The sequence below is a fragment of the Lynx canadensis genome, chromosome B3 (genome assembly GCF_007474595.2).
Source record: "Lynx canadensis isolate LIC74 chromosome B3, mLynCan4.pri.v2, whole genome shotgun sequence".
Taxonomy (NCBI): Eukaryota; Metazoa; Chordata; class Mammalia; order Carnivora; family Felidae; genus Lynx; species Lynx canadensis.
The window spans coordinates 87,804,025-87,948,203 of NC_044308.2; the positions used below are offsets into that span (position 1 = coordinate 87,804,025).

Consider the following 144,179-nt stretch of genomic DNA (forward strand, 5'->3'; position numbering starts at 1 on the left):
ATGATTAACTTAAAAAGCTCCTCTCTAATTACTGAATGTACTCATTCAATGGACAAATATTTGGGTGCCTGCCAGGTGTCAGGTAACACAGAAAATCAGGACCAAACTAAAGAAGGGATGGGCAGAGGAAGGTTTGTGCAGTTTTCCTCATGCCAACCAAGTGCATCTTTGGCTGTTCAGTAGCCTCTAGCCACTGGGCAACACTGATCCATCTGGGGTCTTGGGTGGTCTTACCTCTGTTAATCCTTGCCCATTAAGGAGAGATTCTTTGTCAAGAAAAATAGATTCCAATGTATAAAGATCTATTTCAGTGGGAGCTTGTAATTCACCCCAAATTATTGATAATCCTTGAAAATGAATCCATCAAGCTAATTTTCAAGAAAAACAATGTGAGAGTCACATGTTATGTTAGTAACTAGGTAAGTGACTACCAGTGTGGTAGTACAAGATTTTCATATGGGAAATGCACTTTTGTAATATAATGTTGTATGTCAATTATATCCCAATTTAAAAAAAAAAAAGAAAATGCTTTTTTACATACATGCTTCAGTGGAGTTCATAGTGTAAATGACAGGTAAGCAAAGTGTAAAAGACATGTGAGAACAGTGGTATCAACAATATGGTTTTTAAGATGAATTCTATTTTATAGCGTCTGGAAGGGTTTTTTCAGAAACTGTAATGCTCTCTAACTAAAAATGCCTGAATAGATAAATTGTCATCACTAAGATACATGTAATTTTTGGCCTGATCATACTTTAGCAACAAAACATAAACCCATTTCTTATGTATCATAATTCCTTGAGGTCTTTATGAAACAAATGCATCTTGAAACAAAACGAAAACTATAAGCTGAGAGCCATACTTGGTTAGATTGAAAAAGAATACACTTGCTTGTAGTTTAGCAGTATAATTATATTTCTAATATACAGTATGTCCCTGAGGGTTTTACTGCAGATACAATCCCCTGTGAGTCCATCTCAAGACATTAATACATACATGTATACATAATGTATGACTAATACAAAAATGTAATGTCTTAAGCTTTAAGCAAAGTATATTAGTTTATTCCTTTTTAAAAATGAGTATTTATATTATTCCAAAAAATGCATTATGAGTATAATATTTAATATTAAAACTGAAATACAAAAATTAAATGCAAGGCTACCTCAAACACATCCCCTTAAGGGTAAATAAAAAAGAAAACTATAATAACCAACTGAAAATAATATCAAGTAAGATTGTAAGCATCCTGGTGAAAAAAATAAAGAAAGCTACCTTATTTCAGATAGAGACAAAAATTTGGGCAGAGTTAAGCTCTTGTTACTACAGTTTTCTAAAAACAACTGAAAAGGAGAAGGGAGGTAGGGAACTTCCAGAAGACCAACTCTAGTCAGGCACTGTGGTGGGCTCTTGGGATTCACTAAGGAACAAAACAAATTCATCCACTGCCCTTATGAAATTTACATGAGAGAAACAAATGAGAATTGAGAAAATACAGTATTGCAAATAATGAAGAAACAACCAAGTGCTATGAAAAAGAACAATGAAAAGCTCTACTTGGAATTAGTTCCCAAAGATTACTACAGGACTTTTTGCTGCTGTTTTAATGTTTTTTTCTAGTTGCTATGGTGAGTGGAAAAAAATAAATGACAGCATCAAAATTTTTAAAAAAACTTTATCTAGGTCTATAATCACTGTCTTTGGACTGTAAGTTTGTGACTCATGTTTTCTTGTGTTGTGATAAAGCCATAGTGTTTGTTTTATACTGAAAAAAAAATCTTTATGAAGAATAATAACCCATTTCAAGAATGACTTATATATACGTTTAACCCCAGCGATAGTACCACACAGAATGTATGGCCCCTGGCCCAGCCAACTTGAAAAATACAAATGGACATACGTAACATGGTTGCAGTATTCAATCTGGTCTTTAACCACCAGTTCCAGGCTCCATAAAATTGACTTAGTCAAAACAGACATTGATCATGAAGACACCTAAAGCAAAGAGGTGAACTCTATCCATTTCTCCTCATTTTCCCAACAGCTTCTCAAGGTCAAGGAACATGTTTACCTCATTCTGTAAATCTTCATTAGGTCTAGGACAGGGCCATCTACAAAAAGAGCCCTTCCAGATACCCTTAAAGGAAGAGAAGATATTAAAGGAATTCAGTGAGTTATTTTCACGGAAAGTAAGGACAGCATCTTGAAACAAGTAAATAGATAAATCTGACTGAGAAAAACATGCATGTGAGAAAACAGAAGAAATGAGATTGGAATTGTGGGTAGAGGGACAGCCTGAGGAAGACCTGGAAAACCAGGTCAGAGAGCTGGAACTCTGTGGAAAAGGAAAAGTCATTAAAGAGAATTCCAGATCTATTTCTCTTCTAGAAAACTACAGGGAGCTTGGGAGGGAAGAGAGGCAGAATTCAGAGAAACTACCAAGATGTGATTAAAGAAAGTGGAAAAGGATAAGAGCCAGGAGTCTGGTGGCAATGGAATCATAATAATTAATGGTATGGGGGCACCTGGGTGGCTCAGTCGGTTGAGCGTCCAACTTCGGCTCAGGTCATGATATCACAGTTCGTGGATTCGAGCTCCGAATCAGGCTCTGTGCTGACCGCTTGATCATAGCCTGGAGCCTGCTTCAGATTCTGTGTCTCCTTCTCTCTCTGCCCCTCCCTCGCTCATGCTTTGTCTCACTCTGTTTCTCAAAAATAAATAAATGTAAAAAAAAATTTTTTTTTTAAATAATTAATGGTATGAAGGTATATGGGGAAAGAGAGGGAACCAAAGGATACTAAAAGGCTCTCACTCATTTGGCTGAAAAAATAATAGTAACTAAAGGATCTCAAAAAAATCAGGAAGGAAGTCAATTTGGAAAGAGGTTGAAGAGTTTAGTTTTAAGCATGCTGAGTTTGAGGTGATACTGAAAGATGTAAATGAAAATATTCAATCAATAGGTTGTTTTATTTATTTGGATCTGCCAAATAATCTGCCACCTGTTTTAAAAAAGATTGAATTAACATTTTTAAATTCACAATAGCACATGATACAATTGCTTTTTTTAATGACAGCGATACAAAAACCCACTAAAATAATTAGGGAAATAGCTATTACCAGATATCAATGACTTGTAGAGAACAACTGGAAATTCAGAACTGTAGCTGAAATGTGAGGTAAGTCTAGAACTATATATATACATGTAGAGGTCATCTGCATACAAATATTTTTAATGTCTGCTCTAAGAGGGCAGGTGGCCAGTTCAGAACAAGCCAAGGGAACAGGGCACAAAATTAGATAGAAGTAATAAGGACTTTACAGATGACACTGAAGCTCAGAGTGGTACCCATGCATACCCAGCTAGAAACAGAGCCAGTTTCAGAATGCAGGTGAGTTTGACTCAAAGCCTATATCCCTATCTAGTTCAGCAGACTTCCCAAACCTCATCCTAAGGGTCACCTAGGGTGTGTGTTAACATATAGATTCCTTGATCTATGCCAAAACCTCAAAATCTCATAGGATGAGAATCAGTTAGAGCCCCACATAAAAGACACAGTACATACAAATTGGATAACTGGAAGAGAACTTAATAAAGGACGTGTTTTATTTGCCTGGGGCTGCTATAACAAAGTATCACAAACTGGGTGGCTTAAACAACAGAGATGTATTGTCTCACAATTCTGGAGGCTGGAAGGAGACTTCCTTCTAAGGGCTGTGAGGGAGAATCTGTTCCATGCCTCTCTCCAGCAACGGTGGCTTATTGGCCATCTTTGATATTCCTTGGCTTATGTCGAATTTCTGCCTTTACCTTCACACAGCATTCTCCCTGTGTGTATGTGTGTGTTTCTGAGTCCAAATTTCCCTTTTTTTTATAAGGATACCAGTCACATTGAAATAAGGACCACCCTAACGACCTCATCTAACTTGATCATCTGCAAAGACCCTATTTCCAAAGACCTTCCAAATTTCCAAAGGTCTTACATTCACAGGTTAGGACTTCAATAACTTTAAGGAGATACAATTCAACCCATAACTTTTTTTTTTTTTTTTTTACAAAGATGTGGCAGGGAAAGCACAATGGATAGTTCAATACTTGAGACTAGCCTCAGCTATTACCTCCCACCACTCAGAGTCGCCTGCAGGAAGAAAGCTAAGCAGGGAAGTACCCCAATTGCCCTCCCTCCAACCTCTTACTGACTGAACCCAACCAGAAGCCAGGAGGAAGAGGAGCTCTTTCAAGTGTTAATAGAGGTCACCCTCCTGGGACATGGAGCTGGATGGAGAAAAGCCAAAGGAAGTGGGTCCAGAGGAGCAAACACAAGCTATCTAATCAGAATGCCCTGAACACCTTTAAAATCAGACCCCAGAGAATTCTCATGCTCCAGTGTAGTTTAGGAAATGTTATGCCACATTAAAATGGTTAGAAAGACAGGGTCTTGAGTATCAATCACTCCGGCTTGTGTAACCTAATACTTCTTTCATTTTTTTAAAAGGAAATATGGAAGACTTTGAACTACTTAACAAGAAAGACATCTATTAATTGCACTGGAGGTAAGAAAGGGTTTTTTTTATTTTTTACTTTAACAACCTGCAGCTTGAAATAACATCCCAAATCTCGAAACTTAAGGCCAGATGATTTGGGAGATGAAGACCAGAGTTATCACAATGGGACGAAAAGTGCCCTGATTGCTGCTCATCATCAGTGACTGTCTTGTTCCTCTGCGATCCTGGGCTCACAGATACTGTGAACTAATTGAGAAATCCTGGAGAATTGGGCCCAGAAGCTCTGATGCAAACACACACACACACACACACACACACACACAGAACACCACGCTGAAAGAGCAGTCACCTTGGGAAGCTAAATATCTAGTTCACATGGCTGTGTGTTGATACCAGTGAACTCTCATTAAAATACTATATCCCCCCAAAATCCTGTATTAAATACTATATCAGAAACACTAGGGGTGCCTGGGTGGCTCAGTCAGTTAAGCTCAGGTCATTATCTTGCAGTTCATGAGTTTGAGCCCTGCACTGGGCTCTGTGCTGACAGCATGGAGCCTGCTTGGGATTCTGTCTCCTCTTTCTGCCCTTCCCCCACTTGTGCTAGCTCTCTCTCCCTCTCAAAAATAAATAAACAACAAAAAAAATACTATATGGGAAGCGTTGCAGAGGCAGGGCTATATGCCACCTTAATGCCCACGGAGAGTTTACAGAGGCAGAAACCTCTCTTTTCTCCCACCAGCTGTTAAAGCCTCTTCTTACACACTTTGTCAGTTGCCCACCCTGATTTAGCCCCATTATCTTACCAGGACAGAATTAAATACCTTATTGATGGAAACTCCCCCACCCCCCAACCCCTGCCAAAAAAAAAAAAAAAAAAAAAAAGGACACAGAGACACAGGAGGGGATGGAGGGGAGGGTAGAAGAGAGGAGAGGAGAGATCAAAGAGGTATAATATCTTTTGGCAAAGTATCTGAAAATTTCTCAATAAGGCATTAAGCTTGTAAAAATGTTAGAATGTGAGTCATTTATGATAACAAATACTTGAAATTGGTGAACTCTTCAACCACAGGGGATTGGTTAAATATTCATTATGGACTATCCATACAATGAAATAGTCTGCTATGACTTAAAGTTATGGGATAGACCTGTTTTCACTGACATGGAAACTTGTTAAGAAAAACAGGTTACAAAACTAGAAGTATAATGTGATCTCATTTTTAAAATATGTTTGTTTGCATGTATCTTTGAATATGTGTGTATGTATACACAGAAAAAAAGGGAAAGGGAAGAAAGATTTGATTAAGCACCAAGATATAAATGGATATTTTTGAAAGACAAAACTTATGATTTCTTTCTCTTTGCTTATTTCTATTTTCTAATTTTTCTATAAGAACTATGACTTACATGGGTAAAAAGTAAAAAAAAAAAAAAAAAAAAACCTGCCAAAAATAAAACTGAGTAGCTATGGCTGAAATTGATCATTTAAGTAGTTATCCAGCATTTACTTATTTCTTTTTATTGTATCACTTTTTAAAAGCAAGCAATATTATGCCCTAAATACAGTGATAAGATTTGTACACAAATTTCCAGAGTCCACATCTAGTGCACTTTAAAAATCATCAGTTTTTACATATCCAACATGTATTAAGTGAAAAAGCAAAATGAAGAGGCAGAAAATATAGAGTATGCAACCAACTGTTCATAAAAGAAGGGGAAATAAAGAAGATACATTTGATTGGTTTATATGTGCATATGTGCATAAAAGTTATCCGAAGGGTAAGTAAGAAACTTCAGTGTTCACCTGTGAGAAAACCAACTGAGCTGATGGGGGACAGGGATAAACCTATTATTTTTTGATGTTTGAAACTTGTAACTGTATTACCTAGTCCCAAACAAAATTTTTAGTTAGTCTTGTACTTCTCAGTGACTTATCTTATCATGTATTCCCAGAATTGTGCCTAACTGATGGGTTTAGTGGTTTAGTCTTGATATATATATATCAGTTATATTCAAATATCCATCTGCATGATTTTTTATATATATATATATCTACCTCATTTCTTTTCAAATGTTAAAAGGAAGATGACCTGGGTAGAAGGATACAGCCATACATTTCATATATTTTCACCTCATCTTTCTTAATGGTAGGTTTACCAAGGTCAAATACAAAATAAACCACAGTTGAGTTTGCTGCTAACAGGCATGTAGGAGGCACATGTTCTCATTCATCGTTCTATTTTGGATCCAATATTAACTTCTCTTGGATGACAATGCTGCCTCCATTATTTCCCCATTAACACAGTGCACCCAAGGGGAACATCTGCCCAACACTAATGAGCTATTCACAGGAGAAACAAGAACAGGGTACCCGGAGCCAAGGTAAAACAATTAGAGGGAAAGGAAGACTGTTGGCTCCTGACCTAAATTGAATTGCTTTTAAGAGACAGAAACAGATTTTTAATTATGTAATCCCTTTGTTTCTCATTTCCTTTCAAACTTAAAGGTCAAATTCCCCTTTCAAATGCTAAAGGCCAGATCTGATATTATTGGATCTGTGAGGACTGACTGCACTGAAACCAGAAATGGTACCCTGTTTAACCCAGATGGAAGCAAAGCATTTTTTTTCTTTTTGTGGTTAACCAAACTACTCTTGGGAAGATTTCGTTAATAACTGCTTTCTCTTTTTGCATTTTATTTTTCTTTCCAAATAGTATTCTAAGAGAAACTGAGTACGTCTTTATTAAGAAAAAGAACCACGGGGCGCCTAGGTGACTCAGTCAGTTAAGCATCCAACTCTTGATTTCGGCTCAAGTCATGATTTCACGTTTTGTGGGTTTGAGCCGAGACCAGGCTCTGCATTGACAGCACAGAGCTTGCTTGGGATTCTCTCTCTCCTCCTTCTCTCTCTGCCCCTCCCCTGCTTTCTCTCTCTCCCTCTCTCAAAATAAATAAATAAACTTAGAGAAAAAAAAGAACTATTTGAAGATATAAATAAATATCTGGGATGAGAGGAAGTCTAGTTCACTTCCGTTTCTGCAAGACTTGACTCTACTAGGAGATTGCTCTAACCTATCCCTCTCTTTCTCACATTTGATCGTTTGTCTTTCAAAAATGGAAGACACTTCTCTTCTCACACCCTTTCCCTCAGCCCTTCTTTCTCTCCATTCACCAGGCCTATCCATCTCCTTCCTCCGGAGTCCAGCTAAGTCCACCACATCTACATCTTCCCAGTCGCATCGGCTGCCTCTGATCTTGCTCTTCTCTGACCTCCTGCATCTTTCTGTCTTTCCACTCACCCTGGCCTATATGGTCTTCTCTTTCACTGACAAGAACGAATTCTAATAAATGGCCCACATTGGTTCCTATAAGAGGAAGGAGAAGGAATTAAGGGCCAGCTCTGTCCACACATTCTATCAGTGTCATCAGGATCTCTGCCTCCTTCTCCATCCCTTCAGCTGTGCTTTTCCCTCTGCGGTTTCTTTCCCAGGCAAGCTCTCCCCACAAGGTACTTTGTATAATCCTAGCAGTTGGAGACCCAGGAAAAGAGATCCTCTTCCCCAAAGTTCTGGAAGAAGTCCTGAGGCTATTGGTAAGAGGCCCAGCCCTGAGTCACAGGGTCACCACCTCTGGCACAGGGGTCAAAATCAGCTCCACCCAAAATCCACACACTAAGAAGGGGGAAAAGAAGACAGATTTTGTGTGTAAAGTCAGGCCCTTTAGGAGTTCAAAATATCTTTGATATGCCTGAAATTTTTTTTTTTTTAATTTATTTTTGGGACAGAGAGAGACAGAGCATGAACGGGGGAGGGGCAGAGAGAGAGGGAGACACAGAATCGGAAACAGGCTCCAGGCTCTGAGCTGTCAGCCCAGAGCCCGACGCGGGGCTCGAACTCACGGACCGCGAGATCATGACCTGGCTGAAGTCGGACGCTTAACCGACTGCTCCACCCAGGCGCCCCATGCCTGAAATTTTTAAATACACATAAAGACAATTATACAATAGTGAGACTATTGGTCTTTTTGCAAGAACAGAATTTCAAACTTAAAATCCTATCTTGTGAGGCAAACAGGAGTTTAAGAATGGAAGATAACCTTAGCTGTTGTGCCTTTGGAAGACTCCTACAATGTAAATGCAGGCACCATCCCTGCAGAAGATACAAATGCATGTCCCCCTGAAGGTAGCCCGGCCTGAAAATAACATGTAGTTTCATCCCTGCCCTGCTTTGTCAAGCTTTATCCTCTTTGCTCTTGCTACACATATGTCTATGTCTTCTTCCCTCCTGAGCTAAGCTCCACCTAACAAACCAGAAGGCATCTGAGGAATGGGGGTGGCCTAGAAAGATTCTAAAACCAAGCACCTGTTCAGAAAGGACATCAAACATCCCAGGTGTGGAGTATGAACTATCACAGAGCTTAACGACTGTTGAAGTACACAGCCTTCCTCTTAGGGAAACTCTTACCCATCTCTCAAGAATCCACCTCACTCACCGTGCATCCATGACTGCCTCAAGCACTCTATCTCCATACAGAATTCTTCTCTCAGCACAGATCTGACAATTGTATAAGGACTTGATAGCCTTAATTCAGTATTATTTATAAGTACTTCTATATTAACCTCATTTCCAACTAGAATGTAACCTTTTGACATCAATTTTGCTTCCTCATATCGTGGACCCTTTGTCAATATCTACCACAGCAACAGTCATTGTGACAATCTATTACATCAGTAACTCCCAGTGAACCACAACACCCAATATTCACACATTTGTGTACTTTCCCTGTCCACTTAATTGGGGCATATACCATGTGATTGCTTCTAATCAGAGACTTGGAAGTGACACTGTCAATTCCTGGTCTAAGCCTTGAGAAGATCTGGAACTTCTACTTTTGAGCCCATGGGGGTTCTGAGCTACTATATAAGAAGTTGGGCTGCTCTGCTGAAGGGAAGGAGGCCCTTGTCATCCCAGTGTTCCAAATTAGTCCAACCCTCAGCTGCTCCCCAAGTTGAGTGAGCCACAGGAGTGACCATCAATAAGATCAATCAAACTCTGCAACCGAGCCCATACTGCAGAACTATAAGAAAACTGAGCTTTTTTATTGTTTTAAGCCACCAAATTTGGGGATTTATTATACAATAATGGATAACTGAAACAGGTACTTGAAAAATATTTGTTGAATGAATGAATGAAATTATTTTTTTTATTACTTTTGCTACAAAACTACCATAGCAACAAATGAGACATTAAAAACTCAAAAAGAAACAAAACAAATGAACAAACAAAACAAAACTCACAGATCAGAGAACAGATTAGCTGTTGTCAGAGAGAAAGGGGGTTGAGGGTAAAATGAATAGGTCATGGGGATCAAGAGGTACAAATTTCCAGTTGTAAAATAAATAAGTCATGGGGATTTCATGTACAACATAGTGACTATAGTTAATAATACTGTATTTCACATTTGAAAGTTGCTAAGAGAGTAAATCTTAAAAGTTCTCATCACAATAAAAACATTTAAATTTAAATTTAATAACTTTTATGGAGATAGATGGTAACTAGAGTTATTGTGGTGATAATTTCAGTGTATACAAACACTGAATCACTATGTTGTGCACCTGTTACGTTACATATCAATTATACCTCAATTTAAAAAAAAAAAATTTTTAGGGAAGGGTACCTGGATACTCAGTCATTTGAGCATTCAACTCTTGATTTCAGCTCAGCTCATGATCCCAGGGTCATGAGATCGAGCCCTGCATCAGGCTCTGTACTGGGTATGGATCCTGATTAAGATTCTCTCCCTCAGCCCCTCTCCCCTGTTCGTGCTCTCTCTTTGTCTCTAAAAATAAAATTAAAATTAAAAAAATTTTAAATCCCATTCACTCCATCTGAAAAAATTCTTAAAAACTCATAAAGAGTGGATTGAAAAGAAGGAGAATGCATAGATAAGGAGAAAAAACATATTTCTTGAGAGGCTTCTATGTCCCAGGCCCTATGCCAAGGCATGTTCACATTCACATTTTATTTTCTCAACAACAACCCAATGAGGTAGATATTATTTTCCTTCATTTTTTAATGAAAAGAACTGAAGCTCTGACAAGTAGATTAACTTGGTCAAAGTCAAACAGTTATAAAGTGTAAAAACTTGGATTCAAATATTAAACTTTGTGCTTACAATGCCCTTGTTGTTTCTATTCCATCAGCCTGCCCTCATGGACACTTGTAGCCAGTGAGGTGTAATCGACAGCCCCAGTTTTAACAGTGGTTTTCCATGGGATTTTAGACTTCTTCCATGACCCCATACACTCAAGTTTCAGCTCCCTATGCATGATACTACTGGACTCACATTGCCTCCTCTTCCCTAAAATCCATCCCAACTCTGAAATTGTTACAAAATGTCAACAAGTCCCTCTTTTTGTTTTTTTTTTGTTTGTTTGTTTTTTTAAGGAGAGAGATCGAGCAAGCAGGGAGTGGGGGAGAGAGAATCTTAAGCAGGCTCCACACTCAGCATGGAGCCTGAGGAGGGGCTCAATCCAACGACCCTGGGATCATGACCTGAGCCAAAATCCAGAGTCAGACACTCAACCAATTGAGCCACCCAGGAGCCCCTCAACAACACCTTCTTGAAAGACAGTTAATTTCCCTTCAGGACAGTCTATGCAAGGAGCCCTTAGGACCAGAAGACCAGACCCAATGATCCCTCTGGGCCAGATGCAGCTATAAGGATAGTATTTCAGAGTCTTAGAAAAACAAAAAGAGAAAAACGTATACCCAAGTCCAATGCATTAAAATGCATACCACATCCAGGCACACCCATGGGTATACTATCTCAGTAAGTCTGGGTGTGACAGCAATTAAGTATAGATTTTTTACAAGCTCCCTAAACTGATTTTGATACACAATCAGGTTTGAAAAACACTGTCCTGGTCCATTTAAAAATATAACTAATTCAGGAAAAACTAGTAGTTTTTACTCCTCAGGGTACATATGATACTAATGGTATGTGAAAGAGGATACATTTTTAATTATGTGGATTGTCTATCTTGACATCGTCAATTCACTAGATGTCATCAATCTGCTTTTATGCTGAGACATAAAATTAGTTTAAATAGCTCAAAAGGTAAGTTTTAAAAATCTCAGTAGTCGGGGCGCCTGGGTGGCGCAGTCGGTTAAGCGTCCAACTTCAGCCAGGTCACGATCTCGCGGTCCGTGAGTTCGAGCCCCGCGTCGGGCTCTGGGCTGATGGCTCAGAGCCTGGAGCCTGTTTCCGATTCTGTGTCTCCCTCTCTCTCTGCCCCTCACCCGTTCATGCTCTGTCTCTCTCTGTCCCAAAAATAAATAAACGTTGAAAAAAAAAATTAAAAAAAAAAAAATCTCAGTAGTCATCCTAAAACTGGTACCATTATCCCATAAAATGACAAGATAGATTTAGATTTGATTCTTCACAGATATTAATGCTTCTTTACTATAATGTTTCCAGCTGATACGGTTCAGATTTAAGACTATATACATTGCCTTCATGTGTCTCTACTTTGCTAATTATGTGTAATGTGTTATGCCTTCCAGACCAAAGTGAAATATGGTTAACATCCTCCCATAAAGGTGCTCCTATGTTTGCACTGAAATAGCCATGAAAATATAAAACAAAACCCACCACACATATAACTAAGTGATCAATAACCTTGTGCCTGAATCTTAGTGGAATCAAACAAAGTCCAAGACTTCTGGAAATGCACAAATAGAAAAATCTATTTGTTCATCATGCTACATACTCTGGTTTGCATCATGAAAAAGAAGCCACTTAGGGGAAAAAAAATACAGATTTTTTATTGACACAAGCAACAAGATTTTTTTATTAAAGTGTAATATAGATACGGGAAAGCTCATGTATCCTAAATGATATATTGAATTTTCACAAACTAAACTCACCTGTGTAACTAGCACCCAGATCAATAGAAAGATTACTGGCTACCCAGAGGGTGCCTCCAGGCCCCTTCCCAACCATTAACCCACCTCCCCCACATTACCACAAGGGCTTGAGCTTCACCTCAAACTCAAAAAAGATATTTTTATCCACCCCCACTTTCCATTCACTGACTCAGAGTCCAAAAGAATGTAACCCAGAGAAAAAGGTCACTGCCCAATATGCTCCCTTAGGTGATTCTCCATGTGCCAAATACAGTATCACCCCAATACTCCCTTTCCCCACCCTACTCCCCCAAATCTCTACCCAAGCAGAGACTGCAAACGCCAGGAAGTCGTGGGTGATAAGTATGCGTACAGAGCTGCAAGAAGATGCATCGCGGGTTCGGTGGCAGCTGGTGGCTTCTGCCATGGTAACCTGACTGCTGGGGATAGTAGTTTTTATGTATTACGATGCTTCATATATCACAGAATCAAGCATTAGAGATAGATGGTGTGTCAGTTAAACAAATGCCTACTTACAAATGTGAAGTTAGGTGGGGCGCCTGAGCGGCTGCCTCAGTCAGTTGAGCATGTGACTCTTGGTTTTGGCTCAGGTCACGATCTCACAGTTCATGAGTTCTCCACATCAGGCTCTGCATGGACAGTGGGGAGCCTGCTTGGGATTTCTCTCTCCCTCTCTCTCTCTCTGCCCCTCCCCGGCTTGCTGTCTGCGTATGTCTGTCTGTCTGCCTGTCTGTCTGTCTCTCTCTCTCTCTCTCTCTCTCTCTCTCAAAAAATAAATAAACATTTAAAAATTTTTAAAAAGAAATGGGAAGTAAAGTTGAAGGCTCAAGTGCATTAATCTGCCCTTCTCTGAAAAAGAAACCATTAAAAACATTTATCTCTTCTGGAAAAGAGACCATATCAAAACATCTTTGGACCATATCAAGACATCTATACGTTTTTGTGGGAGATATGAGTGAAGTGCAAATAACAAAGGACCTACTCACCCTGTCTGATGATAAATACAGTCTGGATTCATCTCACCTTATTCAAGGAAAATAAAGAAGAAAAACCAACATGAGTCTATGGGAAGAAATCACAGGATAAAGAAAAAGAGAACAATATGTAAGAGACGAAGAAAAAAAGAACTAACCTCCGAAAATAAACTCTTTTTATACTCCAGAAGAAATTTTCCAAACTCTGATTAGCTTTTTAAGGAAAATATAAAAAAGACACAGGATTTAATGAAGAGAAGTGGGACAAGGAAGGAGCAGGCTGAAATGAGACGGCAAAATGATAAATGATTTTAAGGAAATCACTATGTGCACTATGGCACACAGCACTGTTTGGTGAATGGTTTGATGATATCTACTAGGCTAATCATATGCATACCCTATTAACCAATAAACCCTCTCTTAGATCTAATATTTATCCAAAGAAATGTCACAGGGGCACCAGGATACACACTTCAAATTAATACTATATTGAATACCAGACATTTGCTAAGAGAGTAGATTTTAGATGCTGTAATCACATACAAAAAATGTAAGTATAGGAGAAGAAGATATGTTAAATTAGCTTGACTGCAGTAATCATTTCACTATGTAAATGTATATCAAATCACCACATTGTATAGCTTAAATATATACAGTTTTATTTTTTTAAGTTTTTTAGAATGTTTACAGCAGCATTGCTTGTATTAGCAAAAAAAGACAACCCACTGTCCAACTGTAAATGGGATAGTATGTTAGTACACACAAACAATAGAATACTCTTCAAAAATGAAAATGAGCAACCTAAAACTACTCACCACAGCACTCATCACATACTCTGTGGAAGAAGCCAGACAGAAACATTTTTTTAATACTTATTTTTGAGAGAGCACGGACGCGCGTGCGCGTGTACACACACACACACACACACACACACACACACACACACACACACAGACACACATGCAAGTGGGGAGGTGCAGAGAGCAAGAGGGACACAGAGAATCCAAAGCTGGCTCTGCATTGTCCGCATAAAGCCTGATGTGGGACTTGAACCCACCAACCACGAGAACATGACCCAAGCCAAAGTTGGACTCTCAACCAACTGAGCCACCCAGGTGCCCCTAGAAGTTGAAATGCTATGATATTTAGGGATGCATATGTAGGCAGTCAAATTATTAAAAAACAAAAGTAAGGCAGTGGTTAAGATCAGAAGTGTGGCACATCTAGGGCACCTGGGTGGCTCAGTTTATGATCTGACTGCTGCTCAGGTTATGATCTCATGGTTTGTGAGTTCGAGCCCTGCATCGGGCTCTGTGCTGACAGCTCAGAGCCTGGAGCCTGTTTCAGATTCTGTGTCTCCCTCTCTCTCTGCCCCTCCCCCCCACACTCTTCCCCCCCCCCCAAATATGAATAAACATTTAAAAAAAATTAAAAAAGAAGTATGGGACATTTGACAGGAGCAAAGGGTCTGTGCCTGAGATGAGGCCTGTGTGGAGACCCTGGAATGCTACAATATTCTTTCTCAACCTGACTTGGTACCCACTTTGTTCTCTTATAATTTCTCAAGCTGTACGTTTATGATGTAGACACTTTTCTGTATGTTCATATTTCACAACTTTAAAAAGGTTTAGACACATATTAGCAGAATTCAATCTAGGTTGAGAGAAAAGGCAGGTATGATAAAAGAAAAAAAAATGAAGGCAAACTTACATACTCATAAAATACAGAGGTAGAGATCAAAGATGAAAGCAATGAGAGAGGGGATGATGACCATGGAGGAAAAAGAAAGAAGACATTGAAATTTAGACAACAGATATCCCCAGAAAAAGAAGTCCAAAATGAAACAGAATGGGAAATCAAATAAATGATAACAGATGCTAGGCTGTTATATAAATTAACTCACTGAATCCTCACAATAACTCTGTGAGGTTAATCTCAACATCAGTTTCCTTCTTTACACTAGTGGGAAAACCAAGACCTAACTTTTCCAATATCCTATGGCTGGTAAGTAGTAGGCAGATAAGTGGTAAATAGAAGCCTTGAACCCCTGTTTGCGAGGTACTCGTGTCAGTCCTCTGAACCATTACACCACACTACCACCTATTTTTCCCAACTCTGGATTAAAACACGATGTACTGTAAGATTCAAGGCCAACGGTCATTGGAAAAAAGCTTTTAAACCTTTTAAGGAGAAACTCATTTTGATCCAAGAATTTTATGTGCAACCAAGTTGTCTCACACTTGGGAAAGCAATAAAACAAATAAATATTTCAGAAAATATACCCACTCATGTATAATTCTTTTAAAAAATACATAGAGGAAAAAAATACATATTGGAAGACAAATTTCAAATGCCCAAGAGAAGAGGCCTAAAAGGAAGTTAAAAATGAGGGAGTCATAACACAAAAGGATTTTAATGTTTAATTTAAATACTGCAGAAATAGGTTAAAAAAAAAAAAACTAAACTAAAGCAATATCAAAACATAACTTTAAAAATTTTTACAATAATCTAGATGTAAAAATCCAGATCCCATTAACAAAAACTGGGTGGGTGAGGGACAATGAGGAATGAGAAGGTGGAAGGTAGATGAAACTACTCTGCCGTGGTAATCAAAGATATAGTTCTACTCGTTTATGGTAGAGAAATGTAAGTTGCAGAATGCTTTTGAAAAACTTTGAAACTAAGTACCACGAGCAGAATTCAAATATGTTTGTGAGTATCTCCAAAGGAAGATAAAAATCAAAGAAAATGAGATCCATACTTCAAAATAATGAAAATGCAAAAAAACAAAAAAAGGAAAATAAAACTTGAAACAAGATGAAAAGTAAAACCAAATGTCTTATAGTCAAATGGGTTGCAGATTGTCTTTAAGAGCCCTATCTAATACAAAGTGACATAAAGAGATAAAAGTTAAAGGGAAGGAAAATGTATGAAAGACAAAGACAAATATAAAAGAAGCAACGATGAAAATACTAATATCAAATTAAGAGAGGAATTTAAGGCCAAAAGCCTTACATGGGATAAATAGGATCATGTTATATTAATAAGTGACATGATCCTTAATACCATCATAACAGTCAAATCTTTTATGCTGACTAGGATTGTATTGAAACACATAAAGGAAACAGGTGTTCAGAAATACAAGAATACACTTTCAGCATCTCAGTAGTAGCAGGAGACTTTGACACAGTCTCTATCCTGAGAAATCAAGTAGGCAAAAAATAAACAAGGATGATATTTCAAGAAATACATAGTAAGCCCAAGTTAATGGATATGTACACCAGAGATACGGTATAATGTATGCCATGGATATGATATACATATAATAGATATATATACTTCCTATAAACCTATCAAGTAAAAGAAAAAAATGAAAGCTATGATTAGGATCAATTGAGAGATACCAAAATGAGAACACTACATATAAAAGGATATGATATCACCAATGAGACACTCAGACAAAAATATTAATAAACACTTTAAATATTAAGCAAGAAAACATTAAAATAAATGAACTGAGCATTTATAAGAAAACAATAAACAAGTCAAGGGTAAGCACAAAAAAGGAATTAATAAAAGAATAAAGTAATGAATAAGAAAACAGAATTGATAAATAACCCCAAAGATAGCTCTTTGAAAAAACCCATAAAATGGACAAAATTCTGTTGATTTTAATCAGCAAGCAAAGACAGAAGTACTCAGAGGATCAGGAATTGAGATATGACAACTTTTTTTTAAATACAAGACTAAAAGTTTTGAAAATCTGCATCAAACAATAAAATACAGTTTCAAACCAGTTAGTTTAGCAAAAATCATAAAAAAACTGACAATAACAAATTAGACTAGACTATTGAAGCCTGCTTTAATTTTGAGGTTTTGCAAGATGGAAGACTTCAAGTAGCTTAAGCTGCTTTTATTTTGGTCCACTCCCAACACAGCAAATAGTGCAAAGAGTATCTGTCTAAAATGCAGGTGGCTAGATGCAGCTCCCCATTACTTCCCTGCTTTCCATGGTGGCACACTGGAATTTTAGCTCACCAGGTCAGAGAAGCATAGAATGGAGGGCTCCCTGATTTGTTAATGCCTCAGACACATTAAAATCCAGAAACACCATTTGCTACTCAAGAAGCCAATGCCAATCCCTAATGTTCAGATTGCACGCCTCAACATTCTTGTTGCACCAGCTCTAAGATAATACCCTTGTCTGCATTGCAGGATCCAGGTGTTTTCCATTTGTGCCTCTCAGGGAATTTGTGTGTCAAGGGCTGGCCATAACCCTTCACAAAATAATACCTACTACCCTGATAAGTCTACTCATTAGTTCATTCATTCATTTATTCATTCAACAAATATTTGATAGCCTTTTATGAGCCAAGCAATCTAATAAGCCCTGGGAATACAAAAACTGGGCAAAAATAACTGCCCTGAATAGGGACAGCAGCACATTCTAGTGGGAAAGACAGACACAGTAAAAAATAAATAAATAAAAATAATAAAATAAAATAAAATAAAATAAAATAAAATAAAATAAAATAAAATAAAATAAAATAAAATAAAATAAATATATATAGGCAACTGTGTACAGGTAGCTATGGAGCAAGCCATGGAAAGTCAGAAAAGGCTTTACTGGGAAAGTATCTTTAAAAATAAGTATGCAGTGGGGCACCTGGGTGGCTCAGTAAGTTAAGTGTCCAACTTTGGCTCAGGTCATGATCTTGCAGTTCATGGGTTTGAGCCCTGCTCAGGCTCCATGCTGACAGCACGGAAACTGCTTGGGATTCTCTCTCTCTCCCTCTCTCTCTGCCCCTCCCCCACTTGCACGTACACTTTTTCTGTCTCTCTCCAAATAAATAAACTTAAAAAAAAAATAAGTGTGCAGTATTGTGCAATATTTGGCTTTCTGTGTCTGCTTATTTCACTTAGCATAATGTCTTCCAGTTTCATCCATACTGTTGAAAATGGCAGGATACCCTTCTTTTTTTTAAGGCTGAATAATCATTCAATATTATATATATTACACACACAATGAACAATTATCAGCCTTAAAAGAGAAGGAAAAAATGGGGCACCCGGGTGTTTCAGTCAGGTAAGTCTCCGACTTCAACTCAGGCCATGATCCCAGAGCTTGTGAGTTCGAGCCCCGCATCTGGCTCTACTCTGACAGCCCAGAGCTTAGAGCCTGCTTCAGATTCTGTCTCCCTCTTTCTGCTCCTCCTCTGCTCACACTCTCTCTCTCAAAATATTAACAGAACATTAAAAAAAAATGTTAAGAAGGAAACTGCAACAAAACTGCATTGTAGGGGCGCCTGGGTGGCGCAGTCGGTTAAGCGTCCGACTTCAGCCAGGTCACGATCTCGCGGTCCGGGAGTTCGAGCCCCGCGTCAGGCTCTGGGCTGATGGCTCGGAGCCTGGAGCCTGTTTCCGATTCTGTGTCTCCCTCTCTCTCTGCCCCTCCCCCGTTCATGCTCTGTCTCTCTCTGTCCCAAAAATAAATAAAAAACGTTGAAAAAAAAAATTAAAAAAAAAAACTGCATTGTATACTTCAAATTTGCTAAGGATCTCAGTGTAAGTCTTTTCACCACTCACACTAACACAAAATGGTTACTAGGTAGAGATGATGAATAAGTTATATAGCTGGACTGTGGTGATCATTTCACAATATATACATACATCGAAACACCAAGTTGCACACCTTAAACACATACAATTTTTACATGTCAAACATACCTCAGTAAAGTTGGTAAAAAATAAAGAAGTGCAAATTTTCTAGCTGAAGTGAGATAACTCTGAGCACAGGCTGCCTGTCTCCTCTCCCTCCCACAACCAATCTCCAGGTAGTCCTACCACTTCTACTATCTTCCTCCAAGAATCCCCCATCTTGCACAGATGAACACAAGTACTTCCCATCTGCCCTCCTTCTTGATGACATCCAGCCTACCACCCTGCAGACTTTTCTGCTCAGATCAGGCATTGCCCTGCATATGCTTCGGGAAACACACTGCCTTCAAGATAAGATCTAAGCTTCTTAACCTGGCCTTCAGGGCCCTTCAAGATCTGACCCTTGTCTATCTTACCAGTTTTATCTACTATATTTTCCCAGTGTATTAATTGGGAGTAGAAATTACCCAACTGAAATGACCCTGTATACCCCTGCCAGATAATTACTTGTTAGATTTTCTTGCAAGTACCAACATTCTCTTTGCGACACATGTCTGACATAGTACCAGGGTCTGGGATTGTGTTATATACTCTCAGTGGTGGTGACAATGCCAGTGGCAATAATACTGGGGGAACAGACGATATCTCCATTAAAAATAAAGAAATCAGGAGCCTCGGAAGAGAGGGAGAGGAAAGTAGGAGAAGAGTAGTAGTAAAAGAAGGAGAGTTAGGACATGAGTGTGAGGCCTTGTGTCTCTAGCCAGCATCAAAGTGCTTGGTGGAAGGGATAAGTAGTAGAGATCCAAGTGTAAATCCTCAGTCAAAAGAGGCTTGAGTCTTTGTTCCTGTCTAGAGTTCTGCTCTAAAGGTGACTATATAGATAGTGGTATGGAGAAGGCCAGAGATAACAGCGAGTACCTGGGTATGAGCAAGGAGCTGGAAAGAGCCACAAGAGGTTTCAAACCCCTTCATGAAGAGTGCAGAAGGTACCTGAAGACCAGCACACTGAGCAAGAGGTCATCTCAGTTTACAGCGGAGATGGCCCACAGCCAGTGGCCACTGTGGACCCGCTTGAGTTTGGGAAGGGCTGGAGGACCAGTGTGAGCAGGTAGGAGTCTGGTCAGCAGGGCTTCATAACCAGGGTCTCTCCAAGCATCGCCAAGAGAAACAGCCCACCCGTTATAGAGACAACAGTTAGGAAAAGGTTGATGGCCAAGACCAAATGGGATATCCTTCCAGCCAGAAGCCTGTGATGATCGAATGACCCTTTGTGGGTTTGCAAACTTGCCACCATACACAGAGGACAAGGAGAGACTGAAAAAAGAGGCAGGCCATTCCAGACTGGGACGCAAGGGAACTTACTTAGGAGGCTCATCTTGGGCGGCCTTAAGACAAGTAGATCTCTGCACCTGCTGGCCAGAATCTTAAAAGTTTCTGCAGCTGCCTTGACTGGATTCAGTCAACCTCTATCAAGGCTGTGTTACAAAGAGGGAAGGGTGCTGGTGGCAGGGGGAATTTACATTACAAGGACAAGGAGGGGGTGAAGAGCCTCCAGTTGCCTGGGGCCAGCCCACAGTTCAACCCTCTCAATGACCTCCACTAACACACTTCCCTGACCTCCAGCACGTACAAGTTCCACAGGAATTTTAGCCACCCTCAGGGAATAGGGCAGAAAAAGAGCAAGTATTCTGGAGCAAACCACCTGGGCTCTCTAGTCCACCACTAAGTAGCTATGTGATCTTGAGTAAGTTATTTAACCACTCAGTGCCTTAGTTTCCTCATTGGCAAAATGGGAATAATAATAGTGCCTGTCTCAGAGGTTATCCTTAGCACATAGAACACTGGCTGGCATTTATTAAAGGCCCTGTAAGTGTTGGCTGTCATCACTGTCTTGGGAGGCCTGACTGCATATTACAAGCACTGTCACTTAATCCTCACACAACCCTTGAGGTAGGTACTATGATTGTCCCCATCCCAGAGCTGAGGAAACAGGCCCAGAGAGGCTGCACAATGTGCCCAAAGTGATTCACCCAGGGAGTGGCAAAACTGGGACTTGAACCCATGTAGTGTCCATGCCCCTAAACATCTCACTCTGCCATACTCTGCTGTCTACATTTGTGCTTAAAGTCAACATCAGTTGATTTTTTTTCCTTACAAGATATGAACTAGAGGCAGCTGGGTGGCTCAGTCGGTTGAGCTTCCAATTCTTGATTTCAGCCCAGGTCATGATCCCAGAGTCCTGGGATGGAACCCGGAGTTAGGACCCACAGTAAGCGTGGAGCCTGTAATATTTTCTTTCTCTCTCTCTCTCTCTCTCTCTCTCTCTCTCTCTCCCCCTCTGCCCATCTCCACTCGTGCTCATTCTCAAAAATAAGTAAAATAAAATAAAATAAAATAAGATATGAACTATATCTGTTTTCTTTTCCTTGCTAGATGAAAACATATCTGATTATTATTTCTAAAAAAAATAACAGAAGAAAAAAATCTCTGAAACTAAACTATCTTGGATTACCCCAACTGGAAATAAGAGCAAATACTCAAAAGTTAATGCTTTAAAATGCTTTAAAACAGGGGCGCCTGGGTGGCTCAGTCGGTGAAGCCTCTGACTTCGGCTCAGGTCATGATCTCAGGGTTCATAAGTTTGAGCCCCGCATCCGGCTCTGTGCTGACAGCTCAGAGCCTGGAGCCTGTCTCAGATTCTGTGTCTCCCTCTGTCTCTCTCTCTTCCTGTCTCTCTCTCTCTCTGAAAAATAAATAAACACTACAATTAAAAAAAAGAAAATAGCTGAAACATGCACTATTACTATCATTTACCAAAGCTGTTTATCCCCATAGAAGATCTCCACTCATACCATAAGTAATTCACTCAAGCACAGAAACTGAACACAAGTGAAAGAGTTTTTAACATTGTAGGATCTTCCACTGTAAAATATAACTTTCTGACACAAATTCCTCTGATTATGGCTGTTGTGCTTTTCCAAAAAAAAAAAAAAAAAAAGACGGTCATGGGACGCCTGGGTTGCTCAGTCGGTTAAGCGACTGACTTCAGTTCAGGTCATGACCTTGTGGTAGAGCCCCTCCCTACAGAATGTGGTGAAAACCTCAAGACAAAGGAAGGCAACCTGGCCATGTGCGCGTGCGCAACATTCCTCACCACTCTGTAACATAGACCGCCATTCAGACTGTATGTTACCATATATGGGAGACAAAGGAGCAAAAATTGTACAAAAGGCAACCCCTGCCTCTGCCCCCGCTGTGCTCGGGGCTCAACCTTTTGGGGTCTTGGCATGCTGAGCCCATGTTGGCACGGAAAGCAAAGCCTCAGTGTACCGACTCTGTGTGTGACTGGCGACTACATTTCATGGGGGTTCACCCCGGAAGCGGAGACGGTGTTTCACCTCCCTTGTGGCGGGGGTATGAAACTTGGGGCACCGGGAGAGGCAACATCACCTGGCGCCAGCAGACCGCTTGATCCATAGTAGACTAGCCCCTCCCAGCGCACTGGGGCAAGGACCCAGGTGCACAAAGGGACCCAGTGAAGCCCAGGAACCACCTCAAGGAGCACCGCCCATCACACTGGTAAGCACCCAGGATCGTTTGGGCAGACCTGCCCCTAAGAGGCAGAAGAGGAGCCTGACCACCTGCCAGGGTTGCTGGAGTAGGGAACCGGAACCACAACGCTAAGGCGCTGGGCACTGGGCAGCGGGATGGAGTCACTGTGTGGCTGTGTGTGAATGCAACCGACAGCAGAAAAGTTCTGACCTGACCAATGAGCCGAAGCGAGTGTTGAGTCCTGGTCCACGTTTCCCTGGCAACCTCATATGGCTTAGGGCGGTGTCAGAATTCCCGCGCAGTCTATCCGAGGCAGGGCTTGATACTGCACCCGTCAATACTAAGAGGCTCCTGAAATACCTCTGAGAGGAGATCAGCCGGAAACGGTTCGTGGCGCGAAGCGCGTGTGCGTCCGCTCCAAATTAGTCCCTCCCTTCCGCCTTTTCCTCTCTTGTGCATGTAAGTTGTCCGTTATGGGGAAGAAAGAAGAGTAAACTGACTCCCCTACAGTGTATGTTGAGGAATTTCAAAAAGGGATGTTCAGGAGATTATAGTGTGAAAAAAACTCCCAGAAAGCTCCGGACATTCTGGGAAATTAATTGGCCATTGTTCTTGGTAAGCTGGCCCTCCAAAGGCCCACTTGAAAATGAACTCATTGGGGGCACCTGGGTGGCTCAGTCGTTTAAGCGTCCGACTTCAGCTCAGGTCACGATCTCTCCGTCCGTGAGTTCGAGTCCCGCATCGGGCTCTGGGCTGATGGCTCAGAGCCTGGAGCCTGCTTCCGATTCTGTGTATCCCTCTCTCTCTGCCCCTCCCCTGTTCATGCTCTGTCTCTCTCTGTCTTAAAAAAAAATTTTTTGGGGGCGCCTGGGTGGCGCAGTCGGTTAAGCGTCCGACTTCAGCCAGGTCACGATCTCGCGGTCCGTGAGTTCGAGCCCCGCGTCGGGCTCTGGGCTGATGGCTCAGAGCCTGGAGCCTGTTTCCGATTCTGTGTCTCCCTCTCTCTGCCCCTCCCCCGTTCATGCTCTGTCTCTCTGTCCCAAAAATAAATAAACGTTGAAAAAAAAAAATTTAAAAAATAAAAAATAAAAAATAAAAATTTTTTTTTTAAAGTTAAAAAAATAAAAAAGAAAAAAAAGAAAATGAACTCGTTGGCCGAGTGTTCAGAGTCGTTGTGGGGGATCCAGGCCACCCTGACCAATGTCCTTATATTGACTGTTGGCAAGACCTGGTCCTATCCTGGTAGCCTTGGCTAAAAGTCTGTATTGAAGAGAACTGTAAAGTTATAATGGCTCATGTCACGGCTTCCTCCAAATGCCGGCCAAAACCTGAAAAACCCATACTGTGGGGACAGCCTGAGGGGACCCCACCACCATATTGCCCACTGTACCCCTCACTGCCACCTGCACCTCCAGCCGCCCCGGCTTCTGAAACCCCACCGGAGCCTGCCCCTAGTCCTGAGGCCTTGCCTCCTCTAGCACCACCAGCCTCTCTGGACGTGACTGGCTCACTGGGTCCTAACTGCATACACCCCTGCTGGAAGGCAACTAGAAGATCAGGCCAGGTAAGACAGTCGCTCCCTGCAGCAACACCAGGGAACCCTACAGATGCCACTGAGGGAAGCTAGGGGACCCATCTATTATGATCAGGAAGACCAGATCTGAGGAGTCCAGTGTTTTTGTGTACCAACCCTTTACCACTATGGACCTCCTAAATTAGAAGCACCATACTCCCTCCTATAGGAGAAGCCCCAGGCTATGATTGAATTAATGCAGTCCATAATTCAAACCCATAAACCTACTCGAATGGACTCCCACCAACTCCTCCTGACCCTCTTTAACACGGAGGAGTATCCCCAAATTACCCAAGTGGCTCTAAAATGGTTAGAGGAGAATGCCCCAGCTGGGACACTAGACACTCATGCTTATGCTCAGGCTCACTTCCCTAGGGAGGGCCCCAAATGGGACCCAAATGACTCAAGTGCATATGAAGGGCTCACAAGGACTGAACAGTATCAAGAAACCCTTCTAAATGGCATGAAGAAAGGTGGGGGGGGGGGGAGGCCATAAATATGAATAAAACATCAGAAGTGCTCCAGGGACCCGAGAAGAGCCCGAGCCAGTTCTATGAGAGACTATGTGAGGCATTTCATCTCTACACTCCTCTTGATCCAGAGGCACTCATTAACCAGCCGATCGTCATTGTGGCTTTCATAGGTCAGGCTGAAGGGGACATCCAGTGCAAGCTGCAAAAGCTAGAGGGTTTCACAGGCATGAATGCCAGTCAGTCACTGGAAGTAGCAACTCAGGTGTTTGTCATCCGTGATCAGGCAGTGCAGAGGCAAGATTCACAAGAAGATTCAGAAAAAGGCAAACTTGTTAGCTGTTGCCTTGGTAAAGCAGTCAGAATGCTCCTGGAAAGGTGCCCCACAGGGACAGGGCCGGGGCCAAAAAGGGGAACGTTGGGGAGGATCATCTCACCCAGGACCAAAGTTAGAACAGAACCAGTGTGCTCATTGTCATCAGGAGAGCCACTGGAAAACTGAGTGCCCCCTGTGGCTGGGTAATTCTCGGCAGGGCCCCAAGAAGAAAGAAAGAGGCCATGTGGTCCAGGGCCAGTACCAACCAGCATCACAGCCTCATGGGGCCCCTGAAGATGATTTTGTGGGGCTAGCCACCATGGAGGACTATGAGGAGGGATAGCACAGACCAGGCTCTATTTTGTTAAGGCCCCCAAGAGCCTATGGTCTGAATTAATGTGGGGAGGCCACCCATCGACTTCATGGTAGCTACTGGGGCAGTCACTCGGTGATGACCCAACCCATGGGCCCCCTCTCACAGAAACAAGCCACCATTGTGGGGGCCATGGGCAATCAGACACACCATCCTTTCCTGCTGCCTCAGTGATGCAATTTAGGCGGCCATGAAGTCATCCATGAACTCCTGTACCTCCCCAACTGCCCCGTGGCTTTAATGGGCCAGGACCTGCTGGGAAAGCTGCAGGCCCAGATAACTTTCAACTCCCATAGACAAGCTGCTCTGACTCTAAGAAAACTGGAAGAAAAGATTATGGCTCTCACAATTCCCCAAGGGGAAAAATGGCACCTCTACAGTCTCATGGAGGAGCCACAACAGGGACTTGAGCTTCCCTCTGAAGAGTACCAGGGGTGTGGGCTGAGGACAACCCACCAGCACTGGCCCGGAACATACCTCCAGCAATTGTACAACTAAAGCCAGGGTCAGGGCCAATCCACCAAAAACAATATTTCATCCCTTGTAAAGCACAGGTGGAGATACAGAAGCACCTGGAAAGACTTCTAAAATACGGAATCCTCTGACCCTCTCAATCATCTTGGAACACGCCTCTCCTCCCAATCCAGAAACCAGGTACTGATGACTATCGGCCAGTCCAAGACCTGCGCCCAATAAACCAGGCCGCCGTCACCCTGCACCCGGTTGTCCCAAACCCATACACTCTCTTGGGTCTTATCCCTGCCGTAGCTGCCTTCACATGCCTAGACCTCAAGGATGCCTTCTTCTGCATCCACCTGCCCCCCGCCGCCACCCCCAGAATCAACTGATCTTCACCTTCCAAGGGGAGAATCCTGAAAATTGTGACAAGAGCCAGTTGACTTGGACCAGATTGCCTCAGAGGTTTAAAAACTACCTCACCATTTTTGGCACTGCATTAGCCTCAGACCTAAGAGCCTTCCCAGTGGATCAACATGGCTGTGTCCTGCTTCAGCACATAGATGACTTACTGCAGCTGGAAGGTCTCGGGAGGACTGCGTGGAAGGAAATAGGCAGCTCCTTACCCTCCTATGGGAAACTGGCTATAAGGTATCAAGGAAAAAGGCCCAACTCTGTCAAAAGAAAGTAAAGTACCTTGGCTTTCACCTCTCCCAGGGGCAGCGCCTACTCGGCCTGGAGAGAAAACAGGCCATTTGTTCGATCCTGGTCCCATCAACCCGATGTCAGGTTCAGGAATTTCTCTGGGCCACAGGTTTCTGTAGAATCTAGATACCTAACTTCTCGGTCTTGGCAAAACACCTTTATTAGCCCACAAAGGGAAGAGAGTGGGAACCTCTGTTATGGCAGCAAGTATAGCAAAGGGCCTTTGAAGAGATCAAATGGGCCCTTGCCAACGCGCCTGGTCTGGGGCTCCCAGACATGTCCACATCTTTCTTCTTGTACGTTCATGAATGTACTGGCATCACAGTGGGAGTCATAACCCAGATGTTGGGGTCATGGCATCACCCGGTGGCATATCTCTCCAAGCAGCTTGACTGTGTTGCCCAAGGCTGGCTGTTCTGCCTATGGGAACTTGCAGCCATGGCCTTCTTAGTGTCTGAGGATGACAAGTTATCTATGGGACAAGAATTGGCAGTCCAAATGCCACATTCAATATTGACAATGGAATACAAGGGACAATACTGACTAACCAATGCCTGGATGATCAGATATCAGGGAATGCTATGTGAGAACCCACACATTCACCTAGAAGTAGTGAACCCTAAACCCTGCAACCCTACAGCCTGTCAGGCCAGATCAACCAGACCATGACTGCATCGAAGTCATGGATAAGGTGTTCTCCAGCCGACGAGACTTGAAGGACCAGCCCCTCAAGGACCCTGACGCTGAGTATTTCACTGACATAGCAGTTTTGTGAAAGAGGGAGAATGCCTTGCAGGGTGGTGGTGACCCTGAATTCTATCATTGGGGCCAAACCCCTGCCAAAGGGGACTTTGGCATAGAAGGCAGAGTTCATCGCACTAACCTGAGCCCTCCAACTGGCGGCAGGCATACATGTTAATATATACACAGACTCTAAGTATACCTTCACCACCCTCCACATACATGTGGCTTTATATAAAGAGAAGGGTCTAATAAACTCAGGAGAAAAAGACATAAAGTGTGATAAGGAAATCCTTGAACTCTTAGACACTGTGTGGGCCCCTAAAAGAGTGGCAGTCATGCATTGTCAGGGAGATCAAAGGAGAGACACCACGGCTGCACGGGGAAACCATAAGGCAGACCAAGAGGCAAAGCTTGCAGCCTCCAAAGAAACAGAATCAGCAGCTTTGGCCGCTGCACTGTTCCCTAGTCCACTGGCAGAATGGGACCCTAATTACAACATGACAGTACCTGTTTTATGACTGAAAATGGAAGCTACCTCCCAGGTGGATGGTGGAAATTTGAAGACAGCCAAGTAGCAATTCCTAAGGCCCTGCCTGGCTCCAGCTTTTGTCAAGCAGTTCCATCAGGAAACCCATATTGGCTGGACAGCTCTCAAGACTACACTGAGCTGACATTTCTACATCCCTCAACTCTCCAGCATTGTCTGAGCCATGTGTGAGCAATGTGAAATGTGTGCCCAGAATAACCCAGTGCAGGGACCCAAGGGTGCCCCTGGGGTGCAGAGTGTCCGGGGAGCCCCATTTGAAAATATGATGGTGTACTTCACTGAGCTTCCCCGAGGAAAGTTCGAGGTCCGAAGCTGTAAATATCTGTTGGTCTTTGTGTGCCCTTTCTCAGGGTGGGTGGAAGCCTTCCCTACTTGCACAGAAGAGGCACATGAAATGGCCCGACTTCTTCTAAAAGAAATCATTCCTCAGGGCCTCTGGGTGGCTCAGTTGGTTAAGCCTCTGACTTCAGCTCAAGTCATGATCTTGAGGTTTGTGGGTTCAGGACCCATGTCGGGCTCTGTGCTGACAGCTCAGAGCCTGGAGCCTGCTTCCAATTCTGTGTCTCCTTTCTCTCTGCCCCTCCAACACTCGTGCTTTGTCTCTTTGTCTCTCTCTCTCTCTCAAAAATAAAACAAACACTAAAAAGAAAAAGAAATCATTCCTCGGTTTGGGATCCCTATCACTATGGGATCAGATAACGGGCCAGCATTCGAGGCTGAGGTGGTGTGGCTGGTTTCAAAGGGGTTAAAGATCACCTGGAAGTTACACATGGCATACTGACCCCAGAGCTCCCGGAAGGTGGAATGAGCGAACCAAACGCTGAAGCTGCAATTAAGTAAACTATGTCAGGAAACCCACCTACACTGGGACCAGATGTTGCCAATCACCTTGTTAAGAATCAGGTGTAGCCCCACTAAGTAGATGGGGGTTCTCCCCTTATGAAACCTTTTATGGATGCCCCCCCCATTATCAAGGGCATAAGGGGTGATCTAAATGAGATAGGCAATCTAACCCTAAGGCAACAGATGCAGGCCCTTGGCTCTCCCTAACCACCTTACACCACTGGGTTAGGGAGTGATTACCTGTGAGTCTGACCACAGCTGCTCACGCCTTTAACCAGTAGATGCTGTATAGGTGAAGGAGTGGAATGTCCAACCCCTAAAACCCCTCTGGAGAGGCCCGTTCACTATTATTTTGTCCACACCTACTGCAGTAAATGTAGCCAAAGTAGGTCCCTGGATTCACCACAGCAGAGTGAAGCTGGAATGTCAAAACTGGGAGTGCATTCCTCATCCATTAACACCATGCAAGTTGACCACACAGAAGAAGCAATCTGCAACTCCAGAGGCTCTGGGAGATTGCAGCCCTGCTTTAGTGACTGCAGAAGGTAACTAATCTACACACAGAAGCTTGAAGAATCGACGGTCCAGTGAAACAAACAGACTGTCCTTATTTTCTATATCTGTTTCCTTACTGTGATGCACCACCACCCCTGTGTCTCACTGTTATTGTGATTCTTGCTCTACTTTCCGCCATAGGATTGGCAGAGGCCGCCCCACCTAGCTGGGAGTGTTCTAAGAGGTTTCTGTTAGCACTTACCTTCCTTTTATAGATAGGATGCTTCATTTGGTATTGGTTGCTTCTAATCTGGACCCCTTCTGTAGACCTAGATTCCTCTTCTTGTGATGCATGTATTCACATAACCAGGTCAGGCCAGGGAGTCACCTGGACCTTACTATATCATATGCACTTGTCATGCCAAGGAAAAGTCCTGGAGACCTGCAGACACAATAAGACCACCTATTCTACCTGCCAACGGGAGAGTCAGTACACTTGCTTTGACCCACAATACTCCCCTAGTGAAGATTGGTTGGAAGTCCGATCCTCCTAAGGTGCGGGGAGGGTGGGCTTTGGTCAGTCAGACACAAATTATTAACCCCAAATGACTGGTATCAATACTGTTTGATGTATGTGCGGTTATAGGTATTGGCCCAGAGGCATCTGTCATATGAAAAAAGTGGGCACTTTTCATAGAGGGCCCAAGGACTCTTGATATACCATGCAGAGGCTTAGATTGGGAGCGGGAATACCCACTCAATGACAAATACGTGTATGAGGAAAACGGTTTATGTGCCCATACACCTGAGTTTTTATGCCCCAGCTGAAGCTGTGTTTCATGGGCTACTTGGGAAAAAGAAGGCACAACAGTGCTCCTTAAGAAAGGGACCACTACATCAGGTTGTCAATCAAAAGCCTGTAATCCTGTTAATTTTACCATCATTAACCCAGGAGACTAAAAATGGCAAAGGGGCACCCGAATTGGCATCTGGATTCATGGGCAAGGGAGAAACCCAGGGACTGTGCTATATTTCAAGAGAGTCATTACCACCCATCCAACCATGTCCCATCAAGGTTTCTACTCCTTCTATAAAGAAATAAGAAGTAGCCCCCTCCCATTTCAGTCACAGCAAGGAACTTGTTTCTAGCCCTAGCAGAGACTATAGCCCAGATTCTGAAGATCTCTTCTTGCTATGTATGCGGGGGAACCAACATGGGAGGTCAATGGCCATGGAAGGCTAGAGAATTATATCCTTGCAAACCATATAAGGGAACAGAATACCCCAGTCCTACTACCAGGGCTTAGCTCCTCAAAACCTCAATTATTGGGAAAAACTGCCTTGCCCAATGGGGAAGAAAGTTCACCATTTATGTTGGAAGCTTAACATGCCTAGGCCAAAGATTTTATAACTCAACTGCCTGGGAAACCCAATGGTGGGGCTCCCCAGATCTCCTTGAGCCAGATCCCCACCCCTTGTCTAACTTCTCTGATCTCTAAACGCTTGGGACAATTCCAATGCAGCCATCAAGTGGTGGGCCCCAGGTGGACTATACTGGATATGTGGAAGGACAGCCCATACAGTACGTCCCTCAGGTCAGGGTCATGTGTGCTGAGAACTATTCGTCCATCTTTCTTCCTGTTCCCACTTGCCAGAGGGGAACAATTGGGAGTCCAAGTGTATGGGGACAGGGAGACTCAATGGAAATGACGTGCCCTACAAACTGGCGATTGGAAAGATGATGAATGGCCTCCCGAGCATATAATCCAATATTATGTCCCTGCCACCTGGGCAGAGGATTGCTCCTGGGGCTACTCCACTCCCATTTACACGCTAAACCACATAATCAGACTGCAAGCAGTTGCAGAAATTATAACCGACGAAACTGCCAGAGCTCTTAACTTACTAGCCAAGCATCAGACCAAAATGCACAATGCTATCTATCAAAATTGCTGGGCCTTAGATTGCTTGCTTGCTTCTGAGGGAGGAGTTTGTGGAAAATTTAATCTGAGCAACTGCTGCCTACAGATAGATGATGAAGGAAAAGTCTTAGAGGAGATCACAGATGGAATGAGAACGGTTGCTCATGTCCTAGTCCAGACCTGGAAAGGTTGGAACCCCGGGGAGGTATTTGGAGGATGGTTTTCAACACTCAGGGGATTCAAAACCATCACAGGTATTATCCTCTTGATTTGGGGGCCTTGCTTAATCCTACCTTGCCTGGCTCCCCTGGTTATATGGTCTGTCTCCAGCCTTACTGAGGTAATTGTCAAAAAGAAAACTGCCACGCATGTGATGATGTTATGGAAATATAAACCTCTAAACTAAGATGATGCTCTTTGACCCAAGATAGGGGATCTGAGCATCAAAGGGGGGAATGTGATAGAGCCCCTCCCTAAGGAATGTGGTGAAAACCTCAAGACAAGGGAAGGTAACCTGGCTATGTGTGCATGCATGGCACTCCTCATGACTCTGTAACATAGACTGCCCATTCAGACTGATTGGGAGACAAAGGAGTAAAAATTGTATCAAAGACAACACCCCACTGCACTTGGGGCTCAGCCTTTTGGGGTCTTAGCCTGATGAGCCTGTGCTGGCACAAATAAAGCTGCTTCCTGGAAAGAAAAGTCTCAGTGTCCCGACTCTCCGTGTGTGACTGGCCTCTACAATCTTAGGGTTTGTGAGTTTGAACCCCATGTCAGGCTCTGTGCTGACAGCTCAGAGTCTGGAGCCTGCTTCGGATTCTGTGTCTCCCTCTCTCTGCCCCTCCCCTACTCGTGCTCTGTCTGTCTCTCAAAAATAAATAAACATTAAAAAAAAAAAAGAAAAAGACTATCATCATACTTTAAATCTATATTTAGGTTATGACAAGAATGGAAATATGGTCAAAATATTAAATATTCTACAAGAAATTATAGGCCAAAAATATGGTCACATCTGGAGATACTAGGATAATGTGTGACCTCAATATCAATGCAGCCTCTCTTATTGTGTTATAGAGTCCATAATCACTGCTTTTAAAAGAATTGATTTACAAAGCAAATAAAAAATGTCATGTATTTATAATTTTCTTCTGGGAACTCCGATTATGAAAGCTTGTCATGCATGATGTGGAACTAAAGTCATCTCCAATTTTGTACACTTTCAACAAACTATTTTTCACTTTTGAGGTCCAATTATTTCAGACAGGAGTAGATATTAGCTTTCAGAAAACAAACACTAAAGCATGGGTGTTGATAGGAAAAAAAATCACATAAAGAACTAGAAAAGTTCAGAATTTAAAGTGCAGGAGGAAGATATTAAAGCGTGATTTGTTTTCAGTTATGTAGTAGCTACTGCCCCCCTGAGGTTAAAAAGTGTTAGTGACTCCAAGCAATATTCCCCTCGATTGAAATTTATTATTAGCACTTACTTTTTTTCTTTAATTTTTTAAAGTTTTTACTTATTTTTGAGAGACAGAGACAGAGCATAAGCAGAGGACGGACAGAGACAGAGGGAGACACAGAATCTGAAGTTGGCTCCAGGGTTTGAGCTGTCAGCACAGAGCCAAACACAGGGCTTGAACCCACAAACCATGAGATCCTGACCTGAGCCAAAGTCGGACACGTAACCAACTAAGCCACACAGGCTCCCCTATCCTTAGCATTTTCTAACATGTTTCTCTGAAATGCTTCCCTTTGCTGTTTTTATTATGTTATTATTTATTTTCTTCCCTTAGTGATTCTCTCCTTTGTTCACTGAAGGCTTAATAATATAAAAAATCAGAGTCAATTAAAGTGTTCCCTGAATTAAAGAACTAGTTCAGCAATTCCACAAATAATAGAAAGTGAAAATAATACAGAGAAATGTAATGACACATTCCTCAACAGAAAAAAAGAACACAGAATCATTTTTGTCTCTTGACAAGTTTTGTCTCACATCCTTCTAAAAATTTAATAGTAAAGAATTTGCTAGAAATAAAACTTTATTAATTTTATGAAATCACAGGATTCAGAAATAAATGACAATTATACTCTATTGTATGAGTCCTCTAACACATAAAAAATCTTTCATTGATAGGCAAATATTAAATATGCCTTCCTCCCTACAGATATCTGACTGGTAGGTTAGTTCTATAACTTTCTAGAATCATCAGCAACTGATATTTTTAGCACAAAGCACTGCTGTATAAATCATTTTTATCTCTAATCTCTGAGGGCTTATGTAACCTACATACTATTACATATAATATAGTGATTGAATGGTAATATCTATGAGTTACTTTTTAGCTACAACTTCCAAGAAACATTTATGCTACATATGGTGTCATTGAGTTGTGAAAAGAAGTGTCCATTTTTAACCCAGACTCCAAGCAGGGAGGGACTTCCTGTGGTTATAGCCCACAAGGAATCCCCACCCAGTAGAGTAGACCCAGCAGGCAGAAAAGACCATAACCACACAACATTGTGCAGAGAGCTGCTGCCTCGTGTCACCTTCCTCATTAACAAGAAAAGCAGGGGCGCCTGGGTGGCGCAGTCGGTTAAGCGTTCGACTTCAGCGAGGTCACGATCTCGCGGTCCGTGAGTTCGAGCCCCGCGTCAGGCTCTGGGCTGATGGCTCGGAGCCTGTTTCTGATTCTGTGTCTCCCTCTCTCTCTCTGCCCCTCCCCCGTTCATGCTCTGTCTCTCTCTGTCCCAAAAATAAATAAACGTTGAAAAAAAAAATTTTTTTAAATAAAAAAATAAAAAGAAAAGCAGGCAGATGGCTTTGTCCAGCATTTTAAAGGCAAGCATAACCTTTCATTAGAATTGGCTGATGAATGGGAACCTGGGTGGCTCAGTCAGTTAAGCATCCGACTTCAGCTCATGTCATGAGTTCTGCATCGGGCTCTCTGCTGACGGCTCAGAGCCTGGAGCCTGCTTCAAATTCTGTGTTTCCCTCTCTCTCTGCCCCTCCCACACTTACACGCTGTTCCTCTCTCTCAAAAATAAATAAACATTTTAAAAAATGTAAAAAAGAATTGGTTGATGAAGGTTCAGCTGTTAAGGTTTACTTTGAGCAGTTTATAAGCAAATCCTGTAACTAGGAATAACAGTAAGAACTGTATATCACGAAATAGAGTGTGGAGGAAGAGTCGAGAGGGTGGGACTCAGGAGAAAAATCTGGGCAAAGAATGTATCAGAAAACAGACCCATTCCCAAGACATGCTGATTAAGAAGTATCTGTGAGAGGGGCATCTGGGTGGCTTAGTTGGTTAAGTGTCCGACTTCTGCTCAGGTCATGATCTCACAGTTCATGGGTTTGAGCCCCACAGCAGGCTCTGTGCTGACAGCTTGGAGCCTGGAGCCTGCTCCAGATTCTGTGTCTCCCCTTCTTTCTGCCCCTCCCCCGCTCATGTTCGTGCGTTTTCTCTCCCTCAAAAATAAATAAACATTTAAAAAATAATAATAAAAAAAAAGAAGTATCTGTGAGAGAAGAACCAGATACTGACAGTGGGATTCTCTTTATGCATACCATTCATACTCTTCTTGTGGGTGCGTAACAAAGGGCTTGGACGAAGATGTCCAGATAACATAGATAGCAGATCCCAGAGTGAGCTGTAAGATAGGCCATCAAGCAGAAATATAAATGGGGTGTTGCATGCTTCCCACCTAGCACAGGACCTAGCCATTGTTAAATGGGACTATGTCTATGACTTAGAGTGATCTTTAAGTCTATTTGGTGGGAGTAACCTAAAAGTGATCAGCTAGCTACAGTCTCCATTAGGTGGCTGAGGGGTGGGAAACTACACACGCTGAACAAGTTTAAAGGGACAGGCAGACACAAATTACAGTAGCTTTCATAATTATGGCTCATGATCCTACTCATTCAATATACTAGTTACAAAGATGTGGAGTGAATCATATATAATTCCTGTTACTCATTGACATGAAGGCTTTTGTTGTCTTCAGAAAGCTGTAAGTTAGTAATCCTGCTGGATAGTGTTAGAAAGACCCCTAAACCAGATGGGCAGATAAAACACTACGACTCCTGGGACTGTATCCAAATGTGCCACACTCTCAGTTCCTCTGATTAGTTTCATGAATACCAAATCCCTATTCTTTGCAATATCAGGTCAGAAGGTAAATTTATCATGGTCACTGTATCTTCGTTTCACCAATAAGTTTAATTCTTCTCACATAATGGGGATTTGTTGTAAGGGCACATTTGGGAATCAGGATAAAAGGATTCCAGAAATAGCAATTCTGTAAGATTCAAGGCAATCTAGGAACCATTCCCCAGCTGGACTTCATGGATCTTAACCTTAATGTTCCACACATTTTGTTTCTTTTCTATCATTTTTCCTCTCATTACAGAATGGCTACTGTTCTCTGGATTTTTCTATTCAACTTTTAGGAGTGCCTTTAGAAAATTTGATCCCATCCCTTTGTTTAGGAAAGAGACTGAGGTTGGCTGCTTAACTCAGCAGAGGGCTGTAAGAGGGAGGACATCTCAGGTGTAGCAGGCATGGTGACTGACATGTCTCATACACTATGTAAAACATTTGGTTTTCTTCATCTGTAGTGGTAACCTTAGGTTTTAAGTTATAAGTGGGTTTTAAGTATGACAGAAACTGAGCCATATATAACATATATCATAGCTACATCATTATTAAACACATTTTGTGATTATATTCTTAATAAATAAAAGTATTCTCTGGACAAATTTAAATGTATCTCTGACAATCACAGCTTCATAATCTATTTAATCAAAAGAAATCCCCACATCATTCCACAGAAATATGATTTTATGGAAGGTCTTGCAGAAAGGTGGAGAGTTTTTTCAATCCAGTTAGTCTCCTTCATTGATACAGTCAGATTCTTAAGTTTTACAGACAACAAATGCTATTAACTTAAAACTGTAGGGGCGCCTGGGTGGCTCAGTCAGTTGAACGTCTGACTTCGGCTCAGGTCATGATCTCACAGTTTGTGAGTTCGAGCCCCGCGTTGGGCTCTGTGCTGACAGCCCAGAGCCTAGAACCTGCTTCAGATTCTGTGTCTCCCTCTCTCTCTGCCCCTCCCCTGCTCACGCTCTGTCTCTCTCTGTCTCAAAAATGAATAAAAAACATTAAAAAATTTTTTTAAATAAATAAATAAATAAAACTGTAAGGTGCAGGTGGAGAAGCAGATGTAGCTGTCACCAGTATAGGCTGAGTTCGCACAGTGCTGCGGTTGAGTGGGTGCTGAGTGTTCCTGCCAGAGAACCTGCAATAACAAAACATTAGTTCCCTGAAACCATGCTGGACTTTAGACTCCAAATGGAAACTAATCATTAGAGTCATTTACAACAAGCCATGTCAAATGTGTGTGTGTGACGTTCAATAAGCAAACATAATCGAAAAGGTTCACTGTAAATAGATGAGAAGATGAGAAGACAAGAACATACACAAAACTGTAGTCTGTTGGTCTAAAGTCTGCTCAGACTATTAAATTTATTTTTCTAACTTTGGCAAGATCCATGTCTACCCTCATGCATAATAAACATACCTAATTAAGAACACTTCATAACATGTCTTAGCAATCTATCTCATGGTCCTAAAAAATGGAACATATCATCCTTAAAATGATTAAAGGCAATTGTTAATTAAGCCATTTCACAGAGTATTACTTAGGATCTTATTTTCTCAAAACCCCTGTTAAAATACAGAACCTAATTCTGGGTATTATCAAAACCCGGGATTCAATGAAAACATTCTCTTTGGTCACATGATATTGTACTACCATTAATATTTCAGTAACTTGATAGCTTTTCTAATAGAAATACTTCCTTGCTGAAAAAGATATATTTGATAAATCAGTTGGCTTAATGTTCTCATTAAAAATAGAATTTTAGAATTAAACGTTGCAAGAGACCATACATGATGGCATAATCCATGCTCAACAGAGGAAGACTGCCTGACTGTGCTCCCTACATACCTTGTTAGCACTTAGTAAATAATTAATAAAAGAACTTCATCTAATTTCATAGCTTCAGCTATCAAACTCTATGCTTATGGTTCCAAAACCTGAGTCTCCTGATTCCAGAATGCACATTTCCAACTGACTGTTGGACTTCTTTGTATGGAAGTCCCAAAACATGCTGAAAATGTTGCTTTTAGCAGAACTTGCTATTTAAATTGTGGTCCAGAAAGCAACACTGGTATCACCTGGGAACTTGTTAAAAGTGCCAAGCCTCAGACTCGTTTCAGACCTACTTCAAAATCTGCATTTTGATTATCTGTAGGTGATTCCTATGCATGTTCAAGTTTGGGAAGTACTGCTGTAGGATACATCTCTGTTGAATTTTACTTCTTCACAGATGTTTTCAAACATGCTAAGTATTTGACCTATCAGCATCTCACAAGGATTTTATGAAGATTAATGTTTAAGCCTTTGCAGATTAAGTTATTTTTAAATTGCCTTGAAGACAGGAACTATCTGCTCTAATGCACTAAATAAAGTGAAATGTAATCCTTCATTTCTAGAGGTTCTTTTATCAGTATACTTATCACAGTTCAAAATGACATCCTTACTGTAACTCAAAAGCAATCTCCAAATTTGTTATTCTTAAAAAAATCTCTAACCTCTACAAAAATTGTTGATTCTATGGATCTCCCTACTTTGTCAAAACAAACAGTGCAGTTCCCAGAATAGGTTGAACATATACAGAAGGATCATTCTGGGACTGCTCTGCCCTGTTAAGACAGCTGAGCATTATCTGGACCCAGGGCAGAAAACAGCATTTTCCCCAGGAGAGCAAGCCACATTTCCTATGGAAAACAGATTCACACCACTTGGCTCTGCAATGCACGTTTCTTTACTTAAATACTCTGGTTATTGCAGCTGGAAAACACACAGTGCTCTGTTAGAAAGTGGGTGCACGATGTCCTGCTTGGAAGCGGTTTTTCTAAATTGGCAAACACCTCCTGCATTATAGGCCGCCCTGCTCTCTTTTAATGACAATATCAGAGAATGCCGGATGGCTTTGTAGGTCAATGATCACAGTTCCTCAGAATGTGTTGTATAAAACAGATTTAAATATTCTCCATCAAATTCTGGTCAAGGTTTATTTTGGTATGTGACATGTTATTCGTTCACAATTCACTAACATTATCTTTAAACGTGTTAAGTCATTTGCAGGATTCAGCAATTTACAGCTATCATGTTTTACTTGTCACTGAAAGTACTTTACAGAGGTCAGATGACCAACAATCTGGGGCTTTGACAGGGAATTCTTGAATTGGATAAAGAGGTAGGACTTGACTTCAGTGGAGCTTTGAACTCCAAAATTCCACAATTTCTCAAGTTTGAAACTACTTCTACATTCCTGGGTAGTAAATGTATGATTATAACATCCAATCTTCCCTGAAATTCATGAGAGGAAAAATTTTAGATGGCTTAGTCATTAAACAACTAAACAATTACGCTTCTTGGGGTGCCTGGGTGGCTCAGTCACTTAAGCATGTGACTCTTGATTTCTGCTCAGGTCATGATCTCACGGTTCATGGGTTCAAGACCTACATCGGGCTCTGTGCTGACAACATGGAGCCTGCTTGCAATTCTGTCTCCCTCTTTGCCCTTCACCCCACTCTCTCTCAAAATAAATAAATAAACATGAAAAAAATGTTTTAATAAATCATTACATCAGTGGAACAATTTAGAAATTTTTCTTGGTGTAAAGTTTTAGATGACATTAATCAAAACTCAAAATAGTTGCAGTCTAAACCAGGCTTAAACAATTTACAGTAAAATGCTAAGTTTTAGGGGTGCCTGGGTGGCTCAGTTGGATTAAGTGCCTGACTTCTACTCAGGTCATGATCTCATGGTTCGTGAGTTTGAGCCCCACATCGGGCTCTCTGTTGTCAGCACAGAGCCTGCTTTGAATCCTCTGTCCCCTCTCTCTCTCTCTGCCCCTCCCCTGCTTGTTCTCTCTCTCTCCCTCGAAAATAAATAAAAATTAAAAAAACAAACAAACACTAAGCTTTAGATCAGCACACAGAAACTGTAGAGAAGACAAATATGCAGTAACAAAATATAAGAAAATAAACATTTATACGGAAGAATCAAATTTCAAAGATCACCATGAAAGTAACAGATGTTTGTCCTACATGGGCAAAAGAAGTAAGCAATATTCAAATGCCTTGATCTATAACTAACTGGACATTTCTTCGAAACCAAAGGGTCAAATGTCAATATGCACCATCACTCAGCCACTTGCTCTCATTTTTGTGAAAGAAGAAAAACTTCAGAGGGTTTTACCAAATGTAATAGGAATTTATCTTCAATTTTCTAGTTTATATACTATAGTGGAAATTGTTCTACCAAGAAGCTTTTTGAAAGTCGCTAGCATCAATCCTGAAGAAAGTTTTAAGAATTTAGGAATTTATGAAATTTGTGAAAATATCAAATTTACTTAGAAAGTTTTGCTATTTATATCTGTTGCTTCAAATGAAAAAAAAAACCTTGAAATTAATAAAGTGTTCTTCAAATAGTACATGATTTTGCTCATTACAGTGAAAAACCATTAAATGTTTTTCAATTTTAATAAAATACACTAAAAAGTATTAATCCAGCATTTTTTCCTTTGTCTTTTACCATGCTTTCCCTTTGCTACCTTCATTTTTCTTGCCTTTTTTTTCTTTTTTACCACATTGCTTTAATTTTTTTAAATGTTTATTTATTCTTGACAGAGAGAGAGCACAAGCAGGGGAGGGGCAGAGAGAGGGAGACAGAGAATCTGAAGCAGGCTCCAGGCCCTGAGCTGTCCGCACAGAGCCTGACATGGAGCTCAAACCCACAAACTGTTAGATCATGACCTGAGCCGAAACCAAGAGTTGGACACTTAACCAACTGACTGAGCCACCCAGGTACCCCATGATCAGATTGCTTTTATTGCTTTTTTTCTTCCACTGGTTTGGAAGCTACATGATCTGGTTTGAAAGTCTCATTGGTTTGATCTGTGTTATCCTTAACTTTTAAAAATACATAGCTAATTTTATGTTGATTAAGCCTAAAATTGACATCTCCATCCATCTTCCAAATGCTTGAGACATTTTAATATTTTTGGGTTTGTTTTTTTTTAATGTTTCCTTAGGAGGGAAAAAACCCCCAACTTCCCAGTATCATATCCTCAACCCAAATTATTGGACTTTATGTCGGTATAATCCATAGACGGGAAAGAAAAAAAATCTGAATTTCTTTAGTAATGTAACTTCATTATTCCATATCTAGTATTGTATACTGATTATTATATTCATCAGATAATAATACATTAAATCTAGGGGCGCCTGGGTGGCGCAGTCGGTTAAGCATCCGACTTCAGCCAGGTCACGATCTTGCGGTCCGTGAGTTCGAGCCCCGCGTCAGGCTCTGGGCTGATGGCTCGGAGCCTGGAGCCTGTTTCCGATTCTGTGTCTCCCTCTCTCTCTGCCCCTCCCCCGTTCATGCTCTGTCTCTCTCTGTCCCAAAAATAAATTTAAAAAGTTGAAAAAAAATAATACATTAAATCTAGATCAGCTTTTGTTTTTCTATTAAAGAAAGGAAGGATGAAGTGTTTTAATTTCACTACATAAACTATTAAAAAGCAAGCAAGAGAAACCATCTGAATTACTTGATACAATGCTCAAGATGAATACAAATCAAGCATGTGGGAGTATAAACAGTATGCATGCATGTATATCGGAAACATGGAAAATGAAAATAAAATGGAAAGATAAGCATTAGAAAGCAAATAATCCTAATTTGTTGGTGTTTGAAAAATAACTGAAAAATTATTTTCATTTAAAATAAAACCAAGTGCAATAAGCCACAGCACTTAATTTGTAACAGTTAATGAAACATGCATTCGCTTTTGTCACTATATAATTCCCAAACACTACACCTAAGACTAATGCTTAGGTAGAACTAGAGACCTCTCTCCAATACTGCACATCTTTTCATCTGCGCCCTTGTGCTATTTTTCTAAAGGAGATCTAGGAACAAATTGATATGTAGTATGCAATGTTACTGGATCAAAGTATTTGGATTTTATTATTAGGGCAAAGGGAATGACATCATCAGATTTGTACTTCAGTGAATTGAAGAGAGGGGTGGAGGAGACTGGGGAAAGTAGACTGGTTAGGGGGCTGCTGCCCCAACCACGTAAGATACGATGAAGGTAGAACAGCAGTAAAACAGAGCGTAGTAAATAGATTAGAGGGATTATTAGAGAGGCTGAACTGGTGAATATAGTTACTAACGATGTGGAGAGTAAGAATGGAAAATGATTCATTGGTTTCTGGCCTGGACAAGCACATTCTCAGATGCAGTCTGTGGAGGTAGGGAATATAAGACGCAAGTTTATCAATCCAGTGGGGAACTGGCTAGAGAAAATGTCAGCTCACTTTTGGAATCAGCCAACAAAAGAATAAATTTATGTTGTTACAACAAAATAAAACTACACAGATGAGGTCTAAAGTTGTTTTTTAATTTTTTAATGTTTATTTAGTATTAATAATAATATATAATATATTAATATTATATATTAATTAATTATATATTAAATATTATGTATTAATTATATATATTAATGTAATATATAATATTAATATAATAATATAATAACAGAGCGTGATCAGGGGAGGGGTAGAGAGAGGGGGAGACACAGAATCTGAAGCAGGCTCCAGGCTCTGAGCTGTCAGCACAGAGCCCGGCGCGGGGCTCGAACTCACAAACTGCGAGATCATGACCTGAGCCAAAGTCAGTCACCTAACCAACTGAGCCACCCAGGTGCCCCTAAAGTTGTTTTTAGAGGTAAGGCCACTAGCGGGCAGTAGGCTCAACAGTGAATACAAAATAGTTCTGGACCTACTGGAGCTTCTCAGTGCTGCTGCTGAATTCACAAATGCTCTTTATTCACTCTAAATTTCATTAAAAGGGTTAAACATTTCGTTCTTCAACAATCAAATTAAATAGCTAATAATTTAGTAATATCTAAATTAGACACAGATCCCAGGTTATTTCTTTTAAATGTCAAGTTAAAAGGGCATGATACATTTGCTCCTCCTTACCCCTTCAATACAAAGGTGCTTCAGCTTGTGTAACTGAGTTAGAAGTAAAGGGTAAGTACTGACTTCTATCATTCGAGAGTAACAATGCATTCTTAAAGAGCTTAAGTTAAGGGGCCACACAAATAAACATGTATCATCATCACAGGGGCTTTCAAAAGTGTGTTTAACTCCAAAACACAATTTCCTTAGAGCCAAAACAACTACTTTGGGGGGGGATGAAAATACTCGAAAACTGATGGTGGTTGGGATACCTGAGTGGTTCTGTTGGTTAAGCATCTGTCTTAGGCTCAGGTCATGATCTCACAGCTTGTGAGTTTGACTCCCACATCAGGCTCTCTGCTGTCACTGCAGAGTTTGCTTCACACCCCCGTCTCCCTCTTTCTCTGCCCCTCCCCTGTTTGTGCTCTTCCTCTCTTCCTCAAAAATACATAAAAACATTTAAAATAACTGTGGTCGATGATTACACAACTCTGAATATTCTAAGAACCTCTGAGCTGTACACTTTAAATGGGTGAATTGTGTGGGTGTGTGAATTATACCCCAATAAAGCTATTCTTAAAAAATGAATACTTTTTAATCTACTCATAGCAGATTTTATAATTGGTCTAATTTTACATCAGGCTTCTCAGGCTTTATTAGACTTTGAAATAAGCAGGAAAACACAGAAAAAGTATATTTTATTGGTATTTAGGCCTAGCACAGTTCAATTCAAATAAAATGGAACAGAGCAATTTATTTAATTGAATACAACATATAAACATTTTTTTTTAAGTTTCTGTTTTATCATACGATTGTGTTCATGCAAGTACAATCATCAAACTGTCCTTCCAAGCATTTATCATAGCACCACCTTTTATTTGCAGTACTTGATATAAATTTCATTGTCAAACATATCTGGCTTTAGCAATGTAAACATTTGCTACAAGTAAACTTTAAAAGGTAAAAGTGAATTATACTAATGAATAAATCAAAATAAAACTGAGCATCACCACATGATATAATTCAACAAAATATTATATAATACTGTTTGAGTAAGAACTTAATACATTTCACAATATGGAAGCAGAAATAATAATATGTAAACTCCCAAAATAGTGTTAAAATACTGAAGGATATAATGTAAAATTTACCTCAGAAAAACAAGGGGAAACAACATAACCATGCAGTAAAAACCAAATTTGCTTTAGTAGTGATGACAGTTATTTTACTGCAAAGCCTTCCTAAAACGCATTCTGACAAAATGGTTTATTTTCTATCTCCCTTTTTAAAAAACTTATCACGTCTCATTACATAGGTTGGGTACTTTATGGGAATTTCACATTTGTCAGTTGTGGGATTGTTACCCCAAAAAACTTTCCATCTCTAAACTATTTTTCCAAATGACCAAAAACATTAAATTATCTTCATGAAAATTACCATATATAAAGTCAAATAATTCCTAAACAAATCATCATAAAAATAAATCTGCCTTAACAGAATAAGTACAGAAAAAGGTGTATACATAAGTGCTTGAAAATCACAGATATATTTCAATGAATAGGCAAAAATGTTCACATTTATCATTACTGTCAATGATTTTGCTTACTTGGTTAAAATCAAGGAACAAGTTTTCAAAAAGTCAGCAAGGACATTCAGTGCCACTTTGTATTTTTCTGCAATATACAAATGAGTTATGTCTCTGTAGTGCAAGGCCAACTCTATTTCAACTCTTTAACATAATTAAGTTATAAAGACCTCAGATTTCTAAAACCAGCCATAATACTGTGGCAAGCAAAATAAATTTGTTCTTATTGCTCTTATATTCCAGCTTATTCTACAAATGTGAACATTTTTCCACATGTCTCAAACCATACTAATACAAAGAGTCTAGAGAGATACCTGTATTGGTTTCCACAGATAAACTGAAAAAGGAAATTGAAGTATTATTTCATCTTAAGTGTCCTTAATATGCTTAGCACTTCAAGCAGCACTTGACACAGCAAGTTTCTTCAAGTGATCCATAAACACTTGTAAACTAACATCATCTGTGAGAATAGGTGCTCCAGACTCCTGGAAGAAAAGAAAGATATTTGCTATGATTAAAACATAGCAGTTTTAACATAGAGTGTGCTGACAGCACAGAGCCTGCTTTGGATCCCGTCTCCCTCTCTCTCTCTCTGCCCCTCCCCGGCTTGTGCACATGTGTGCTCATACTCTCTCTAGTCTCTCTCTTTCTCTCTCTCTCTCTCAAAAATAAAGGAATAAACATTTTTTAAAATGTAAATAAGTAAATAAATAAATAAATCACAAGAAAATCACTGTAAGCAGAATAATGCCTATGCTCCAGTTGTATAATACAGAATCTGACTGGCCTTACTTAGTCCCAGGTTCCCGAGAGAGAAATTCCTTGGAATTTCCTAACATAGTGTCTTTGAAAACATACTGTCTTTGTTATTCATAAGCCCTCAGATCACACTTGAGTTTATGCTTTGAGATGAGATAACTCAGGATGAGGGCCAATCACCAGAAAGATCAATATGATTACAGGGTGGGGTGGGGGGATTTAAGACAGCCTGACCTCTAGGGAAGGGAAGTGAGGTGAAGGGAGGGAAAAGAGGAAGGGAGCTGGAGATTCAATCAATCCTGGCTGGTAGTAAAGAAACAAACAAGTAACTCTGGACACCAAAGCTCAGTGGAGCTTCCTGTTTAACAAATTTATCAATGCTAGGAGGGTGACACAACCTGATTCTACAGAGAAAGAACACAAAAGCTCTATCTAGAACCCTTCCAGACCTCACTCTGTGGGTCTCTTCGCTAATCCTTATTTGTAATCTTTAAAATAAAACTGTGATCATAGGTAACAGTGCTCTCCTGAGTTCTGTGAGTTGTTCTAGGGAATTATCAAACCTGAGGGGGGGCTTGTGGGGAAGCCACCCCCTACAACCACACACACATACACACGCACACGCATGCGTGCGCGCGCGCACACACACACACACACACACACACACAGATCTGTAGCTAGTTGGTCAGAAGTACAGGGAACCTGGGATCCCACCTGCAGCTGGCATCTGAAGTTGGGGGCAGTCTTGTTCTGAACCATGTCCTTTCACTTGCAGAATCTGCATTACCAGTAAGTGGTCAGCATCAGATTTGCACCGCAGAATCAGAATAGCTCCAGACCCAACTTAATCTTTATAGTACTAAAGTAAGTGTTCATTTGTCTTGACTGTATTGCCGCTTTTATCACTACTAAGGAATAAATCTCTCTTGGTGAGATTATTGCTGCCTACTAAAATACACTTGAGAGGCACCTGGGTGGCTTAGTCGGTTGAGCTTCTGACTCTTGATTTTGGGCTTCTGATTCTTGATTTTGGCCAAGGTCATGGGATAGAGCCCTGCACTGGACTCCACACTCAGCATGGAGCCTTTTTAAGATTCTCTCTCCCTCTCTCTCTCTCTCCCCCCCTCCCTCTCTCTCTCCCCTCCCTCTCTTCTCTCTTTCCCCCTCTCTCCCTCTCTCCTGCTTGTGCTCCCTCGCTTTCTCTCTAAAATAAAAATAAAAAAATAAAATTGCACATATTTCGGGGCACCAGGGTGGCTCAGCTGGTTGAGTATCCACTCTTGCTTTCACCTCAGGTCATAATCCCAGGGTCATGGGATAGAGCCCCATGTCAGGCTCTGTGCTGAACATGGAGCCTACTTGAGGTTCTCTTGTTCTCCCTCTCCCTCTGCCCCTCGCCCCTGCTCACAAGCTCTCTCTCAAATAAAAAAAAAGAAAACTAAGGAAAATAATATTGCACATATTTGGGGGCACCTGGGTGGCTCAGTCAGTTGAGCATCTGACTCTTGATTTTGGCTCAGGTCATGATCCCAGAATCCCAGGATCAAGCCCCACGTTGGGCTCTGCACTGAGCATGGAGTCTGCTTGAAATTCTCTCTCCCTTTCTCTCTGGCCCTCTCCCCCCCACTTTAAAAAAAAAAAAACAAACACATATTTTAACAGAAATGCCAGTTGGAAGGAAGAATATTTACAGTATTTTTATTTATTTTTAAATTTTTTTTTTTAATTTTTTTTTTTTCAACGTTTATTTATTTTTGGGACAGAGAGAGACAGAGCATGAACGGGGGAGGGGCAGAGAGAGAGGGAGACACAGAATCGGAAACAGGCTCCAGGCTCCGAGCCATCAGCCCAGAGCCCGACGCGGGGCTCGAACTCACGGAGCGCGAGATCGTGACCTGGCTGAAGTCGGACGCTTAACCGACTGCGCCACCCAGGCGCCCCTTAAATTTTTGTTTTTTTGAGAGAGAGGGAAAGAGAGAACAAGTGCGGGAGGGGCAGACAGAGAAGGGGACAGAGAATCTGAAGCAGGCTCTGTGCTGACAGCAGAGAGCCCAATGCAAGGCTCAAACTCATGAACTGTGAGATCATGACCAGATCCAAAGTCAGATACTTAACTGACTGAGCCACCCAGGCATCCACACAGCATTTTTAAAATAAACTATTCTTATAACTTTTCATTCAAGTCACTTTAATTGATCTCTGTGGGTTCTAAGTAACAAGAGTTAGGGAAAATTCCTATCCTTTATTTTAATAAAAACTGTTGACAGAATGACCCTGGTAATCCAATCCACTAATAATGAAAAAGGTTTTCTAGGGGTGCTTGGGTGGCTCAGTCAGTTGAGAATCTATCTGACTCTTGATTTCGGCCCAAGTCATGATCTCACAGTTCCTGGGATTGAACCCCAGGATTCTTGCTTGGGATTCTCGCTTTCTGCCCCTCCCCCACTTACTCTTTCTTTCTCTGTCTCTCTCAAAATAAATAAATAAAAAAATTTTTAAAAAAGGTTTTCTAGATTTTATATCTGGATTTTTAAATTTTTCACCTAATACTCAAGTTCTCATTTATAAGTAAATATAAAAAATCTAAAACAAAGTAGTTAGGTAATTTTCAGAGATCAGCAAGTGAGGATCAACTGTAAGATGGAAATTTATAGCTCTTGTAAATTCTAGTCTGGCATAGCCACAGACCTGCCATAACTTCTGCTGAATAAAGAAAAGTCCATTTTATTATGTATTTTCATGAGCTAATTATAAGAATTTTAAAAACTTGTTAAGGAAGAGAGACAATAGCACTGGGATTAACAGCTTGGAGTTTGGAGCCAGACTGCATGGGCTCAATTCCTTGCTCAGCCACTTACTGCCTGTATGACTTTGAGGAAGTTACTTAACCCCTCTGTGTCTTAGTTTCCTCATCTTTAAAATAAGGATAATAATAGGACCTATTTCACATGGTTGTTATAATGATTAAATAAGTTCAACTGTATAAATAAACAGAATACCTGACACACACAACAGGAATACATGTTTCAACTATTATCATTATTACCTTTTCTGAAAAACCTATTATTTTATAACACTGAAATATCTTTCCTTATTCAACATTCACAGTTAACACAGAGAAGCAAAGGTCTCAAAAATATGACTTAGACTAGTAATAACCTGGTAGCTCTTGGATTTTTTTCTTTCTGCAACTATTCCTGATTTTTCTTCAATTTACACATTTTCCACCTCAATTCACCCAATCTCAGATCTATTTCTCCTGGTCAAGGCAAAATATATATCAATTTTCTAATTTATATACTGTAGAGATCTTATTTGAAATTATAAATAGTAACAGTCACCTCAAACTTATCAAAAACTTGCAGCTGATTGATCTTAATTTTTCAACTGTGCCTTTTTCCTCCTTAAAATATATCCAGGTTCAGGCAGAAAGATCTAAACTTTATATCATTTAGTATATGTAGCACTACAAGCAATGGGGAAACAGTGTTGCTGTGGTGCCCTCTTCAGGCCATCCATAGATAAAACTCACTGGGGACTCGATTTCTGACAAAAAGAAAACTAAAGTGTAAGATTGTATAATTTTTAGTAAAATGCCTGGCTACCAAGTTAACTTCCTAAATAGCAATCATCAATTTAATTTAATGATTAAAAATTCAGATTCTCCAGTCATAAAGGCCTAGAGTCAAATCCAGACCTGCCATAATTTGCCTATGTGATCCTGGATAAGTTACTTAAGCTATATAAGCCTCAATTTCCTCTTCTGAAAAATACAGTTAATAGTACTCCCTCATAAGAGTGTTTTGATGGTTAAATAGGACTGCATAAAAATCTCAGCACAGTAACTAAAACAGCATAGATTCAATTTATTAGTTATGATATCTATAAAAATAATAGCATAATTTACAAAAATCGTAGGTCAAGAAAGACCTTAGGGCTCTCATTTATGCCTCTAATGCCTTTGCTTCCAGGCTATAATAAACTTCAAAGTTTAAAACAGATTTTCTTTCCTATTTAAAATATCTTTAGGGAGAGACTTAATTTTTTTCCCCATTGATAACAAGAAAAACTAATATTTACCAAGTCTTACCGTGCATATCAAGCACATATTAAACTCTGTAATACACAAGGAGGAAAAGGCAAAGAGAAGACTTTGAAAACTTATAGAGGTTTCAACTACCAGCCCAGAATGATGCTTCTCCATGTTTAACGGCTCAACAAGTTCTTTATAAGTCTACCAACTACATCTCCATGTTGTAATTTTTTTTTAAGTAGGCTCCATGCCCAATGTGGGGCTTGAACTCATGACCCCGAGGTCGAGAGTCGCATGCTCTACCGAGTCAACCAGGTGCCCCCATGTTGTAATTTAAACCCAGAAAAGCAAGAAGCCAGTTATTATTTACATGATCTAAACTACATTAAAAAAAATTTTTTTTTTAATGTTTGTTTATTTTTGAGAGAGGGAGACAGAGCGTGAGCAGGGGAGGGGCAGAGAGAGAGGGAGACACAGAATCCGAAGCAGGCTCCAGACTCTGAGCTGTGCACAGAGCCAGACGCAGGGCTCAAACCATGATCTGTGAGATCATGACCTGAGCCGAAGTTGGACGCTTAACTGACTGAGCCACCCAGGTGCCCCTAAACTATATTTTTTAATGTAGAAATTAAGCTACAAAGATATATTTTATTTGGTCTGCATTAATGTGGGCTCACAACATTTTGTTAACTAAATTATGTGAATGGCAACAATCAGCTGGAGGGGAGGAACAGTTACCCCCTTTGGAAAAGGATTTCTGTATCCTTCCCATAAGCCCTCTGACCCCAGGTATTGCCTCTTCACAATGAGAGTATCAGATTTCTTATATTCATCCAGCTTCACTCATCTGTTAGTCACCTGGCCCCTCAGAGCATTTGATAGGGGACCCGACAAATACTATTTTAAAGTATCCTTCAACCTCCCCTTCTCCATATTGACGATTAATCACCATTTCCATGAACTTTATTAACTGGTGCTACTTTCCTGTTTTCTTGCAACTTTTTTCCCTAAACAAGTTTCTCTTTAGTTGTGAGATCCAGAACTAAAACCAGTACTCAGATAACTAAAGTATAATGGAAAGGCTGACTTATGGTACATTCTGTATTCCAAAATTCCACGTCATAGTTGGCTTTTTGTTCTACAGCAAGTGGAATGGGGTAGAGGGTGATATTGATGATGTATATGTATATCCATTACATTTTTTACTCTCATGTGCTATATACTCTTTCTACATCTTCCCAGAGTGAGCTCCTGTCCTCACTATAAAAACCTTAACTTTCAGAACTTTTAGACCATGGATTCAACTTATTTATCTATATCATAAATGCTCCTTAACTCCTGAACACCTCCACAAAGCTCCCATACTCTCTAATCCCTGTTCTCCTGCCCAGATCTGTAATACTCAATACATGCTACGTTTAAGTACTGTGGAAAGTCAAAAATTAAAAGGACATAGCTATTACTCCCAAGTAACTTATAATCTAACAGGAGGATAAGACCCATCAGAAATGGATGAGGGGCACCTGGGTGGCTCAGTCGGTTGAGCGTCTGACTTCGGCTCAGGTCATGATCTCGCAGTCCATGAGTCCGAGCCCCGCATCGGGCCCTGTGCTGACAGCTTGGAGCCTGGAGCCTGCTTCTGATTCTGTGTCTCCCTCTCTCTCTGCCCCTCCCCCGCTCATGCTCTGTCTCTCTCACTCTCAAAAATGAATAAATGTTAAAAAAAATTTTTTTTTTAATGGATGAAAATAAGGAATGAAGGGGCAGAGATAGTATACAAATCAAGTCATGCGATGACAGAAAAAATTTCAAGGAGTAAGTGAACTTTGAACTCAGCCTTGATGGACGGCTACCATGTGTATAAGTGGTGATAGGGACAAGTCACACAGAGGGTAACATGCTTAGTATATTCAAAGTGGAATAAGACTAAACAGTAGCTAAAAGTGGGAAAACTTATTTGGATTATGCCATAAATGACCCTCAAAAGAAGGTCTTATAAAGAGTTTATATGTAATTCCATAAGGGGTTATTTAAGATTAAAGATTTCTAGGAAGTACTCTGACCAAGAACTGCATTACAGAGACTACTCTGGCCAGTGCCAAAATGGAAAGAAAAGGGCTGAAGCACTGACAGTCTATGTGAATAGTAACAGGGCTTGACCTCAGTTAGTGACCGGGAAAGGAGGGAACAGATAAGGGAAATAGATCCAACCATTTGTGAACAGTTAGAGACAGAAGGGAGAAAATAAAATGCAAATGACTACAGTTCCAAGCCTTGGGAAATGAGATATGGTGGGGCCCTCTGTAAAAATGAGAAAGTCAGGCAGAACAAGATGGTATGAAAGAGAAGTTCAAGTTGGCACACACAGCTTATGAAATGTCTACAGGAAACTCAAGTGATATGTAACAGTCTATAGCTCAATGTGAGGCCAAACCAAAGGGAGAGGTTTGTAAGTTAGCCTCAGATGAAAGCTGAAGACACAGGATGTATGCAATTGCCCAGAAGAACAGTGTATGCAGAGCAATGAGGGCAAAATATTGAGGCACCTCTATATTCAAACGGAAGGCATCTTCATCCTAATCACTGCTTCATTTATTTTCTACCCAGCCTGAACTTCATAGTCATTTAACATTGCTCTAAATTATTGCACTCCCTTTAATGTGTCCATCTTTCTTATCCGAAGTGCTAAATCACCCCCCAAAGTCTATCATCTTTGATGCAATGCCTGAACTATAAAGCATGGCTAAAGAACATAATGGAAGCAAGCTACAGAAATTAATAGTAAATAAAGTGGCCCCTCACTGCTGTAAAAGCTTCTTATTTACCTGCTGTTGCTTTCTTATATTCCGTATAGCTGTTTGTTTTTTTTTTTTTAACGTTTATTTATTTTTTTTGAGACAGAGAGAAACAGAGCATGAACGGGGGAGGGTCAGAGAGAGAGGGAGACACAGAATCTGAAACTGGCTCCAGGCTCTGAGTTGTCAGCACAGAGCCCGACACGGGGCTCGAACTCACGGACCGCGAGATTATGACCTGAGCCGAAGTCTGATGCTTAAACGACTGAGACACCCAGGTGCCCCTCCTTATAGCTGTTTTAACATCTTTTCTATTTTCTAGTCCTTTACCCCTAGCATTTCTCACTCTTAGCAAATAATTCACCATTACTGAAAAGAAATAGGCAATTACCCAATGTGAGCTTTCTCTCCTCAATGTCCTTCTCTGTCATCACCCTTCATACCATTTGCTTTTGCAGAAATAAATGTCCTGCCTCCTTACCAATGCTGAAACTCCATATCGTGCTTGTGATCACATGATCTGCTTTTGAGGATCTTAAATATCTATAAGCTGTTATAAGCTGTTATTTTGTCAGCATCTTATACTTGGTCTACAAATAAACTCCGTGCCTTTACCCTAATAACAATCAACCTTCTATCCTATTACTTGAAATCAGGCTAAATTTGCAAAAGAACCATTTACAATTACAACCTCCACTTCTTTAGCACCCACTAATTCCTTACAATCTATCTTCTACTCAACCACTATTTAAAACTGCCTACCAGAGGGGCGCCTGGGTGGCTTGGTCGGTTAAGCGTCCGACTTCGGCTCAGGTCACAATCTCGCGGTCGGTGGGTTCGAGCCCCGCGTCGGGCTCTGTGCTGACAGCTCAGAGCCTGGAGCCTGTTTCCGATTCTGTGTCTCCCTCTCTCTGTGACCCTCCCCCGTTCATGCTCTGTCTCTCTCTGTCTCAAAAATAAACATTAAAAAAAAATTTTTTTTTAAATAAAATAAAACTGCCTACCAGAGGGGTGCCTGGGTGGCTCAGTCAGTTAAATGTCCGACTTGGGCTGAGGTCATGATCTCACAGTTCATGATTTTGAGCCCCACGTTTGGTTCTGTGCTGACAGCTCAGAGCCTAGAGCCTGCTTCAGATTCTATGCCTCCCTCTGTCTCTGCCCCTCCCCTGCTCACACTCTGTCTCTCTCTCAAAAATAAATAAACATTAAAAAAATAAAATAAAATAAAATAAAATAAAATAAAATAAATAAAATAAAATAAAATAACTGCTTACCAGGGCCACAAATGACCCTTGAAATCCATCTACCCTCACCCTCCTTCAAACATCTGCAGCATCTCAGAATCTGTTAACTCTCTTGCTTCTTTTTTCTATAAAGTCCTCCCTCACCTGTTATGCCATGGTATAGTATTCTTTTCATTTTCCTCCCACCTCTGTGATTATTTATAAAATACTCCTACCACTTGTACTTCCTCAAGGTTTTATCTCATCCTTCCTCTGCCTCTCTGCACTTTCCTTGGACAAGTAACACTGATGACTTTAAATATAACTTATCCATGATCAACTTTCACATCCTTGCCTCATCACCAAACCCAAATTTCTAACAGCCTGCTCCATTTGGCCATCTAGATGTTACCTCAAACTCAACGTGCCTAAAATCAAACGTTTTCTCTCTACCTTCCCACTTACTGGCACATGTTCTCCTAGTTACCCAGGCTCAAAACCCTACATTTACCTTGTACTCCCTCAATTATTTTTTACATTTATTTATTTTTGATAGAGAGAGACAGAGCACAAGTGGGGGAAGGGAAGGAGAGAAGGAAGAGAGAGAAGGAGAGAGAAGGAGAGAAGGAGAGAAGGAGAATCTGAAGCAGGCTCCAGGCTCTGAGCTGTCAGCACAGAGCCCGACGCAGGACTCGAACTCACAAACTGCGAAATCATGACCTGAGCCGAAGTTGGACACCTAACTGACTGTGCCATCCAGGCGCCCCTCCCTCAACTATTTTTTAAAAATTCAAACCTACAGAACAGTTGAGAGAAAAGTACAATGAACACCCACATACTCTACCTACATTCACTGATTAACATTTTATTTTGCCACATTTGCTTTGTTTCTATATATTCTTCCTCTCCTTTTTTTTTGTTGTTGAATCATTTCTGTAAGTTGAACACTTCATGGTATTTTACCCCCAAACAGTTTTTTTTAATGTTTATTTATTTTTTAAAGATACACAGAGTATGAGCAGGGGAGAAGCAGAGAGAGAGGGAAACACAGAATCTGAAGCAGGCTCCAGGCTCCAAGCTGTCAGCACAGACCCCAACACGGAACTCAAATGCATGAACTGCAAGATCATGACCTGAGCCAAAGTCGGATGCTTAACCGACTGAGCCAATCAGGTGCCCCACCCCCAAACACTTCAGGATATATCTCCCAAGGTCAAGGACACCCTCCTATATAACCACAACAGCAGAATCACACTCCAGAAATTTAATATTATACCTGTATCTGATATATGGTCCATATTCAAATGGGATACAAATCATCCCATTTATGTTCTTTATAGCTGTTTTCTCTAATCTAGAATCCAATCAGAATTCAGATTTTGCATTTAGCGATCTTGCCTTAGAGTAACTTTTACTTTCCTACAACTTCTAGCAAATCTCACTAGTTCCACTTTTAAAATATCACCAAAATCTATTCCTTTTCACTATCTTGCCTTCAATCCCCCTCATTTGGATTACTTCAAAATATAGTTTCAACCTACAGACTGTTCTCAATTAATCTTAAGATTCAACTATATTTTCTAAGACTCAAATTTGCTCCTCTGCCCAAAAGCCTTTAGTAATGTTTTATTACTTACCAATAGATTCAGCTCCTCAGCACTCAATCTGGCATTCAAAATCCTCTACAATTTAACTGCACAATACATTTCCAGTTTATTGTTCTATTCATCCCTATATGTCCCTGTACCTTACTGTCCTCTACCTGGAATTCCCTTCCTCATACAATTTCTACTTCTTCAAATAGTAACCATTCTATAAGGAAATGTCCCCTCTCCTGAGCTCTTTTCTTATCACACACTGTCTCCTGCTGCCACCATGTGCTCTCTTCCTCTCTTCCTTCTCTAAACCCTCTATATTTTATATCTTTCTAAAAGAACATATCTTATAATGACTCATGTATTTTAATTACTCAGATATGTATCTTTTCCTAATACTAGACTACAAACTCTTTAAAAGCAGGGATAATCAAGGGGCACCTGGGTGGCTCAGTTGGTTAAGTGTCTGACTTGGGCTCAGGTCATGATCTCATGGCTCGTGAGTTCAAGCCCCATGTCAGGCTCTGTGCTGACAGCTCGGAGCCTGGAGCCTGCTTCAGATTCTGTGTCTCCCTCTCTCTCTGCCCCTCCCTGGCTCACGCTCAGTCTCTGTCTCTCTCAAAATATAAATAAACATTTAAAAAAATTAAAAAAAAAAAAGCAGGGATGATAAAAACGATGAATCACTAAATTCTACTCCTGAAACAAATATTACACTGTATGTTAACTAACTAGAATTTAAATAAGAACCTGAAACATTAAAAAAAAAAAAAAAAAAAAGGATGATCACTATGTACTCTGAAGTACCAATACAGAATCCTGTACATTGGACACTCAATAAATGTTGATATACTGTATCAAGAGGTAGGACATTTAAAAAAATTAAAATATATTAACAATGATTTCCAGGCTTCCTGCCACTCTTATTCAACTACAATCCCTGACCTCTCCAACTTACTATGTGTGGCCCTTTTGTAGTTCATGTCCTAGTATTAGCTTAAATCATCACTTCCTATCTTATACACTATATTGCTTTTTGTCTCAAGGGTGTAGTATTAAACTTGGGATATGAAGGAATTCTATTTGACATAATTACTTTTTATTTTCTATGGTGCCACCAAATGCTTAATTCGATTTTCTACTCATTTTTTCATTACTTTTGCAACAGAAATCATTAGCAAATATGTAGGAAAATGTGTAGTTCTCATTAAAATGACAAACTATAAATACATAAAGAAATAATTTCCCACATCCACTATTTACACTTACCTGTCCCCAGGCATACATATTATTATGAGTCTGGGAAGGGTTGACTTTTGAAAGCAGGAAACGGGCCTTAAAAGCAAAGAAGAAATAACATCCATCAAAAATAGATTTAGTTAATATGAGCCAAACAAATACATTATGTGATCTAAAATTTAATTAAAAGGCAACTTTTTAAAAATGAACTAATTTTGGAAATATGTAGGCCACTACATGTTACAAATAAATATACCCTCTTCTCTCTAAATCATACATTCATAACAACAAATAATAAATTAGTAAAAAATTCAGTATATAAAAATTATGTGTGCAACAAGTAGGACAAGATTAGTGTGAATTTTACTAAACACTTGGTCTGAAACATCATCAGAGGTTTGAAGTTCCAAAAAGTGACCTACACATTCTTTAAACAATGACTCTCAAACTTTTTTAAACTGCAGGCTATTCCATAAGACAAGTTACCTAACATTTTAACCATCTATCCATTAAGTCATATCATTGTAAAAATAATAACCAAAATAAAAGCAGAAAATAGCACTATACATGGTAAGATGGTAAGACATTGAGGAGAGAACCAGGCATGAATATAATTTCATATTGGAAGAACACAAGCAGTCCTATCTTTTGAAATTTAATACCACACAAAATCATTTTCTACTCTATGAGTAAGCAGCTTAACACAAGAAAATTGGCTCTAGAGTCAGAACACCTAGATTCAAATCCCAGTTTCTCCATTTACTGTGTTTCCTTGGTGACAAGTAACCTAAGTCTTGGTTTTATTATCTGTAAAATGGAGGTAACAACAGAATTGTTAGAGGGGTCCAATGGGATAAGGTGTGTAAAGTACTATCAGCTTTGCAAATTCTCAATACGTGGTAGCTCCTATTATAAATATAATAAAATCCTAAAAATAACTGCTATCATTTCTGAATAATAGTTACTGATATTTACCACCTACTTTATAATACTGCACTAGGCACTACGGATACAACAATAAATGAAGCAAGATCCCTGCCTTTAAGGAGAAGAGAAACAAACTTATAATAATCTATAATTACTTTATTATAATTCTAATAAAATTACAAGGGAGAAGTAAAAAGTGTTTTCAGAGTGTACAGAGGCACCTGAGGCACCTGGGTGACATAGTCGGTTAAGTGTCCAACTCTTGATTTCTACTCAGGTCGTGATCTCATGGTTTATGAGACTGAGCCCCACATCGGACTCTATGCTGACAGCACAGAGCCTGCTTGGGATTCTGTTTCTCTCTCTCTCTGTCCCTCCCCTGCTTGCTCTCTCTCTCAAACTAAATAAAAACAAAGTTAAAAAACAAAAAAACAAGTGTATGGGGGTGTCTGGGTGGCTCAGTAGGTTGAGCATCCAACTCTTGATTTTGGCTCAGGTCATGATCCTAGGCTCATGGGATTGAGCTCCACATCAGGCTCCATGCTGAGCATGAAGCCTGCTTGAGATTCTCGGTCTTTCCCTCTGCCCCTTTCCCCCACTTACTCTCAACCTCAAATTAAATTAAAAAAGGCGGAGGGGAGGAGGCTCTTGAGTGGCTCAGTCAGTTGGGTGTCCAGCTTTGGCTCATGTCATGATCTCGCAGTTCATGAGTTTGAGCCCCACATTGGGCTCTGTGCTGACAGTTCAGAGCCTGTTGCCTGCTTTGGATTCTGTATCTTCCTCTCTCTCTGTCCCTTCCCTGCTTGCACTTTCTCTTTCTCAGAAATAAATAAACATTTAAAAAAAAAAGAGTGTATGTTAAGGGGTCTTCAACTTAGCCTTCTGAAAGGCTATATGCACACATATATGTACATGTGTATATGTACATGTATCTTATTTAATCCTAATAATTCTAAAAACCACAAAACCTTTTGTAATATCATAATGTTTTCCTATTACATGACATTTTCTAGAAAACTGAAATGACAGAATGAAGAAAACAAAAAAATTGTTACCATAAACTTCATATTCATAGACTTTTTCATTAAATACACAGATTAAAGAAAATTACACTGAAAAAGGTACACTAAATTATTTTCCAACTTGCTCTTCTTGCTCAGCTAAAGCAGACAAACCACGATAACACCATCCTGGCTCTGTTATTAAATCTGGGCTGGTAGCAGAAGATGGGAGAAACTGCTAGCTTTAGGTAACGAGTCAATAACCACTGCTTTGCACTCAAAGCTAAGGCAAAAAGCAAGCATATTTTCCCTTGTAAACCTCCTCCTATCCATCTCCTCCCTCTTTTACTTGCTTTGGGAAGCAGTCTATTCAAATTAAAGTCAGAAGGCAAATAGCAACAACTCATTACAAAACTAGCAACAAGCAAATTAACTGTACTTACCTGGCTACCTCCATGTTCAGTATCAATGTATCTTGGCATTGGAAATCTGGAGTGAAGAATCTCCTGGGCATCATCCACTGGGGCTTGTAGAAGATGGCGGAAATTTTCATATTCTGGCATGTCTTGGTATCCTGACTTGCGCCACTGTGCAATAGTCTAATTTTAAAACAATTAAAGGAATTATTACTTTTAATTTCTTACCTATTCAAAATCTTTAAGAGATTTTTAGAAAGGAATTAATCTTCAGAAAATAAGAAAACTATAGATCATTATTTCATTTATCTCAGGTTTTAAATTAATACTACGTATTTTTGAGTAAATACATGAAAAATGAGGTTACTTCTCCTTTAAAAGTAAAAAGAAGTAATAAACCAGAAAATTTGCTAACAGAAGACTTCCCAGATACTTCAAAATTAATCACCGACTATTATAAAATCTTTATCAATGGAGTTACATTCTAGCAAGACATGAAAACATAAAAACTTTAATAATAATAGCAATAACACTATAAATATGCCTGGAAAGAGCATCTGAGTCAATTCTTTTATTAAGGTAATGGCTCCAAAAAGCATGGGATTAAATCAACCAAAAATTTAAATTTGGTTTGGTTTCTAACTTAACTGCATCAGTCAATACATACTCTGCATCACTTTATATCTTTGTAGTTAACAGAGGAACAGTCATGTGCATTTCAGACTTCTCCTTTAATTACATTAACAAGCTACTTAAAATTACACACACACACACACACACACACAAAAGCAAAATATTTCACTGTCATGTAATAGGCATTATTCTTAAAAATTAAAGGACATTAGTACTGATATCAATTAAAAACAATAATCAGTAAATCTTTTAAAAGGTCTAGATAATATTACTCAAAAGGATATTTTGAGTAACACCTCTACTCTTACAGTGCAAATCTAAACTCACAACTAAAACAATTGGAAAAGTAAATCTGCACAAGTTACTATAATTCTAGACTAGAAGTTTGAGTGTGGGTCTATGAAAAACGAATCTCTATCTTTCAAGGCATCCAGAAAACAGTACTTTCTTATACAGAGAAAGCATTTAATTATTGCTGAGTGAGTAAGTGCAGGAATGAACAGACCTCTGCTAAAGAACTGAATTAAAGTTTACTGACTACTCAAATATTCTTCTCTTTTCAATAATTTACCATTCCAATTAAGAGAAGGTATAAATTTTAATTCACTTATGCTTTAAATGAGTTTTTAGATCATGTGGAATATTTTTAAGAATAAAGTGCTTTATACACATCATACAGAATACTTTTAAATGATTACGTGAAATAATGAAAGGGAAAGCCTGCCTACTGACAAAGGCAGACTTTTCTCCTCTTGAGGTCTTCAGGTAAAATCAAAAGTATTATACTCCTATGTTTACATCAATGTCCTTACTTTCACAATACTATGCTTTGTGTAAAATCCACTTGTTGAATCGTATGTAGACAAATGGACAAAATAACCACAGGTGGGTAAACTGCAAATGAAGTCTAAAAACCTGTAGTAGGAAAAATCATATTTAAACCTATTTTATAAAAATGGAAATAAAAGCTTATCATAGAGGAAACAGTAGCCATTTAGTGAAGAGGGGAAAGTTTCCATAAATAAAAAGACTTTATTGCACATACATGCATAGCTTTAAATGCTATGGAATCTTACCTCACCATGGTAAATCAAAATCTGGAAGAACGTGTCCATGAGAAGAATGCGATCTGCAAGAATACTGCTGCTATCAAGAAGAACCGGCTAATGGAAGAAAACAATGAGAGAAGAGGAAGATGGAAAAATAAATTATTTAAAGATACAAAATAGATCTTTCCAAGATATTTTTAAAACTTTAAATTTCTACCTTATAACTTAAGACATCTTGCTTTCATGAATTCTTACAGTGTATTTTAATTTTCTGAGAAATCACAACTAAGGTAACAATAGAAAACCAGAGTAAAGCCAAGAGAAAATTAGGGATAACTCCTAAGTCTGGTGATGACCCCACTGAGTGATAGACAAAAAAAAGCTTGGGAAAGGGGAAATTTGGAGACAGAAAAATAGTTCTAAATAGAAAATGAAAGGGAGTGGCCAGAATTAATGACATATATTTGGGTATCACATGCATAAAGATGGTAATTAAAGCTATGTGATTATACTGTATCACTCAGAGAAAGGAAGACAGAGAAGAATCCAGAGATAGAGCCCTAGAGCATGCCAACACTTAAGAGATCTGAAAGGAAGAAGTCAGCAAAAGGAGACGGAGAAGGAACAGGCAGTGATTAGGAGGAAAACTAGTAGGTAGTGCAGGTGTCAGAGAAGCCTAGGACAAAAGGTTTCTAAGGACAATCCTCATTAGGTAAATGCTGTTGAGAGTTCTGGCAAGATGTGGGACATTGGTAGCCGCTTGGTAAGAGTTGTTTCAGTGTAATGTTAGGGACAAGAATCTGAATCATCTAGGTTGAGAAGAGAATGTGAGGTGAGATCATACAGTTACTCAGGTAACTTACTGAGTTTAGCTGCAACTGAGACCAAAGAAATGAGGTGGCAATTAGAAAAAATGTGAAGCCAAAGGTGGTTCTGTTTGTTGGTTTTTAACGTGGGTGCTATTTAGGGTTCTGTGTTAATGAGAATGATCCAGAGGAACAGCAGGTGATGATGCAGGAAGGAGGAAAACTCCAAAAGCAAAGCCTTAAGTAAATGAAGCTAATGGCGCTCATGGATTAAATGGCAAGGTTAGAATTTAACAGCAGCAGGTAATAGGGATGGTGGGATTCCAAATTTCTTCTAAACAGTAATCTACATTTTACAGGTATCTAAATTTACATATATTACTCTGAAATTAGAAACAAAATCTCTAAAACTTTCTTTCCTGATTCAAAGAACTACAAGACCAAATAAATAACTAGACCATCACATTAACACCTTATATTTTCTAGAAAAGTAGAAACTATGACAAACTGCTAAAAAAAATTATAGTAACAAAATAGAATGTTTTATAAACTATTTTTTACAAAACAGTATATAAAGGCATCACGAGAGATCATGAATCAAGAGATATTATAAATACCCTCTTTATACTGACCATTCTTCAATATTATTTTCATATATAGTCATTATTTACTTTTAAGTGGTAAAACAGACAACATTAGCTACAAAATAGAAAAAACTGTTTATTTGATAATAGGTTAAAATAAGTGGGACAGTTTGCTAGGAATGGCATAGCTTTATCACGGATAACTTTATCATCACCTAAGCATACATCTTTATAATCAACTGTATCTCATGTTCAAGAGAGGCTACAAGAAAATGACATTTTAAGCAAGAAGCTTTGTTCAGACAGAATGTCCTGTCAGACACTAAACCCTGGAATAAGCTACAGGTTCTAGAATCATTACCTCTGGGCACTGTTAAAGATATGAGAACAATCATAAACCCTACAGAATTTGATCAACCAAATAACTGCATAAATTGATCTTAAAAGTTTCTTCCACCTCAATTTTTCTATTTTTTAAATGATTTCCTAGTGCAATCTAGCATATAATAAGCACTCATAAATATCTGCAAATATATGAATAATGTAACATAACTTCTTAAACTAAATTCTTGTATGTAGTAACTATATTCCAAGAAAAACTTAATTGTTTTCACTTTTTGATGACACATCACAGCAACAACCAATTTTTGTTTTCTGTTTCTCTTACCTCTGGTGGTCCACTAAAAGAATATGCATACAGAATAGGCTGAATCATGATTAGAGACTGAGTCAAATCTTGACGCATAAAATGATGACGATAATATGAACTCTCATCAGGACTATTGTTAAAAACTTGCAAGAAAGGAGATCTTCTTAAATGAAACATAAACTACAAGAAAAAAACATGTGAGATAGGTTTTACTGATTTTATTGCAACAGTTTACTATTACAAAAGCATCTGATTATAACTATTAACACAATAAAACAAGTTATAATAAGAACATTCTAAACTGTACTCCTCAGAATCTTACTATGATCTTTATCAGTTATTTAAAAATATAATTCAACAACAAGACACTCGGTTGAGTGTCCAACTTTTTTTATTTTTTTTTTTTACATTTTATTTTTGAGATATATATATAGAGAGAGAGAAACAGAGCACAAGCAGGGGAGGGGCAGAGAGAGAGGGAGACACAGAATCCGAAACAGGCTCCAGGCTCTGAGCTGTCAGCACAGAGCCCGACGCGGGGCTCGAACTGACGAACCGCGAGATCATGACCTGAGCAGAAGTAAGACGCTTAACCAACTGAGCCACCCAGGCACCCCATTGAGTGTCCAACTCTTGATTTTGGCTCAGGTCATACTTTCAGGGTCACGGTGTCCTACACGCAGCATGGAGCCTGCTTGGGATTCTCTCTTTCTCTCCCTCTGCCCCTCTCCCCAGCTCACATGTGCACTCTCTCCCTCTCAAAAAATAAGTTAATTAAAAATATGTGTGTAGGTGTGTGTGTGTGTGTGTATGTATATACAAAACAATAAAAAAATTAAAGTAAAAGAGGTGACTCAAAAGGAAAACAAAAATAGGAACAAAAAACTCCTTGTTCTGGTCTAAGTTATACTACATTGTGCATTATCAGCATCCTTTGTTTTTATTCCTCATGTCTTTGGCCACAACTCTGAACTTTTTTATTACTATTCCTTACCACCATCAAAAGACTCCAAGAGTAAAAGTAGATTAACAGATTTTCTACTTTTTGTAGGGCTCCCAAAAGTTGTACTGGGAAGGGTCAGCGATGACAAAAAAAAAAAAAAAAAAGAAAAGGACTTACATATATTCACATTTCTAAGTTCTTCCTCATCCCTAAGAAACATACTCTAGACTTTTTTTCATTACTTCTTTCTCCTTTCACTTTCCTTCTACCCACTCCTCATATTAAAGAGCTCAAAAGGGGAAGAGTTAGGCCTGAATAAGAGTCTCAGATACAATCAACAGAATCAGCTCTCCAAAGAACTCTCATTTGTCTTGGAGTTTCCTCCCAACTTCCTTCAGCCCTCAGGGCCCAAGTGCTTGTGTGTTGCTCCTGCCTGGGATTCAGTCCACGCTTCTCTCCCAGCAAAGGCAGCTCAGTGACATTCTCATTCCTTTTCTGTTTTCAGTGATCAGAACTCACTGAGAGGCTCTCTCATCCCTCACCACTTTAGCCATTCCTTACCAACAGAAATGTGTAATTGGTAAATTTGGAGGTAAATATTTTAGAAATAAAGACCTTCTTTAAATGTAAGCTATGCCACCTTTTGGAAGACCATCAGGCTTTGAAACCCCCCAAAAAAAAATTATTTCTGGGCCCTCTGCTATTTCCAATAGAGGGGAAAAGATGGGATGTCCAGATCTCTTGGGAGATCTATCAACTATCAAAAGCCTAAAGAGAAGGTTTGGAGTTAGGAGAGAAGAAAAAGGAAAGTGTATGGCTTTCAGTCAAATACTTATTAGGCTAATGCCTTCATTCTCTTTCCTATTAGTTTCTGCTACTAATAGGCCTAAGGATTCCCAAATCAGAAACGGTTCTGTCTGCTTTAAAACAAATAGACTCTGCCTTTTGCTAGTTCTCCAAACCTGCAACCAGAGGTTTAGGGAAGTCTCCCTGCATAAACAACAAGTTTCTACACCAGAGATCAATAAAAAATGTTCAAAAAAAATATTAATAAGAGTAGTTCAGAAAAGAAAGCTGAAGGTTTAAGCAAAGTTTTCACGGGCAAAATTTAAATTTCCACATCTCAATATAATCATTATTCCAGACTGAGCTAAAATGCTCCTTCTTCTATAAAGGTGTATCACAACATTCACTTGGAAGGATTCCTCTAAATTTCCTTTAAGTTTTGCATATCTCTCATAGCATTTCTCTCTTTCTGTTCTGCATTAGGTATATTCCAAATGACACCCTTCAAACTGAAAGATCCTTGAAAGGAGGATCCATGTCAGCCATCTTTATTCTCCTAAAGTTCCCTTCACACAGAACTCAGGTGAATAAATGTTATCTATGCTATTCATCATATAAATAAGCAACCTAGACTTTTTTAAATATCGATCAAAATAAGACAGGTAGATTCAACTACCCAAGTGGAAAAACTTCCCTAAGATACATAAAATCAGCTCTTTCTATTTACCTGGTATATCAGATTGTTCTGTAAGACTAGCTGACCAGTAAAGTTACTTCCTTTTGGTACTACCATAATTAGATCCTTTATATTAGATGGAAAGTTGAAAGTTAATCTGCCTGACATCTGATTCTACTCCACACTAGGACTCCAGTGTAAATTTCTACTCACCACAAAGAGATGAATATTTTCAAGGCCATCATAAATACTATACATTTAGGGGTGGGTGTAAAAAAAAAAAAATACTATATACTTTTCACTGACTACTCAAGCACAATAGTGACTTCTCAGCTATCCCAAACTTACAACATTACCAAAAGAATAACCCAATACAACAGGTCCTATAAGATGAGTAATAAAATACAACAGGAAAAATGAGACCCAATGCTACTGTCAACACTAAGAAAAGAACATGGACCTTTTATCTACTCACCTGAGGGTAAAGGGAGAAAGTTTCTGAAAATCTGAAGGAGCTTGGATCATCTTTGTGATATTCTCCAAATTTCTGACACTAAATAAAATAAAATGTGTTAGCAATATTTTCCCTGGCACACAGCTAAACAACCCTCTTGCCTATATGTTTTCTATTTTTAAAAAGCTATTACTCTTTAGAAGGAAGATCATTGATATAGGATAAAATTTGAATATTACTTATAGACTTACCAAGAGAATAATTACAACTAAAGAAATACATTTGAATTTGAGAAGCAAACAACATATTGCTCCAATGAAGTAACCACTCATCTTCAAATGTTTGGATTTTTTTTTTTTTTTTTTTTTTGAGAGAGAGAGAGGGCACAAGTGAGAGAGAGGGAGAGACAGATAAGTGGGGCTCACCAAAAGCAGGGCTCGAGCTCACCTGATGTGGGACTTGAACTCACAAACCATGAAATTATGATCTGAGCCAAAGTCAGATGCTTACTGACTGAGCTACCCCAGCTGCCCTAAGAAATCTTTTTTTTTCTTTTAAGTAAGCTCTATGCCCAACATGGAGCTCGAACTCATAACCCGAGATCAAGAGTCACATGCTCTACCAAATGAGCCAGCCAGGAGCCCATTGTTGTTATACTTGGGTAACCAGTGATATCCACAAGGCTAATTTTCAGAGTAGGGCATGTTTGAGACTTATGTCCAAAATTTTCCTTGCATTATTAACATTTTGTATATCACTAAATATAATCTATTATTCCATTGAACATTTTTCATATCACTAAATATAATCTATTATTTCATTTTTAAAAGCTGACTAGCATTCCACTACATTAAAATATACACCATAACAATCTTATCTAATCCCTCACTATTAGCATATATATTTATCCTGTTATATCTTTAGGATAAATTCTTAGTGGTAGAATTTCTAGGTAAAAAGAAGTTTTTAAGTTTTTGATATATGTCACCAGCTACCTTCTACATATAAGGTTATACAAATGTTTATAAAAGTTGTACAATTCAAACCTACAAGCTATGATGCTGTTTCCCTGAATACTAACCAATTCTTAAGCGTTACTGTGTTTTTCTAATTCTTACCAGTTTGACAAATATTGTTGTCTTTTTCTATTTTCTAACTTTGATTATAAATAAGATTGATAATTTTTTCATATGTTTACTGGTCACTTGTATTCCCTCTTTTGCTAATTCCTTGCTCGTGACCTTTGCTCTTTTTGCCCAAATCTTATTGATTTATAAGAGACATATACATGAATATTTCCACATTCTGCCAAATGTAAAGAATATGTCCTACATACAAATCATACATAAAATATGGCATTAAATTCTGCTAATGGTATTTTTACTACACAGATTTTGTTTCATTTTAATACATCTCTTAATATTCTTATTTAATGCTCCTGCTTTTCATTTCATGTTAAAAGTCCTTCTGCCTCCAGGTTAAATGCATATTAACCTATTTCCTGATAAATATAGCCTAAAGTATAAACTATATATACAACCTAAATAAAGTATGTATCGGGTATAAGTATATATGTATAGGTTAAAGTTGTATAGCTTATACTACAGATAACAATATAAAACTTGCATTATATATATATATATATATATATACGTATATATATATACACACACACACACATTTCTAATCTTTGCATTACTTCTTTAAAAATTTTTTTTTAATTTTTTTAATGTTTATTTTTTTTTTTTTTAATTTTTTTTTTCAACGTTTTTTATTTATTTTTGGGACAGAGAGAAACAGAGCATGAACGGGTGAGGGGCAGAGAGAGAGGGAGACACAGAATCGGCTCCAGGAAACAGGCTCCAGGCTCCGAGCCATCAGCCCAGAGCCTGATGCAGGGCTCGAACTCACAGACCGCGAGATCATGACCTGGCTGAAGTCGGACGCTTAACCGACTGCGCCACCCAGGCGCCCCTAATGTTTATTTATTTTTGACAGAGAGAGAGACAGGGCATGAGTAGGGGAGGGGCAGAGAGAGAGGGAGACACAGAATCTGAAACAGGCTCCAGGCTCCGAGCTGTCAACACAGAGCCTGACGCGGGGCTCAAACTCACAGACCGCAAGATCATGACCGGACGTTCAACCGACTGAGCCACCCAGGTGCCCCACTTCTTAAAAATTTTTTGAACATTTATCAAGTGCCCTAGCATTATTACTGGAATCATGAGAAGCAGTCCTATACAACCTAACCAAAATACAAATATAGATGGGAAAAAAAAAAAGATTGAAGCATAAAGGAAGTGTATCAAAGATTCATGGTCTGACTTATTCAAGAGTTAATAAAACCAGGCAGATAAAGCAACAGTAATATAATTTTCTTGAGGAAAATAACACTTGCAAGATATCTAGTTCTGTCTTTAATTCAGTAATTATTTATGCATAAAGGCATACAAATAAAAGGACCCTAATGGTCAAAGTCTAACCTCTATAAGAAAATGGTACTGGGGCACCGGGTGGCTCAGTCAGTTAAGCGTCCGACTTCAGCTCAGGTCGTGATCGCCCAGTTCGTGGGTTTGAGCCCCACGTCGGGCTCCGTGCTGACAGCTCAGAGCCTGGAGCCTGTTTCGGATTCTGTGTCTCCTTCTCTCTCTGACCCTCCCCCGTTCATGCTCTCTCTGTCTCAAAAATAAATAAACGTTTAAAAAAAAATTAAGAAAAAATAAAAAGAAAATGGTACTGACAAATGTGGTCATCTTTTTTTTGTTGTTTATTTTTTAATGTTTATTTATTTTTGACACAGAGAGAGACAGAGCATGAACGGAGGAGGGGCAAAGAGAGGGAGACACAGAATCCGAAGCAGGCTCTAGGCTCTGAGCTATCAGCACAGAGCCTGACGCGGGGCTCAAACCCACAGACCGTGAGATCACGACCTGAGCTGAAGTCGGACGCTCAACTGACTGGGCCACCCAGGCACCCCAGAAATGTGGTCATCTTTAAAAACAACACATCTAGGGGCGCCTGGGTGGCTCAGTCGGTTAAGCGGCCGACTTCGGCTCAGGGCATGATCTCGTGGGGAGTTCGAGTCCCGCGTCAGGCTCTGTGCTGACGGCTCAGAGCCTGGAGCCTGTTTCCGATTCTGTGTCTCCCTCTCTCTGACCCTCCCCCATTCATGCTCTTGTCTCTCTCTGTCTCAAAAATAAATAAACGTTAAAAAAAATTTTTTTTTTTTTTATTTTCTTTTCAACGTTTATTTATTTTTGGGACAGAGAGAGACAGAGCATGAACGGGGGAGGGGCAGAGAGAGAGGGAGACACAGAATCGGAAACAGGCTCCAGGCTCTGAGCCGTCAGCACAGAGCCTGACGCGGGGCTCGAACTCACAGACCGCGAGATCGTGACCTGGCTGAAGTCGGACGCTTAACCGACTGTGCCACCCAGGCGCCCCAAAAAAAAAAAATTTTTTTTAAAACACATCTAAAGTGCCTTGTCACACTAATGTTAAGAAAAAATTTGGCTGGGGTAGCATTTAATAGGAAAGTCCCAAGAGTCTTAAACAAGAGACATTTCCTAGGCCAAATCTAATCAGATGAACTGAACAGGGAAAATACAATTATTTTCAAAATAACTAACAAAACACTTGTTAGTGGTAAACCAAAAGTCTAAAATGGAAAAAAAAAAAGTCAAATATCAAGTTTAAGTTGTAAAAGGATGTCACTCAGTAGAAAAGGTCAGGAGTCAAAAATGTAAGGAACAACAACAAAAAAGGTAAGAAACAAATCCATGAAGCTGGGCATAAATAAGATGGACTCAAAAAGAGACTGAGGATGGATGCAACAAATCATATGTTGATACCAGTGTCTTAAGTGATGCTGACAAAGGGAAGCAAAGACAGTAAAAGTGTCAGAAGCAATTGTGGTACAGCACCGATCTGGCCATACATTGCCCCATTATCTACAAAACAGTCTTTTTTTTTTTTTTTTTAATTTTTTTTTCAACAAAAACAGTCTTTTTTTAAAAAGATGTTGGGTTTCGGCCACCTGGGTGGCTTAGTCAATTAAGCATCCAACTTTGGCTCAGGTCATGACCTCACGGTTCACAGGTTCAAGCTCCATGTCGGGCTCTTGGAGCCTGAAGCCTGCTTTGGATTCTGTGTCTCCCTCTCTCTCTGCCCCTCCCCCCCACACGCTCTGTCTCTCTCAAAAATAAACATTAAAAAAAATTTTTTTTAAGATGTTTGTTTTGTTTTTTGGGTTTTTTTTTTATTTTTTTTTGAGAGAGAATGCATGCACACAGGCTTGCATGCAGGAAAGAGACAGGACATAGGGAGAGAATCTTAAGCAGGCTCCGTGCCTAGCTAAGAGCCTCAGATGTCACTACCGTGAGAGCAATGACCTGAGCAGAAATTAAGTCAAACACTTAACTGATAGAGCCAATCAGGTGCCCCAAAAGATGTTTATGTTTAACAAAAATTAGAGTCATGAAGAAAAAAAGAAAATTATATTCACTATGCCAAATTAAGGCAAGAAGTTTAATATAATTTCATAGATTTTTTTTCATTAGCAAAAATTTACAAAAGTATAGTACCTAAAAGGTATTACTAACCCCTTCTCTATTTGTTATAATTGCTACAGCTAAAATTTCAGCAGTGCGAAATCAGTACAAAAGTGTTTAGCTTCCATAACTAAGGTTCATTGGTCATCACCTGAAGCTTCACTTCAACTGTATGCTAATATTCAATCAAAGAAAAACGTAAAGATCACCTTCTCACCACATTTACCACATATAAGGGTCTCTTAGTCACTAGGGGTTCATAAGAGACTGTGATTTTGTCAAAAATTGGTGTTTGAACTCTGCATACCATATAATGCCAGCCACATTGATGGACAGTTTTCTAAATCCTGTTAGCAATTTCTTCTAGCCATCTTACAGCCCTGTGTGGCACTATGCAGTAGGACTATGCTCACTTGGAGAACTCCATTTCCAGTTTTTGATGTAAGACAAGGGAGGCCACCAATAACTGGTGAAAGCTATTTTGCCCAGAAAGCAGGGTGATAGTCTGATAATGCCAGCCTCTCCTTCCCAAATTACCTCTACCAATTTTCTCTTACACACATTTGCCAACTGAATTATAGGAAGAGACAAGCTAGGGGTGCCTAGGTGGCTCAATCATTTAAGCGTCTGACTCTTGATTTCGGCTCTAGTCATGCTCTCACGATTGAGATGAAACCTTCCATCAAACTTCACATGGAGTCTCCTTGGAATTCTCTCTCTCCCTCTCTCTCTGCCCCTCCCCTGCTTACATGCATGCTCTCTCTCTCAAAATAAATATGTTTTTAAAAAATGGAAGATATGGGGCACCTGAGTGCCTCAGTTGGTTGAGAGTCTGACTTTGGCTCAGGTCATGATCTCAGGTTCACGAATTCAAGCCCCGCATTGGGCTCTGTTGCCAACAGCTCAGAGCCTGGAGGCTGCTTCAGATTCTGTCTCTTCCCTTCCCCTGCCTGCATTCTGTCTCTCTCTCTTAAAAAATGAATAAATGTTAAAAAAATTTTTTTTAAAAAATGGAAGAGACAAGCTATACTGGTGTGACAGAAGAGTAAAATTTTCAGCATGCCTTGACTCATCTATTCTCTATCCCCAAAAGCCCTGCACTGCCATTGTAATGCTATAAAACTGCAGAATGTGCAGACATGAATTATAATTTTAGGTTTTTGTAATTTTGTACTTTTTGTTTAACTGTCTCATTTAGTTATTTACAAGGCCATTTTGTTTTATATTTTAATAGTATTTCTGTTTTACAAGTATGTCAAACAATGCAGCAAATTTTGAAGTTCAGGTATAAGATAGAAGAAAAAGATTGTAGACATAAGCCCACAAAGAATTCTAAAGAATTATAATCTTCTGAGTCATTTCACTACACTCGTGCAGCAAAGGACACAGAAAAGGTCTATATTTACAATGAAAGCTACTTATCAGTGGGTTTTATGTGGACTGATAACCAAGTTGTACTATTAAATTTTATGTCATATTTGATAACCTACAAATTTAGAAATAGTTCTAGTAAAATGCAAAAGCACTTTCCTACAAATCACAGCCATTTAGCAAATAAAGGTGCTGATTACTTCAAATACCTTCTTCTCAAAACAATAAAGTGTTTATTAAAACAAAGTCACCTTCATTGAAAAGGCTCAGGAAAGGGGGTGCCTAGCTGGCTCAGGAGGTAGAGCATGAGACTCCCAACCTCAGGGTCGTGAGTTAAAGCCCAACATCGGGTATGAAGCCCACTTACAAATATAACAGCTTCTCTATTCAGTTTGATGAGTCAACTGATTTCACTAATGTCATGTCTGACTGCTAAATCATAGTGAAATTCAAGAAAATGTTTCTGCTGTCCTAAACTAGCAAAAGTCAAAATATATTTAATATTTTATCTTCCTATCTAGAAACAATGGTTCATCTTAGAGGAACTGTGTTGGTATTTGTACTGATGGTGTCCAATTGATGGTTGACTCTATGAGAGGTTTTACCTCTTTTAAAAAGACATGCTGATGTTGTAACACTGTTTTCTTCACAGAGAGGTGCTAGTATAAAAACACTCTTGAAGTTAAAATGAAAAAAAAAGTTCTGGATGACGCTACTTAACGACAAATTTTATTTTATTTTTTTAATTTTTTTTATTTTTGAGAGAGAGAGAGAGACAGACAGAGCACAAGAGGGGGAGGGGGCAGAGCGAGAGGGAGACAGAATCTGAAGCAGACTCTAGGCTCCAAGCTGTCAGCACAGAACCTGATGCGGGACTCGAACTCACGGACCACAAGATCATGACCTGAGCCAAAGTCAGACGCTTAACTGACTGAGCCACCCAGGCGCCCCTCTGATCTTATTAAACAAAGACTAATTCACTCAAGAATGTGTTAAAGACTACACAAAAATCTAAACAAAGAGCACAAAAAACTCCTGCTAGAAACAGAAATCTGATAGCTTAGGGGCGCCTGGGTGGCTCAGTCAGTTAAGCGTCCAACTTCGGCTCAGGTCATGATCTTGCGGTTTGTGAGTTCGAGCCCTGCGTCAGGCTCTGTGCTGACAGCTCAGAGCCTGGAACCTGCTTCAGATTCTGGGTCTCCCTCTCTCTCTGCCCCTCCCCTGCTCATGCTTTGTCTCTCTCTGTCTCTCAATAATAAATGTTAAAAAAAAAAAAAAAAAGAAATCTGATAGCTTAGCAGAGAGAGTTCTCAACAGGGTGTTTGACTAAAATAATAGGCCAGAGTTTGCTGAGTAAAAACGGGGTATTAAGAACAGAACTTAATTGGGGTGCCTAGGTGGCTCAGGCAGTTAAGCATCTGACTGTTGATCTCAGCTCAGGTCATGATCTCATGGTTCATGGGATCAAGGCTCACATTAGGCTTTGTGCTGACAGCACAGAGCCTGCTTGGGATTCTCTCACCCTCTCTCTCTGCGCTTCCCCTGCTTGCTCTCTATCCCTCTCTGTCTCAAAAAAAAAAAAAGAATACAACTTAATTGGGGCGCCTGGATGGTTCAGTCAGTTGCACGTCCACCTTCAGTCATAATCTCATGGTCTGTGAGCTCAAGCCCTATGTTGGGCTCGCTGCTGTCAGCACAGAGCCCGCTACAGATCCTGTGTACCCCTCTCTGTCTGCCCCTCCCCTGCTTATGCTTTCTCTCTCAAAATTAAATATTTTTTTTAAAAAACTTAAAAAAAACCCAGAACTTAATTAAGCATTCTAGGTCATACTATAAATAATGGGTTCCTGCCGTGTCAAAAACCCAAATATACCATCATTATCAATAACTTTACTAACACAGACTTTAGTAACATAGATCCAGATAATCAAAACTTACCCATATTTTTGTATGTTAAAGTGTATAATTTTTATATCCCAATTAACTTCTCTTAAATAAACACAGAAAACTAAAACCATAGCAATGAAGAAAAAATATGCAAGTAAGCACTAAAAAACAGTCACAATAATTTAGGATCAAATTTGGAACAAATGTGATACCAGCACCCCCCACCAAAAAAAAAAAAGAAAAAGAATAGGTTACATAATTGTCACTCTTTCATTTTAAAGAAAAAGGTATTTTAGCTCAGTTGGAGACATAAAGGTACTTACTATTCATTCAAGCTGCCTTTCTCAGCAAGTTGAATAGGTATCCCTCATACAGTCTTGTAGTTAAAGTGTTAAGTATGTTGAAAGAGATTATCAGCAACAAATACTTATGACAAACAAAAACATACAGATTGAATAAAGCACCATGTTTCCATCTTACCAGTCGAATGAGCTGTCTGTCTAGCCATCTAAGTACATCTGGTCCTTCCTCTGTTTCCGCCCTGTAGATTGCCAGCCGGGCCATAAGAATGGCAGCTGCCTCCTGGTCAAAAGATGCAGCAATGTTTTGGATTTGAGTTTGAGCATCCGCCCAGCTAAAGCCAAGAAGAAAGCATAGAAATGCGCTGTATTATTATATTCACAATATCATAGTTGACTATGACACAGATTTAAATTAAAATGATGCAGAAAATTACTCCAATATTTCAAAATTCCAACATCATCTGGAAAATTAACATTTTAAAAATCACTAACAGCAGTTTCAGTATAGCATTATTTTTCAGAAAAATATATCCAAACCTAATAAAGTCCTCTAAAGTAATTATTTTATTTATGTTTTTATTTTATTTTTGAAAGAGAGAAACAGAGTGTGAGTGGAGGAGAGGTAGAAAGAGAGGGAGACAGAATCTGAAGTAGGCTCCAGGCTCTGAGCTGTCAGTGCAGAGCCCGACATGGGGCTCGAACTCACAGACTGCGAGATCATGACCTGAGCCGAAGGGATGCCCAATTGACGTAATCACCCAGGCACCCCAAGTCCTCTAAAGTAATTATAAAGACAAATCTCCAAACACACTCCTTAAGACATTAAGATTTTTACAACTAAGAAAATAGCACAGGTATGTGCGTGAATGTGCACATGTGCACATAGATACACAAGTCTCTATATCAGACTTTAAATTGTATTTCTTCAAGGGCATTTGGGTGGCTCAATAAGTTAAGCCTCCGACTTTGGCTCAGGTCATGATCTCCTGGTTTGTGGGTTTAAGGCCTGCATTGGGCTCTGCACTGGCAGTACAGAGACCATTTGGGATTCTCTCTCTCTCTCCCTCTCTCTCTGCCCCTCTCCCACTTGCTTTCTCTATCTTATTTAAAAAAAAAAAAAAGAGGGGGAGCCTCAGTAGCTCAGTTGACTGAGCGCCCAACTTCGGCTCAGGTCATGATCTCACGGTTTGTGAGTTCGAGCCCTGCATCGAGCTCTGTGCTGACAGCTCGGAGCCTGGAGCCTGCTTCAGATTCTATCTCCTTCTCTCTCTGCCCCTCCCCACTTGTGCTCTGTCTCTCAAAAATAAATAAATGTAAAAAAATTTAAAAATAAAATAAAATAAATTTTAAAAAAGGAAAAAAAAATTTATTTCTTCAATTTTTTAAAGGCAGAAACACGGAAATATAACAAAAATAAGTAACTCATTTACTAAACTGTAAACTAAAAATTATCAAAAATTATTCTCTCATTGGTATTTAATTCAATTAATGGAAAAAATGATACAATTATAGTTTCTATGTATTCTTTTCCCTCCATGCTAAATGTTAGGAAAAATTTTAGTCTAAGGGATTAATTTGCTATTACACATAAAATAGCAGTAATCTATTAAATTCACATGTTCTATAAATCCAATCCAGTCAAAATAATCCTGGGGAGACCCAGCAACAGTTTTTGTCTAATTTTTCACAGAGTTTTGTAATACTTCAGCTGATTCTAATTCCAAAGTACCTCACTTTAAGCAAGTCTAGAAAAATTTAAAGATTTTTGAAAAGCTAGACCACTTTTGCATGACTCAAAGATGCAAGAAGTCATCCCCCCAAGATTTAGGCAGTAACATATTCAAAATTCTTCCTTCTTTCTCTATTTTTAATTTTTTTCAAGTAGACAAATAATTTTTTAATATTTTCCAGATGACTGGTAACTGTTAAGTATCTCAGCCTAGAGAAATAGCAAGAGGCAAAAAAGAATGAGAATCAGTAAAAGAATAAGAACCAGCAATTTTGAAATTATTTTTTAAAGTAATTTAAACTTGGTGGTTATACTAATGGTTTACATTATTTTTTAAATTTTAATTTAAAAACTTTAATTTTAATTACAAAAATTAATTTAAAAAAATTTTAATTAAAAATTTAATTTAAATTTTAATTTAAAAATTTTTTTTAAATTTTAAATTTTAATTTAAAAAATTAAAAAAAATTAATCTAAAGAACTAAAACCAAAATTATCTAAATCAGCATTTTCCCAACTAAGATGACCATGATAGTCTCTTGCTGCAATCTGAAACATAAAGGTGACATTTTAACTATATTGACAAGCGCATGCAAATTCACGAATTAAATCTTATTTAGCTATAAATTAAAAATTATGCTCTTAAAATAAAGTTTAAAGAGTTTGTTCACATTGTAAAATCTATCTTATTTCCAATATCCCCTCCTCAATGTAATTCTTACAAGTAGTTTTAAACCAAACTTTCCAGGTCAAAGTTGTTTTCTATATGAAAAATAGGGTAACTTTTGGCTGTATCTCAGGAACCTGAGTTCTTTACTTTCACATGGCTCACTTAAACAAGTACACTCTCCTAGGCCCCTAAAATCATATTACTAATAAATAAAGAAAAAATAAGTGCTGATTACTGAAGATAGGATAAGTTAATTTGAAAAGATGGGTGTCTGGGTGAGACATAATGACATAAATAGCACCAAAACATACATGATATATAGCTCTACAATGGCCTCATAAATTCTGTGCAAACTGAAAATATATAGGGGCACCTGGATGGCTCAGTGATTAAGTGTACGACTCTTGGTTTCAGCTCAGGTCATGATCTCGCAGTTTCATGGGTTCAGGCCCTACACCGGGCCTGTGCTACCAGCGCAGAGCCTGCTTGGGATTCTCTCTCTCCCTCTCTCTGACCTCGCCCACTCATGCTGTCTCTGTCTCTTCTCAAAATTAATAATAAAATAAAAACTTAAAAACATATAAACCCATGAAATTTCTCCAAGAAACTCCCTTTCTCTTAAAAGACTACCTATTCTTGTTTGTTTCACGTTTTTATTTAAATTCCAGTTAGTTAACATATAGTGTCATATTAGTTTCAGGAGTAGGATTTAGTGATTCATCACTTACATATAACACCCAGTGCTTATCTCAACAAGTGCCTGCCTTAATGCCTATCACCCGCTTAGCCTATCCCCCACCCATCTCCCTTCCACCAACCCTCAGTTTGTTCTCTATAGTTAAGAGTCTGTTTTATGATTTGTCTTTCTTTTTCCCCCCTCTATGTTCATCTGTTTTGTTCCTTAAATTCACATGAGTGAAATCATATGGTATTTGTCTTTCTCTGATTTATTTCACTTAGCATACTACATTCTAACTCCATCCATGTTGTTGCAAATGGAAAGATTTCATTCTTTTTGATGGCTAATATTCCACTGTATGTATACACACCACATCTGTATCCATTTGTCAGTCAATAGACATTTGGGTTCTTTCCATAATTTGACTATTGTAGATACTGCTGCTATAAACATCGGGGTGCATGTGTCCCTTCGAATCAGTATTTTTGTATCCTCATGGTAAATACCTCGTAGAGCAATTTCTCAACTGTAGGGTAGTTCTATTTTTAACTTTTTGAGGAACCTCCATACTGTTTTCCACAGGGTCTGCACCAGTTTGCATTTCCACAAACAGTGTAAGAGGGTTCCCCTTTCTCCACACCCTCACCAACATCTGTTGTTTCCTGTGTTAATTTTAGCCATCTGACAGGTGTAAAGTGATATCTCATTATAGTTTTGATTTGTATTTCCTAATAATGAATGATGTTGAGCATCTTTTCATGTCTCTATTGGCCATCAGCATGTCTTCTTTGGAAAAATGTCTATTCATATCTTTTGCCTTTTTTTTTTTTTTTTCCAGAAAGAGAGCAAGAGCACGAGTGGAAGAGAGAGGCAGAGAAGGAGAAAGAATCTTAAGCAGCCTCTACACTCAGTGTGGATCAGTCGTGGATCCCATGACCCTAGGATCATGACCTGAGCCAAAATCAAGAGTCAGAGATGTTCAACCAACTGAGCCACCCAGGAACTCCTCTGCCCACCACCACCCCCCTTTTGAAGTTTATTTATTTTGAGAGAGAGAAATGAAAGAGATAAAGTGTGAGCAGGAGGAGGGGCACAAAGGACAGAGAGATTCCCTATCAGGCCCCATGCTGCCAGCACACAGCCTGACACAGGGCTTGAACCCAAGAACCATGAGATCATGACCTGAGCAGAAACCAGGAGTTGGACACTCAACCGATTGAGCCACCCAGGCTCCTGCCTGGGTCCCCTGCCCATTTCTTCACTGGGTTGTTATCTAACTTTTCAAAACTTTTCATTTTAAAAATATTTTACACATAAAAGCTATGAGTAGAATAAATTCCTATATATCCATCATCTAGATTTATCAATTGATAGCATTTTAACATATTTGCCCCATCATCCTCTCTTCCTTTATACATAAACATACTTTTTCATTTGCCAAACTTTTTGAGATTAAGTTAGAGATATTATGACCCTTTCCCGTGAACACTTCAGTATATATCTCTTAAGAACAAGAGTATCTTATAGTCTTATATAGCCTTAATTATCAATTAATGAAATTACACATGGATTTAATATTATCATCCTATACATAAACCATATTCAAATGTCTCCAATTGTCTCAATGGCATCCTCTATAGCAAATATTTTCCTGACACAGGATTTTATCCAGAATCACATATTGGTTTTAGTTGTAACATCTCTTTAGTCTCCTTTAATCTGGACTGGTTACTAATGCTTTTCTTGCCTTCCAAGACATTTTTGACAATTCTAAGCCAGTAACTTTGGAAAATATCCCTCAACTTGGTATGTCCAGTTGTTTCCTTAAGTTCTGAATGTCCAATTTAAGTTGCATGTGTGTGTGCACGTGGGTGTGTGTGTCTGTGGGTGTGTGTTGAGGGGGCATAAATAAATTGACATGTTTGCCAAGAATCAAACTTCCAAGTTCCTGATATGAAGTATTAACAAATCTAAGTGAATGCTTAGTCAGCTGGGATATTTAGCTCAAATGAATAATATATTCCCCTGACACTGATGCAGGATTTTAAGTCAAAGCAAGGTAACAGAGGAGGACAATAAATAAATCTACGTATAATCCTGTGATAAGTAACAGACCATACAACCAATACTCAGTTCAAACATAAAGCTAATGTCCATCACTCACCAAAACAATCTCATGATTTTCAGGAATGAAGCTAGAGTATAAGTACAGTTCAATAAAATGAGAGCTTCAGATGTCTCTGTGTTCATTTTCTAGCCCATGCTTAAATCAGGTTAAGTTTATACTGATCAACACTTTCCCTACCCAGACAATCAAGTTCAAGACAAACAGAAATAGACCAAAAACTGGTTTGCTTCTAGACACACCTCATCTAAGAATCCTTTCCTGACTAATTTTATTCCAAAATGATCTTCCCTTTGTTTTACATGTCACAAGTATATACAGAGGGGTTATCAAAGGAGCTGAGAAATAATTTATTTGTAAGAAAACAGAGGGGCTATAGGTTCAGTTCAACCTGTTCTCTGTGCAAATGCTGTGCAAGAACATGTCACCAAATATATGTCTTATTCAGAGAACACATCATATAGATAGGAACAAGAAAAGGCATCTGTCATGCCTAATCACTTCCCTTTGGAAACTGTTAACTACATTAATAAATGTAGGACATGGCTTTGTTACACAAAATACTACCCTATAATATTAACTGTTAAGAGACTTCACCTTTTGTGGTCTCAACCAGTGCTACTCAAAGTGTGGTATACAAACCTAGTATCAGTTCACCATGTGGTAAGAACAGAAACTGAGACTATATGTTTACTAATTTTTAAGCAATTTAACAAAATAATTTTTTGTCTAATAAGTCTAATAATAAAAATAGGGACCTGCATTGTGAATTTTTTAAATTTCATTTTCTAGTAATGCATTTTTAGTGTATTTACAAGTATCAGTCTCCAAAAAATTGGAAGGAAAAAAACACTGTCTCCTCACTACAGAGAGGTTGAGGACTGGACTCTTCCATATCATATAGCTGACCAAGTATGTTCAAGTCCTTTGCATTCCATACCCTGCCCCAAAATTACCTATGCCACAAAGGAGACACTGAATGAAGATCTGGTAAATGAATTAAATGACATTATAATAAGAGTTGAAAAAACATACAATGATAATAGTAGCTAAGAACTTTATCATCAATTGAAAAGTAATGCTATTAATTATTGTATTATATGAGGTATGTATATACATATTATTATTGCCTATAACAGGATAATGTTTATTACCATTTCTCCTCCTCTCAGAGAAATATGGTAAATAAAGGAAATTTTTTTTTAATGTTTATTTATTTTGGAGAGAGAGACAGAGACAGAGACAGAGAGAGACAGAGTGTAGCAGGCGAGGAGCAGAGAGAGAGGGAGACACAGAATCCAAAGCAGGCTCCAGGCTCCAAGCTGTCAGCACAGAGCCCAACGCAGGGCTCTAACCCACAAACTGTGAGATCATGACCTGAGCCAAAGTCAGATGCTTAACCACCCAGGTGCCCCAATAAAGGAATTATTTTGAAGAATATGTCTTAGGAATAGTTTTTTAAATTGCTTTACAGATCCTAACAATGAATATTCTGGCAAATAAGCTAAATTAAAAAGAAATAAAATGCTATTAGTCATAAATATTCATTTTATAATTATGGATGTCACTCAAAACAGAACCCCAGTTTGGAAGCATGACCCAGGATAGTTTTGATACGTAAATTAAATCTCTAAAAAATACAACTTACTTCCTAGCAATGGTGGTCACTCGGATGCGTCTCTGTCCACTTGAATGCTGATACTGAGTCACAAACTGGATGGCACCACGCCCTCCTTGAGGAATTGGAGCATTATGCTATGTAAAAATAAGAGTAAAAACTAAGCAAAATCTATTACAGTCTTATCATATAGTTACCCTAGCATTAATGAAATTCATTCTAAAATCGACCAGAGGGATGCCTGTTTCCAGTGCATACCAAACAGCTATGATTTGCCACATAAGAGAAATGGACCTGGGAAAGGGGGAAAATGATGAAGGATAGAGACATGACTCCAGCTGTGATATCAACTGCAAGTAATATGTAATTCAGAGGGACATGAAACAAAATGAAGGGAGAAGTATAAAGAAATGATGAGATACAGAAAGGTATAAGTAAGGCAATTTTGCCCAATAGTAATTGGATAAAGAGAAATTGAAGCAAGTTCTCCTCCCCTCGCTATGAAAAATGAAAACACAACTTTTAGGAAAATAATCACCTGATGAAGAGGTGACCAACAGAAAACTACTAATGAGAAAAGCCCAACAGTAGTATATAATAATGGTCCTCAGAAAGAAATAGCAAGTGGTCAATAAGAGAAACTTTCTTCATGACCTTTGACAATTAGCATTCTTGCTTTTTTGATTTTTTTTTTGTTTTGTTTTTGGTAAGAACAACTCTTTTTCACATATTTTGACGCTTAAAGAAAAAAAATGCCTGTACACGTCTTAGGAAGGCTATTAATACTTTGTGGTTCATTTTATGCCTAAAAACTATTAATATGTAAGTCAGTAATTTGTACATTATATCGTTCTTTAATATGATAACTTCTTCCTGCAGCAGAAAAAAAAAATCTTTTCAAGTACTGGAATCTTTACCTTCCAATCCTTTTTTATGAATTTTGACATATTAAACTTTCTTGTAGAGATTTCATGTATCATTATATACCTTGTGACAACCAGGAGGAGCTAGATGCCTAATTACAAAAATGCATAGCTAGAACAGAATTTAAGATTTATTTAGTCTTCAATTTTATATTAAAACAACAACAACAACAACAAGAAAACTGAGACTAAAAGTTGGGTTGTCCAATGCTGGGAATTTGCAGGTTTCCCTAACATCTCTTTCTATTATAGTTTATCCTCTCACCAAAGAGTTTAGTCTTGAAAAACAGAAAATGACAAACAAAAATTCCAAAACAGAATAAGCTCTAGGTCAAAATTACTATTAGAAAAAATATGAAATATTTATGGCCTAAATTGAGTACTTCAAGATAAAAAGTCATACCTGATTGACAACCTCAAAATATATGGCTAAGGTTGTAGTGGGACTGAGTCCACATATCTTCCATTGACAAGTGCCACCTGTTCCTATCTCCTGTAAAAAAAAAAAAAAAAACAAAAACAAAACATAGTATGTTTGAAAGCTAGAGAACACAATTTTTTAAGATTTTATTTTTGGGGCGCCTGGGTGGCGCAGTCGGTTAAGCGTCCGACTTCAGCCAGGTCACGATCTCACGGTCCGTGAGTTCGAGCCCCGCGTCAGGCTCTGGGCTGATGGCTCAGAGCCTGGAGCCTGTTTCCGATTCTGTGTCTCCCTCTCTCTCTGCCCCTCCCCCGTTCATGCTCTGTCTCTCTCTGTCCCAAAAATAAATAAAAAACGTTGAAAAAAAAAAATTAAAAAAAAAAAAAAAAAGATTTTATTTTTAAGTGATCTCTATACCCAAGGTGGGGCTCAAACTCACAACCACAAGATCAAGATTCGTATGCTCCACTGACTGAGCCAGCCAGGTGCTCCCAATTTATTACTATAATATATATTAAGGTAAAAGGGGGAGAAAAAACTCCAGTAAGAAAAACTAAATTTCAGGTGTCTAACTAATTTAATGAATGTTAAAAGTCTAAGATTTTTAAAGTCATATAAACTTATCATGAAATAAAATCAAGTAATTTTTACACAATAAAATTATAAAACAATTGAAATTCTTTCTAAATATTGATACAAGTTTTTTTTTTTTAATTTTTTTTTTCAACGTTTTTATTTATTTTTGGGACAGAGAGAGACAGAGCATGAACGGGGGAGGGGCAGAGAGAGAGGGAGACACAGAATCGGAAACAGGCTCCAGGCTCCGAGCCATCAGCCCAGAGCCTGACGCGGGGCTCGAACTCACGGGACTGCGAGATCGTGACCTGGCTGAAGTCGGACGCTTAAATGACTGCGCCACCCAGGCGCCCCAACAAGTTCTTAATATTGTAGACTTTAACAGTATAAATTATTTAATGAAGTAATTACAACTATCTTTCTATCCAACTGTTTCACTGGTATAAAGAGATATTGACTTAACACATAACATATGCATATACAGAATACAGGTTCTCTAGATCAGAATTCCATAAATCAAACACTCTGATTCCCAAAAAAACTTCTTAGATAAGAATTTTTACCATGCAAACTGCTTCAAATTAATTTTTAAACTCTGACATTTTACAGATGATTACTCACCTTATTTGCTCCATCATCCTCTCTACAGGTACATAATTCTACCATTTTAAAGTGTACTATACATCCACTAGATGGGTAACAAAAAAGAAAGGAATTGAAACTAAAATCTGGCTTATTTGGTTACTTTGTTGGAAATCCTACTAACAAAAAAAAATTTCAGATCTGACTTTCAGAAGTCTCCAAATTTCCAAATCACATTTGTTGGGTTTTTTAGGCACACTGGGGGAAGGAATAACTTAGGCATAAAAAAACAAAAGACTGGTGACAGCACGAAGGTTTTAATTTAGGGGTAGATGGTAAAAAGCGTATGCATAAAGAGCAACCACAAACAGATGTATACTAATGGAAACGGAACTACATTGTACTGAAAAAGCCCACACAATAATTTTGAAAGGATTACTATAGGCTGTCATTCCAAGTCTATTGTTGGTCTGTCCTTTGAATCAACTAGATTTTCTTTTTAGAGTAAATTAAAGGTGACTTACATTTTCAGACACACAAGGTCCTTTAGAATTGAGAGACACACAGGGTCCAATAGCTCCTGAAATCTTTATTTCCCTTGAGGTCTGCAAAATAAGCATACAGTGAACACTTTAGTGTCCTCAAAGATAAGTTCAAATATACATTCAACTATAAGTACATAAGAATAAAGACATCTGGGGAGGCTGGGATCAAGCCCCATGTCAGGACCCACACTAAGTATGGAGCCTACTTAAGATTCTCAGTATCTCTCTCTCTGTCTCTCTCTCTCCCTCCCTCCCTCTGCCCCTCTCCCCATGCTCACACTCTCTCTGGCTCTTTAAAAAGAAAAGAAAGAAGAAAGAAAGAAAGAAAGAAAGAAAGAAAGAAAGAAAGAAAGAAAGAAAGAAAGAAAAGAAAAGAAAAGAAAGAAAAGAAAGAAAAGAAAGAAAAGAAAGAAAAGAAAGAAAAGAAAGAAAAGAAAGAAAAGAAAGAAAGAAAGAAAGAAAGAAAGAAAGAAAGAAAGAAAGAATAAAGACACCTTCCGCATTTATAACCCAGAGGTTAATGAAAACAAACTAATGTTAAAAATAATAGGGGTGCCTGGGTGGCTCAGTCAGTTGAGTGTCCAACTTCCGCTCAGGTCGTGATCTCGCAGTCCGTGAGTTCGAGCTCCACGTCAGGCTCTGTGCTGACAGCTCAGAGCCTGGAGCCTGTTTCAGATTCTGTGTCTCCCTCTCTCTGACCCTCCCCTGTTCATGCTCTGTCTCTCTCTGTCTCAAAAATAAAGGTTAAAAACAAAAATTTTAAAAAAATAATAATAATAATGAATCAGGGGTACCTTGATGGCTCAGTTGGTCGAGTGCATGACTTGATTTTGGCTCAGGTCATGATCTCATGGTTCGTGGGATCAAGCCCCACATCAGGCTCTGCACTGACGGTGCAGAGCCTGCTTAGGTTTCTCTCTCTCTCTCTCTCTCTCTGCCCCTCCTCTGCTCATGTGCATGTACATACACTCGCTCTCTCTTTCTCTCTCTCAAAATAAATAAATACACTTAAAAAAATAACAATAATGAAATCAGTGGACACTTCTAGGTTTATAACTCCCAAATTTACAATCTAGCCCTGACCTAACTTCAATACTCTATTTCCAGCTGCCCATAGGAGGTCTCCATTTGGTAATCTCACCCTCAATTCAAAATAATACCGTACCCAAAATTCATACATCCTAATTCTAAACTTTAAACACTATCTTCTGTTTTTCCTCCTGTAGAAAATTTGTCACCAAGATTGGTTTCTTTCCAATCTCTGACACCAAAATTTAAGCCATTGTTAGTCTCCATCTAAGAAAATTAGAAAACCTAATTCACTTTTCCTACTCGAGATTCTTCTTCCTGACAAACTGAATACCACTGTCAGACAAATTTTACCTGAAACACTATTCTTTATTAACTTACAATGGCTTCTTCTGGCTACACATGCATCACCAAAATACAACTGACCACATAATTAAAACTATTTCCCTTACACTGCAATACAAACCATCCACTCTCACTGGGAAGTTTCCCCAAATATACCACGCTGATTCTCACTTCTTTACCTTTCCTCACATGGGATCCTAACTAAAATGTGTTTTCCTCAACAAACTTAAATTCTGCCATCTTTCAAAACCACTGTAACTCACTATAAAACCATTTATCACCAAGAATAAATTGTGTCCTGCATACATTCATTTTTCTTCCCTAAACCTTTATAGGACTTTTATAATCTACTGTTATTTCATTCTATCACAAATGTTAATTTTATCTATCAAAACTAAGTTTCTTTTTTTTTAAATTTTTTTTAACGTTTATTTATTTTTGAGACAGAGAGAGACAGAGCATGAACAGGGGAGGGGCAGAGAGAGGGGGAGACACAGAATCTGAAACAAGCTCCAGGCTCTGAGCGGTCAGCACAGAGCCCGACGTGGGGCTCGAACTCACGGACCACGAGATCATGACCTGAGCCGAAGTCGGATGCTTAACCGACCGAGCCACCCAGGTGACCCAGTTTCTTTTTTTTTAAAGTAGGCTTCCCACCCAATGTGGGGCTTGAACTCACAACCCTGAGATCAAGAGTTACATGCTCCACTGACAGCTAGCCAGGTTCCAGAAGACTTAAGTTTCTTCTTAAGAAGCACTGTGCCTTATATATCCCTTGAGATCCTCATAATTTCCCTGCCTAATGCTATACACATAGCAAGCATTCAATAAAATAAAAAGATTACGAAGAAATATTTAATGGAAGTTCAAAGTCAATGATTTTGTAATACGCTTTTATAACACTAAACTTTTGGGTTTTTTAAATCAAAATTTGAAGTGAACAGTATCAGGGAACCTGGGTGGCTCAGTTGGTTGAGCACCTGACTCTTGACTTAGGGACAGGTCATGATTCCACGGTTGTGGGATCGAGCCCTGCATCAGGCTCTGTGCCGGGCATGGAACCTGCTTAGGAGTCTCTGTCTCTGCCCCTCCCCTGCCCACATGTACACACATACGCACGCACTCTCTTTCTCTAAAAAAAAAAAAAGAAGTAAATAATATCAACAACCTACTAATCAAAAAACAATTACTGATTATCCAAATGGAATAGATTTCTCTTCAGTTACTGAGTCCCAAAATAAAAAAAAATCTAGCACTCACAGAAGCAAATACAGTACTAAAAAAGAAAAAACACACTTAAAAAGTTAAATCCTATATAAAGAAAAAGCAGTTAAAGGAAATTTTACCTATATAGTATCTCCTTTTCCAATAATTATTTGTAAATGCTCAAGTAAAATTTCATGTACATTTAATGATGATACATTTTTCTGGTAAACAAAATCCCTACTTTTAAAGTCTATATTGAATTTGATTAATGATATTTAAATATTATGGTCAAGACTACAAATTTCTTTTGATAACATACCACACATGTCAAGTTTTGATGCTTACCTTTATTTCTAATGTACCACCAAAGCCCATTTTAAACTGTCCATGCATATCTTTGGTAAAAACTCTTTGAAAAGTCTGCTTGAATAAGGAAGTGTTGAAAGAGTCACCCATTACCATGTATCCTCTGCACAGAAAGAACAAAAAATAATATATGTGACACAAGTACTGGGCCTATGTGTTAAAACCAGAAAAGTAAATTACCTCTCAATACTACCAACAAATTTTAAAGATACTTTCTAAATGTACTCTACTACCATTAATTTTAAAAACTCAAATATATGAGAATATCTTCACCTACAAATAATCTCAATCCTGAGAGCATCTGAGTGCCCCTAACACTTGCATTTGTTCTCAGTAATTTATTAACATTATTTTTTATAAATAGATAACACATCCACATGCTACAAAAATTCAAAAGATACAAAATGGTACACAGTAGCAAATGTGTCTGTTCCATCCCAGCCACCCAGTTCTCCAGCACACATTCTCATTCTTGAAAACAAATATATACCTGTATATGTATATATATGCATATACTGTCTGTGTGTATCAATCACATCAGACATAACAGGATCATGAAACTCAGCGAACAAGAATAGGAGGATGCTGTGGAACGATTTTCACTTTAAGCACTATGTACATGTACTGTACAAATTTTTTCAGTAAGCATGTACCTGTTCTCATTTTTTTAAGTTTTAAAAAACATTAACTATCAAGTAAAAACAGTTCTGAGGTACCATTTTTTCTCTAATAGATCAGCAAAAATCACAGTCTGATGACATATTCTGTTGGTGAGGCTGTAGAAACAGTTACCCTCATACACTGCTGGTGGGAATGCAAAATGATGCAACCTCAACACAGGGGAATTTGCCAATATCTAACAAAATTACACTTGTGGTTTCTCTTTAATCTAGCCAACCCACTATTAGGAATCTATCCCAAAAATATTCTGGCAACAAAAACAAAAAGCAAATATATGCACAAGGGTATTCAGTATTACTAGTTATAAAAGATTGGAAACAATCCAGAGGACCATCTATTAGAGACTAGTTGGGTAAAATATGGTACATCCACACAATGAGGTAATATACTGCTGTAGACTACTATCTAGAATATAAGTGAAAATGCAAAGTGGATAAGGATATGTAGAATTTTCTCCTGTTCTACAAAAAGGGGACAGATACACCCATAAACTCATATGCATACAAACATTTTTTACATACATTTGCTCATATTTTTAAAATATTTTAAGTAGCTTTCAAACAATACAATAAAAATTAAAATAGGCAAAAGAATAAAACTGATATAGCATAATTAATTAATGGTAATTTTATTTTTGATACTGGATTTATGTTATCTCTGATGTTATTATATATTATATATCTTTTTAAATGTTGTTTTCTCTATATTTGTCACTGGTGTACAAAAATATAGTTGAATTTTGTACAACGACCTTGATCTAGAAGTCTTGACAACTTAACATGTTAATTCCAACAGTCAGTAAATAGGTTCTTTTAGATTTTCTACTTTTATAAATATCATCTATGATGATCTATGTTATCACTATACCTGGTGATATGCATCCTACATTAAAGACAACTTACACCACCCTACTTATCTTTTCCTTTTCACAACAAACCTCCATGAAATAACTGTCTATAACCTCACTACTCGGTGTGGCCCTTGGTCCAGCAACATTATTATCAGCAAGGATCTTATTTGAAAAGGAGAATTTCAAGTCCCATCCTATGCACAGCCAATCCAGAATCTGTACTTTAACAAGATAACCAGATGATCTGCACATATGAAAGTTTGAGAACTTGTAATCTCTACCAGCTGTTTCCAATCCTCTCTTTCTGTTCTTTTTTTTTTTTAAATGTTTATTTATTATTGAGAGACAGAGAGAGACAGAGCATGAACATGGGAGGGGCAAAGAGAGGGGGAGACACAGAATCTGAAGCAGGCTCCAGGCTCTGAGCTGTCAGCACAGAGCCAGACGCAGGGCTTGAACTCACAAACCACGAGATCAGGACCTGAGCCAAAGTCGGACGCCTAACTGAGCCACCCAGGCACCCCTCTGTTCTTTTTCTAGTTCACTCTAAGTCAACTTGCACTGCTCTTAGATTGCTAAATCTTACAATCTCATCCATTTTTACTGCTATTAAAAAAAACACCAGTGGGGTACCTGGGTGGATCAGCTAGGTAAGCATCCAACTCTTGATTTCCACTCAGGTCACGGTCTCACGATTCATGGGATCAAGCCCCATGTTTGACTCTGCGCTGACAGGGCAGAGCCGGCTAGAGATTCTCTCCCTCTCTCTCTGCCCCTCCCCTGCTCATACTCTATCTCTCTCAAAATAAATAAACATTAAAAAAAAAAAACATACACACCATATTCTGACAACTCCCACATTTATGTCTCCAGCCCAGATCTATCTTCTGTATTCTATGTTATAATATCAAACTGCCTACTCAACATCTCATGGATATCAACTGGCATCTTAAACCAAACATGTTCAGAACTAAACTCCTAATCTTCTCCCCAAATACTCTTCTCTTCACAGTCTTACTCATTTCAATAAAAGGCAATTCAATCCTTCCAGTAAATTCCTTTGATTTTCAGTTTTCCCCAAACCCTGATCCAATCTATCAGCAAATCTTCTACTTCTAAATATATCCAAAACCCAACCACTTCTCGGCCACCACTTGGTATTCCTGCATTCCTATTCACCACTGAAGGTAAATGGAGTCAGATGGTCCTTTTTACAGCATTACAGATCATATCACTCCTCTACTGATCTTACTCAAAGTGAAATCCAGGGGTGCCTGGGTGGCTCAGTCAGTTAAGCATCCGACTTTGGCTCAAGTCATGATCTCACAGTTCGTGGGTTAGAGCCCCGCGTCAGGCTCTGTGCTGACAGCTTGGAGCCTGGAGCCTGCTTTGGATTCTGTGTCTCCCTCTCTCTCTGCCCCTTCCCCGCTTGTGGTCTGTCTCTGTCTCTCTCAAAAATAAATAAACATAAAAAAAAATTAAAAAAACAAAAGTGAAATCCAAAGCCCTTACCATAGTCAAAAGACCATCACAATCTGTCCCTCTCACTCACCCCACTCCACTACTGTGGCCTCTTTGCTATATTTCAAACGCCCTATGCATGTTCTCAACTTTGCCCTTGCTATTCTGTTTGAACACTCTTCCTTCATCTATGCATATGGCTCACTACCTCATTTCCTTAGGTCTTTGCTAAAACCTCATCTTCAATGAGGCCTTCCCTTCTCACACCTTTAGAACTGCAAACCTCATTTCCTGCATTATTATTCTCCTTAACATTTGTTACCTACTGACATCCTATCTACTTTACTTGTCTCATCTCCTCTCACTAGAACTGTGCATCCAAACTTGCGGCTATTTAAATTTACATGTAAATGGGGCACCTGTGTGGTTTAGTCAGTTAAGCATCCCACTTTGGCTCAGGTCATGATCTCGTGGTTCATGAATTCAAACCTTGCATCGGGCTCTGTGCTGACAGCTGAGCCTGGAGCCTGCTTTGGATTCTGTGTCCATCCTCTCTCTCCATCCCTCCCCTGCTCACACTCTATCTCTGTCTCTCAAAAATAAATAAACGTTAAAAATTTTTTTTTTAATTAGAAAATACAAAAACTTACATGTAAATCAATTAAAATTAAAATTTTAAATTCAGGGTCTCAGTCACACTCACCAGATTTCAGTGGGACAACACAGAGAACATGTTCAATAGAAAATTACATGAACACTCCTACACTGGAAGATAAGCTCCATGAGGGTAAATTTTTAGGTTTTGTTCATTGTGTATATCCAATACCCTGAACAGTTTGATGATACATAGTAAGTGCTCATTAATATTTATTAGACGAATAAAATTAAATAAAACCTGAGAAATGAATTGACATATATAATTTTTTTTAATGTCTTTGTATTTTTTAGAGAGAAAGAGTGTAAGCAGGGCAGAGAGAGAGGGAGACAGAGGACCCAAAGCAGCCTCTGCATTGTCAGCACAGAGCCCAATGTGGAATTCGAACTCATGAACCATAAGATCATGACCTGAGCCGAAGTCGAATGCTTAACCGACTGAGCCACCCAGGAGCCCCCCTAATTGAGTTTTTTAAAGCCTATTTAAATTATCCCTGAAGTAATGCTTGCCAATGCAAGAGGAAGGAATACTTCCCAACTCATTTTATGAATCTGGTATTATCCTGATGCCAATACCAAAGACATCACAAGAAGAAAAATAAAACAACTATAGATCAAGATCCCTTAAGAAGATAGACGTAAAATCCTCAAAAAATATTAACAAATCAAATCCAGCAATATATAAAAAGTATTATTCACAAATGAGATTCATCCCAGGAATACAAGGTTGGTTTAACACATAAAAATCACTGTAATACAACATATTAATAGAAAAAAGGACAAAAACCATGTGATCATCTCAATAGATGTAGAAAAAGCATTTAGCCAAACCTAACACCCTTTTAGGACAAAAACCTCAACTAAGGATAGAAAATCCTTCAACCTGATCAAGGCAACTACAAAAACCCACAGCTAGGGAGCCTGAGTGGCTCAGTCGGTTAAGTGTCCGACTTCAGCTTAGGTCAATGATCTCACAATTCGTGAGTTCAGGCCCCGTGTCAAGCTCCTGACAGCTCAGAGCCTGGAGCCTGCTTCGGATTCTGTGTCTCCCTTTCTCTCTGCCTCTCCCTGACACACACTGTCTTTCTCGCTCGCTCTCGCTCTCAAAAATAAACATTAAAAAAAAAAAATTAAAAAAAAAAAAAAACTCACGGCGAACATCATACTTAATGGTGAAAGATGAAATGGTTTTTCCCTAAGATCCAGAGAAGGTAAATCTATAGACAGAAAGCAGATTAGGGGTCTAGGCTGAGAGAGAAGGAGAAGGAAACCGCAAAGGGCATTGACTGCTAATGGGTACAGTTACTTCTTGGGGTAATGTAAATGTTCTAAAACTAAATTTGGTGATGGTTCCTCAACCTGTGAACAGATCAAAAAAACCCACATTCAATTGTATGCTTTAAATGGGTAAATTTTATGGTGTGTGAATTATAGCTCAAAAAGCTCTACAATAATAAAACAATGACTGCAGGACATCAAGATGAACTTTTCAAACAGAACTTGTGTGTTTATAACTGAATTTTAGAAAAAAAATGTAAAGTGAGCTTTACTGAAAGCAATATCAAAAACTGTTAAGAGTTGTCCTGGAGTGGTAGAATGATGGCTGTTTTTTCTAAACTGTCATTATTGGTCTATATTTTGTAAACTAATTATTAGCCTATAATCCTAAAAACTACAAAAATTTAAATACATACCCAGTAAGGTTGGGACAGCATTTCATCTCCAGGAGACCTGTCTGATCTAACGCACAGGCATAGATATCAATAACATGACCAGTCGTAGCAGCTCGATTAGCCAATGCTTCAAAATGCTACAAAAGATTTTTTAAATCAAATCAAATCAATGTATAAACTCAACCATCCTATAAATCATTTTTCCCATAAAGAGATCAAAATGGCCTAAAAAAATACTAAAACTATAACCCATAATAATTTAAGTGTGATATGTTCTAATTTTCTATAATAGAAAACTCCTCATAAAGTGATACAATAACTTCTAGAAGTCTAACACTTTCACATTTTTAAGGCATTCTAATAAACTCCTAAATTAAGCTAAACTTGGAGAAAAGGTATTAACAAATATCTTGCTCTTCATACATAAACATAGTAGAAGAGGAACACAGAACTCTTTTTCTTGGCTGAGTCCACACCCAGATAACAAAAACACCAAAATACAGAAAAACACTAACAAAAGCTGTAAGATAAACAAATACAAAACATTTTTTGAAGCTCTAAGAAAACTTCCAACCTCAAAAGGGAAATCTGGTGGCAGGAAAAAAATCCAGTAATAGTGACAAAAATTATGTTATAAAAATATTATGACTACCAAAAAGAAGTGTTAATATAGTACAACTAAACTAAAATTGTAAACTCCAGAGAATTTTTTTTTTAAAAAAGGAACACTAACAGCAGAACCAATTCAAGGGAGTCAATAGTCAAAAGTGAAAATGTACTAGCACAAACTCAAATAAAATTAAAGTTACATGAACAGAAAACAACTCATAAGTCAATGATGGACTATTCACCCTATGAACAAAATACATATCTAGAGGAAGCCTCTTACAAATGAAAAACTGGAAAATTCAAGAAATTTTTCCTGAAGCAGGAAAGATATTCTTTAACATGAATATCAAAAAAGGCACAGAGTTTCTCTCAGGAGTAATCTTTAAAGAGACACTTACTGGGGAAAAAAAAAAATACAACCACAAAAAAAAAAAAAAAAAAGAGCTACCTACTGGTGCTATTAAGTCTTTAAATATTTACAACCAGAAAAATTGTAACTTAAACTATCAAAAAAAAAGAGACTATTTCTCCAATTCTGAACAGTAGTTACAGCATCAGACTTCACAATATCAGATTTCTTATTATGAAGTACGTGTATTCTTCCTCTTCCATCAAATGAAATTTTTCTATTAAAACAAAAAACTTAACCAAATTACCTTTGTTCCCTTTTTAACATATTTGGCATTGTCTTTTTCAATGTCATGCCATGATCTTATAGGTGTCTTCAATTCATCTCCAACCACCATTCCAGGCCCCTGAGTGGCTGGACCGCCAATGAACATCATGATACGAGCACCAGTGTTGGGAAAAGTACACTATCAGAAAAAAGTAACTTGTCAAAAGAGTTTAAAGGAAGATACAAGGATATATATTTCTAAAAGTGAATTCTGATATATTCTTTCTAGAAAACAAGAAAGTATAAATTATCCAAGAATAATCAAATGTTTAAAATGAAATTTAAACACATGGTATTTGTTTGAATACCTTTCTTTTGAAATCTTGTCTTAAATGATAGTGCCTTCCTAGCTTTAAAATAATTCATATGGGGTGCCTGGGTGGCTCAATTGGTTAAGCATCTGACTTCGACTCAGGTCATGATGTACAGTTCATGGGTTTGAACCCTATGTCAGGCTCTGTACTGACAGCTCAGAGCCTGGAGCCTGCTTCGGGTTCTGTGTCTCCCTTCCTCTGCCCCTCCCATGCTCATGCTCTGTCTCTCAAAAATGAATAAATGTTAAAAAAAATTTTGTTTTAAATAATCTATAAGCCTGATCCCTATAAATAAGGATGCTGCTCCTGCTTAACCAGTCCTAGACTGGGAGGAGTAGAGAAGGAGTAAGAAAAGGGACATCTTCCTGTTTTGCTGCTGTAGTTCTATTTTTCTTTTTTATGTTTAAAACATACGCATGGCTTATCTTTCTAGTTTAAGATGATGGACTGAGTATTCCAATCTACCTTTCCTTCTTCCAAAGTGAAATGAGAAAAATGGTAGAATTTTTAAAATAAATAACTACATAAATGAAAAATAAGAGTGCTATCAGTAGACTAGAAATTTTGAGGACTCAAAATAGACAGGACTGCAAAAGCTGTATCATTTACATTCTTTTCTGAAGCTATAATGTAACTTGAAAAATGTGCTCTGTATTTTTGTCCAACAACTGCTTAGGGTTATTGCAAAGTATTTCTAATATAATTATATAAATACCATTAACTGTGGAACAAAGTAATTATACACAGAAAGAAAGAGATGTAAACTCCATAATGATATTAATAAATAAATATAGAAACTGAAAGTTTTATGCAGAATGGGATATTTGCTTGGTTTCAGTGACTTTCATTTTCTAATGTTTACTGATTACAAAAGGAGGGGAAATAAGAGTAATTTTACAGTGGAAAAACGTGGCAGACACAATCTTAGTAAGTGATCATGGTGATTATATCACCTTGAATGGGGCAAATGAAAATCATGTGCCACCTGACAGGGTGTAATGAGAACACAGCATTATTTCTATGATAGTCCTGCTGCTATAAGACCTGAATCTAATTGTGAGGACATATCAAAACAAAAGTAATTTGAGAGTCTATAAAATAACTGGCCTGAATCTTCCAAAGCATCAAAGTCATGAAAGTCAAAGAAAAGTTGAGGGACTGTTCCACACTGTAGGAGACTAAATAGACATACCACTAAATACATGTCTCTGAATGTATTTTTAGTAAAATAAATTTTTAATAAGATTCTTTTTAGTAAAAGAAATTATTGAAATAATCTATAAAACTTGAATGAGATCTGAAAGCTAGGTGATAGTAATGTATCAGTGTTAATATTATGATTTTAATAATTATATTGTAGTTATATACAAAAATATCCTGATTCATAGGAAACAACTAAAGTATTCAAGTGGTTAGGAACATCATGTCAGCAACTTAAATAGTTCAGAGGGAAAAATGTTCTTTACAACTTTTCTGTAAATTTGATAGCATCTCATTTTTTAAAAAGCTTTTTTTTAAAAGTCTCCTTTCCAATTATAAAGCTAAGGTATGTGTAGTGTAAAATTTTCAAATTCTACTGAAAAGCAAAATTCCCCTTATTCTACCACTGTTAACATTTGGATGAACAAACACCCTTCCAGATGCATCTCTATACACAAAAAATATATACCACAGATCAAATTTTAAGTATTTGCTGTCTTAATGACCTAATTTTTTCACTCAACATTGCCTTGTAGATATCACTGATACACAAACATACACGTTTACATTCCAAAACAAAGCTACTGTCACTACCTCAAGTAGTCCTACAGCTATGGAAAGTGCCACCCCAGAGGAACGCAAAGGTCTCTTCCCCTGTGGTACAGGCCAAGGGTCTCGCTGCAGTTCTCCCAGAAGATCTGTGAGATTCATGTCTATTTTCTGTACTGGCTGCAAGAATCTGCAAAACAAAATTAAATCAAAAGTCATTTATAAATGTTTATGGGTAAGACTGTAAGAAACAAACTGTATCCTTTTTTAGAAATAGAAAAAAGTAATTTGAATACATGGTAGACCCATGGTTCTCTAACTTTTGTGTGCATAAGAATTGGTGGGAGGACTCATTTTAACAGATTCCAGGGTCTTGTTTCTGCAGGTCTGAGGTAGGCCCCAAGAATGTGCATCTCAAACAAGTTCCCAGGTGATGGCTATCTACTGGTCCACAACCAAAGTTTTAGTACAACCACTGTAAGTGAAATACTCACACCAAGTATTGTATCAGGACTACGTCTTTCATTTACCAGTTAGTCAGCCTTAGGGCTACTGAAATAATTATGAGAAGATATGTCAACCCAATTTTAGTAATACTACTTCTGATTAGTAAGTTTGGGGAGGGGGAAACTACCTCTAAGGCTAAATGAACAGTTTTTTAGGCCCTACTTTTGTTTGGCTGCCTTCAACTAGTTTATGAACTTAAAAACAGGAGATCAGGAATATATCAAAACTAAAAAAGTCCTTAACACTGTAATAATAAGAAACCAACCATTTCAGTGGCATGATTCTGCCTCAACTTTTTAGAAGATGTACTAATGCTGTGTATTTATATTCCTAAAAATATAACAATATAGTATTACTGAATGTCTACGTTCCAGTTAAGGGTACAGGATGCTTAAAAGAGCTGCACAAATTGTAAAATTCTCTTTGCCATATTTAATAATTACCTATTGGAAGGAGGTGGCTGTTGTACCTGAGGACCACGTGTAGCTTGAGTCATGGGTACTTTAGAGAGTCCCAGCATTTCCTGTAAAGAGATTATTTTTGTGATATCCATTTAAGTACTCCTACAAAGATGTATCAACTACTTACCATATGCAAAATGCTGTGCTAGGTATTAGGAACACAAAAATAAAGAACATAAAGTCTCTTTCCTTAGAATGCAAAAGGTCTAGTTAGGGAGACCCTCAGGTAAACAATAACAATGCAAGGAAATAACAAGCATAAGAGAACAAAGTATAAGGTGCTATATGAGCAAACAGGGATACTAGCTCAGAAAGAGTTTATTTCTAATTAAGAGTCAAAAAGTTACTATGTAACATCAATGTCTGTACTTCTTTTAAGTTTTATCTTATTTATTTAGAGCGAGAGAGCACACACGAGTGCCAACAGGGGAGGGGCAGAGAGAGAGGGAGAAAGAATCCCAAGCAGCCTCCGTGCTGTCAGCAAAGAGCCCGACACGGGGCTCATCTCATGGGGCTCAGTCTCATGAATGTAAGATCATGACCTGAACTAAAATCAAGAGCCGGAGGCTTAACGGACTAAGCCACCCAGGCGCCCCACATGAACGTCTATATTTCTTAACTTGTATTCATCCATCCCTTTGAGCAACTATATTTCAAGTACCTGCTATGTGCCAGGCATCTAATGGTAAAAAAAATATATATAGCCCCTGACCTTATGAAATTAAGATCTGGTGAAACAGACAGCAGTTAATAAAATCATTAGCTAAAAAAGTATAAAATTACAATTGTATTAAATGTTATAAAGGAGAGGTACATGGAATCGTATAAAAGGGGTTATAAGATATACATATGTATGTCTATACTTAATTTTCTGACTTAATTCCTAACCAGTTTTGTTTTGATTTTTAAGGGTACAAAATTCCTCTCTAGACACATGAAAATAATGTTATTTTACTGAAGTTTTCTTGAATCTTGGTCACGAAGTAACAGAGTAAAAGTATACAACAGAAAATCAGAAAATCTAAAGATTTGCAAAGAAAAAATTATTGAACTAATCCTATATTTCCTACACTCCTAGCAGGAAGAGCAACTTTTTTCCTAAGAACTTACTACGTGTTAGACTCTGTGCTAAACTCTTCACATATACTATTTCTTCACAGAATAATAATGAAGAATATTTTTTAATCCCTGCTTTATAAATGAAAACTGACACTCAGAAAGGTTTTTAACCTGCTAAAGGTTACATAACTAGTAAGTTGCACAGCAAGATATTAAGCCAGGGTTTGCCACAAAGCCCTGTAAGAGTTAACACTATACTGACTGTTCTTACATTATTTCCCTTAGCATGAATAGTAACCTGGTAAAGTAAGAATTATTTACCCTTTTCCACAGAGGATAAGAAAACAAGCAGAGATCAACCCAATATTACACAACTAGAAGAGTTTCAGATTTGAATTCAGGACTATTTGGGGAGCAAAGACCAGGCTCTTTTCAACCAAATAGATAGAGAAGGAAAACAAAAACATTTCATCACAGCACAGCCCAACAATAGTTAATGCTCAGCTATGGGGACCATGGGAACTTTCTGAAGATGATGGAACTGCACTAGGGTTGAAACTAATGGCTGTAGAGTTGTGTTTTTCAGCTTGAATCTCACCTGTGATTTAGTTTTGTTTAATGTCCTTTCATGACTTGATTTCTCTCATATGCCAATGTATTTGTAGGTTTCCTAGATTTTATTTTTAGGGAGTGGGATGATAATATCTTTTTTGATTAAGCTGTTTCAGCTATGGTGCTATTCAGTAGGTATCTTCAGTGTCAGGTTCCATAGCTGAATGCCACTGTTATTATAATAATTACTTGTAATCACATTGTAAGCTTGAATTTGGGCTTATACCTGCATCTTTAGTATTTTGTACATTCAGTTATTTAGACTTTGGGAGACCTCCTAATCAACTTTGTAGGTTAAATAGACTTCATCAACTACAGTCTATTTTGAGTTTATAGTTTAATTCAGAATTGTATTAAATTGACATTTTGCATTTGACTTCATTTTACATTAGTTTGAAGTAAATTATTTCATTTTTGGATTCTGGAATTTTGAACATTTACTGTAATTGTTAATATAACTGCCGTGAAATATTTGAATAAAGATGGCAAAAAAAAAATAAAATAAAATAAAAACATTTCAATGGAGGAAAAAATTTAGTCTGTAGGCATTTATTGCCTGCAACAAAAAAGCAGGTATCTTATGTGTTTCATATGCAATAACATAACTCAAGTAAAATGTACTCTACAATCAGAAGTAACACTACAGAACTTTAAATAAGTTTGCAGCTTCAAAATAACAATAGCAAACAGTTACAGGCACAATCCATTCAATTTTCATGACCACTGTATAAGGTAGACACTATTATTAACTCTTCAACAGATGAAAAAAACTAAGGCACAGAAAGATTAAACTTGCCCACTTTCTGTCCTGTCTCATGGAAACTGATGAGCCTCCTCTCCAAGGTACTCTGCTTCCTCTCTTCCTGAAGGCATCCCTATCATGTCCTCTGAAAGCTCAGCTCACTCTTGCTTTCAATTCACCCTCTTTAGTCTCTCTTCCCCTTCTATGTATAAACACATTCAAGTTCCCTTCCTAACCTAAACCTGTTAAGTCGGTTCTCTCAAATTCCCACACTATTGTCTTCCTTACCTTCAACAAATCTCTGGAAAGAGCGCAAACTCTAATTTTCTTCACCTCCTCAAACCTTATTCGTGATCTTATTCACTGTTCATCATCCTCCCCAACCAAACTTGCAAATTCCTCCACTACTTTCTATCTCAGTTAACTGCAGCACTACTACCCCAGTCTGCTAAGCTTCAAATTAGAATCATTTAATATTGTTCTCAAAATCTTCTTTTCCTTTTCATTTGGGATACCTGGATGCTCCAAAGTCTGACTTCCTAGCTGTCTACTTTATGCAAGACTTACCTACCATCTTCCAGGGTAACTGTTCTTATCAAGATTGTATCAGAATCATTTATAAAGTTTTTCAAATGCCTTACATGAACAATCCTACCCTCTCAACAGCCTCCCAAAACAAGCACACATCCACTTACTTTCTCATGGTCTAGCAAAATCTCTGGGCAAAAAATATATATATATATTATTGAAAAATATCCCTAGATGATCCTAGTAAGTCACACATAACCTCTCTGCCTTGGAAGATAAAGCTTCAATTTGCTCCAAAAATAAAAATGTTGTCCTAGTGTATGAAAAAATATGTACTCTTGGTTCATACATACATACAACTCTCAAGACTTAAAATACCTCCCCCTGCCAAACATAGTAAGAGTGTGCAGTCCTAAATGAGATGTCAAAAAACAAAAGCTAATATTCTGTGGTTACTTTCCCTCAGTCTTCAGCATGACTCTCCCATTAGCCCTTCAAATCTCTAGCAAAACACCTTCAGTCTCACCATTAAAAGTGAGGGGTCTTTGGGGCACTTGGGTGGCTCTGTTGGTTAAGCGTCTGACTTTGGCTCAGGTCACGATCTCACGGCTCATGAGTTCGAGCCCCACGATGGGCTTTGTGCTGCCAGCTCAGAGTCTGGAGCCTGCTTTGGATTCTGTGTCTCCCTCTCTCTCTGCCCCTCCCCTGCTCACATGTGTGCACAAACTGTCTCTCTCAAAAATAAATAAACTTAAAAAAAAACTAAAAAAAGAAAAAGTGAAGGGTCTTCCATCTGTATAACAACAATTCAAGGGCAAATGAAAGAAAACTGATGTCAATATTAAATAAAACCTTTGTCATAATACAATTATATTAGTCATTCACAGTAAAAATATTTTCTAGAAACTTAAATCCAGAAGGCATTTATAGACATTTATGGAGTGATGCCCACAGATAAGGCTGAAACTACCATTCTTGTTGTTTACCTGCAGTTGTTTGGCAGACAGATCTTTTGTTCCTCTGAACACGTAGCTTTTTGAAATGCCCTCACATCCAAGTTCATGAACCTGTACCATTCTCCCAAAAGTAATCAGTCCAACCAAAGCTGTAGGTGGTAAAAGACTCAATGACATCTGCATAGATTCTTTCAGGGCTTGTAAATCTTCATCTTCCATGCAAGTATCAACCACATAGAGGAATATCAAAGGCATCTGAGGACCACGCTTTTAAAAAATGTTGTAATAATTAGGAAATAATGTATTAACAGTCAGCACAATATACAAGGATAATTAGTAGAGGACTAAATAATTTACAACACATTCATACAATGAAATCTTAATAAAATCATTTCAGAAATGAGAGAAGTTATCTATGCATGGAGAGATATATGAGACATATCAAAGGAAAAATTAAGTTTAAAAACATTATTTATAATTACATAAAGGAGACTTTCATCTTTGATCTGTTTAACTGCATAAGGCTTCATTTCTTATAACAAGTATTTATTTCTCCTAAAATAAGGAAACAGTAGTTATAAAGCTTAAAAACAAAACAATAAAGATCTCAACCTGAATTAGACCATAAGAGAACTGGGAACTAGCTAGGCTGCTACTTCCTGGCACATGTGAACCATACTCTGCTTTCTCTACTAGAATCACAGAGGATATCGTTACTTTACAACTTAAATATGTAAACAACTACGTAAAGCTGTTCAGAAAGGGAAGAAAAATGATTTTCTTAACAAGGACCAATGCAAAAGTAACTTTAACAGTTAGACTTGGGGATACATCATCAGGTTCTAGCATCGTAGTAACTTAACTATTTGTGAACTGACCTTCCAACCACACAGCAACATTGAGAGTGTACTGTTTATTGATCTACTCAGTACAGTAAATCACACCACACCACCCAATATCCTAGCCACCCGTTAAATAACTACAACAGGGAAATTACCTTGTTCAAATTGAATAGGACAGTTCTTATCTCTGAAATGCTCCATCAATTCAATGTGGGAATCAGGAACAATGCCCTTTAAGTCATCTCAATTTAACAATTCTATTGGTATAAAGTAAATCGCTGAATATTTAAGACTTTCTTAAGGATTTATGTTCTTACCAGAACTACATATTCAATGCTAGAAAACTGAGGTAAGAGCTCCGCAGGTTGATTCAATTCAGATATACCAGCGTAAGTAGGTGGAAACTACAGAGAGAAAACAATGAACATTTTGAATGAATTATTTGCCAGAATGAAATTTTAAACTGCAAATAATTTTCTGATCACTTAACTACTAAAAACTATTTTTCATCATATGAAAAATTATTTCATCTTTGTTTAAAATATGCATTTTTCTACATATTAAGACCAGTACTACAGCATTAACATCTGCATTGGGGGTTTTCTTACCTGATTCCTTTGATAACAAAAGTTGCAAGCCCAGAGTTTTGCTCGGTAATCCACTTGACTGTTTTAAGAAAAGATACAATAGAGCTCATGTTTCAGTTCCATCGTACAATGATCCTAATTTTAATAAAATTAACTTCTTTCTAAAAGAACTCATATTTTTAACTGTATATACAAATGTTCAGTTAAATGAACATATTATTACTTTTAATATATAGCAAATATCAGTAAAAATAATTTTTTTAAATGATTCAGTGATTTCTACACTCAGATCTAGAAAACATTCATTTAATTCAAAAATGTATTTATTCAATGCTTAATATGTACCAGCCATTATCCTAGGTGCTGGTGATACAGCAGTAAACAAGAGATCAAAGGTCCCTGCTATCATGGAGCTTATTCTGGAACAGAAAGACATACAAAAAGAAAGTAGATGTATAAATACAAATGATACTTTCAGACAGTGACAATAAGAGACTAAAGATAACAAAGCAGGATGCGAAAGTGTGTTTGGGAGGACTACATTATTTATTTTTTAAAGTTTATTTATTTATTTTGAAAGAGAGAAAAGGGAGGGGCAGAGAGAGAGGGAGAGAGAGAATCCCAAGCAGGCTCTGTACTGTCAGCGTAGAGCCCAATGGGGTGGGGTGGGGATCAAACCTAGGAACCATGAGATCATGACCTGAGATGAAATCAAGAGTCAGACACTTGACAGACTGAGACACCACGGCCCCCTGGGATGGCTATTTTAAAAGAAGACCTTCTGAAATAAACAATTGAAATTTGATCTAAATAAAAAGGAACAGATCACAGGAAAATCTAGGGGCAGAGTAATCCAGCAGAATATACAGTTATTATACAAATTCCAAGATAGGCATAAATTTGGTATGTTCACGGATCAGAAAGAGGGTAAGGTATAAGGTAGATAACAATAAGGGAAATGGATGATATAACACATAGGGTTTTGTAAGTCTTAACTAGCAGTTTGGGTTTCTCATTCCAAGTATAATAAGACAAAACTGAAGGATTTTAATAATCTGATATCCATTTGTAACATTCTAGCGTCTGGATAGAGAATAAACTACTGAAAGACAAGAATGGAAACAAGGAGGCCAGTTAGGTGGGTAATGAAATTGTCCAGTAAAAAGATGGTGTATCTTAAAGTAGAGCGTACTAGCAGCAAGTGAATACAGGAGACAGAATCAGTAATGTTCTGGAGGCAGAATCAATCTGAGTTGCTAACGGATTGGGTGGGGAGACAGAATGGAAAGAGGAATAAAGGAAGATTCTAGATATTCTGGTTTATGCTATAAGAAATTGTAACATTTTCAATTCAAACACCATACCAATCAATTATGACTTTTCTAATGACACGAGATGGGTCTAATGACACACAGCATCTAGATATACTAGTGATTGGATCTAACAGTTCATATAGTGACAATTTTACATTTGGTCTGTAATCAACTCACTACAACTAGAATATCCTTCAATTTTACAGCTCTTTGGATTTGACTATCCTAATTTGAAAAAATAACTATAAATAAAAAAGACATTTTTATATAAATGAACAAGAAACTACATTTTTAAATCATATTGCCACAGGGGCGCCTGGGTGGCTCAGTCAGTTGAGCGCCCGACTTTGCTCAGGTCATGATCTCGCGGTCCATGAGTTCGAGCTCCACATCGGGCTCTGTGCTGACAGCTCAGAGCCTGGAGCCTGCTTCAGAATCTGTGCCTCCCTCTCTCTGCCCCTCCCCCACTCATGCTCTGTCTCTCTCTCTGTCAAAAACAAACTTTAAAAAATACTAATAATATTAAAAATAAATCATACTGCCACATTAATTGTTTCAATATATTTTAATTACCATAAAGGATTCAAAACTGCACGGCAAGTGGTCCTGCTACACAGAACAGGTTCATACTGAATAGGTGGTAAATCAGGTCTCTCCTTCAGTGGTGTAAATAAGGCTGCTACGGGAACAACCATTCTTGTAGCTTCTAGTCGACTTGATGGCCAAACATTCCAGCTAAATCGGACTCCATCTCGCTCTTCATTTTGTTGGATGAATTCCAAATAGGTTGTCATTGTAGAGCCTGATTCTTATTTCTGTGACAAAATTTAAGATGTTTAAAAATCCTCGTAAGGAAATCTAAAATAAATGTTTTTCCCATGTTCAGCGATATTAATCCACGAGAAATCAAAATGAAATAAAAGTATTCATCTCAGAAAAAAATTAGCAAGCAACAATAACCTCACTTATAACAAAAATAAATAAATCACCCTCCAGAACCCAATGCTCATTAAGCCCAGCAAGAGGTATTTTATCCTTATTTATTCATTTTTGAAAAAGCTAGAGCAAAAAAAATAATAATAATGAAATATGTGTCCTATTTATTTAAGTGTGTATAAGAAACAAAGATAAAAATGGGGGAAAATTTAGATCCTATGTTTTCCATATCAGCCTTGTAAGTTATATTATTCTAATGAACAGATTACTGAAACCATTAAATTCTAAAGTTCATATGGTTTTGTATGTAGAAAATGACAAGTTTCTACTAAACTTGCTAGAAGTGAATGCTTAACAGTGCATAACAAAAAGATTTTTCTAAAACTAGGTACTTCTGTTTTAGACAGGTAATCTTTTCATTGTGCAAATATAGGGTATTTGTGGCACAATAAATAAAATGCTTAATAAGTGGTGTTCCCTATGATTTATATGCCATTTAACTTCTTTTGCAGAAAATTAAGCCAGAATATTTTTTTAAATGTTTATTTTTAACAGAGAGAGCACATGAGTGGAGGAGGTGCAGAGAGACAAGGGGACAGAGATCTGAATCGGGCTCCATGCTAACAGCAGAGAGGGCAATGTGGGGCTCGAACTCATGAACCATGAGATCATGACCTGAACCGATCAGACACCCAACCAACTTGAGCCACCCAGGTGCCCCTCACCCAGAATATTTTTAATATTCCAATTTAGGAGGGCATTTTTTTTTTATTATTTTGGAAAGTGGGAGAGCATTTTAAACTCTAATTTGAGATATACAATTTCAATATAATCATTTACATTTATTAGCAGGGTTAAGAGGATGCCACTCTGGTTCGGGCCCAGTATCAAGAGACATCTCCATCTTGTTACTCGCTTACTGCCTGTCTAGAATGCCAGCTTTCCTATCTAGGCAACAGTTCTATCTCACAATCTCAAACTTCGGCAGTGATCAGTGATGGAAGGAAATTGCAAAATACACAGTTCTGAGAGGACAGAGTTTCAAGTGTTAGGTGGCTGGCCAAAAGATTTGTAGGAGAGATGAAGGACATCAAGAACTGAAGAATTATGAAGGTAGGATGCCAAAAAGGCCAACATGGAGGGTGAAGTTGCAAAGAACAACAGTAGGATGAGGAACTGATTCTAAAATGTAACTGAGAGAAGAAAAGGTATTTGAAAAAAACATACTGAATACAATAATTTTAATTTTAGAAAATTTTTCAAAGATTTGATAATAAAAATTCCAAAAAGTGAAGCTCAACAAATATGACTACCTTAGCAGCTAAGAATTTTCTTTTCTTTGAAAGAAATAAGAATGTTATATATTAAACATACCTCAGTTTAAAAAAAAAAGAAAAATTAAACACTATTTCCTATCAGAATCTCAGACACAACTAGAGAATTTTACACTAATCAAAAGCAGACACAGAGTTTTCAAAGGCTGATAAGGATAAACAGGAATCCTAAGGTAACTAAATTTGTTTAGAAAAGATTATCTTTAAACTAAATATAGAAGGCAGTTTGGAGAGAGAGACTATGAGTTTTCAAGAAAATGTGGGTATTGAAAAATAATGATAAAACAAAGATCTGGGATAGTCAGAGGTGTGTTACATGCCAATCTCAGTTTTGTTTATTTTTTAATTTTTCTCACATTCATTTATTTATTTTGAAAGAGACAACATGAGAGTACAAGCAGGGAGGGGGTAAGGGGGCACAGAGAAACACAGAGAGAGAGAGAGAGAGAGAGAGAGAGAGAATCCTAAGCAGGCTCCAAGTTATCAGTGCGGAGCCCCACATGGGGCTCAATCTCACAAACCGTGATATCATGACCTGAGCTGAAATCAAGAGCCGGGTGCTTAACCAACTCCGCCACCCAGGCGCCCCCCCCTCCCAACCTCAGTTTTAAAGGAGAAACAGGGGCACCTGAGTGGCTCAGTCATTTAAGCATCCAACTTGGGCATAGGTCATGATCTCATGGTTCCGGGAGTTTGAGCTCTGTGCCGAGCTCTGTACTGACAGCTCAGAGCCTGGAGCCTGCTTCATAGTCTGCAGATTAGCAATAGCTTCTGTGTTACAGATGTGAATATAAATTCCGGGACTATTCAATCCTTCCCATAATTTCTACAGAATGTTAAGCAAATGAAGTTTTCTGTTTATTACCTAATTGCATGTATAATCTATGTCATCTAAAATGCATCACCAAAAAGCATTAAAATACCAGACCAATCAGGGTTTTTTATCTGAACCACAAAAACACAAAAAAATGTTTTGACTATTTTCTCAATTCTCCAAAACTGGTACATAACTAGTAGTTAGCTATGTGGCATACATTTTCTCAATAATGTTGAAGTGAGCCTGTAACCTGGAAAATAATTGACAGTATTTATTAACAATGAAAAAATTTGAGTTTTCAAGCAAATACCAACATTTTTGAAAACCTTGGGTCCACTACCATGAGCTTCACAGCTTGCTAATATGTAAAGATTTTTCTGAGATCAGTGATGTTATTATCGTGATTTTTCTATTATATAATGAACCATGTCCACATTTAGAAAATATACCTTACTCAGTGAAGCAAAATCTCCCAAATGATCAATTCATGATGTTACAAAATCATGCACAGGTAAAGTTCCATGCATGAGTAAAGACCCATTCAAAGTGCAGAACAGACCAATGAATTTTAATGCAATAGAGTGCAAAAAGTTCATTTCTAAGATTTCAAATTTCACACTGCTATTAACCCTTGATTTATGAGTTAAAACCATCAAGTTGTAGTGCAGTATCTCTCTCTTTTTTTTTTTAAAGTGGCTCTGCACTGGGTGTGGAGCTTGAACTCCAAACCCCAGCGTGGGGCTTGAACTCATCCTCTTGTAGGGCTGGGATCAAGACCTGAGCTGAGATCAAGAGTCGGACGCTTAACCCACCTAGGTGCCCCTGCAGTGTAGTATTAAAGAAGAATATGCAGAATTATCTGAAAAAGCTATTAAAATACCCCTTTTTCCAACTACATATCTATGTGAAGCCAGATTTCTTTCATACAATTCAAGTATAATAACATATCACAATAGACTGACCGCAAAAATAGATATGAAAATCCACCTGTCTTCTATTAAGGCAGGTGTGTGGTTTTTCTTTTTTGTTTTTTTTTTAGAACCTCAGTAATGTTTAAGAGTCTAAAGTGGTCCTAAGGACCACCATCTTAGGACAATAGGGCTTACTTAATTCGATCAAGGAACCCAGTAGAGAAAGACTCTATGAGACTTAGCATAAAGACATTTACACACAATAACCAGATTGTAACTCCACATCCAGACTTTTTATTATGACACACTAAATACCACCTGTGTGATATTTTGTGCACAATTAACTTCCTTTTCCTCACTTTTTCCTTTCAATCTCTCTGCTCTAAGATCATATATGCTCACTAAATAACATCTGTTTTATTTTGTACATTCTCACTTTCCAGTATTATTTTTTAAAAAGTCCCACCTGTTTCTTCTGAACTGGTCCAATGACATGGCCATGCACAACACCTCCTTGACTTCCCTCACCTTTCCATGGTAGGCATTGTGCCTTTTCAAAATCACTAATTCTAGATTTTCTAGGTAGTGTTTTTTCTAGTGTTAATTTCTAGATAGCTTTCTAGTAGAACATCTGCCAGGCTGGAGCCCATATCCAACAATGGCATATCTGAAATAAATTCTTTTTACAAACTAGCTTTTTATAAAATATCATTATTTGATCAGCACTCTCTCCCCTAAAATTATGTTAAAGCCCAATAAAAATGATTCAGACACTATATTAGGATGGAGATTTAATATAGTAGTCATATTTTTTTAAGTGGTACAAATACAAAAGACCATTCTAAAGAAATGTGTCATTTCCCAGCACAACTTATTGTGAGTGGGAGTTACTTTGGTTAATTAATTTCTCCTGGTATAACTAAAAGCAAAGAAGCAAAACATTTAATGCCTCTTTAACCTAGCATATCAAATACATGCCCACAGTATTTTTAAAAGCTTCACTTATTCAATAAATAATTGGAAATTTTCAATATTAGAGCACTTTTATAGACTCTAAATGAAAAATATCCTCAAATGCAAGTAAAATTTGAGTTTCTTCCAATCAGATGTATTTAACAAGTGTGCCTCTCTACTTTTCAATTGTAAAAACCTCAATAAAGTGTTTTCAATTGCTTTCCATAGCTGTATGATCTTGGACAAGAGCTTAACCTGTATGATCCTCAATTTCTCATGAAAAAGATAAGGGGCTTAGGCTAGAAACTACAAGGCCCCTTGTAACTCTAAAATTGTATGAGTCAAATAAAAATGATCAAACTTCCAAAACGATGTTAATTAGGCTAGTGAAAAGGAGAAGGGAGACTTAACATTTATATTTAAATCTAAAACTTTTTTTAACCAAGTTAGTTTGTCTAGGTATACATGGCTTTGCAGGGCGGAGGTCGAAGAAATTCATGTGAATTCAACATACCCCAGAGGTTACATGTAGATTGACCATGCTTTTCCCTTCCCACCAAAACGGGAAGAAAACACTAGCACAACAGAAAAGACTGATCGGATCTGAAAACTGAACTCCACTTGTAATTGAGGCCTAAGGCGTTAGCTTTACCTGGCAATTAATTCTCCTTATCCCCTTTGACTCCCAAGACCGAACTACCGGTGACGAAGTCACCTGGGTTCAAAGTCTAGGGCACTTCAGATCCAGCAAGGTAAGAACCAAGAAGCCCAAGGGTCCAGAACCGGTGATAGGCTGGAGTAAGGAAGGCAGATCGCCCGGGAGGCGGGAGTGGGCGCTGGGCGAGATAATGAACTACCTTTTTTTCACCCGACTTCTATCTTTCGCACCTTATCCAAGGGAGCTTGGTGAGGGGACCGGGCCCCCAGGCCCCGGAAAAACGAAGCAGAGCGGTTGGTGACAGGGCGAAGGGGTCAGAATTCAAGGCTGCCCCCCAGAGCCCGCTCGCCACAGCAGGCGCGTCCAACCTGTTCCCGAGTATCATGAAGGCAGAGCGGGCACCATCCCGGAGACCCCGGCCCACCCGCCCGCCGGCCCACAGCCGCACAGCTGCCCCTCCCCCGCTTTCCGCTGAGAGCCCGCGGCCCCTCCAGGGAGCCGGGAGGAGGCGGCCCAGAAGTCAGTCCCTACCACCGTGCCCCCAGACAAGATCCGCGCCGGTTGCAACCTCCGCCCAGCAAAATCGGTCCTTTCCGACGAGCTGGAGCAGCCGTGGCACTCGATCAGGGCCGGCGCCGCCCCGCCCCCGGCCTCCGCGCAGAACACGACTGGGCCAACATGGCTGGTGCCGCCTCTGCCACGTCAAGGGCTGGCGGGGCGGGGCGGCCGCGCCGGGGAACTTAAGGGGAGAGTGCGGGACCGGGCAGAACCGAGCGGGTATAGGGCGCGAGGGGAGAGGAGGGAGGTGGGAGGGGCGGGGACGGAGCCGGGGCGGGGCTACCAGGGGAGGTAACTAATGGTGAGAGTGCGGGACCCGGGCGGAGCCGAGTGAAGGGTGGGGAAGGAGAAGAGACTGGAGGGAAGGGAGGCTACGGAGCCTGAGGGGCGGGGACAACCAAGACAAACCAGACTGGGAAACGCCAGAGGGCTAGGGACCCCAGCGGAACTGGAGCGCCTTAATCCTTTCCCAGGAACCGCGGCCGACCCCACTCCCTGAGGGCCGCAGGCCAGAGTAGCCCCTTCTGCGGCCACTCAGTCAACGTCCAGTAGGAGGACATCCTCACCTGTAGGGCCCTGGTTGATTCCTAGGACTACAAAACCGCATCTCCCCAAAAAAATACAAAGTGAGAAGTTCGTTTGTTCACTTAGTGCAACAAATATTTAACATCTACAATGTGCCAGGTACAGTAGCAATGCTAGTGATATTGATGTAGGCAAAACAGGCCAAAATCCGTGGCCTGTACATTGGATTTTTGTATTCCTAGACAGTCTACCTCTCGCCTCCTACACTACATCGGCCACCTCTCCTCCCCACTACTGCAATCTCTGGCTGATTCATCTTAATGCGTTTTCTGCTTCTCTTTCCCAAAGGAAGAGCTGAGCAAAATGGGAGAGACAGAAACGGGTTGGAAAGACATTAATTACAGCTTGGCGATCTCAAGCACCCCATCCCTAAGTGAGGTTCCTCATGGAATTAATTCCAGACATGACTACACCTAAAACCTTGCCAGGCTTAGCCCTCGAAGCATTTTAAGGAGTTGGAAAAAAGATCAAATCCTTGTTCTCCATTATAGTTGAGAAATAAGATGTGCACCAAACATGTATTTTCTGCCTATAAAGTGTATGCTAAGGTTGTTTTGTAAGGTAGAAGACGATGACTTTGTCTGTCAAATTTGAATAAAATTCTGAGGAGGAAATGGGAATCAAACAAAATTTAGGGGTGCCTGGGTGGCTCAGTCTGTTGAGCATCCGAGTTTGGCTCAGGTCATGCTCTCCTGGTCTGTGAGATGGAGCCCTGCGTAGGGCTCTGTGCTGACTGCTCAGAGCCTGGAGCCCGCTTTGGATTCTGTGTCTCCCTCTGTCTCTGCCCCTCTCCCACTCGTGCTCTGTCTCTCTCTCTCTGTCAAAAATAAACAAAAATAAAAAATTTAAAAAAAAAAACCCACAAAATTTAGCATAGGCCTGCAAATAAGGTGAGCTCAGGATGCTACCTCAATGAGGATTCTTGACTGAAAGCACAGCAAGTAAACAGCTGTGGACTATGGTATAAAAGTGGAATAAGGACATTCACAAAAAGAAACACGATCCAAGAACCAATAGACATAGAAGAGAGGATCCATGGGGATCTTGGAATTCAGTGAGGAATAAACCAAAATACAGTACCTTCGGTAATTTCATTCATTTCATTGTCCCCAGAAATGTGTCTTGCCACCATGCAGCTCAATGAAGACTAAAAAGTCATAATTCCCTTGTTCTTAGCTGAACAAAAGCCTCTGTTCCCTGTTACAATGAAACAGATGTTAGGATGGGTAATGAATTCATTTAGATCTGTCTTTATGTACTTTAAGATGAACTGGTTTGCATTTAACCATCAGATACAGCATCAAGATCTACTGGACCCAACTTTAGTTTTCTGGAATTTTCTTTTTTTTTTTTTTTGGAGTTCTATATGTAAGAATCCATACTTAATGACTTTTTAATCTTTCTTAGAGATCTTCCAAAGAACACAGAAAATAATTTTTTTAATTTATTTATTTGAGAGGGGAGTGAAGGGGGAGAGGCAGAGAGAGAGGGAGATAGAGTATCAATCCCAAGTAGGCTCCATGCTGTCAGCACAGAGCCCAACATGGGGCTCAAACCCACGAACCATGAGATCATTACCTGAGCCGAAAGCAAGAGTCAGACGCTTTTTTTAAAAAAAAATAGAATAAAACTTGCAATTGCTTTATGAGTCCATTGGACTCTTGTAAATCTAGGATACATTATGGGATCTTAGTGATCTTATTTTTCCTATATCTTGAAACATTCTGCTAATTCATCATGAAATGATTTACTCATAAATTATTCCAACTCTTCTTTTTTTAAATTTTTTTTTCAATGTTTATTTATTTTTGGGACAGAGAGAGACAGAGCATGAACGGGGGAGGGGCAGAGAGAGAGGGAGACACAGAATCGGAAACAGGCTCCAGGCTCTGAGCCATCAGCCCAGAGCCCGACGCGGGGCTCGAACTCACGGACCACGAGATCGTGACCTGGCTGAAGTCGGACGCTTAACCGACTGCGCCACCCAGGCGCCCCCCAACTCTTCTTTTAAAAAGACTAAAATAATAAGAAAACCAGAAAAATGATAGAATTACCCAAGATGATACAATAGTGGAGTAAGCTATCATTCTTGCATTTTCTCTTTGCAATGCCTAAAGTACTGCAGCATTTTTCAAGACCTTTGTACATGTTTTTAGTTTTCAACAAATATAGTTGAGAATTCAGAATTTGGAAGATGAATGCCAAGAGACAGAGAACAGCAATCTAGATCCTGATAATGACTGTGAAATCTTAGACTGTTAATCTTTGGATTACCATCTCCTAGATGAATTTCTCAAACTCAAGGATCATCGTGTTAACATTATTTCTAAGGTCAAAAAAATGTTATTTTCATCCAGTTATTCATTCAAAAGGATAACTTGATTACACAATATTTTGCAACAAAAATCTGGACCATCTCATTTTGCTAAGAACACATATTACAGTATTTCTTTCATCTTTTATGATGTTTATGTGGATAAATTTACTTAATATGATTCTTAAGTAGACAAATGCTAATGGCAGCTATGTATATACAAGATGATATCTAAGGAAATAGATAACCTAGAAATTAAAAATTCTTTAGGTTGATTACTTATAAAGCCAAAAATACAAAAGTCTTACAATTAGGGAGCAAAGATGGCTGTCCTTTCTTCAACAAAATTATGAGCCTTTTGAGGTCTCAAAAAATTCTTCAAGTCCTGTGTTTTGATGATACAAATGCATGAAGAACCAGAAGTAACAATTAGCTAGGATGTAGTAGTGATGCATCTGAAATCTGCAATCACTGTTTACAAGATAGGTATGTTCCAGATTCATGTATCACAGGCAATAAGCTGGTAGTTGCATTCAGAGGACATTGCCCGTTTTGGATATGTCTTCAAAACCAGGAAAATATGAAGTGGGTGATGGGCATTGAGGAGGGCACTTGTTGGGATGAGCACTGGATGTTGTATGGAAACCAGTTTGACAATAAATGAAAAAATAAAAATTTTAAAAACTTAAAAAAAGGAAAATATGGAATGAAAATTGGTATTTGCTATGCTTAGATACTTATTTAAATTTTCAATAAAGTTGTTTTCCATTATCCCTTTACTCTTTTTATAACAGCTTTACTGAATATCCCTTTAATTTGCATAAATTCATGGAATGATATAAAGATATAAAAATTAAAAAGAGTCAATTAGACCCAGCTTGTAAATGGTGAAGACTATTTTTCTTGGTATACTGAAAGTTAAGAGGTTTTGGGTTGAGGAAGAAGAGTGAGAAAAAGAGAGAGAGAGGAAAATTTCTTGAGCTCCTTAGAAAGGAGAGTCAGACTAGGAATTGGAGAAAGGGGAGACTCTCCTAAAACAACCTTCTCTGGCTTTCTAACTAAACTATAGACATTCCTGGACCAAGGCATTTGAGATTAATCTGTGAATCTGAAGGATATTTGTTAAACATTTACCAACATGCAACTGATTGCAATTGTTTGCTCTCATTACAGCACTTTGTCAGATCCTGACACAAAATGATTATTCCTTAAATATTCATGAATAAGCATGATAACCTAAACAATTATAAATTATTATCATCACTTTAATGTTTTGAGATTGACTATGAAAATATAAAACCTGACATAAGCCCCCCAAAAAAATTCCTTTTTATTTTCATTATTTAAAAACATTTTTTTTTTAATTCCAGTAGTAGTTAACATACAGTGTCATATTAGTTTCAGGTGCACAATATAATGATACAACAATTCTATACATCAGTCAGTGCTCATCACAGTAAGTGTACTCAATCCTCATCACCTATATTACCCATCCCCCCACCGACCACCCCTCTGTTAACCATAAATTTATTCTGTATAGTTAAGAGTTTGTCTTTTGGTTTCTTTTCTTCTTTGTTCATTTGTTTTGTTTCTCAAAATCATATGAATGAAATATGAGTGAAATCATATAAATGAAATATGAATAAAATGAGTGAAATCATATGGTATTTGTCTTTCTCTGGCTTATTTCACTTACCATTATGTAGTCTCTAGATCCATCTATTTTGTTGCAAATGGAAATATTTTATTCTTTTTTATGGCTGAGTCATATATACACACATACACTTATATATACACTTCTTTATTCATTCATCTATCAATGGACATTTAGGTCATTGCAAATAATGCTGCAATAAACAAAAGTCTTTGTTAAAAGCCAATACTCTAAGATCATTACTTCCTCAAACTGGCATTTTTCAAAATGCCAGAGAATATTACAAAGAGACAGGGAGGGGTGGCTGGGTGGCTCAGTCAATTGAGTATCTGACTCTCAATTTCAGCTTAGGTCATGATACCAGGGTCTTGGGATCAAGCCCCACATGCGACTCTGAGATGAGCATGGAGCCTGCATGGGATTCTCTCTCTCTCCCTTTGCCCCCTCCCCCCTCCCTCACCCCCAAATGCTCCCACGTGTGTGCTCTTTCTCTTTCTCTAAAATTAAAAAAATAAATAAATAATAAAGAGAGAGAGAGAGAGAGAGAGAGGTTCTATAGTCAAATAAAGTTGGGAAACACCAGTTAAATTATGAAAAACTTGGTCTTTTGACTTGTCAGGGATTTTAATATGCTAACATTTATTGTGAACCTTTAAGAGCATGATTTAAATACACTTCCCAAAGATATTTGATCTTGGAACTTTTTTTCCAGGGACTATCTGGGATCAAGTATTCTAAACACCCTATGACTTTGTTTTCAGTCATTAATTACCTTAAATACTAGTTAATGTGTAACAACCAGTATTTTTCTTCCTACTTCTGAACCCACAGATGTTTCTAAACTGAAGATTGTAGCCAGAACTTCAAAGATAGTCAAGTGAAGTAGATCATAAATTTCTTGGAATTTTACATGGTTACCACCAGATGGCGCTCTCACCTGTACTTTTTCTTTTTGGTTTAATCCATTTCCTAGTACAAATGAAGCACTTTGCGTTTTTTTTTTAACATGGATTCTCTTCCATTTGTTCAGATGGTGACACTACATGGCACTGGCCAACTCTTTTTGTAGTACTCACTAGAAAAACAATAATCAGATTGTTCTAACTTTGAATTTTCAGCATCAATAGGGTGTCAAGTCCATATATAGGATATTATGGGTCTGGTGCTCTAGTATGCACACACAATTACTACAATCACATTAGATATAGTAATACTAAATAAGGCTAATTAATAAATTACACAGGAGAGTTACGGAATTCTAAATTCAAACAGACCTTAATGATCATTTGGTCTAATCCCTGTACATGACAATGAATGTAAAGATAAGAGAGGTTAAATTGCACATCCAAGGTCAAGGTGCTGAGGCTCATTTAAAACCTACAACACTGTTTTCATTTTATGGCTGTCTTTTCACCTTGAAAGGCTGACAAGACTTGCCTTTAAACTTTCCAGCTCTTGTTCAAACAGCAAGTGCTTCTCTTCTACAGAGTGACCTATCAGCATTATACTCCAACATCACTTCATTCTGCCACTCTGACCAACTCCAGGATGATAGTATACTAAGAGTTTTATTTAATCAAGCTAAACAAAGGAAATACTTTCATCTACTCTTTTTTTTTTTTTTACATTTATTTATTTTTGAGAAACAGAGTGAGACAAAGCGTGAGTGGGGGAGGGGCAGAGAGAGAAGGAGACACAGAATCTGAAGCAGGCTCCAGGCTCTGAGCAAGCGGTCAACTAACTGAGCCACCCAGGCACGCTCTACTCTTTTTTTTTTTAATATAATTTATTGTCAAATTGGTTTCTATACAACATGCAGTGCTCATCCCAACAAGTCCCCTCCTCAATGTCCATCACCCACTTTCCCCTCTCCCCCACCTGGCATCAACCCTCAGTTTGTTCTCTGTATTCAAGAGTCTCTTGTGGTTTGCCTCCCTCCCTCTCTGTAACTTTTTTTCTCCCTTCCCTTCCCCCATGATCTTCTGTTAAGTTTCTCAAGATCCACATATGAATGAAAACATATGGTATCTGTCTTTCTCTGACTGACTTATTTCACTTAGCACAATACCCTCTAGTTCCACCCACATTGCTGCAAATGGCCAGATTTCATTCTTTCCCATTGCCAAGTAGTATTCCATCGTATATATAAACCACATCTTCTTTATTACTTTTATCTACTCTTAAACCATTTACAGTGACACAAAGAAACAAATAATGGATATCTTTTTAAATACACAGGGTTTCTATTTTATTTTATTATTTTTTAATGTCTTATTTATCTTTGAGAGAGAGAACGTGAGCAGAGGAGGAGCAGAGAGAAAGGGAGACGGAGAATCCTAAGCGGGCTCTGCACTGACAGCAGAGAGAGCCTGATGCAGGGCTTAAACTCACAAACTGTGAGATCATGACCTGAACCGAAGTCAGATGCTCAACCACTGAGCCACTCAGGTGCCCCTATTTTATTTGATTTTATTTTGTTTTGTTTTATTTTATTTTGTTTTTTGTTTTGTTTTATTTTATTCTATTTTTTTAAGTAGGCTCCATGCTCTACACAGAGCTCAAACTCACAGCCCTGAGATCAAGAGTCACGTGCTCTACCAACTGAACCAGCCAGGTGCCCCTTCTTTTTACCTAATATTTATATTTTGGTTTGTAAAGAACATAAAAATTATTAAAACTCATGTAGCAAAAAAGGGAACTTCTACTTCAAAACGAAGAAGCTAGGTTTGTATTTTTACTTAAAAATATTTTTTTAATGTTTATTTTTGAGAGAGAGAGACACAGAGCGTGAGCAGGGGAGGGGCAGAGAGAGAGAGAGAGAGACAGACAGACAGACAGACAGACAGACAGAATCTGAAACACGCTCCAGGCTCTGAGCTATCAGCACAGAGCCTGATGTGGGGCTTGAACCCATGAACCGTGAGATCATGACCTAAGCCAAAGTTGGATGCTTAACCGACTGAGCCATCCAGGCACCCCTGTATTTTTACTTTAAAAGAGGAGTAAAGTTTTGGTTTTGTTTCAGGTTCTATAATTAAACTAGTCCTTGACTTGATTTTCTGATATCAAGTTAGCTTTGTAGTCTTCTTTGTGGATCTGTACCCCAAAGGTGGAGGACAGCATTCTCAAAGAGAATGAGAGATGGAGACCTAGAGACAGAGAGATAAAGAGACTGTTCATGTCCAGAGGATGTATATTAAGACACACTCCTTATATTTATCTTTTCATTGCCTCTCTCGGCTCTATGCCTCTCTCTGCTCTGGTCATTAAGTCTCTATTTAGCTACTAACTTTTATTGAGCTGTATCTTGTCAAGCATAGGATTTAGAGCAATGGCTCCTTAAGTCTGACCACGCAGAACAGAATCTCAACTGCATCCACTTCCTAGTTGGGTGACCTAGGCATGTCACATAACTTTTCCTGAGTTTCCAGAGTTTCCATAGCGTCTTCATCTGAAAGTGAAGATAAATACAGTAACCTGCCACTTAGGATAACAACATATTGTAAGGATTAAATGAGATAATCTATAGAGAACATTTAGTCCTGAGAAAGAAAAGGAACTTCTTTTTTTTTTAATTTTTAAAAAATGTTTATGTATTTTTGAGAGAGACAGAGACAGACCATGAGTGGAGGAGGGGCAGAGAGAGCGGGAGACACAGAATCTGAAGCAGACTCCAGGCTCTGAGTTGTCAGCACCGTGCCCGATGCAGGGCTTGAACCCACAAACTAAGAGATCATGACCTGAGCCAAAGTCTGATGCTTAACCGACTGAGCCACCCAGGTGCCCAGAAAAGCAGCTTCTAAGAGCCTGAAACTGGCCTGGCTTTATCAACTGGGCCTAGGTGTTTTTAGGAGCTGTCCTGGCACCCACAGCAAGACCATATTGTTCTCCTGTTAAATATAAAACAATTCACGGCACACCAGCATCAGACAAGGTCACTTAGTGTCCCTGAAGGATCAAGACAAAAGCAAGACAACTCTGTAAACGTGTCTGAACTCAGACAAATCAGGAAGATTGTCCAAACCACAAAATGACCAAATACCTCCCTAACTGGTTATTTTGAGTGACTGCTATTTCTTTACCAATTATAGCATTAGCTTCCCTTTTTCATTCTGCCTTCTATATAAGAAATTATTAAGATACCTAATCACAGAATTTGTCAAGTGCTTAGATGAGCTGGAGAGAGAATTGAGCTGCCAGATGTCAGAGTAGGCAATTAAAACAAAAATGAGCCAAAATGGAAATAACAGTGAAGCCTCTAATTACTTACTATGACTGTATAAGCGAAAGAGTCTGTCCCATTACCCCCTGGAACCAACTCTCCCACTGGTTGAGGGTCAGGTGGATCCGTGCAAACCTGGAGGTTATCTCACTATTGAGGGAGTCCCCAACAAAAGCTTTCTGCAGATTTATGGAACCAGGGCCATTGTCTGGGGAGGGGGGAAGGGGAGAGGGTGACAGGAATGGAAACGTACTGCATAGTGACAGAGTGGGTAAGTTTCCTGATAAGGAGACCTCCAAATGGGAACACCTGGCTAGGAATGCAACTATGCACAACAGCAAGGCCAGCCAGGTGGGACTGAGTCTTTGACTGCAACTCCCTTCAGAGACTGCAGTGCACTGGCTGTGCACCAAGCTGGTGCAGGAGCGCAGTTTTGCCCTGTGAAGCCTACCAGGTAAAGCCTTTTTAACTGCTTACGGTGAGGCGCGAAAATTCACCCATAGGTTTTTAAGCAGCAGTCAGACTCAAAACTATCCTCAATTTCTCCACCATCCCCACATCACCAAGGCCCCAATCCTACGATAAATAAGTTAGTATTAGCATCCTTTTACTGAGACATACCCTAGACACATAATCATGTGACTACAAGAGTGTTCCGGTAGTCTTTGGTTGGAGAGCATTGATAGCCCCCAGCACACAGCAAGAAGGTGCCCCATGCATAACTATAAACAGCTACATTTCTCACAACCCTGTCCAGGTCCATTCACTCCCTACTTTCTATGCATCAGCCATACTGACCTCCTTCCAATTTTTCCAACATGACCTACTTCTTCTAGTAATAAGGTATTGAAAAAACTCCTCTACCTGCTGAGATTGAATATACAAATGGGCAACGGCCAGACCACATATATATAAAAATAGAGGACTCTGACCTACAATCTGCAGCAACCATCCCAGGAAACCAACCTATTATTCTACGGTAACCCGCCAGGGAAAGCAGCCTAGAGGTCAGACTTGTAGGATGTCATATGGCTATCTCTAGCAACAATCCAGGAAGCCAAACAAAAACCTCATAATAATTGTCCCAGAACTTGATTACCAGTTGACAGCTTTTCTAATATTTTCCCCTGATTCCAATTTAGGATCAACCAACCAAAGAAAGCCAAATATGCACCCCAAACCAATTTCACAGGATGTCCCTCTTCTAAGTAGAATAGGGGTTCAGAGCATGCCACCCCCAAATATGTCACTTTGGCACTTAAAGGCACTTTTTAAAAAAGCATATGCAAGAAGGACCTTCTGACCTTCCTTTTCCTTTTTTTTTTCCTGAAAGCAGGAAATAAAACTCTCATGTGAAAGGTAACCTTCCTATATACCAGCAGGACTATCACCAGAGACAGGGGGACTTGAAGCCGAGATAAACATGTACAAAGAAACCTTGTTAAACTAAACTCTTATCTTCCTACTTTCCCGCAATTAACTGTGCCAGCCCAGGCCCCTTTGTCTTGTTACATTTTTCAAAATGTACTACTCTTTGTGCAACCTATTATATAAGCTTTCAGTCCTGACTCGTTTAGGTCTTGATTTTTCTTGTGAAGCGCCCCACGTACATGTAAGAAATACTGAACAAAATTTGAATGCTTTTCTCCGGTCAATCACTCTTATGTCAGTTTAATTATTGGGCCCAGCAACTCTTATAAATTTTTAATTTACTTTCCTCTTTCCTGAATGAACTCATTCCTATGTATTTAAATTTTTACGGGCCCCTGGGGGGCTCAGTCGGTTAAACGTCTGACTTTTGATTTCCGCTCAGGTCATAATCTCACGATTTGTGAGGTCGAGCCCTGCATCAGGCTTCGTACTGACAGTGTGGAGCCTGCTTGGGATTCTCTCTCCCTCTCTCTCTGCCCATGCCCTGCTCACTATCTCCTTCTCTGTCCCTGTCTCTGTCTCTCTCTCTCTCTCTCTCTCTCTCAAAATAAATAAATAAATAATTCAAAAATAAAACAAAAATTTAGAACTATTTCAATTCATTCACGTACTTAATTACTCACCTCTTCTTTGGAAAATAATTATTTCCCAGGACAACCTTTGTTCCATTCTGCTATTCTCCTCCTCCATGCATGGTTCTGCCACATACTTACACAGTGAGTCCAGTGTTAAGCATTGTTCCACTGGTGGTTAGTCTTCTAGGTAATCACCTGTTCTTTTCTCCAAAAAATGAGTGGAAATTTCTAACAAGTTAGTTTCAAAAAAAAAAAAATTGTGAGAAAATCCAGAAATTAAGTCATTACTTACTGTTTCTAATTTTTTCTTGATTATTGCCAAAAACACTTAGGGACAGAAGTCTCCACATTTTCCTCTAAGTTTGTCTCTTACAAAATCAGTAAAAAAAAAAAAATTTGTTGTTGTTTTGAAATGCTAACCACCATAAATGTAGTTACCATCTGTCACCATACAAAGTTACTACAAAATCAGTAACATTTTTAACCAAATAACATTCTAGTTTGACTGCAGCCAAGCAATGTGTTTCCAAGTCTCCCAATTGTTAAGTTACTGTTCAGAAGTACAAATTCTTGGGGCGCCTGAGTGGCGCAGTCGGTTAAGCGTCCGACTTCAGCCAGGTCACGATCTCGGGGTCCGTGAGTTCGAGCCCCCCCGTCAGGCTCTGGGGTGATGGCCTGGAGCCTGTTTCCGATTCTGTGTCTCCCTCTCTCTCTGCCCCTCCCCCGTTCATACTCTGTCTCTCTCTGTTCCAAAAATAAATAAACGTTGAAAACAAAAAATTTAAATAAAAAAAATTAAAAAAAAAAAAAGAAGTACAGATTCTTCAGCACTTAACCTAAGGAGTGTGTCTTGACTTTATCTTCAAATGAGAAAGCTGCGTTCTGGTTTTGAAACCAGTTGCCTTGAGCACCTGGGTGGCTCTGTTAGTCGAGTGTCCGACTCTTGATTTTGGCTCAGGTCACAATCTCATGGTTTGTGAGATCCAGCCCCTGCGTCAGGCTCTGAACTGACAGCACAGAATCTGCTTGGGATTTTCTCTCTCTCTCTCTCCCCCTCCCATGCACATGCAAGCACTCTTTCTCTCAACATAAATAAATAAACATTTAAAAAAAGAAGAAATCAATTGCTTGCAAGCTAACAGTCTTTTAAAAAAAAACCTTAAAAATAAACATAAATCTTAGAAAATAAAAGTCAATTGTATTCACTCAGAGCTTGTTTAGAAGGAATGAAATATAATACTTTCATTGTTTCTTGGAATTTGTTACCCAGCACAAGTTACTTAATCCATTTCTGACTTGTTTCCTCACCTATAAAATGGAGATATAACAGTACCTACCTCACAAGATTGGCTCTAAGATTAATCGTGGTAACTTTTGAGTATTGGCATTAGCTTTATCCTTTCACTATTTTTATTTAAGCAAAAGGATCTTTCTAGAAAAAAAAAGAAGGTGATGGCTACTCAAGGACTAACATTCATTTCAGGCAAATATAAAGTGATCTTTCAAGTAACCAAGCACAAGAAATTTCTCTGGAAAATTAATTTTTCATTCATTTGGCATCAGATAAATCTGGGTTGGAAATGGCTCTTTCTCTTCGGGAGAAAGTCACAGTTGTAGTATTTAACCCCTCTTTGCATTGATTTCCTCCCCTACAAAACCTGGATAATATAACTTACTTCAAAAGATTGCTGTAAAAATTACATGAGTAAATATAGTTGACGTGTCTACCAGGAGTTTAAGAATCTAGAGCTGAGAAAGAAAGAAAGAAAGAAAGAAAGAAAAGAAAGAAAGAAAGAAAGAAAGAAAGAAAGAAAGAAGTTTCTTGAAGACAATTAAAAAAAAAAAAAAAAAGAATCTGGGGGCGCCTGGCTGGCTCAGCCGGTTGAGCATCGATCGGACTTCAGGTCACGATCTTGGGGTTCCTGAGATCCAGCAGGCTATCTGGCTCTGTGCTGACAGCTCAGAGCCTGGATCCTGCTTCGGATTCTGTCTGTCTGTCTGTCTGTCTGTCTCTCTCTCTCTCTCTCAAAATAAATAAACGTTTTAAAAAATTAAAACAAAAAAGAATCTGGAACTCAATAAATGGTAATTACAGTAACATGCTCGTTAACTCAAAAAAGTTCAAGAATCCCTCATTACTGCAGATGCATAAAGGTTAATAATCCTCAGTCTTTACCCTCGCCTTATAAGAGAAAACAAAGGGAAACACGAAGAAATACTTCAGAACCATCTTTGCAAGAAACGAAATTCACAGTCTTCGTTACGCTACCGAAACCTTAACCTTTGGACAATCCGCAGGCTTCCTCAAGAACAATTACGCCCCCTAAGCCCTGCCTCCCTCAATTCCGCGCCTAAGGTGCCCACTTCTGCGCCTGCGCCGTGACCTACATTTGGCGCATGCGCCGGATGGGACTGCTGGATTAAAAACCATGGCGTGGATACCAGCAGAGTCTGCAGTAGAAGAGTTGATGCCCCGGCTGTTGCCAGTGGAGCCCTGCGACTTGACAGAAAGTTTTGATCCCTCCGTACCCCCGAGCACGCCTCAGGAATACTTGAGGCGGGTCCAGTGAGTGATCTGACCCTTGAGGGTGGGCTGGTCGTCCTCTCTGCCCCCTAAATGTGATAAAGCGCTCTGCCCCCGCCTCTGTGGCCGTCCCCAATCTCTCGCGAGGTAGGGTCGAATCAGGATCACTTGATTATATCTTTATATGGGCGAGTTTTACCTGTGTCAAGTTTGGTGCTCTTAATTCCTTGCTTTCAGTCCAGTTAATTTCAGAAATATATTGTTTAGTACTTCAATTGCAATTCTGAACTTTGTTTTCTAATTTCGTTAAGAACTGTAGAAATGGATCGCTTGTTTTACTACACATGAACAAAGCACAGCCGTAATCACATTTCTTGGATTTATTACTTGTTTGTAGGATTGAAGCAGCTCAATGCCCAGATGTTGTGGTAGCTCAAATTGACCCAAAGAAGTTGAAAAGGAAGCAAAGTGTGAATGTTTCTGTAAGTTATACTACCCAGCAGGGGATTCTTCCTCCCCGCCCCCGCCCTCGCCCCCGCCGGAATTGAAAGATCAATGCTATGGTATCCCACAGTATCTCTGATGATATATGTAAGATTTGACTACTCCCTGTGACTTTAGACATTAACTTGTACTTTTTCCCCAAAAGGACAGTTGGCATTTACTGCTTCCAGAGAGGTTTTCAGTAACCCTGGCATTCATGAAGACTTACTGATCATATTTTAAGGAGGTGATCCAATCCTAAAGGACTCTTTAAATAGGTTACTTACACTATCCTTATTTTTAGGGAACCTTTTCCCAGTTGTCTTCATAATTATTCTTGGACTGGTGTTTAATCTTATTTAGTATAGTTTGCATGTTTTGAATTTGACTGGGTTTTGTTTTTTAAGAATAGAAACTCAAGTTTCTTACATTTTTCTAACTACTTGAACACCTTGAACATGTTTTTCATTTATATTATCCAGAATATTTTTTAAGTGTTTATTTATTTATTTTGAGAGAGAGAGAGAGAGAAAGCAGGGGAGGTGCAGAGAGAGAGGAAGACAGAGAATCCCAAGCACGCCTGATATGGGGCTTGAACTCATGAACTGCAAGATCATGACCTGAGCTGAAATCAAGAGTCAGACGCTTAACTGACTGAGCCATCCAGGCACCACATATCCAGCATATTTTTTAATTAAGCAACTAGGTTGTGCCACTCACTGGGAATACAACAGAGAATAAGACAGAAAAATCCCTACCCTAGCAGAGTTTACATTCTCCTGAGGAAGACAGAGAGCAAACAAGCAAAGTAATAATTATATATTGTGACTATTGCTATGAAGAAAATTAAATGTATAATGACCAATAAGTAACAAGATAAAGTAGTCACAGAAGATCTCTTTGGGAACTTACTATTTAACCTAAGGTCAAAGGAAAGCAGCAGTTTGTAAATTGTGATAAGTCCTTTTCCTTTTATGTTCTAAGTAATTTCTTTATCTGATGTTTATAATCAGGAAATTTTAACTTAGATACTGTAATGTTTCATATCATTCCTATTTATAAGTTTTTAGTTGATGGAAGAGGTCTTATATACTTAGCTTTTAAAAAGTGGCCGTACTGTTTTATTTCAAGGCAGTATGTGATTAATTTTGAACTGTTGTGCTTCTTAGGAAGCTGAAGTAGCCCTTGTAAAGTCAAGTGTCTTAAATTATTTGAGAACATTCTACCCATACCAAAATCCTTTATTTGTGATGTGTCTGTTTGTTTCCAAAGTTTTGTTATTTTTTTAAATTTTTTTTTAATGTTTATTTTGAGAGAGAGACAGAGGGAGAGCAGGGGAAGGGCAGAGAGAGAGAGGGAGACAAAAAATCAGAATCAGGCTCCAGACTCTGAGCTATCGGCACAGAGCTTGATATGGGGCTCGAACCCACAAACCGTAAGATCACGACCTAAGCTAAAGTCAGACACTTAACCAACTGAGCCACCCAGGCGCCCCAAACAGTTTTGTTATTATAGAAAGATAGGACTAGATTATATCTTCAGGACTCATATAATATTTCTTAGTTTAGAAACTTCAACTATGAACCATTCCAGATTGCTCTTATTGAAGTGACTATGCAAGGATCATTTCCTAATGTTTAATGTGTGTTTGTTTGAGAGAGAGAGAGAGAGCGCGAGCGCGTGCGCTCAAGTCGGGGAGGGGCAGAAAGAAAGGGAGACACAGAATCCAAACCAGGCTCCAGGCTCAAACTCAGGAACCATGAGATCATAGCCTGAACCACCCAGGCTCCCCATTTACTAATGTTTAAATTTGAACATAAATAGTAAAGTGAAAGGCCTATGTTTTGCATGTGCAAAAAGTATAGTATTTTTCTTATATGGTCTTCATCATCTACTTTATTACTCTTCATCTTGATTCTGCTTTTACTTTACAGAGGCATGAGATTCTACTTATACCACTGACATTTACTGTAATATTTATGAATTGATCTCTAGCTTTCAGGATGCCAGCCTGCTCCTGAAGGATATTCTCCCACACTTCAGTGGCAACAACAACAAGTGGCACAGTTTTCATCTGTTCGACAGGTAAGTGTACTTTATTTAAACCAAATTAAACCTCTCTCCCCTCCCTCCCTTCCTCCATCAAGATTTATTTCTGTTCTTAGACCATAGTTGTAAAAATAAGATTCATTATTCTGAAGGATGAAGTTAAAATATTTATGAATCAATTACCAAATAATAATTATTAGAGATAATACAGTTTGAAACATGTTTTCCAAATTTCAGGATTGTTAGAATGTTGCACAGCTGATTTCTTTTTAGTTATCCATTCACTGGAGATCGCTTGTCTAACTTTTCTTCCTTCAGAGTGTGATCAGACATAGAAGTCACTGGAAATCACAACAGTTGGACAGTAATGTGACCATGGTATGTAAGTTTCTTTAAGTTGTACATTGTGTACCTATTTGAGACGGTTCCTATTTATTGCCAGTCTTTAAAGATTCACCTACTTAATCTATATTATTTTTGTTCCTTTTCACTGACCATTAATAGAAACAATTCCATTATATTGGTGGTCTTAAAAATATAGAATCAGTAATGCAAGCTGTTATTTTATGACAGTTTTAATCCATAGCATCTTGAGAGGCTTTGGATAGGTATTGTTAGGCCTCTACAAATTTTAAGAGTTCTTCTAGACATTGCTTTTTTAGAAAATAAATATATTTTTTAAAGAAAGAAAATAAATATATTTTCAGTATTTACAAAAAGATTCAGTGAGGTAATGGTGCCATACCACAGACATTTTGCTAAAGCCCGTCATGCATACTAGAAAGTAGTATTTTCTGTGCTTTATCAACTTAGATATAATTTTAAACTCTTCAGGAAATATGTTCTCTCTGGACTACTGAATAAAAAGGGGAGTTGGGGAAGAGATGGATACATTGTTCCAGGACAATACTTTTAATGTTTTAGGGAGTCTCATGTTCTTCCTGAGAATCAAACGCAAGTTATTTATCTTCAAAGGAGAAAATTGTGTGCCCCAGCACACAGTTTTGCTCACAGTTTCAGGTAGCTGGTAGATTCCAAGTTTTAGAAGCTTCCTATAGGCAGTGCTTCCTAATGTCTTTTACATGGTGACACATTGGGATAAACGGAGGAGGCTGCTTGCATAGCCTTGGACTACCAGTTGAAAGCTGAGAGATTCATTATATAGACTCTACTTTCTTCTCCATACCAATTGAAAGCTCTGCTCTAGGAAAAGTGTGAAATGAACTAACGTTACTTGCCCACAGTCATTTAACTCATAAAAGGGATAGCTGAAATTCAAATTGAAGTTTGTTTGGCTATAAAGCCTTTTGCCATGTTGTGAGGCCTCCTGGTAAAAAGGGGGTAGGGGAGGAAGGGTAGATGAGTAGATTTTTTTTTTTCTTGCTCAGCATCAGGACTTTAGGGTACATGCTTACTAATTTAAAAAGAAGCTGCATCAGTAACATTATGACAACATAATTTTGTCAAAAATGTAAATGACCTAACATAATTGATTGAATAAATTCTGGTCCATCAAAACAGTGGAATATTAATAGCAATAACATGTTCATCATGGCAAAAGTAATCGTTACATAAATAATGAAATGAAAAATGTCTAAAGCATTCTGACATTTAAAGCAACTATGTAAATATAAACATTTATTGATCTATTCAATCATTTATTATAAAGTACCTGCTGTAGTTAATAATCCGGGAATTATTCAGTGTTACCTGAAGCAGAAATAGTCTCTGACCTAATGGAATAATGGAAAGGGCAAATACATTGTTTTAGTACAATAGACCTTTTCGGGGTCTCATATCTGTCCTGAGACTCTAATGAAAGCTATTTATCCTCAGGGGGAAAAACTGTACCTATGCAAAGTAATGTGCAAGTTGATATGTACAAATAAAAATTGTTTCTTAATGCGGTTACATTGAGCCGAATGCCTCTCCCCACTGGTCCTACATTTGATGGTGTAGTATAAACCTATTCTTTCTTTGACTGAACTGCCCTTCCAGGTATGTGAAGTACGTCATCCTGACTCTTTCCCTGGTATAAACATCCTTTGTTCTTATAAACATTCTTAGTGTGTTTTTTTCCATACCAGTTTCCATCTTTATCACCCTTTTCTGAGCCTACTCTTGTTTGTTAGTGTCCATTAAAGTGTGATCCAAACTAGACATGCCCCACGTAATGTGTAACACTTGGGCACTGTATTAGTTTGCTAGAGCTGCCATAACAAAACACTACAGATTGGGTGTTTTAACAAACAGTAATTTATTTTCTCACAGCTCTATAGACTGGGAAGTCTCAGATCAAGGTGTTAGTAGGTTTGACTCCTCTTGAGGCCTCTCTGGCTTGCAGATGGCCATCTTCTCGCTGTGTCCTCACATGGTCTTTCCTATGTGCACAAGCATCTCTAGTGCCTCTAGTGCCTCTTGGTATGTCTGAATTTCCTCTTATAAGGACACTAGTCAGATTGGATGAAAGCCCACCCTAAAAACCTGATTTTATTTTTTTTTTATTTTTTTTATTTTATTTTTTTTTTTAATTTTTTTTTTCAACGTTTATTTATTTTTGGGACAGAGAGAGACAGAGCATGAACGGGGGAGGGGCAGCGAGAGAAGGAGACACAGAATCGGAAACAGGCTCCAGGCTCCGAGCCATCAGCCCAGAGCCTGACGCGGGGCTCGAACTCACGGACCTCGAGATCGTGACCTGGCTGAAGTCGGACGCTTAACCGACTGCGCCACCCAGGCGCCCCATAACCTGATTTTAATATAATCCATTATAAAGGTCCTGTCTCCAGATACAGTCACAGTCTAAGATACTGGAAGTTAGGGCTTCAACATACGAATTTTGGTAAGACAAAATTCAGCCCATAACAGGTACCATATCTTTGTGTTGAAGTTGTGGGAATACAGAGGACCTCACTTCTTTTTTTACTATTCAGTAAGAGAAAAATACATAGAAATAAGTAAATTCCTTTTTTTTTTTTTTTCTTTTTCTTTTAGCCAAAGTCTGAAGATGAAGAAGGCTGGAAAAAATTTTGTCTGGGTGAAAGGTTATGTGCTGAAGGGGCTGTGGGACCAGCTACAAGTGAAGGTCCTGGAATCGATTATGTACAAGTAGGTGATATGTGGATAAACAAAACAAAAGTGTTCTAATTTTGGTGTGTAATTTAACATAAAGACTTCACAAACTACAGCCTAGGCCGAATCTAGTCTGCAGCCCGTTTTTGTGCAGCCAATGAGCTACGACTGTTTTTTATAATACTAAGCAACTGAGACCGTGTGTGGCCTGCGAAGCCTATAATACTTACTGTTTGCCTCTTTACAGAAAATGTTTGCCAACCTATGACTTAGTTAAGTGGCTCTTTAACTTAAAAATGTGCAGCCCAGTTTTTGAAACAGTGTACTGTGACCTTTCTTAGGTGGGCTTCTTATCTCTTAGGTTTTAGCTATGTGATAATTTTGTGAGTTAGATAAAATTCAGGGTTTTTGTTTTTTCTTTTTAATGTTTATTTTTATTTTTGAGAGAGAACCATGCACACGTGCACATGCGTGCAAGCAACGGAGGGGCAAAGAGAGGAGACAGAGGATCTAAAGTGGGCTCTGTGCTTTCAGTGCAAGGCCCAATGCGCGGCTGAAACTCAGAACTGTGAGATCACGACCTGAGTGGAAGTCGGATGCTTGAACCGCTCAGGTGCCCCCAGGGCTTTTTTTTAGCCTGGGTTATGAGTTTTGAGTCGTCAGGGAAACAAAGGAAAACGTGACACAGATGCTTAAAAATGCTTAGTAGATTTCAGGGGCACCTGAGAGGCTTGACTGGTTAAGCATCCAACTCTTGACTCTTGGTTGTGGCTCAGGTCATGATCTCACGGTTCCTGAGTTTGAGTCCTGCGTCAGGCTCTGCCCTGACAGTGGGAAGACTGCTTGGGATTCTCTCTCTCCCCCTTTCTCTATATTCTTCCCCCACTTGCATGCGTGCACTCTTTTTTTCTCTCTCAAAATAAATAAATAAACCTAAAAAAAAATACTTAGTAGATTTCATATTCTGGAGATGAAGTGTTAACAACACTTCACAAAACAACAAAAACTAATTGGTCCAAAAAATGTAAAATCTCCAAAAATCATGAAAAGATCAAGAACCCAATTAAAACAGAAAAGGCAAAGGATATAAGTAGCTCACAGAAAGAAAAATATGAATTTCTGTTACATGAGAAGATGCCCGCATTCACTTGTAATAGAAATATAAGTCCACTGAGCTGCTATTTTCCAGCTAACGTTGACAAAGGAAATTTGATATTCTGTGTCAACAAGGGTTGGGAAAATAGGCACTCTTACACATGGTGGTAGGGGTATAAGTAAATTCAGATCTATAAGCTAGCTATCTTGACACTGTTTCTTATACAATCTGTTGTTCTTCTGGGTAATATCCATAATGTATGTTACATTTCAAAATGTATTTTAATTTGACAATTAAAACTTATTAAAATTTATTGTATTTATTTTACTTATATATACAAGTAAAATACACCATGTGAAAGAACCATTTAAGGACGCAGAGTTAATGCATATCCTCTTAACTTTCTCAGAAATCAGTGCTGTTTTCATGATGAGGGATCCCAGCATTAAACTTCAGCGTACTTTTTTAACTGAATCAGATTAGGTTTGAAAAAAAATCACTCTAAGTCAAGTACCTTTAATTCCTAAAATGTTAGCTTTAGCTGAAGATTTTGAAAAAGTGTATACAACATGTTATTGTCATAGTATCAATTTTTTCATATTATCATTTTAAGAAATTTCATACTTTAACATTTTAATTACTAAAATCATTATCTTTAAATTTATGTAGTCAAATTGAAAAACATTTTTCAATACCTCCTTTATAATACCATTTAGTAAATTTCAGTCTCATTTTTCTTTCAGATTGGTTTTCCTCCCTTGCTTAGTATTGTTAGCAGAATGAATCAGGTAAAATCCATAATAAGGATGTATTTATTCTTTTATTTCCAATGTGTATGAAAGTATTACGAATACATTTATTGAACACTTACAATATGTAAGATCCTGTCCTAAACTCTTGAAGAGTTCTTATTTAATCACCAATATAACCCTTTATGGGGAGTTATTATTAATATCCAACTTTTATGGATTAGGAAACAGAATTGGAGATGGTTTTTCAGCAAAATTTAATGGCAACACTGGGATTCAATCCCAGTTTGACCTAATTCCAGAGCTCATGCTAAATCATTTTGCTAAACTATTCAATTGTGTACATTTCAGTTATAAGTCTTAGATTTTGAGATTTGAAGTAAAATGAAGGTGAAATTGCTATGAAATACACAGGGGCGCCTGGGTGGCTCAGTTGATTAAGCCTCTGACTTTGGCTCATGTCATGATCTAGCAGTTAGTGAGTTCAAGCCCAACATTGGGCTCTGTGTTGACAGCTTAGAGCCTGGAGTCTGCCTCGGATTCTGTCTCCTTCTCTCTGCCCCTCCCCTGCTTATGGTCTGTCTCTCTTTACCTCTCAAAATTAAGCATTAAAAAAAAAAAAAAAAATTAAAAAGAAAAAGAATGAAATAATTTCTTAGACAAAAGGGGAGAAAAATGGGCTTTGGTTCTTCAGTCTTTTAGGATGAGGAATTCTATTACCTACTTAAAGAGCAAGTAAAAATTTTGATTGTTTTGCCTTCACATAGCACTAGGTGCCCTTGGAAGATAAATTTTTTTAAGGGTCATACGCTGTTGTAAATCATATACTGGCTAACAGTTTCACTTACTTGATCATTTGCATTAAATGCTGTAGTAGTCATTCTCAGTGTCCAACTATACTTGAATAAGCGAGAGAATATTTTCAACAGTTTAATAAATTCTGTCTATATAGCTTTAAAACAGATCTTTCTCCACAGTAACATTTTTTTTATATTTTTACTTTGACTTAATGAAAATAACTTGAAGGTATTTATGCAAAGATTTTTTTTTAGAGCACATGGAATTTTTTGAGTATTTATAAACTAAATTAGTAGTTACAAACTAAATCCTAGGATTTAAACCAAGATATTGATACTTGAAAGTATATAAGAATATTTACCTAAAAAGTCTTCTGAGTGAGCCACCTAACCAATTACTAAATACAGTCATAATTTTCTCTGGAAGTCTAAAGAATGGGACCATTTTAAATATCAGAGTTGTTTTCTAACTAAACTTAATGAAACCCATGTTGAACTTGTCTTTGTTTTATTACTAATTCATTTCTTCCACTTCCCCTTTCTCCTTTTTTTAGGCAACAGTAACTAGTGTCTTGGAATATCTGAGTAATTGGTTTGGAGAAAGAGACTTTACTCCAGAATTGGTAGTATTGCTTCTTTTTATTTTAATAATGCAGACAAAATTATACATACTTATTTCATATATGAGATATGACTAACATGTTTATGTATAGGTGTATGTATCATACCTGTGTATAATTATGTGTATGATGTAAACTATGTTTGTTTGCACTGAAATTAGTAATTTATGCTAGCATGCAAATCAACATGCTACTTCTTTTGTTGAAAAAGACTTGCCTTAGAAAAAGTCAACTAAAGAGTTGATTTATATCCTCAGAGAAGCAACATATCTCATGGCAGTATAGTAACAAACAGTTACAAACTGGCATCCAGTCTGGAGGTCCCATTTTGACTGGCTTAACAAAGTTTGAAATACATTTTCTCAAATGGCTTTGAAATCCAATCCACAAAAGAATAGTAAATGCCAACAATAATACCAAGCACTATGTGCCAGGCATTACTCTAAGAACTTTGAATATAGTGACTCCTTGAGTCCTCCAGTAACCTATGAGCTGTTATTTGCATTTTACAGATAAGGAAACTGGAGCACATAAGGATTCAGTAACTTGCTTAAGATCACACATCTCATAACTGGCAGAACAGAGATTCATACCCCAGCAGTCTGGCTATACTCTTAACAACTACGCTTCAATGGCCCCTCTACTTTATAGGTTTATATTCACAGTTCATTTTTCACCTTCAAAAACGGGGTCAGTTTGATGGGCATTATATAAATGAATTATCTGCATTAATCCCCTAGTAAGAAATTTTATTGTCCTTTGAAGCTAGATTTGATTTTTAGAAACATGTATTTTTTATAGTTAAAGATACTTGTAAAAGAGTGTACCTGAGGCTCCAAAGCTCCCTGTCAAAGCATAAGATATAATCTTTGCCCTCCAGAAGTTTAGAATCTGTCTGGGAGAAACAGATAAACCAACATTATATAGTGTACAAATTTCTAAGCTTGCCATTCAGCCAACTGGCTTAGATAAGGCTCTTACATAAGTATGATGGTGATATCCTTTATCACTAGATTTTCATTTTTTGTTTTTGTATTTTATTCTTTTAAGTCTCTGCTATGTTACATGTACTTTTCTTAAGGGGAAAACAATGTTTAAAATCACTGCTTCTAAAAAATAAATCAAAATAAATCACTGTTGGGGCACCTGGGTGGCTCAGTTGGTTAAGCGTCCGACTTTCGCTCAGGTCATGATCTCACAGTTTATGAGTTTGAGCCCCAAATTGGGCTCTGTGCTGACAGCTCAGAGCCTGGAGCCTGCTTCCAATTCTGTGTCTCCCACTCTTTCTGCTCCTCCCCAACTCGGGCTTTGTCCTTCTCTCTCAAAAATAAATAAAAGCATTAAAAAAAATGTTTTTAATTAAAAATAAACAAAAATTAAAAAAATAAATCACTGTTTCTGATTCAGTGCTCAAACATGTCTTTTTCATAGTATAATTAACGTATTATTCTGGAATTTTTAGCTCATATTACATATATATGTTTCCGTATGATAATATAATTCACATAATTTCCATTGTCTTAATGCCTTATAGTTTACTTTGATTCTCTCATTATGATCATTTGAGTTCTTCCTTATATTTTACAATCATGACTAAATTATAAACATTTATATTAATTTCATTTTAATTGTCAATTTCTTAGGATATTGCTAGAATATAATTATTGGGTCAAGGTTTTATAAGCATTTGTAACACTCTCCCAGATTGCTTTCCAAAAGGAATGAACTAGTTAAGAATGCCATCAGCAAAGGATTCTTATTTCTTTTCCCTGCAACTCTATTTTTCTGGAACCATATGCAATTGCTATTTCTGTAGTTTAAAAACATTTGATTATCAGTAATTCAGTATGGTTCAATCTAACATTTTATAATTTCTGTTTTCAAATGGAGTGAATTTATAGTAGTATTTCAAATTAAAGACAATTTATATTTCTTTCAGTGTCAGTGAAACAATATTTTTCCCATGCATTAGTATATTAGCTATACCTTCAATAGAAAACTTTGTTCATATTCGTGTTACTTGTTCATTGGCATCTGTGTATTGAACTCTAAATTCTGTATCAATTCTTTCTGTCTGATAGTGACCTTTTAGCAGTATTACATGACCTATTTTCCTTCTCTTCCTTTAATCTTTATTTTTTTAACTCTGTGCTGTAAGATTTTTTTTTATTTTTTATTTTTTTAACTTCTAAAGATAACTCACTGAAGAGGGTGGTAAGTTTGGCTTTTCCTATTAATTAGTGAAAGCATATTACCAAAAAGTAACTGTATTTGCCACAGAAACCATCGAAGTGTTTCTGAACCAATGACAACTGCTTTACTAACTTGTAACCTAGTTAATCCTTTGAGTCTAACTTTGAGTAACTGTCTCTTAAATCAACAGTGTTCAATTTCTGTATCCAAGTAACCATACCATCAGAACACTCCTATTGAGAATATCAGTGTTTAAAGGAAAAACCTAGATCATGAAGTTTGCTTATCATATACTAACAAAAGGAAAATGGAACTCTTTTTGAAAATTTCTGTACTTGGGATTACTTTAATATTTTTTTTGAGAAATAACAGCCTCATTTTTCATCCAAATATAAAAGTATTAAGGAAAATTTTTTGCTATTTTGTGGTGGGTTTTATGTTTTAGTATTGCCACAGTGTGCTCACTGTTTGCTGACCTTTGAAAAAAGGAACCTCTCAGTATAAATCTTAGACAGTCAGAGGTTTGTTTTTTTTTGTTTTTTGTTTTGTTTTTTTGTTTTTTTTTGTTTTTTTTTTTTTAACGTTTATTTATTTTTGAGACAGAGAGAGACAGAGCATGAACAGGGGAGGGGCAGAGAGAGAGGGAGACACAGAACTGGAAGCAGGCTCCAGGCTCTGAGCCATCAGCCCAGAGCCCGACGCGGGGCTCGAACTCACAGACTGTGAGATCGTGACCTGAGCTGAAGTCGGACGCTTAACCGACTGAGCCACCCAGGCGCCCGACAGTCAGAGGTTTAAGCACCATTTGAATACCTGAATGCCAGCTATATATAGTAAATGTGGTGCTGAACATGTGAGTCAAGTTTAAATGTACAATAGCTTTTTTGATATAGAAGAGAATTCCACTTACTATTTATTTAAAAAAACCTAGATGTGAATCTTTTGTTTAGGAAAAAGTTTTATTGATTTTGGGGTTGCTTGAGGAGCTAATTTACTTTTGTTGCATAAATTGCTATGTAACCATTGTTCTAATATTCTTTAGGTTTCTCCAAAGTGATGTATTGCTCAGATTAAACTCTGTCATATACACTGCTGGTAGAAATATAATTGGATACATCTTTTATGGAGTAAAATTTAGTGGTTGTATCTCAGAAACCTTTATGAACATACATACGCTTTGATACCACCATTTTATTTCTAGGAATTTAGCCCAAGAAATCAATGAGAAATGCTCTAAAACTTATTTTAAGGATATTTATCACACTATTTTTTATATAACAGCAACAAATTAAACCTCTTAAGTGCTCAATAATAGGAAATTGGCTAAGTAAGTTTTGGTGCATCCAAAATGGAACATTCATTTCACAAATATTTTAATTAAGCTCCTGTTGTGTTCCAACTCTAGACTGAGTCCTAGGGGTATAATATCTATCATTATAACCTCACAGAGTTTGGGGGAAAGAAAGAATAAACCAGCTATGATAGGAAAGTATGATAAGTACTTGGTTAAAGAGTATTTATATAAGTGCTATGTTGAGATTAATAACATTCCCTCGTTAATCCCATTTAACAATGTTGGGAGATATTTATTATGTATTGCAAGTAAAAGAGATGGTAACAAAATGTTATTACCCCACTATTAATGTTACAATAATGATAAAACTTTATCTTTTAAAAGTTGTATGTGTAAATAGGAAAAAGATGAACATTTTTTAAGTTTTAGCAAAAATTTTATCTGAATGGTGGGATTGCAGGTTTATTTGTGCTTTTTGTATTCTTCAGTTTTTCTGCATTAAGTATATATTCCTTTTGTAATTGAAAAGAAAAAAACCTATTTTATTTTATTTATTTTTAGTGGTCTGAAAAAACCATTTTAAAAGAGGATGGGGATAGATTTCATTTGCCATGGTACTTAATAGAAGTATAGAAGTATCAAAACATTATTTCATCTAGAGTATAGTTCCTTTGTATAGACACAGGGGACAGAGTTATAAAATTATAAAATTATTCATGTATCTGTCTATGGACGGAAGAGGAAAAAAATGTATCTTAATTTTTGCATGGACTTACACACTTCTTAATGTAGTTTTCTGGTCATGAATTAGGACTTTATTTATAGTAAGAACCTCTGAAATGAACTCTTTAGGGCTAAGGGTATTTTGAAGTGTCTGATGTTCTGTGTTTATAGTCAGAGGATACAAAAGAGATCAGCTGGCTGTCTAGATGATCCTTTGTTGTCTGTATCCAAACATAATACAGTTAAATGTTACATAAAGTTATCCATAGCAAATAACCAGACACAACATTGGACATTTTTAAGTTAAACTTATAGTGTAGTATTTGCTACTTACTACCTTTTAAAATCCTGTTTAGGGAAGGTGGCTTTATGCTTTATTGGCTTGTCTTGAAAAACCTTTATTACCTGAGGCTCATTCACTGATACGGCAGCTTGCAAGAAGGTGCTCTGAAGTAAGACTCTTAGTGGTAAGTTACAACTTACTATTTCAAATTGAAAGCACTCTTCAATTTATATGGTGATAAAAAGGATCCCATTGAAATAGGAAAATGTGGAATATTTTATTAGTGGAGGTTAGATTTAGGCACATAATAAAAATAGGCCTAAAATAACAGGTTAAACAAAATGGAACTGTTTTTTTCTCAGATAAAAGAAGTCTGGGGGTGCCTGGCTGGCTTAGTCTGAAGAGCATGTGACTTGATCTCGGGGTCATCATCAAGCCCCACATTGAGTGTAGAGATGACTTAAATCAAGTTTAAAAGAAATAAATATTAAGGGGTTCCTGGGTAGCTCAATCAGTTGTCTACCTCCTAGGCTTGATCTCATGGTCATGAGTTCAAGCCCCAAATTGGGCTCTGTGTGGAGCCTACTTAAAGAAAAAGAAAAATTTAAATAAGGAAAGTCTACAAGTGGATAGATCAGATCTAAGATGGCAGTAACCCAGGCCTTTCAGTTCTGCTTCGTGGCTTCCATCTTCAAGCTCACCTCATGATCCAGGACAGCTGCTGGAGCTTCAGCCACTATATTATTTGCTTTTAGGAAGCTAGAAAGAAGAAAAGGTATCCTCTAATAAAGTTTCCCAGAGGTTCCACAAGCACATCTGGCTATATAGCTCATTTAGCCAAAATTTAGTCACATGGCCATAAGGAACTGTGGGAAATGTTTACTTTTAGCTGGTGGCAGTGTCCTTAGCTAAAACTGAGCTTCATTTGCTAAATAGTAAGGGGACACAAGCTGGAATGGTCAACTAACAGTCTCTGACAAAATGATTATTTTGAATTTCTCCAGTCAGATGCTTAACTAACTCATGCCTGCAGCATTATAAATAAATTTTATGCTGGATTAAGCCCATTTGTGATTTTTTCTTTCATCCCTTCTTTCCCTTCCATAAAATGTATACTTGTTCTCCACTGACTACTCCAAAATATTTTTATTAAACATCCGTGCTATGGCCCAAACTAACTTATATGGCCTGTACTCCAAGCCAAATGTACTTGCTACTAATAGTAAATATTTCCCATGTTTTGTTCCTAGAATTTATTTCCTCTACAGAAGTGCCTTTTCAGGCTTCTAGTTCTGCATCTAAATACCATTTACTTTTTACAATCTGGCTCATATTCTACTACTTTTTTTTTAAGTTTTTATCCATTTATTTTGAGAGAGAGAGAGTGCAAGCCGGGGAGGTGCAGAGAGAAAGGGAGAATCCCAAGCAGGCTCTGCACTAATAGTGCAGGGCTAAAACTCATAAACCTTGAGATCATGACCTGAGCCGAAGCCATACGCTTAACCAGCTGAGCTACCCAGGCCGCCTCATATTCCACTACTTTCTATGATACTTTCCCTGATCCTAACAATTAAGAAGAATCTCTGTATCCTCTATTTTCCCAGTATACTTTGTATCTTTTTTATGGGCACTTAGCACATTTTTCCTTTCATTAAAGTTAATACAGATATTTCATCTTCTGTGCTATTAGCAAGTAGTAGGTTTTATTTAGCTTTGTTCCATATAGCACTTGACACACAGAGTTGAGTACACTAACACCATGGAAGTTTGTCCTGAGTTTGAATTAACATGGGATATGTCTGTCACAACATTACTCAATAGGTTATTGTGACTATATCTTGAAATGTATAAAAATAAATATCAGGGGCGCCTCGCTGGCTCAGTTGGCAGGCCATGTGACCCTTGATTGTGGGGTCGTTAGTTCAAGCCCCTACGTTGGGTGTGGAGATTACTTTAACAAAATAAAATCTTGGGGTGCCTGGATGGCTCAGTCAGTTAAGTGTCTGACTCTTGATTTCTGCTCAGGTCATGATCTCACCATGGTTTGTGGATCGAACCCCACATGGGGCTCTGCACGGTCAACACAGGGCCTACTTGGGATTCTCTCCCTCTCTCTCCACGTTTTTTCCTGCTCGTGCACACACAAGCTCTCCAAAATAAACTTTAAAAAAGTAATTTTTAAAAAATCTTAAAATGAAGAATGAATGAATAAATAAATTTTATACTCTGTAAGACCACTTTATAAAACATACAGTTCAGCAACTACCTTCTTTACAATTGAGAACCCTTACCTGAACTGGTTTCTGGTATGTCTGTTATTTTTTTTACATTTATTTATTTATTTTTGAGAGACTGAGACAGAACACAAGTGGGGGAGGGGCAGAGAGAGGGGGACACAGAATCTGAAGCAGGCTTCAGGCTCTGAGCTGTCAGTACAGAGCCCGACATGGGGCTTGAACTCACAAACCGTGAGATCACGACCTGAGCCAAAGGCGGATGCTCAACCAATGGAGCCACCTAGATGCCCCTCTGGTATGTCTTAATTTAGAAGGGGTGCCTGGGTGGCTCAGTGGTTAAGCGTCCGACTTCAGCTCAGGTCATGATCTCACAGTTCATGGGTTCGAGCCCCGCGTCAGGCTCTGTGCTGACAGCTCAGAGCCTGGAGCCTGCTTCAGATTCTATGTCTCCCTCTCTCTCTGTCCCTCCCAGCTCACACTCTGTTTCTCTCTCTCTCTCAAAAATAAATAAACATTAAAAAAAAATTTTTTTTTTTAAATTTAGAAGCCAGGATTTCACTCCTCAGTTGTAAGCTCTTTAACACATTTTTATATAATTTTTTTCACTACTGTCTAGTTAGGATATAGGCTCCTTTTGTTTTTTTTTTTTTGCTCCTCTACTTGGAACAAGAAAAGATCTCTCTCCCAAGTTATTCTCCTTTGAGCCTTCAACTGTTTCTTTTCCCTGTTGAGGATCTTTTTTCAAAAGATCATGTTAGATGTTCCTCAAGGGTTATTAATTCTATAGTTTTATCCTTTTTCTTTGAGGTTTTCTATTGCAGTGTGATTATTACTATTATCTAATAAATTTTTCATGTTTTACATCTTAAAAGCAAATTTGCTTCAGAAATATTAGGGAGAACTCTACATTTTTCTGTTTTTTTCCCTTTAGGACAGCAAAGATGATGAGCGGGTTCCTGCTTTGAATTTATTAATCTGCCTGGTTAGCAGGTAAGTAAAAGTAACCCTTGGCTCCTTGCTTTATAATAGTGTTATTAATGGAGACTATTGTTTTCATTTTTTTTTTTAATTTTCTTTTTTTTTTTAACATTTATTTTTGAGACAGAGAGAGACAGAGCATGAACGGGGGAGGGTCAGAGAGAGGGAGACACAGAATCTGAAACAGGCTCCAGGCTCTGAGCTGTCAGCACAGAGCCCGACGCGGGGCTCGAACTCACAGACCGCGAGATCATGACCTGAGCCGAAGTCAGCCGCTTAACTGACTGAGCCACCCAGGCGCCCCTATTGTTTTCATTTTCAAGCAGAGTAAATTAAGGTGTAAAGAAACAATATTATATGTATCGCAATTCCCTATTTTTTTTTTAATTTTTTTTAATGTTTATTTATTTTTGAGAGAGAGACGGAGTGTGAGTGGGGAAGGGGCAGAGAGAGGGAGACAGAGAATCCAAAGCAGGCCCCAGGCTCTGAGCTGTCAGCACAGAGCCTGATGTGGGGCTTAAACTCACAAACCATGAGATCATGACCTGAGCTGAAATCAGACGCTCAGCCGACTGACCCACCCAGGTGCCCCACAATTCCCTATATTTCTAGTTTTCCTCTGTAAGTAATGCTTCAGTGAAGATCCTATTATTTCCTGAGGGCAAACTCCTAGAAGTAAGTTGAAAGGCATGCCATGTAGTTTTATTTATTTATGCATGTACTTTTTTTTTTAAGTTTATTTATTTATTTATTTTGAGGTGGGGGGGCAGAGGGGAGAAAGAGAAACCTAAGCAGGCTCTGCACTGTCAGCATGGAGCCCAATGTGGGTCTTGAACTCAACCTGTGAGATCATGACCTGAGCAGAAATCAAGAGTCAGATGCTTAACTGACTGAGCCACCCAGGCATGTAGTTTTAAAACAGATATTTATTAATAGTTTCCCTTCCAGAAACTCATACCTTTCTGTATTCCCAGAAAGTGTCAGTGAGACCGCCCGTCTCCTATTCAACACTGGGCATTTTCAATTAATATAAATATTTCCATTTTCATAATAAAAAGATGTAAATTATTTTTATTTACTTGTGTTTAATTACCAGTGAAGGTAAAAAATATTTCATTCTACTGCAATTTTGTTTCATTTGGTTATTTTTTATCTTGTTTTATAATTACATAAAATACATTATTCCAAAGTTAAAATTTTAATTCAAGATACATTTGAAATATTTTAGAATTCACCTTTATCGTCTTTAGCCTTTCTCCCCCTTAGTTTTCCATTTTATTATAAATTTTTGGTTTATCGTTCATTGTTTCTTTTTAAAAGTATAAGCAAGTATATATAAATATATCTGCATTTGTACACATGCTCACAAATATAGCATACTAAACATACTGTTCTGTACCTTGCATTTTTTTTTTCACTTATTAAATCCTAGAAACTGCACTATAGCAGTGTAGGTATTTTCCTCATTCCTTCTTACAGAAGCCTCATAGTCTTCCACTGTGTTGATGTGCTGTTATTTATTCAACCAGTGCCCTTATTGATGGATATTTGGGTTATTTATGGTGTTTTGCTATTACAAATAGTGCTATTAACATTTTTTAAACATACGTTAAATTCTTTATTAGGTATTTTGACCAACGTGATTTAGCTGATGAACCATCTTGATGTAGTTGATCTCTCAGCAATGGAAGATACTGGTGATGAAGGCAGCCTGAGTCTGAGGATATACAGTGACAACTCAAGTATCTTCAGCACTATTTGAAGGATCTTCATCTTAACCTGTGCATCTCAACTTGATATTCAGAAGATAAATTGCATTGCTTTGAATATCCAAAGTATCTTTGGAAAATCCCAGCGAGTTTTTGATGAATAGTTTAAACAGTTTTCTGTAATCACATGCTTTTAAAACAAATTGAGTGCCATTTATTGGTGAAGCATCCTGTACAGAAACTGTATGGTGAAATTGTACAGAGGTGCTGTTTCATTGTGTTTTTACATATATACACATGAACTTTTCTTGTAAATGTGTTTTTTGGGGCACCTGGATGGCTCAGTCAGTTGAGTCCAACTCTTGGTTTTGGCTCAGGTCGTGACCTCACAGTTTGTGTGATCAAGCCCCACATTGGGCTATGCACTGACATTATAGAGCCTGCTTGGGATTCTCTTTCTTCCTCTCTCTGCCACTCCTCTCTATTTCTCTCTCAAAATAAATAAACATTAAAAAAAAAATCTTGTTTGACTCTTGACAAAAGATAATGGATAAATGTCCTTACTATTAGAATTAAGATAATTTTGATTGGGGTGCCTGGGTGGCTCAGTCAGTTAAGTGCCCAACTTCGGCTCAGGTCCTGATCTCACAGTTCGTGGGTTAGAGCCCCTCATCAGGCTCTGTGCTGTTAGCACAGAGCCCGGAGTCTGCTTCAGATTCTGTGTCTCCCTCTCTCTCTGCCCCTCCCCCGCTCACGCTCTGTCTCACTCTCTTTTTAACTTGTTAACTTTTTAACATCATTTTCAATAATACTTTTTCTTAACATCATTTTGTCTGTCAAATCTCTTATTCATATCACTTATAATTTATGTATTTTTTTTATCTATTTCTTTGTTGGTTAGGAATATTTTCTACTTTAACAGATTCAAGTAGCAATGGCTTTTCAGTAGGGGATTATTTTTCTCACACAACAAGAAGTCTAGAGGAGCTACAGGAGATGGCTACTAGCATTGGTTCCATGATTGATCCCACAATACCAATGTCTCTGAGAATCTTTTGGCCTTTCCCTTGTGGTAACAAGATGGCCACTGCAGTTCAAGGCAATGTGTCTGTACTCAGGACCAAAAAAGGGGGAAGGAGTCAGAGCCTTTCACATCTGATTCTTTTGTCATGAAGGCAAAACCTTCTCCAGAAATTCATAGCAGATTTGTGTTCATCTGTTGGCCACAGTGTATAACAGGATCACCTGTAGCTTGGAGAAGGGTAGGGAAGCAAAATTGTAAGCCTTTCCAGTCTTTCCAGTAAGAGGTAGAAAAGAAAAAGGGGAGGGGGGCAGGGGAGTGAAAGGAAGAGGGGATTGGAAATACCTGTGGACCAAGCTACCAGTAGTTTTGCCACGAGTTACAAATTGACTAGAAATTTTGCACTTGAATCTTGTTACATCTTAGCTGATTTTTAAATTATAGCCTAATAATCCAAATTGTGTTTTACCATAATTTAAACACTCTCGTTGGGTATCTAATCTGTTTTCAGTGTTAATCCCATATAGAAAATGCTACCATGAATATCTTCATGTATAAAACTTTTTCCTTTCTTTGACCAGAAGTTCCCAAGAGTAGGGTTGCCAGTAATGAGTTTATCAATTAATACTGCATTTGAAAACTGAACTGAGGTTTTAAGAATTAGGGATTTACTTTTGCTTCTCATAATAATTGTGGTGTAACAAGTTCAGGGTTGGTAAAGCAGCTCTACAATATCTTAAATGCCCTGGACTACGTCCAGATTTCTCTTTCATCAATTTTAATAGCTTTCATCTTTTTAGTCATGATATGGTTGCTTTATCTCTTGCCTCATATCTAGATTCCAGAAAGAATAAAACGGCACCACTCCCTCTTGTCTATATCAGGGGAGCAAAACATTACAAGAAACCCTCAATTTATGTATTATTTGCCAGCAATCTATAAAATTTTCTAATTATAAAGAAAGCTGGAAAGTATAATTTTTTAGCTGATAACACTGTCAGGCCTGCCAAAAATGGGGGTTCTGTTAGAAAAGAGAGTGAATATTGGGTAGGGAGCCAGCACTGTCTACATTAAAGAGTTTAGATTTCCAACCTATACCCCAGTTACCAGTGTACAGCCTCACATTTTTTGCTGATTTGATGCTTAGGGGGTGAGGGGCTGGGGGTTGATTTAATAAAGTTGAAATATCAATTATTCTTTTAATTTACATTTCTTCTATAACTAGTGGCTGAGCATCTTGTTACACATGCTGCTCACAGAAGAACAGAATTCCTATGGACTAGATTAAAAAAGGCAATTTTGCGTGTGCAGAAGACAAGTGGTATAAATTAAGTAGTTACACCTCTATTTTCCAGCAAGCCACAGAATCTCTAATAGTGAACTGAGAACTCATGTTTATAAGGACTCATCTGGCATAGGATATTTTTCAGGAGTGTAGAGACAAATGAAAGTTAAAGACATTTTAAACCACTCATGTCCTAAGAATAAAGTAAGAAGACTACCAATATAGCTTTAGTGTTTATCAAGCCTTTCACAATTAAAAGTACCTTTGATTTTAATGAGAAATTGAGGAGAAAAATTTCCCCAACTCTTAGGTAGAAAGCCTTAAAGATCAGGGGCGCTTGGGTGGCTCTGTTGGTTAAGTGAGTTCAAGCCCCGCATCGGGCTCTGTGCTGACAGCTCAGAGCCTGGAGCCTGCTTTGGATTCTGTCTCCCTCTCTTTCTCTGCCCTCCCTGTCTCTGTCTCTTAAAAATGAATAAACGTTAAAAAAATTTTTTTTAAAAAGAAAGAAACTCTTAAGCTTACTGAAAAATTACACATCTTAAATGTGAATTTTTTTATTTTTATTTTTAAAATTTTTAACATTTATTTATTTTTGAGAGAGAGAGCATGAGCAGGGGAGGGGCACAGAGAGGCAGACACAGAATCTGAAGCAGCTCCAGGCTCTGAGCTGTCAGCACAGAGCCCGACGCAGGGCTCAAACCCACAAGCCATGAGACTGTGAGCTGAGCTGAAGTTGGACACTTAACCAACTGAGCCACTCAGGTGCCCAAAATATAAAATTTAGAGGTATTTTGAAAATTACAGCTACCAAATGGTAGTTTAATCATGTCTATGATGGGAGCAGTGACAAAGTAAATTAGATTGCACCTATAATTTTTTTCCACATAAAAGATTACTTCTTTTGTTCAGGAGGATATTATATGTTTATTAAATTGTGATATTTTAATTAAAATTATATTCATTTCTATTTCTAAAAATAAGATTATTTCATCTGTGTCTTTTAGCAGAATAAGCAGTTAGAGGCCGAATTAGATTAAAAGTGGTTCAGGTTATCAGTTCTAGCATCTGGGGACAAAGATAAAAAAATGATTTAGAGGGGTGCCTGGGTGGCTTAGTCTGTTAAGCCTCCGACTTTGGCCCAGGTCATGATCTCACAATTTGTGAGTTCGAGCTCCACGTCAGGCTCTGGGCTGACATATCAAGAGCCTGCAGCCTGCTTCAGATTCTGTGTCTCCCTCTCTCTCTGCCCCTCCCCCACCTGCTCTCTCTCTCTCTCTCTCTCTCTCTCTCTCTCAAAAAATAAACATTAAAAAAAAAGAAAAATGCTTTAGAAATTATTGAGACAGGTCAAGTTGACCTGTGTTCATGCCAAGATTATATTTTGCCTATATATGTTACCAAATTCCCATCAAATTTGTAAAAAAAAAAAAGTTTCCCAAATGACGCTAGAATATTGATTTATGTGAGCTATTAGGGTTTCTGAAAAAAAAAATGGTACTGTGATCAAGTACTAGGTAAAATAAAGTTAAGCTGATTATTGAGGTTTTCAGAACCTGTAAAATGTCATTAATGTGCATTAAAGATCTACAAAAGAGGATGGATTTCCAAAATATACTTGATCACAATGCTCATTTTTCAAAGAGCATTTTGAAAAGCTTTTGTAGGTTCTGTCCAGTTTCTTAAAATTTGATGACCCCCAAAACTGTGCCAATTCCAGCTTCTGCAATCAGTCTAAGGGCCTGAGTGAACTCCCATCCTATAGCTATATTCTAGTAGAGCTTTGAAACAGTTCACCAGGCAACGTTGGCTCTAGGATTTTGTTTCCTTTTGTCACTGCATATTGGGTCCTGCTGTGGACTGGATACTTATGTCCCCCCAAAATCCATATATTAAAATCATAACCTTCAAAGTGATATTAGGAGGCAGGGTCTTTGGGAAGTGATTATTAGATTATCAGAACTCTGTCCTCATTATGTGATTAGTGCCCTTATAAAAAAGATCCCAGAGAGTTAGCTAGTGAGTGCCCTTCTGCCAAATAAGGACACAAGCAAAAACATCTGTGAACCAGGAAGCAGGTACTCACCAGACACTGAATCTCCTTGTCCCTTAATCTTGGCCTTCCCAGCCTCCAGAACTGTGGGAAATAAATTTCTGTTTCTTATAAGCCTATAGTATTCTGTTATAGTAGCCCAAATGGACTAAAGTTCTGATGACATCTCCAGTTACAAGGTTTGATTGCTAGACACAACGACTCAAGCTGTGTCATTATGGTTAGTAGAAGCCACTGACTAAACACTTTATGCTGTCCTCATAGTTTGTCATTCATATGGTACACTTTTCTACTTTCTGCTCTTTAAAACAGGTATGCTACTCAGTAAGGGCCCTTGATGACTCTAATTAAGATGAAGTCATGCAAAAGGATACTGAAATCTAAGCCACTTTCTAATTGCAAAAGGCTTATAAACCAAAACATTCTGTGTGATATTTTTATTCTTTATTTCCATATGTACACACAATAGGCACTGTGCTATTTACACAGATTATCTCAATGTTTACACCAATCTTATGATTTTATCCCTTTTAGCAGGTTTCTAACCTGGAGCCC

The 144,179-nt window shown here is 38.3% G+C and overlaps 2 protein-coding genes across 9 annotated transcripts; one reads left to right on the forward strand and one right to left on the reverse strand.

Moving 5' to 3' along the window:
- Positions 1 to 42,830: 42,830 nt before the first annotated feature.
- SEC23A (Sec23 homolog A, COPII coat complex component) lies at positions 42,831 to 109,475 on the reverse strand. 5 transcript variants are annotated; one of them, XM_030318991.1, is made up of 20 exons: positions 109,346 to 109,475; positions 102,086 to 102,327; positions 100,221 to 100,278; positions 99,930 to 100,016; positions 98,801 to 99,037; positions 94,856 to 94,935; positions 93,951 to 94,095; positions 91,823 to 91,981; positions 90,579 to 90,694; positions 85,218 to 85,341; positions 82,272 to 82,352; positions 80,572 to 80,661; positions 79,276 to 79,382; positions 72,603 to 72,756; positions 64,336 to 64,413; positions 61,474 to 61,635; positions 59,444 to 59,530; positions 57,762 to 57,917; positions 55,421 to 55,486; positions 42,831 to 44,231 (listed from the first exon to the last, which is right to left on the reverse strand). In XM_030318991.1, exons 2-20 carry the CDS (start codon positions 102,304 to 102,306, stop codon positions 44,142 to 44,144), a joined length of 2,298 nt encoding a protein of 765 aa, XP_030174851.1. In that variant the 5' UTR covers positions 102,307 to 102,327; positions 109,346 to 109,475; the 3' UTR covers positions 42,831 to 44,141. The 5 variants fall into 5 exon arrangements, with proteins under 5 accessions (XP_030174851.1, XP_030174849.1, XP_030174852.1 ...); XM_030318989.2 differs by lacking the exon at positions 109,346 to 109,475 and adding an exon at positions 107,654 to 107,821; XM_030318992.1 differs by lacking the exon at positions 109,346 to 109,475 and adding an exon at positions 107,691 to 107,785.
- Positions 109,476 to 120,871: 11,396 nt separating this feature from the next.
- Positions 120,872 to 139,923, forward strand: GEMIN2 (gem nuclear organelle associated protein 2). 4 transcript variants are annotated; one of them, XM_030318993.2, is made up of 10 exons: positions 120,872 to 121,027; positions 121,383 to 121,467; positions 123,464 to 123,553; positions 123,836 to 123,895; positions 126,512 to 126,625; positions 128,429 to 128,473; positions 129,786 to 129,854; positions 134,418 to 134,528; positions 137,513 to 137,571; positions 139,185 to 139,923. In XM_030318993.2, exons 1-10 carry the CDS (start codon positions 120,891 to 120,893, stop codon positions 139,222 to 139,224), a joined length of 810 nt encoding a protein of 269 aa, XP_030174853.1. In that variant the 5' UTR covers positions 120,872 to 120,890; the 3' UTR covers positions 139,225 to 139,923. The 4 variants fall into 4 exon arrangements, with proteins under 4 accessions (XP_030174853.1, XP_035920175.1, XP_035920174.1 ...); XM_036064282.1 differs by lacking the exon at positions 134,418 to 134,528 and having other exon boundaries at positions 120,884 to 121,027; positions 139,185 to 139,608; XM_036064281.1 differs by lacking the exon at positions 128,429 to 128,473 and having other exon boundaries at positions 120,884 to 121,027; positions 139,185 to 139,608.
- Positions 139,924 to 144,179: the final 4,256 nt, after the last annotated feature.

Coding starts and splice junctions, on each gene's coding strand:
- SEC23A (XM_030318991.1), bottom strand. CDS start 102,306: ATGACAACCTATTTGGAATTCATCCAACAAAATGAAGAGCGAGATGGA. Junction 94,936..98,800: donor TGTCTGCCAAACAACTGCAG/GTAAACAACAAG, acceptor ATCTCTTTACAG/GAAATGCTGGGACTCTCTAA. Junction 94,096..94,855: donor CAGCCACCTCCTTCCAATAG/GTAATTATTAAA, acceptor TTTGTTTTGCAG/ATTCTTGCAGCCAGTACAGA.
- GEMIN2 (XM_030318993.2), top strand. CDS start 120,891: ATGGCGTGGATACCAGCAGAGTCTGCAGTAGAAGAGTTGATGCCCCGG. Junction 121,028..121,382: donor GAATACTTGAGGCGGGTCCA/GTGAGTGATCTG, acceptor ACTTGTTTGTAG/GATTGAAGCAGCTCAATGCC. Junction 121,468..123,463: donor AGCAAAGTGTGAATGTTTCT/GTAAGTTATACT, acceptor ATTGATCTCTAG/CTTTCAGGATGCCAGCCTGC.